Below are 114,599 nucleotides of genomic sequence, written 5' to 3' on the forward strand. Positions count from 1 at the left end.
CAGGAGTCCAGAGCTGGCCTCAGCAAACTTCCAGCTGCCAGCTGATGATTGGCTCACAGTGGCCCCAGCAAACTTCTAGCTTCCAGCTGATTGGCTCCCCTGCGGTGATGCTCATTGGGCTGTTTCTGGCCCTTTCAGACCACGGAGGTGCTCATTGGGGGACTTTTTTTGGCTTCGCCCACACAACCCAGCCAATTGGCCTCAAGTGCAGGAGGAGTGGGGGTGTTGAGAGTGTTGCGGGAAGCTGGTGGTTGCAGTTGGGCTCTGAGGGAATTCCTGAAGAGCTTGTGTTGTGGCGCGCGCGCGTGTGTGTGTGTGTGTGTGTGTGTGTGTTCTAAAAATAAAGTTCGTTTCTGCTTGATAAGTGGCTCGAGAATTATGCCCAGCCAGACTGAGGCAACTGCTCAAACCTATAAGCCTTTTGTTTGGTTTTAAATCATGGGTCACGGTGCCAAAGAGAGGTGGGTATCTTTTCTCCACCAAGAGCACTCCCTGATCCGACAGCCTGGCTCGGGTCAGGACAGCAACATTGTACACACTAGTTCTATTAAAGACAAACCACTAATTCCAGACCATTTTATTTTATTTTTACACAATATCTTTATTTTTTTTTAATGTGGTGCTGAGGAACAAACCCAGTGTCCCACATGTGCAAAGCAAGCACTCTGCCACTGAGCCACAACCCCAGCTCCAGAACCATTTTTAAAAGGAGAACTCAGTGACCTTCACTCCCTCCATCAAAGTCTTATCATAAATCACAGTAATTCAGAGCCCATGGCAGTGGCCTGAGGGCAGATATCTATCAAATAGAAAAGCATGAGTTATCAGATATAGCAGAGGCGCAAATGTGTTTCAATTGTGTTGGTCAAGGTGGCAATGAATCAGTGGAGATCCCACTCTTCCAAACAAATGTCCCAGAACTTGTATATCCAAATACAAAAGTGAAGCCTTGATCTGTGCACCATATAAAAAACTCACTTATTATGCACCATAGATTTAACACAAGAGCTAAATCTGTGAAATACATAGAAGAAAACCCTCATATTCTGGGTTAATTGGGCACTAAATGCAGAAAACAAAGAAAAGATTGATTGAACTAACTTTGCCAAATTTCATAACTTCTGCTGTTTGAAGCACACTGCTATGGAAGTGAAAGATAAGCCACAGATTAGGAGGAAATGTGTGCAGACGTATCTGGGGAAGAGCACATATCCATCATGTTTGATAAACCCTTACAACTCGATAATAATGCTGGGAAAAAAGACCTCCAATAGGCACATGAGAACATGCTCAACCAGTGGCCATCAGAGATCCAGGAGAAGAAATGCCAACAAGACACCAGCGCAGAGCCACCAGGATAGCTAATAAGAAGTGGCAGTGTTGTGTATCTGGGATTCCTGTGTGGGGTGGAGGGCACGGAAGATGGCACAGCAACGTGGGAAACAATTTGCTGATAAGCTTCATTTATTCTGCACCCCAGGAATTCTACTCCTGGATAGTCCTTCAAGAGCAATTAAAGCATATATTCATACCAATACCTGGACCTAAGTGTTCATAACAGTTTAATTCATGATTTAAAAAACCTGGAATGCAACCAAATGCTTATCAGCTGACAGATGGATAGACAAATTGTGACAAAGCTGTCTGACTGCATGACACTCAGCAACAAGGAGTGAGCAATGATACTTGGCACAGGTAGCATTGATTTCAAAAGCACTGTGCCAACAAAAGAAGCCCCACATAAAAGACCTCACACTCCGTGGACTTCCAGGGGAGACAAAGGCTTGGGGCAGAAATAGGCAGGGGCCAGGGGGCTGCTCGGAGCTAGTGCAGTCTAGGCAACAGGATCAAGGCTCCTAACATTGTTTTGGATCATAGAAAGTGATATTTGATTCTGATAATGCTCATTTGATTCTATATACTTGTCAAAATTCACTGAATTTTATACTTTAAAATGATAAAATTATTACATGCAAATTATACTTTGATTTTTCAAAGTAAGTAAATTTCACTTTGAAATGCAAATTGCCTACTCCTCCACTGCTTTCCCCGCTGGAGAGCAAGGCCCTACAGGAGGGAAAGGCTCTGAAACTGCCTGCCACCCCCTAGGACCAGACCGAGGCCATGCTGATTCTTCCCAAGAGAACAACAGACCAGTGCTGCTCCTAAGGGTTTGTGCTGTGACAGGTGTCCCTGTCCCAGACTGCCTGATTCCCTAATCTAACTTCTACAAAACCCGGGTGGGGTGCGACCAATGGCAGTAGGCCACCACAGACCCGAGCAGTGGCCAGATGCCGTGCGGTGCTGGCCCTGGGACCTGGCTGGGGTTCACCATAGCCATAGGCACGCTGTGTACAGCTGCTGGTCAGGGGAATGGGATGCTTTCCAGCCCAGCCGAGGAGCGCAGCAGAGGTGTACATGACACGGTGGAGCCCAACATCTTGACCAGGGGACTGTTTGCTGTCCCCTCATGATGCAGTCCTGAGAAAGGCCTGAGCCTGCCTGGATAGTCGACAGAGGATCACCTGGGCCTGGCGTCTTTGTGACATCATGTTATCAGCAAAAGAAAAAACAATGGGGAAGATTGTGCTCTGGGAGGACACCTGTGCCCAGAGAGTGAGAGAGCAAGAGATGGGACTTGGAGAGGCTGAGAGGTGTCTCCCTGGGAGTGTTCAGGGGTCGGACACCCCTCTATAGTGAGTCAGCAGCTTCGTACCTTGAACTCCTGCCACTGACGGATGATAGCGAACCCAAGGGTCTGGAGGCATTTTACTCTGCTCCAGGGGCACAGCTTTGACCTGCCATTAGTAGAGTGGTAGGCTGGTGGCTTTGAGTGAGTCCCAAAGTGAGGAAGAAAGCTGCAGCACACGCTGAGTCCATGTGGCCTAGAAGACCCAGTGGTGCAGGCTCCAGCCCATGAGAAAACCCGTCACTTGGATGAGATGACCCGTAAGACCCCGTAGTCCTAAGGTGTCTGTGCAGATAGGGGTGTGCCTTGGGGCCTCTGGGAGGTCCCTGTGTGGGGAGCCGCCGGGTAGGAGCTAGACTTCTGGAACGAGCAGCCTCCTGTAGCCGACAGCTGTCCACAGTCCAGTGGGGCCAGGTGGAGACCACGTGCTCTCTCCAGCACTCCGTGACCAGCACACCTTGCCGTGCATGGGTCTGTCATCATCATGAATATCAGTAATGGATGGAAGCCGCTCCTCCAGGGTCACGGGGAGCAGGTCCAGGACACACAGGAAAGTCGCAGGAACTTCCCCTCCGCACCACCCACCCTGGGGCTGAGAGGCCACTGCATCTCCACCGTCTCCACCGAGGTCTCCCCTACAGCTGCCAGCTGTGCCTCAGGCACCCGCGTGGTGAGGATACTTGCGTCCTCTAGTTGGTCCATCTATCATCATGAATGTTCCGTTTTGTCTTTTAGCAACTGGACGAAAACTGCATTATTGAAAGACCATTTCATTTCTGAATATACCTGATACAATGTTTAAAAAATTGCATACTGCGGTTCAAAATTGAAACACTAATTCAAAAATAGAAACAATTTTAAAAGGGCTGGGGTGTGGCTCAGTGGTGGAGCGCTTTCCCTGCATGCATGGGTTCTGGCTTTGATCCCCAGCACTGCCACAAACAAAATCACACAAAAAAATGGAGAAAAAAAACCCCGGCGCACCTACCAAGAAGAAGGTCAGAGGGAGTGGGCGGCAGCCCGCCCTCTGTTTCCAGGGTGCTCACTGCTGGGGCAGGCAGGAGGTCACACTGTGAAACCTCCCCTCTCTGGAAGTCCTGAGGGTGAACTTGACCTTCTCCACTCCCACCTCGACCTCTCCCCGCCCCTGCACCTGGAGTCTCAGCCCGTATCTCCGTGGTCTGTAAGGTCAGCAGGCTCTAAACACAATGTTGAGAGCGTTTCTACTCCTAGAGTAAAGAGGCAGTCGGGCCACTCACAGGATTCATCATCTGGGGCTTTCTAGGGAGCCTGGGCCTCAGCTAAAACCCAGAGCATCTGTTGGGAGCCCAGATGGGCAGTGCTGTCCTCATTCATTTACTCAACAATAGTTTTGAACCTCAGACAGAGATGCCCTCTTTCATTCCAGATCAATTCTTTCTTTTCTAAACCAGGTAAGGTTGGAAAAGGTTGGTTGGCAAATTAAATAATAGAGGAAAGAATTTTATAAAACCCAGGTGACTTGTAAGCTTCAGAGGCAGCCATAACTACTGACTCAGCCCTGAGGCCCCTTCTTCTACTGGCCAAACTTTTGTTTTTTCAGAACGAATGTTATGATTTATTGATTATTATTATTATTGCTTTTTGTTTTTTGGTACTGGGGATTGAACCAGAGGCACTAACCACTGAGCAACATCCTCAGCCCTTTTTATTTTTATTTTTTTGAGACAGAGTCTTGCTAAGCTGATTAGGGCCTTGCTCCTGCTGTTGCCGAGACTCACTTCTAACTTGAAATCCTCCTGCGTCAGCCTCCTATAATTTGTTGATTGTAAAAAAGAAATAAGTGAGGTAATGTGGGGTTAAGAACAAACTCTATGAGACAGGAAGTAGACGAACTCTTGCTCTAACCCCAGTGGCTTCTGGTCACCAGGCCAGCCTCCTGGGCTGCTGCCATCTGCAGGAATGCGCTCACTCAGGAAAACTCACAGAGAAGCCATGAAGAAGGAGTCACCTATCTCTAATGACTTAGCAAATGCAACCTTTAAAGAAGGAATTTGAAGGGAGAGAAACATCTGAGAAATGGTGCTACAGGTCCTCCCTGAGGGGAGCAGTTCTTGCAGGGGGGACAGCTGTTCTCTGATTCTGCCAGCCCAAGGGGCTTCAAAAGCAGGTGTGGAAAGTCAAGGCAGTGAGAACAGGTTTATCCTCTCCCCCACCCAGGATCCTACCAGAATGGTCCTAGAGGAACAGCATGAACCCAAAGCAATCAGGAAGAAGAGGGCCATTAAGTGCATAAGGACCCTCAGTTAGTTTCTCAGTGGAAACTGGATGTTGATTATTCGTGATTGTAACCTTGAAGAAAAACAGGAGGTCATGCCCAAAGCAGAGAACTGTGTCTTCAGCAGAATACTGGGCTGGGGATCTTTTATTTTTAGCTAATGGAAAAAGAGAGACAGGGTGGGGGACAGAGAGGGGGAGGAAGATGGGGGAAGGGAGGTGAAAATGTCTACAGAGAACAACTAGCCCTTCTTGTCTATCCCATGAAACACCAGGAACAGAGCAGCCATCCAGAAGGTACCACCCCACCCCAGCGCACACCCATTTCCTCTGTTAAGACATTGGAGGTGCCTGGGGAACGCAGCAGTTAGTATAAATATTGGCAGGTTCTGGGAGGCTGGAGCACCCATGCCTGGTGACCCGATCACCCCAAACCACGGCCAGCCCCGGGCCACCCTCAGCCTCTGACCCCAAACACACATTTCTCTGCTCTTAAAGGATGTTAGATGTTTTGCAAAACCCTGAGAAATGGAGGAGCAAGACTAAAATAAAGAGATGGAGAACTCCTGTGGAATAATCAAATAGTTTAAGGTAGCAAAAGAGAACTCAGAAATGGAGCCTCGTCAGTGTTCTCATGGGGCCCGAGAGTCTGTTTTTACAAAATCGTGATAAAGTGTGCGAATGAAAGGAAGAACTGGATTAATAAAGCTCTTAGCGGTTAAAAGCAGATGGCCAGGTCAGCCTCTTCATCTCCCAGGTACTTGATGGAGCCTCTGCCGACGTCTTCAGAGGTGTTCTGCACCGTGGGCAGCGGAAGCTTCTGGGGCCTGAGTACCGTTCAGAGCACAGGCTGGACACCGGCACGTTCCCCAAGTGGCCTGAGGACAGATCCACAAAGGGACCTTACAGAGAAGTGAGCAGGGTGCAGAAGGGCAGGAGCTTAGCATGGCCTGGCCTCCGGTGATGGCGAGGCCCTGTTGCCACCCCAGGCCCGATGGGGAGACAGGCAGCCCAGGGGGAGGGGGAGGAGGAAAAGCCTGGAGGAACGGACACCTGTGTGGAGCTCCCAGCTGGGCAGAGGCGGGTGGTGCAGGCCACCCCTGGAGGAGATGCGCGGCCCTGACTCCAGCCTGCCTCCGACCTGCTGGTCACCTCCATCCCCAACACCAGGCATGGCGAAGGACTCTCAGGGGCAAGGAGGGTGGTTCTGGACAGGCCCAGCCCAGCCCAAGGCTCATAGTTCAGCAGTGGCCTACATGGGTGTCAAAGTCTAAGTCACAGGTCCACTCCCTTCAGCACGTGCAAGTCTGTACTGCTGATATATCTGTTCCGAATTCTGACATCAGGCTGAGATCCCTGTTTCTCCCTCCGACGTCTTTTCAGACTTACCCCCTTGCCTAGATCCTGCACATCTCACCCCCATGCATTTAGGCAGAGGTTTTGTATTCTGTCAGTTTAAGGTTTTCCAACACCTGAGGTTCCTAACTCCTCTTTGGGGAAGTTCTTGGTCATCATCTATCCCTCTCTCTTTTTAAAAATTCTCCTTTTGGAATTTCTAGCACATGGATTTGACACTTCTCTATTCACTTGACTTCTCATGAACAGTTTTTTCATTTTCTTAAGCTTCCTTGATACTTTTTGGGAGGTTTCTTAATCTGATATTCTCACCCAGTGATTTCTTCCTTTGCTGGGTCCATTCTACTCTTTGTCCCAACCTACAGTGCTTTCATTCCATTCTGCATTTTGCAGGTCAAGTTCACCCACTTGGTCATTGACTTAGATGTCCTTCTCCTCTTCCTGCTACCAGAACACTCTCACTCTCTGGGAGCACGTTCCTCATGCCTACTTCAATTCTTGAGTTCCTCATTCATTTATTATGCCTGGTGACTGTGGATTGGGTTGCCACTGACTTTAATGGCAGCTGTGTTCCTCAGAACTCTCCTAACTTACCAATGGTGCTGAAGATCTAACCCAGAGCCTCACACATGCTAGGCAAGTGCTTTACCACTGAGCCACAACTCCAACCCCAATAACTCATACTTTTGACGGTGGCCTTATTAAGGGCCCTGAGGTGGGAAGAATCTCATGATCTCTGCCCTTGGTGTTTGCTGTTTCTCAAGATGGCAGAATACATGTATGGAAACATAGGAGCAAAGGGTGGGTGGGAAGAGAGACAGGCATGTTACCATGGATACTCGGAGCCAGTGCCCGCGGAGTCGGGCAGACAGCAGGGAAACAGGGGGACTGGACAGCTGAGACCAGCCATGGGGTTGCTGTGGTCTGGGGGAGAAGTCGTGTTCCAGGTAAGGAAAATGCTGTCAATAGAGATTCCTGACGTGGTGAGGGAGCATTCTGCAGGAATTAGAATAAGACAGTTTTGAGTCAAGGTCATCTATTCAGTGTAAGACTGGTGTATGGAGGTCAGATGGTGCAGAAATGGCCCAGAGCAGTCACCTATGGGGAAGGTGGTCACCAGGGATGGTTGAGGGGGCTTCTGGGTGGATGGTGGGGCAGAGAAGAATGAGATTTCACAGGCCAGGGTCAAAAAGGCACCATGATCTGACCATGTTTCCCACCAATGCCAAAGAGAAAAACAGATGAGCAGAGATGAGGATTACAAAGAGGTGTCTCCTGAAGACATAGCTGTTCTGCTTTATTAATGGGACAAAGTGATGAGAAGCAGAAGACAGGGTGGGAGGGAGCCGACCTGCTCAGGACCAGTGGGGGTGGTGGGTCACCTGCGTCACCAGGCACGCGGGGGCTGGGAAACATGCAGGACAGGCTTGTGTGTGTACGCGGGACGGAGGGGCGTCCTTCGTGTTGTTGCAGCTGGAGCCTGCGTGTGGCCGAGGTTGGGGACCACTTGCCCAGAGTGAGGTCTCTGGTTTCCACATCTGGGGCTCTGGCCCCTGCAGAAGACCTTTAGGAACTCAGCATGCTTGGGAAATGCAAGAGGAGAAATGCTCGACACCACAACTGCCGGAGATGACCCAAGTGCTGTCCCCTAGTTAGGGCCAACACCCGTCTCCCCAGCAGCTCTATCCTGGACATCAGCCCATGTCGCAAGACAGATGAGGTCAGATACGGAGCTAAGTCTCTTCCAAGATGTCAGTGTTTACTGGGAGGAGAAAGGCAAAGAAATGCCCCGATCTTTATGTTTTCTGAGCCGTCTCCCTGTGTGGTAGACAGAGCAGGGCGTGTTTTCCTGAAGAGCTCTCTCCAGGTGCCTAGGGCACGCACCCTCATGGCACACGTCTCCGGCACTGCTCCTGCACTGCCTTCTGTTGTGGCCTGCGAGCTCCTTGGTCCTCGTGTCCCCCTGTATCGTGTACGTGTGGCTAGACTTCTGTGTGTCCGGTGCAGGCTCCCTCGTTTCGCCCTCCCTGGGTCCCAGAACCTGGATGGCGGGTGAAGACGCGTGGCTCTGTGCTTCACTAAGTCCTGGGGCGTCATTAAGCCAATGGCAGCTCTGACTCTGTGGGTCAAGAGGCGTCTGGGCTGCGCGGATGCTGGGCTCATGGCCTTGCCCAGTGAGGCTCCCCAGCTCATCCGAGACCCGCATTAGGAGGCTAGGGTTGGTCTTCATTTCACCTCTTCTGAAAGCGGAGCTCTCTGTTTGAGGACCCAGGTGTCTGGCTTGGTGCTGCCTCAGCTCTGCCTGCTCCTGTGGATGCCAGCACTTTCCTGCCCTGGCACAGTGATAAAGGAAAGGGGTGAAGTCCCGCGGGGCACCTTGGTTCCCAGTATTTGCCACACCAAAATCATTCAAGCTCTTTCCTGTGAACATCTCCTCCTTCCCCAGGCCTCTGACTGGAAATGCCTTACCCCCAGCTCCAGAAACTTCCATGACTAGTGGAAGCCCAGTGGTTGGCTCAGGGATGAACACATGGCCAGCAAGTCAGTCCAGGTGTGTCCTGCCCGATAGGAATGGAAAGCCTTAGCTTTCCTGTGCTCCTGGGATCAGGGCCCCGTGACAGTCTTGGGAATGGCAACTGAAGAAGTGAGACCCAGAGGAGGAGAAGACCCTAGACCCCGAGTCCAGAGTCATCCAGCGAGATCAGATCCAGGGGTGTTCAGATACGTGTGCCAAAAAATTTAATTCAGCTCAAGCCATTTATAATTTATTTTTATCACTTGCCATTAAGAAAATACAATCAGCTGAATGTGTATTTCCCTCACCACTTGGAATCTGAAGTGCAGAGGGATCCCTGGAGTTCTGCCTGAGGCTCATTCAACACATCTGTTTGGGGCTTGTTCTGAACCAGAAATGCTGCTGGTTCTGGAATCCAGTGGTGAACCAAGCAGATGTGTCCTCTGCTGGGAGGCTGGACACTGGAAAAGGAAAGGTCACCTGGAATCAAGGCAGGAAGAGTCACAGAGGTAAAGAGCTGTCAGCAGGAGGACAGGCAGGCTTTGCCGGTGCCTGGTGCTGGGCGGGCAGAGAGCTGGACCCAGGCTCCCGGCACGTGAGAGGTAGACTGCGCACCACCTACAGAGGCAGAGAGTCTGGAGGGGAGCAGGAGTCCGCCTGCTAGACATGTCCAGCTGACTTGCCTTTAGACCTCCAAGGGACCCCCAAGCCAAGTAAACGGATGGGTAAACACTAAAAGTCCTCCTTGACAAGTGGCTTCAATTGCCACTCAATTATTTCATGCTTAATATTGTGTGGCTCGCATTTATGTCTTGTCTTGCCAAACAATCCACAGGCCCCTGGGCAGGGGAAGGAATAGGATATGTATATTTATATATGGGAACCAAAGCACAGGGCTTTGAATATCACAGCGATGCAGTCTGAGTTGGTGGATTTGAGTTGACATGTCCCTTTCTTTTGTACCCAAGAGTCATGTGGATTTATTTTCACTCTGTATTTATAAACAACTGAAATGCTCTCTAGGCAAACAAGGCTGTGGTCTTGAATCATTGCTCTTGAGATAGCTCATGTTTTATATCTCTCGAACATGAAAGTTCTGAAGATTCGGATGGGCAGCTCAGATCTTCCAAAGACCAAACATTTTGGCCAACGGGAAGATGGAAGATGGGCCTGACTGAAGCTCTGCATGTGGACTCACCTCTGTTGGTGATGAGTGTGATGAGAGTCTGAACGCAACCACTGGGTTCACCCCAAGAAGACGGACTTTCTCGTGAGGGTGGATGACGTTCGTTGTGACCTGGAGCAAACACCGTGGTGTCGCCCACACCCACGGTGCCCTTAGTCATGTATGCAGTGTGGACAGAGCAGGGCCAGGAAGGCAGCTGTTGGTGGAGTCAGCTTGGGTGGGCTGCGTCATCACTCTGCATCTCAAGTTCATGATTCACAGATGAAGGTGACACGATTCAGAGAGATTAAAAGTTTAAAACCAAAAAATCAGAAATGTAAAGCACAGCATTTCAATTTTTCTACACACATGATTTTCAAAAGAAAAAAAAAGGGACAGATGAGATGCATAATTAAATAAAAATAAACAGAGTCTAAGTTTTCTTTTAGCAAAAACAATAGAGAGTTGAGATACATGATAAAAATAAATGTGTTTAGGTAAAGGACTAATTTAAATTGGAATAGTTCAAGCAAAATTTTATCTCCATTAGCTATTTGGAACCATTTACCTGATGCTTACCTGACCTTCTCAAATCATGGAGAGAATGAAACTCAAGACCTAAAAGGAAAGCAGATATTTTTATTTGTCCACTGTGATTGAAGTATAAAATAGTAATTGAATTTTAAATTTTAAAATTTCCAGACTTAAAAATTATTGTTGCCTCATGATTATAAAGATAAAATGGAAAAGACAGAAAATAGATAAACCCACTTGTATTTGGCATTAAAATTCAAGTGCATTTAAATCGCACCATAACTGTGCTTGGTGGTGGAATTTTCTTACTTTGCCAAAACAGCGACGTTGTGCTGATGTACTCATTAGAGTGACATGTATTTATTAAGTAGATGCTGTGGCTGATACTCTGGGCATTTTTATATTTATATTTTTACATTTTATATATAAACATATATATATATATATATATATATATATTTAACACAAAATAAATGCTCACCCTGGGGACCTCTATTCCATATTGGTGTAAGGAGGGTAGAAAATTTCCGGGCAACATGTGCAAATCAAGGAGAGTAACCTGAAACCATGGAGGACCAGGAAGTCTGGAATGGAGCCAGGCAGGGAGACCAAGCTGGAGATGGGAAGGAAGGGGAATCACCAGCCCATGAAAGAACTGACCATGAATTGGAAGGAAAAAATGTAAATAACAGGCATTTTTTTAGAAGTATTTAATGATTTTAGTCAGAAATTAATTTATGGGATATTGAATTTCTATGTCCTGAAATTTTTGATGGATATATTTTTCCTCTTATTTTGCTGTTGTTCTTTTCAGGAGTTTTGCAGAAGTGCTTCCCTGTGTGGCTTCTTTTCCCATCTTTCTTATAGAAGATACACATGACATTACCCAGCGCTTCAGCCAGGGTAACTGTGGAGTACAGCTGTGCTGCTGTGCGCGACCTACACTCCAGCCATTGCTATCACTCTTCTGTCTTGTGAGACTGAAAAGCTATGTTCCCTAAATAACTACTGTCCCCTTGCCCAGCCCCCAGCGACCACCATCCCACTGTCCGTCTCCATGATTTTTGTAAATTTCTTCTTAGAAGTCAAACCCTGCAGTATTTCTCGGGACTGGCTTATTTCACGTAACCTCATGTTTTCATGGTTCATCCATCTTGAAGCAAATGTCAGAGTTTTCTTGCTTTTTAAGGATTAATACTATGCAGCTCAGGGGTTAAGTGCCCCTGAGTTCAAGCCCCAGTACCAAAAAAATTTAAAAAAATCAATATTATTCCACGTCTGTGCCTCACGTTTTGCCTGTGTCCTCTTCTGTCCGTGGACACCGGGTGCTTCCACACCTTAGCTGGCGTGAACAATTTGTGGTGAAGCTGGCACAAACGTGTCTTCAGGACCCTGCCTTCCATTCTTGTGTGCGTGTGCCTGGGAGGGGGTTGCTGACTTTTAAGGAACAGTGGGCTCCCCATCCATAGGGGAGGGCATTTCCAGCCCCTCGGTGGACGCCTGACCCGCTGATGGTACCGAACTCTGTGCGTGGTATGCTTTCCCATACAGCACATACATACCTGTGATAAAACCTAATTTATAAATTGGATACAGTAAGCAATTAATAACAACTAGCACTAAGAACAATTGTAACAATGGACCACAATAACAATTTATTTAAATTCATGAATTATTTGTGGAGTTTTCCATTCCATATTTTCAGACCATGGTTGGCCAGGGGTAACTGAAACTGCAGCAAATGAACCCGTGGAGAAGGGGAACGACTTCAATGCTGTTTTTGATGAGGGTCTCCATACGGTTTTCACAGTAGCATTTTGCATGCCTGCCCAGTGGGCTTGGGGTTCCACTTCTTCACCTCCTCCCAGCACTGGCTGCATTCTGTTCCTGGGGTTTTGACTGCAGCCATCCTGGCAGGCCTGGGGCCGTGCCTGTAGCTCTGACCTGCGTCTCCCTAGGGATCAGTGGCATAGATGGCTTTCACGAGCGTAGGGCCACGCACGTGCCTTCTTTGGAGAAATGTCAGTTCAAGTCCTCTGCACGTCTTTGAATTGCGCGACAGGCTGTTTGGCTTTGGTGGAGGGTAGGGACTATTCCCTCCGTTGCAGACCCTCGCGCCCCGTCTGCACATTCTCTTTATTCTATTGATAGTGGCTTTCGGGGTTTGCGTTTTATACTATTGCTTGTGCCCAGGAGTCCAAGAAGTCACCACCGAATCCAGCGTCACGAAGGCTTCATCCTGTCTTTATCTTAGAGGCTCACAGTCTCAGGTCTTGGGTCCATTGTGAGTCCACGTCTGCATGGTGTCAGGCAGGGCCCGGCTCAGTCCTTCTGCATGTGCCTGTCAGCTTTCCCAGCACCTTTGTTGAAGAGTCTGCTCCCTTGGCTGCTCGTGGCACCCTCTAAAGAGCCCTCTGGGCACCCACCAGCGTCTTCCTAGTCTATTCCTGCCCTTGTTTCCATCTATGTCTGTTTTCCCCGTGGACCAGGCTGCTTCGATTACTGAAGTTTTGTACTAAGTCGTGGCAGCAGAAGTGTGAGTATTCTAGCTTCATTCTTTTAAAAAATTGTTTTGGTTATTCAGGGTTCCTTGAGATTCTGAGGGCATTTGATGATGGTTGTTCTGTTTCTGCAGAACATGCCATTAGGATTTTGATAATGATTGTGCTCTCTGTAGATCACCTTGGGTACCACCTTGAACAATCCTAAGTTCCACACTGTGGAGATGTCTCACGTCTTCTTTCATTTCTTTCAGGATTATTTTGTAGCTTTCCTTGCACAAACCTTTCACCTCCTTGATTAAGTTAATTCCTAACTATTCTGTTCTCTGCTGTTATTAAAACTAGAATGGGAAAACCCACAGAATCATTTCAAACGAGGCAGACAAGTCATTTGACAAAATCCAACAGACTTTCATTATAAAAATATTCAGCAAACTAGGAAGAGAAGAAAACAACCTCAACTACAATAAAAATATACATGAAAACTCACAATGAACACCACCCTCCAGGGGGAAAGACGGAGGACGTCCCCAGGGAGCACTTCCTCCCCACTCCTCTTCAGTTCAGAACTGGAAGTGCCAGCCGACTGGGATCATCGGTCAGTCCTCTGTCTGTGGATGGGATCTTATGTTTAGAAAACACCAAGGTCCCACAAAAAGACATTGGACCTTGTCGTGGGACACAGAGTAGGACACACAAAGCAGCGAGTCTGTACGTGGGCCAAGACACCTGAAAAGACAACTCCAGGACCATTTCTGATCCACCTCGGAGTGCCTCTAGTTCTCACTTCACTTACTTCATTTCTCTCCTCCACAGCTTCTTTCTGCTTCTTTGTTCTCGATGTGCTCATCTCCATTTTGTTCGCGCATCACTTTCTGTGTTTTCTCCACGTCTCCTTCAGTGCACTGAGCATCCGTGGGACAGTGTGCTGGATGTCCGTCAGAGTTTCCAGGACACTGTCTGCTGAGGTGCTTTCCCCTTTGCCTGGGTCCCATGCTCCGTTTCTCTGATGCTCCGTGGGTGGATCCTGTGTTCTCTATGGTGGTGGTTGCTGTTTAAACTGCACATTTGAGTCTAACCAGACTCTCTCTGTTTCAGGGCTTGTAATTTTTTTTTTTTTTTCAGTGCTGGAATCAGACCAGGGCACTGCTCAGCTAGGCAAGCACCACTAAACGTCCTGACCAGGGTTGTAGTTTTTGGTTTTGTTTTGGCTCATAGTGCTTTGATTTTGTTTCGTCTTTCGACTGTTGCAGGCTGTCTCTGTGCGGAGGCTCACCTGAGGTACAAACTTAAGGTCTTCTCAGATCTTTTCTGGGCCTGTGACTTCCCCTGGGTGTGTGTGGTCACGTCAAAGTTTTCCTCATATACGAAGCTGTCCTTGGTATCTGGCGCCCAAATGAAAAGAGGGGAAAGCGGCAGTGGAGGGAGGGTTCTGTCCTTTAGGTGCTCTGGAAGTCACCTCGCCAAGAGAGGGGCCTGCCCCAGTGTGGATGGAGTGGCCCCCTCTCAGGAGCATCACCGTGGTTGGAGCCCAGGTCCCAGTATTGGGAGGCCAAGGCATTTCCTATCCCGGCTCCTGTGGGCCTGAGCGGTCAGCTCCAGGAGCAGGTGTGCAGCTGCGAGCCCAGCCCTGAGAGGAGCCCACGTCCACCCCGACTCACCATCTTCTGCCCGCCTTCGCCTAGCAGCTGCATGGCAGCTAGAGAAGACAGCTGGAGACCGAGTGGCGCTCCCGGTGCGTCCTGTTCTGCCCTTTCCCAGCACCCTCGCTAATGGCCTCTGAGAAGGATGGTCTGTCTTCCCGTTCACACTGACACTCTGCAATCCGGGTCTCTAGATCACGTTCACTCTCTCCTGCCCACGCCCCCTGTGGCCTTGGGTTCCTGTATTCCCTGTGAATATCACGAGACTATAAATAAGAGAGTGTACCACGTATGAGGATCACAATATATAACACATGAATAACACACAAGCGCCAGACGCCAGCGTGTGCGGCTGCTGGGGCCTGAGGGGCTGCGTGCCTGCACCAGTGGCCCTGCAGGAGGCACCGGGTCCTTCAGGTGGTCATGTTGCTCCCTTGTGCTTTCTGCATCAGAATGTGTCGGGAACCCCTGCTTGCCAAGGGAAGGGAAACCCCAGAGGCAAGAGCAATGAGTTAGACTTGATTCATTTCTATAACAGGGAAAAATAATTGTTTAATGCTTAGCAACATCTATGTGCCTTTGTTTGAAAAGAACAAAAACCTTAGGTTTTTTGCAATATGATTCACATTAATTCATACCATAAAATTCCCTGTGTAAAAGTGAGTTCACCATTTAAAAGTGAATTCGTTTAAACCCAGTCGTTTTCAGTACCTGCACAAAGTTGAGCAACTGTTGCTGTTACTAATCTTGGGATGTTTTCAGCACCCTAAGTTGGAATCCTGTGTGCACCCACAGGCATGCCCACTCCGCCCTTTCTTCCCATCTCTGTGGATGTGCCCGCTGTGGATGCTTCACATAATGGGGGCAGACGCACCGGCCTTGGGCGCCTTCCCCACTGGAGTGCTGGCGGGGCACAGTCCCCCTGCTGTCAGGAGTGGTGACCAGGGCCTGGACGTCCCACACGCAGCATATCGTTCAGCTGACAGACTCCGGATCTTTTCCTCCCGCCTTTCTCTACTGTGAATGAGGCCGTGAGGAACTCTCCTGGGGGAAGTTCCGTGGGAGCGTCTGTTTCCAGTTCTTCTGGGCCTGTGCGCAGGGCTGCCGTGCTGGGTCCCAGGCACTCCCTCCTCAGCTTTGTGAGGAATGTGCGCTGGTCTCCGCGGTCACTGCCTGTTGCCCTTCCTCCCAGCGACGTAGGAGGCTCACAATGTCTCCAAAACCTCCCAGACACACGCTCTTGCCATATTCTGTTGCTAGAACGGTGTTCTTCTGAGACACAGAAACGGTTGAGCATGTAAATTGGGCATATGCACATAGGTATTTGTGTATGTATACATGTACACACACACAAAATGAGGCTCGGCTCACACAGTTGTGCAGGCTGGGAAGTCGGTCATCGGCACCCACAGGCTGGAGACACAGGGAAGGCAGTGTCACGGCTTAGTCTGAGTTTGGAGTCCTGGGAAACAGGGATAGCTGCTCAGTGAGGGTCCAGGCAAGACCTATGAGGTCTGCCCAGCGGGCAGGCAGGACAAGTCCTTCTTTGTCTGCTTTCTTTTCTGTTCTGCTCGGGCCTTCAGCAGGTCAGATGATGGCCCACAACACTGGGGATGGCCATCAGCCTGACAGGTCCCCATGCTCAATGCCCATCTCACCTGGAGACCTCACAGCACAGCCAGGGAGAACGTTCCCCCTGGGAACTCTGGCCAGCCAAGCGGATGCATAAAATTAGCCACCAGGAAAATGTTTGGATCTTTCAAAAATATTAATTTTTAAAAATCTTTTAGTGCATTCTAGCCATACCTAATAGTGTGGTCCATTTCGACCTGTTTTGAGTGCAAACGACATAGTTTTCCCCGTGTCAATCATCTTCTAAGAATCCCAATTCTCTAACACAACCCTCCGTCTTTCCTTCAGTTTTGCCTGTATTTCCTTCTACTTCTCTAACTTACCTGTCATGGTTACCTGGAGGCCTTGCTGACTTCAGTGTCTGCACCATGGCTGAGCCTGTTCCTGTTGGCTACCATTTCATGTCCTCTTTGAAGCTATCACTTTTTTCTGGGTTTAATAATAGTCCAGAACCCCTTCTCTTTCGCACACCATTTATTTCTTCTCGGGTTTGCTTCAGATGACTTTTTGGTGACCTGGGTTTTAAGACCAATTGCAGAGAACTCGAAGTTCTATTTTAAGTAGTTGAAAATCCATACTTTAAAGCAATGTTTTCAGAAGCTGCAGTGCTCTACCGTGGCCTCTGAGTAGCTGTGGGGCCCCTGAAGTCTAAGGGCTGTCCCTGCTTCACCCAGATTGGAGCTTACTTCTAAGGACTATTTCAGTGATCTCTGCCTCCACTTCTCTGTAGTGTTACTATTGCTAGGGAGAGGAGCATTTATTCTACTGTGTATTTTCAAAAAGGGAAGAAAAAGATTGGATCAAACAGAATCTATGTCCTTCCCCAATTTGTGAACCCCCTTCCCACATTCCCATCTTATTATTTTTTATGTTTGACCACTTCAGCGCCTAAAGAGGCACCAGTACTATTGGCAGGTGGACTGACAGCAGAACTGCCCATCCAGTGATGAGCCCAGTTTCCTGCAAAGAGGCTAACATGCTACCTGGGTTCCATTTGAAGAGCCTGAGCTCAGCATTATTTGAGATACACCTAATTCTAGGGGAAAGTGGTTAATCTAGAGCTTTGCAAAGCTTCTGAGATATTAATTTTGCAGGAAAATCCTTAGACTGTGAGATTGTAGGACCAGACAGGGACTGTAGATGGCGGACAGATGAGGCCAAAGAGACCAGGAGGTTAGTGAGTTCCCGAGCTCTGGCTCATCAGGGTCCAGGGCAGGTGGGGGGGGGAGGGAAGCGCTCCCTGAGGAGTTACCTGGTGTGTGAAAGTGAGAGAGGGAAGTGCATTAAAAATGCACCTTGAGTTTGGAACCAGGTCAAATGAGCTTCTGAGTAGGAGAAGAAGACACCTGGGTAGAAAGGCTAGGTGCTGCTGGGAATCACGAGTGACCTGAGGGGAGGCTCCAGGCAAGTCAACTGTGCCAACAGGACCCCGAATTCATAGGTACTCAGAGGGTGCAGCACGGGGCTTTGGTGTCTGCATGCGCTGTGAACTCACTAACAAGTTGACCAGCTGACCTGTCCCCTGTCTCCTGATCTGTTTATTTGTGGTGAGAACTTTTAAGGCACCGTGCTGCACTGTGCGGTTCCATCCATCTTGGACTTGCTCGTCCTCTAACTGAGACTTTGGACACTATGCCAGGGTCTCCTCCTCCCCAGCCCCGCCTCCGCTCGCAGCCTGTGGGAAGCCGGCTCTGCCCTGCGTTTCTGTGAGTCCAGCCTTTTCAGGTTCCACAAGTGGCATCACGCAGTGCGGTTCTTTCTGTTCCTGGATTACTTCACTTAATGCCAGGTCCTCCGAGTCCACGCGCATTGTTTCTAATGACAATGTTTCCATGAAAAAGACATTACTGAGTGACTCCTCCTGCCTCTCCTGGCTTCCAGGTTTCTGGAGTCCTCTGGTGTGGCAGGTTCTCTGTGCTCTGAGTCTCTCCTCCCGTAGCGCCCCGCGGCAAGTGGCCTTCAGACTTACCACCTGGGTCTGGGTCTCCTTGCCCCTCGGGTTTGGACATGCTCCTGTTTTCTGCTCCCTTCCTTCCTGTACTCCTCTGAGACTCCCATGATGTTTACGTTGGGTCATTCGATGATCAGAAACCTACAGGCCTTCTTCCTGCTTTCCCATGCAGTGTTGTTGTTTTGATTTTTATTTGTTGTTATTTCTCTGGGTGATTCTCAGTTCCCTGTTTTCAAGCTCACGGATTCTTTTGCTTAATCAAGTCTGCTATTGAAGTTCTATTTGGTATTTTTCAGTTCAGTCATTTTGTTCCTTAGCTCCAAAATTTCTAGCTTTTTAAAAATCATTTTTCTTTGTTGATTTTCTACTTTTATTTGCATATTTTTTCCTTTTTTAAAATCTTCAATCTGTTTTCTTATAGCTCATTGGAATTCTTTAGGATGATTGTTTTGAATTTTTGTCAGAGAGTAAAGCTTCGTTTATGTATTTTTTATTTTCTAGAATTGTGTGTGTGTGAGTGTGGGTGGGGGGGTGTGCATGTCTGTGTTGGGGACTGACCCCAGGGCCTTGCACGTGCTGTGCAGGAGCTCCACTGCTGGACTCCTACCCAGCCATCTCCCCCATGTTCCTCTGTTGGTGCATGTCTCCCTGATTATTTGTGACCCTGTGGCATTTCATCAGTGTCTATGCGTCTGAAGAATTAGGCACCTCTTTCCTTCTTTACAGACTAGCTTTGGAAGCAAAAGCCTTTTATTACTGAGCTCATTTAGAGATTCTGGGTGGGCCATTTGGCGGGTTCCTTGCTGCTGGGCTGGCCTGGGGCCTGGATCAGTGGATGGGTAGGCCTGGCAACCGTCCCCGAGGGCTGGCCTAATGCCCGAATCCACTGGAGTGGGCTTGTTTTTTGGGCCTGTGGGGCACGGCTGGGATCAGGGTATGTGGGGACAGACCTAGGCCCATGTCCACAGGGGCTAGCCAGAAGCAAGAGCCCAGGGAGGCCAACTTGTGGCAGGAGAGGCCTTGAGTGAATCAGGGTTCCTGGCCCGGGAATGATCCTGGTGTTGGGTCCATAAGGATGTGTCTGACCTGGAGTCTGTGAGATCTGAAGGGGCCAGCCCATTTCCTGGGTCTACTGGAGTGGTTCTGGACCCTGGGTCCACTAGAGGGGTCCTGGATTCTGAGTCTACTGTAAGTCTCATTCTTGGGTTCACAAGAACCTGGCCCTGTGTCCCTGGATGCTGTTTCTGTGGAGGCCAGGTTGGGGGCTAGGTCTGTGGAGGCCAGGTTGGAGTCTGGGTCTGGGTATGCTGGCCTCAAGCCAGGATCTGCTTTTGCAACCAGCTGCAGTAGCTATCCTGGAGCCTGGGGCTTCAGGTACTGGCCTGGTCTTCAGAGCCAGGTAGCTCAGCCTGGGGCTGGGGTCAACAGGTGCTGGCCTGGTAACATGGTAGGTGAGAGCCTGGTGCTCTGGGTACTGGCCAGGCACTGAGGCCAGGTTTCAAGCCTCAGGTAGAATGAAACCTGAGTCTGCTGGGCTTAGCCCTACGTCTTGACACTGGGACCTTCCTGGGTTTGGGTGTGCCTGGAGCCTGGGACCACAGGGCTTGGCCAGAGTCTGCATGGAGCCTGTGCCTGGCCTGGGGCAGGCCTGGAGCCTGGGGCTGGGGAGAGACCAGTGCCGGGTTTCACAGTGGCAGGCTGTGCCGGGGTGCATGGCAAAGATGGGGGCGTATTTCACTCTTCCTCCCACGTGGAGCGTCTGTCTCCGTGAAGACTGCAGGGCTTGAAGGGTAGTGAAATGGCAACATAGAACCGTCCTCCCTGCCCCCTTCTGTGCCTCTTATTTCTCTGCTATGTCTGAGAGCTGCAGTCTCTTACTGGATTCCTGATCCCTGACAGGCTCTGAAAAGTCCCCGTCACCATCTGCTGTTGTTCCTGCACCATGGTCCCCTGGACTGTTTCCTTGACATGTTTATTTGAGAGGAATTTCCATACCCTCTTTGTTCCCCAGGACTACAAACTTGCCTCCTGTGGAATCTTAAAGTATCTTACAGTTTAGATCCAAGCCATCTGTCTCAGCATCCGTAGCGTTGGGGTTGGGGACATCGCATGGACTCGGGTCTAGCTCTGGCTTCAGGAGTGGACGTCCCCAGCTCATGGACGCAGATGGCCCCTAATTCAGGGCAGCATGTTACTCACACAATCTCACGGGAGTTCACAATGTTCTCTGCTGTGTCTGGGACCTTATTCTCCTGAAGTATGAACTCTGGGACGTCAGTGATAGGTTTTGCTGCCCTCTGCAGGTCCCCACCTGACGCACACCTGGCGCACGGGGTGTTGGGGCAGGGGGACCATGAAAGATAGATGCGAGAATTACAATCTTCACTGATGTAGTGACACTGAACTGCACGCACACTACTGTTCAAAGAAGTTTCCACGTGTTACCAGGACTAGGACGGGGATTGTTATATCCAATAAAAGTCTGATGCACATAGAAACCCTTGATCACAGACAATCACTGGGACGCTGCTTCCCCCAGATAATTTTCCAACTATGTGAGCTATTTTCATGATTCAAGTCCTCTGTGCTGTGGAAGGACCAAATTCAGGCAGGAAGGCAGCTCTGTGCACAACAACCACCTTGACTTCGTCCCTCTCCTGGGTCGACCCCAGTCCAGGCGGGGCTGCCTGTAGGAACCAACTTCTAATAAAACAGTGTAGCCTGTAACCCGAAAAGGGCCCCTGCCGCTGTGACGAAGGGGCCTTCACGTGCCAGAGGTGGAGTCCCAGCCAGAGGCCGGAGGCGCACCAAGGGGGTGGGAGGCACAGGAAGCCTTGGCCCCGCCCAGGGTTCCAGCAGCAGCCATCACTCTGGGCCAGAGCGTGGCGAGTTCCCCGCGGTAGTCATTCCCAGGTACCATGACTGATCTCAGACCAGAAGGAGGCAGAAGTCACATTGAATTTCATGCTGCTGAAGCTGGGACAGTCCCTGCCAGGTCTAACCTGCCCTAAGAAGATTTTATTCATTGCTTCCTGACATTTTACAGTCCTCTAATTCTCCTGTTTTTGTGATGCATTGAAGCATACATTTAAAAAAAAAATGGTCAAAATCAGAACCATCATGGTCTTTAAACGGTGGCTGTTAAAAGGAGTTAGAGGAGCTCCAACAGCTACCAACCGGCCCAGGGCCTCCAGGGCCCGCTGAGCTCTCCTGGACTGTGGGAGGGAGGCTGAGAATATCCTGACCCAAAGACGCTTGCCACCGGGAGGAGTGAGCCAGAAGCCTTTGACTTTCAGGTCACTCTGCTTGTCTTCTGGAAGGTGGCCCTGCTCTTTAGCACACAGAGCTCTGCTGAGGGTGGCCGGGGTAACGCCAGGAGCCCCAAACCTGGGAAGTAAAGGACAAACCACCCAACTCTGCTCTCTGCACCTGGAGGCTGGGGAAGTGTGCTACGATGGGGTGAGGGGTCCCTGGCCAGAGCACCTGTGCGTCCTCCAGGGGCAGGGCAGGGACCCCAGCTGGTGACTCAGGCTCCTGGGCTGGGCTGGCTCTCAACAGGAAGCCCCCAGTCCCCGTCCTGCGAAGGGCTTGAGCCCTGTGGCTGAGCACACAGGCGTGGCTCTGAAGTGGGCACTGCCACACCTGGACTGGGATCTAGGCCAGCAGGGACACCCTGCAGCAGGGCAGCAGCAGCCACCAGAGTGTGCAGGGCCTGAGCGCCGGGCAGCAGCCATGCCTGGTGTGGGAGAAGGCCTTGAGTAAGGAGAGCACAGTGCAGAGGGGACGTGCTGCTTTTGCTTGGCCAGTGGCTGCACTCAGATCACCGTCACACTGTGGTGGCCATCTGCTGAGCACCTTGGCACTGGTGTAGAGGTGAGCCCATGTACCTGTCCACAGAGGCACACTGCCTGGCAGAGGCCGTGGAGTCGGGGAGCGTGTGGCTCTGACTCCCGTCAGCTGTGGGTGGATCATGACAGGCACCTGCAGGGGCACTGGGTGGCAGGCTCTGCGGTCAGTGCTCAGGTCTGTGAGCTCACTGAACCTCGCAGGGGTCCTGCTGTCTTCTTTTCACAGGGAAGACGCTGCAGCACAGAGGGTGTGGGAAATGTGCAGAGGTCACCCAGCAGCAAAGAAAGAAAGTGCAACAAACCTAGAAGGTTCCGGAGTCCATGCTCCTAACCGTTCCATTCGGCCACTGTGCCTGGGGCTTCAGGATTGAGAGCCTGTGATATTAAGACCTACGTGTTGGAGAGATGCTCTAGATTGACTCAGTGCCTGGAATCAAGGCAGACATCACCTTGCAGCAGTTGGAATGATCTGTGTTCCCAGCAGCCAGTGAGTGTTCACGAGTTCCCGAGAACCACGCTGGTGTGTGCAGGGAGCACCTGGTGGACCCCGCCTGGACTGGAGAGCTCGAGGGCAACCATAGAGCTATGGTAGGACCCGAGAGCTCTGCTGCGACCATGTGTGCCCTTCACATGGCATCACAAAGAATGGAAAGGGGACAGAGGATGTGACCTGGCAGCACAGGCAGGCAAGGGTGCTCCAGTGTGGAGTGACGCAGACTACTGGGGACGTGGAGGTAGGTACAGGAGTGTAGTGGGGGGAAGACTAGTTCTACAAGCCACTAAAAGCCACAGAGAGTGTGGTATTAGCATCGCAATCGGAGATAGAGCCATGAAATAGCAAAGCCCTAAAACTGGTGTGTGTGTGTGTGCACGTGTGTGTGTACGTGTGTGTGTGTCTGTGTGCGTGCGTGCATACATGTGTGTGTGTTTATACCAGGACTAAAACCCAGGGCCTGTGTCTGCTAAGCAAGTGCCCCACCGCTGAGCTATACCTGGGCCCTTCTTTATTTTTTAAAAGAGGCCATTACAGTATCCGTCTGGAAGAGAAGAATTTGTGAGTTGGGGAGTTGACAAACTATTTAGTAGAAAAGCCAATTCACAGCCTCGCCTTCCCTGTCACGTAGTATAAAGTCTAACTGTGTGTGATGGTCACCCTGGGTCCAGTGGGTTCTCCCGGCATGGCCATGCCTGGTGCTACTCTGGGCCCTTTCCTGGTTTGGATGACAGATCGTGATCTGTTTTAGTTGGCTTTCCCCTGATATAACCAAGACAAGAACACAAAGACCGACAAGAGCAACTATAGAGGAGGAAAAGTTTATGGGGCTCACAGTTCCCGAGGTCTCAGTCCATAGAGCAGCTGCGGTGGAGGAGAGTGGTGGAGGGAAGCAGCTCACGTGAAAATCAGGACGCAGGCAGAGAGAGCTCTGCTCACAAGCACAAAACATGTACCCCAAGGCAAGCCCCGGGACCCACCTCCTCCAGCCACACCCCACCCGCCACCTTTAGCTCAGTTATGCCTGTCAGGGGATTAATTCACTGATTAGGTCAAGATCTCATAACCCAACCATCTCACCTCTAAACCTTCCTGCGTCTCTCACACATGAGCTTTTGGGGACCCCTCACAGCCACACCCTACCACAATCTTCTATTTAATAGGCGTTACTTTGTTGCAAGTCTTCAATCCCCATCAACATTCTGTCCAGACATTTCTGCCTGCAGATGGTCATTTCTCAGTAGTGGCTGGAAACAGTAGGCAGTTGCTTTGATGTTTGGAAAACCTCATCCATGCTCCATGAAGCAATCACGTGACTCTTGATGGGATCGTGCACCTCTGCATGTCTACATGTGTTCACACATGATTCATCAACTCAGCTGCTCACCTGGAGGGGCCCACTGCATGCCACTTGGTCCACTTTTAATGTGAGGTGAACCCTTCCAAGTGGGCAAGTGGAAGAAGGAGGTGGTGAGGGGTGTACTTCCCAAGTCCGCCAGACTCCCACATCACACCACCATGGTAACACGCACAAGTCAGGCTCTCGGCTGTGGTTTCCTGTGGAAGTAGAATACTAACAATAGTGCTCACCTAGAAAGTGGTTTCCACGGATGCCGGCAGCTACTGGACTCCAGGTATGCTCTTCCTAACTGCAGCACGTTCCCATTGCACGGTACCGAGCATTTGCAGAAGGAGATGTAAGCTCTCAGACTTGGTTACACATTCTGAGTTAGAGACCTGCCTCTGGCGCTTCCAGGTGTTCGGCTAGATATGCTGGATATGCTAATTAGCATCTGAATGTCAGGTGCCCACCTTATGAGTTAATTTTGAAGATAAATACCGTGATGCAGATAAATTTCTCAGTGCAGTGCCTGAGTAGAGAGAGTCAAACAATGTCAGATGTGGTGATCAGCTTCGGATGCTGAGAGAGGTTTGGAAGAAAAGGATGAGATTAGGCATAGGAGTTGGCAGGACATCTGATCTTCACGTAGCAGGTGACATTGCTGGAATGCCAAGCATCTGATGTCCGTGGAGGTTGAGACTCATGCTCTGAAATTGGGACTTATGAGAGGCCCCTGAGGTCAGGCGTCCAGCAGAGACCACATCTCCCCAGAGCCTCGTTAGTTTGCTGCAGCAGGAGATGGCAGCAGTGTGATGAGCAGCACCCACAGGAACTTCAGCAGCTGCGGGCCGCGGCCAGAGTGCCGTGTGCTCCACACACAGACTCCGCGAGCCCTCGGCCGCCTGACGAGGTGGGCTGGGGAGCTTCGCTTGGCAGTGCTTAAGTTCCAAATAACATGTGGGTCTTTCCCGAAGAAATAAAGAACATGAGACTGAGAAGATGTTGCATCAGAGGAAGGGAGTGCTCCCTCCTCAGCAAGGTGGGCTGCGAAGGGAGTTCCCCGAAATTCAGTACTGGACAGTAGAACACCACAGAGCCTCGGAACTTGGGAGTCCACATCCATAACAGTGAACGCGAAGCCTTGGAGGTTGAGACTCACGCTCTAAAACTGGAATTTATGAGAGGCCCCTGAGGTCGGGTATCCAGCAGAGACCAGCATCTCCCCAGCAACAAGGGGCCTGGATCCAACCTCAGATGCCCACCGACAGAGCCAACACCCAGGGCTAACTGCTGGGAGCCCCGGCTAGGACTCTGCAACACCCCGCAGTGGGGGACACGGTTGGCCCGCACTCCCCCGTCCACCCCACCCTGTGCCGGAGACAGGAAGCTGAGGACCACTAGAGCCAGCCCGGACTCCGAGCCACAGCAGCTGTCAGCTAGGTGAGGGACACAGGGACGGTGGACTTACCCCCAGCCCTGACCCCGGAGTTACAGAGCCCAAAATCAGTACCAAGAACGAAACTTCCCCTTTGCCAACAGTTTTGGCCACCTCAGCAGAAACAAGTCCTTGATTTCTGCTCTTCTCCTCTTTATCCTCTTTTTAATTTGAAATTGCAGTTTCTTATTTGCATTTAAAAAATTTTTTTTGCATTCCACATGATCATGTGTGTGTGTTTTCACTGTGCAGACACAATGAAATATATATTAATATATTTATATGATTTTCTGTCATTTTAATTGCTGTCTTCATCCTTTATTATTTAGCCTTGGTTTGACCTTGAGTAAATGGAGAGTCTGAAAATGTGACAGGTCACACCGAGCTCTCTCCTGCAGTTACAGATGAACAGAACGTTCACTGTATGCGCATAAGAGACGAGGAGGTCGTTAATTAAGATGTCACCCATATGAGGAGCACACAGTGTGTCTGCGGAGACTCATGGCTCATGGACTGTGGGAGCACACAGCCTGACCTCCGGGTCAGCCTGGTCTCCTTGGGACTTGAACATTTTCCAAATCAGCAAGGTCTCCCCGTGGTTCTCTGCTGGCCTCCTTCCCCTAGAAAACCCTGTCCATGAGCAGAGAGTTCAGACCTGGCTGTGTCCCCATCTTCTCTTCCTGAGAGGCGAGAGCCGGCCCCCTTCCTCTGAGTGTGACTTCTCTGCTGTCCTTAACCAACCTTGGCCTGGCTTCGCTCGCCGATGCCGCCTGCCATTCTTCCTGCCACCAACATCAGGAATCTGGATGGTTCCAGGTTGAGCTGTCTCTCAGGACCTCCTTGGGCCCCTCTGGGGACACCTCCACCAAGGTCACTGTTGTCTCAGCAGTCATCACCAGCCTCTCCGGGCTCTGGTCATTGCTCCCGGTGCTGGCCAACGTGGCACGTGCTAGCCCCAGGGTGCTGGGTAATCTGCGGTAGCCTCGCCCCTCTGTGGTGGACTCCGGAGTCCCGCAGCGTGGATGTGCTTACTAAGCCTTTGTTAGAGGAGCGCAGGCTGAGGGGGGTCAGCCATGCCACCCTGGGGAGGGGGCTCTGAAGTGCCTCCTGCCAGCTCCCCATCCCAACAAGCCCGCCTCACACAGTCGGCCGTTCGGCCCACACTTTCCGTCTGGATCTGTGAAATGGTGGCAAGGGGGGACCTGGGTCCAGCTGGGCTCCAGGAGCAGGCCACTGTGCTGGGATCCCACCCTGGCCCTCCACAGGCGAGGTCATGGTGCAGCGTGGGGCACACACGACCCACGTGCCCCCACCCGTGGAGGGGTCTGGGGGGGCTCCTATCCACCCGCAGGAGCACTGAGGGTCTGCAGACGTCCTGAGAGCAGAAACGTCCCTCCCTGGCCTGCCCAGAGAGTCACCAAGGCCTCCGTCAAGTAGAGGTCATCGATTCTAAGTCTAGACATCGAAAACTTGCAGGTAACTGTGACAGGCTGCTAGATAAGACATACTCTCTGTTTCACCCAGATCATACTTTTAACCCAATGAAAATTTAAAATGGATAAAGGTGTAGTATATTGGAAATACCTGGAAGATGTAAGAATTTTAATGACTGCTCATACCTAAGTATTGTGATGATCATTGAATAAATAATCATTTTAAAATTTAAATTCATAAGTTTAAATGATTTTTTATTAGTTTCAAAATTTTCAAAAGATCTTCATTTCATTTAAAGGTACTGGTTATGTTGTTACCAAAATTTCTTCACAGCTTGTATTCTACTAATGGGATCGAAAAGACTGAGAGTGAATGTAATTGTATCCGAAGTGTAAAACATTTCAGTAGATTTTTATACAAATATAAGTACCAGTGTAGAAAATCAAAATATTATAATTTCATACTAGCAAGTTAGTTTTCCTCTAAATATTCAAAACATGAGAATTAAGACACAGTAACATTGGTGAATATCAAACATTCAAATAAAAAGTTATTTAGAGATAGCTAGATTTTTAAATTGAGTTTTATTGAAACTTCTACAACTTTGGAGTTCAGGGTCATGCTGTCGTTGGTGTTAAAAGCACCTGTCCGTCACACAGGTCATTCAGGACCTGTGCCCAAGCCCAGCTGGTGTGAGCTGTGAGCCGATCCGTTAGTGAGGTCCAGGCAGATCTGAAAAGACCTTCAGAAGCATGAGTGGGGACATGAGGAGCAGAGAGAAACAGACGGAGATGGTGCTCTGTGACGTCAGGTGTGTGATGGGCCTGGCCCAGGGTCGTGACTATTGCTAGTAATGACTACTGGTTGCTGGCAGAAGGGGCTGGTAGCTGCAGGGAGACTCAGCATTCCTTTTGGGGACTTTTGGTTTTCCTTTGCTCTTGTGTTGGGAAATCATTTTAGGACTCATTGAAATAAAGATGGCTATTCCATCGCCCCCACATTTTGACCTAAGCCCTGATTCTAGACCCGTTAGGAGACTGGAAGTTGAGCTGGTCTCTCCGGCTGTCTTGCCTTTACCTGGAGAAAGGAGCTCTCGGAGGATAAACCTCGCCTGCAGCTGCTGCAGTCCAAGGGCTGCCTATTTAGCAAAGTGCTTGTGCTCAGGTGCACTGAGCCCAGTCATCCCCAGACTGGAACACTGGAGAGAAGGGGAGAATGGCAACTGCACATCAGAGTCTCCCCCAAAGCCTGGGACCTCATCTCTTCCAAGCTGGACAGAGCCTGGGGATCAGTAGCAGAACCCGGAGAGGCCGGTGGGGCTTTACTGTCCTACAGGAAGTGTGGCCTCATTGCCATTCACTGACTGGAAACTGGCAACAGCCACATCCTCTGTGACTCGAATCATCCAGGTGGTCTTCTGGAAATGGGGAGTGACCAACAGACTGAAAGGACTGGATCCATCAGGAAGCCGTTGGGTTTGTTTTGAGGAAGAAAGCTCCTCATACCAACTCTTGCAAGAAGGTTCATTACCCTGCGCCTCTTGGGAGCTGAGTTCTTCCTCTTCTGGGAGGGAAAGCCCAGGCCTGGACCTGGGTGGGGGCGGGCAGAGGCAGGGCTGGAGACCCCATGGGAAGGATGCCTGGGAGAGACCAGAGGCTACCTGTGGAGGCGAGTTTGCTCCTACCCGGTTCTGCCTCCTCCAGGTTCACCCTGAGGACACCCCTGGACACACCTGAGCTCCTGTTTTCCTTTGTTCATTTCTCAGAGCGAAGCACACCACTGGCTTATGGATAAACAACAGAGTGTCCAGCACATGGCAGGCGCCTGGGAGCATGGACGATGCTTAAAATCTTACTAATGCAGCATCCTCTGAACTACCGACCTTCACGTAGGCTCCGTCACGGGCACGAATAGAGGAAAATGTGCAGAACACTTAAAAACAAAACAGACAAACACCTCTGACCTGGGGAGTCCTTACTTTCAAAGCCTGGGTGCACGGGACTTGTCACTCTGGGACTTATGACGTGAGGAGGAGAGGTTTCCCGCCGACCCCGGTGCTCAGGTGGGTGAAGGCACCAGGTGCTGGAGGCACAGTCTGAAGCATGTGCCTGTGGGTGTCACTGGGTCAGGCCGCTGCCTCCCACCTGCCCTGCTCCCTTCTGACTCACAGGGGTGCTAACCAACTTCCTCTGCTCTGCCGGAATGAGGCTCCCTGCCCACCCTGCACCCTGCGGCCTGAGAACCGGCTTCCACTTCAGAGGCTGAGTCACGGCCTTTCTTCTAAAGATCATTTCTGCCAGCAGATTTCCTCATCCAGTTTCAGAAAGAAAGATCCACAAGCCAGAGGGCTCGGTTGAGTAGCGTGGTAGCTTCCTGGGCTGAGATGTGAGGCCCCCGCACTTTAAGGTCAACCTCAAAGATATTTTGGGAAGTCATATAATCAAAGAAAATTAGCATGAAACTCAAAATCAAGGGAAAAATACCAATGTTTCAATATTCCTCAGAGCTGAACTCAGCTGCAATGTCTGATTTGCAAAAGGAAGTGGTGATTCATCTCTGGCCCTGTGGCCCCTCAGAGTGCTAAGTTTCTCTTGAAGAGTCCCCCGAGGGTCCAAGGGACCTGGGAGGTTCGGGTTAACAATGTGGGCAGTGCTTTCATTCCTTTAGCTTCTATCAGCTAAAATACATAAACTTTTACTAACTTCGTGGATTTCAAAGATCATTTTTTTACTTAAGCATGATACATTTGTATGCAATTAACCCATAGAGGCCTTAACAATGTAATTTGACTTACCATATGCAGTAAAAATCCATCTTGGTGAATGTATTCAGTTTCAGTTTTTTAAACAACCCCCAGGGGAACTGTATGTTGACCTTGGGGGTACCCGTGGGGGCCAACGGGAAGGCATGGAACAGCCCTGAGATCTGCAGTTGCTACAGACCCTGCGTGACCACCTGCACTGTGGCGGGGAGCAGGATTCAACCATGCTGGCGCAGGCCACCCAACGGCCTTGCTGAGAGGGAGACGTGCACCTAACGGTGTGGCGTGTGAAGCCCCTGGGAACCCACATGCTGCTCACATGTGTGACCTCCGCGTGCTGGACAGTGAGCCCCTGATACCTCTTGGATCTAAAAATGTCCCCCAAGGAGCTCCTGGTCAGGTGATGCAGGAGTGCCCAGAGGTTATGTGACTGGATCCTGGGAGCGGGGACATCATCAGCGGGGAATCTACTTGATGGATTGATAATTTCAATGAACTGTGGGTCTAACAGCAGGCAGGTGGGGTGTGGCCAGAGGAGGTGGGTCACTGGGATGTGCCCTTTGACTCTATCTGCCCCTGGCCCCTTCCCCTGTCTCTCTGTGCTTCCTGGCTGCCCCTAGCTGAGCAGCTGTCCTCCACCACACCCTCTGCCGACACTCCTCCTGACCTCAGGCCCAGAGCCACGGGGTCAGCCAACTATGGACGGAGCCTCTGGAACTGTGACCTGGAGCTCGTTCTTATAAGGTCTTGAGTTCACTGAAGGCTGACTGGCGGCACCCAGGGAGTGTCCTGCGCCTGGAGGACGGAGCTGCCAGAAATGGACAGCGCTGAGGCACCCCTCCTGGGGCTCCCTGGACAGTCCTGGGAGGGCATCCGACGGCCACGGGGCCCCGCATCCGTACTGGCTCTCCTGCTCCTGCTGACTTCCTGATTCATCTCCTTCTCCAGAACTTCAGGCTGGGGAAAGGGTCAAGAAGAGAATCTACTTCTCACAGCTCTGTGGAGTGGGAAGTCCAAGACCCAGGGGCTGGCCTCTGGCGGGGCTGGCGCCTTGTCATTCTGCAGCAGGATGTGGAAGGGCAAGGGTCACAGGAGTGCCACAGGGCACGAGGGGGCCTGACGCTATTTTCATAAGGAGGCCACTCTTGCAGGAGCTAGTCCACTCCCGATGACATCGACCCACCCCAGAGGCACAGCCCCGCGGGGACCCACCCCCTCTGACAGGCCCCACTTTCCCTGGCTGTTGCATTGGGGACCAAGTTTGGAGACGTGGACTTTGGGCAACACTCAAACACTGCGTGATCCGTTGCCACTTAACAAATCACCTTCAGGCTTAGCGGCTTAAGTGTCTCATTCTCCAGTGTCTGTGGCCGGCCTTCAGGAAGAGCTGAGCTGGATGGTTGGAGCCCAGAACGTTTCCAAGGATCAAGGTTCAAGGTCATCACCGGGGCTGCCCTGGAGGCCGGGTGGGGCTGGAGCTCCCCCACCCCCACTCTGCATGTGTGGCTCTGAGCAGGAGCCCTGTTCCCACCCAGGGTCTGCAGCTCCTCACACAGTGGCTTCCCGGAGTGAGCGGTCAGGAGAGGGGCAAAGGAGAGTAAGAGCAGCAGGTCTCCTTACCAAGTTCTAAAAGGGGTGTGGTCACTGCCACTGTGTGCTGCCGATGACGTAGGCCTCACCTGGGCCCAGTGTGGGGTCCACATAAGGGGTGAAGGCCAGGAGAGGGGAAGCTGGGTCCTCCTGGAGGTCGGCTGCCACACTGCCTCAGGGCCTCCCTCCTGGTCCATGGGGTCATTGCTATGGACTGAATGGTCTTGCTCCCTGCTCCCAGATGGTGCTTGGGGGTGGAGCTTGGGGAAGTGAGACATCACCCAGGTGCAGCCTTCACATAGGATTGGTTCCCTATCAAGAGACACCAGGGAGTCCACTTTCCCTCTCCCCACCTGGTGGAGACAGCAAGACACATCCACCCACAGGAAGGGCCTCCTAGGACCCAGCCTCATCTTTCCTGAGCCTCCAGAGCCATGGGAAATCAATCCGTGTGACTTTAGGCTCCTAGTCTGGGTGTCTTCAGTCTGTGTTATTTTGCTATAGCAGCCCAAGCTGTCTAAGGTGTCTCTGTACCTAAGTCTTTTATCCCCAATTCTGCTCTTGGATGGAAGCCATGCTGAGGCAGTGGATGGTTTTCTCTTATCCTTTTAATGATGCAGATGTGTGCGTGATGATAAGGAAAGATTTCCAAAATACATCAAGTGCAAAAACAAGAGGTCGAACTGTTCTAGCACATGCACAAACCTGGCGACTGTATGGGAAACTTCCTCATGGTCAGTGGGGTGACTTGGGGGAGAAGATGAGGAAAGACTTTCTAATTTTCATTTCATGATTCTCAACATGAATTTTTGAAACACATTTATGTATTCCCTTAAAAACAGTTTGACTTTTTGAGGTGGTGAAATCATGAGCAATTTCTAATTTCTCTATAATTTTCTGCATAAAATATTTCATAGTGCTTTAAAAAAATAACTTTATCAATTAAAAAACACTGTCTCCTGTCACAATTGAAATTGTTTTTAGAAGTCCTAAGTCAAAACAGTATGAGGGCTCCTGTGTGGCCTCTCTCCAGGTGGTGGGCTGTGGTTTTGCCCACCTGGCCTACTCAGACGGGGGTGGAGAGGCATTCTGGCCTGCAGGAGTCCCTGCTCAGTGACAGGGCACTTCTTGAGACCACTGAGGGGCTGGGCGGCACTATCCTAACATCATGCGGAACCAAGCCTGGTGCAGTGCCTGTAATCCCAGCAGCTCCGGAGGCTAAGGCCGGAGGATCGAAAGTCCCAAGCCAGCCTCAGATGCTTAGCAAAACTAGGAATGCACAGAGGAATTATCACCTGGAAGCATTCCCAGAATCTTGTTCTAGTTCTCAGTAACTTTTAATATTTTAAATTCAGGTAGAACTCCTCACCAAGATCATCTGAATCCTGATAAAGAGCACTTATAGGAGAACTCAAAGGATAACGGGTAAAATTCTCATCTTGAAAGTGACAGGCAGCCAGGCGGTGATGAAGCAAAGTGGTGGCTGCCTCCTCTGAGTCTTCAGCAGGTAGAGCCAGGACAGGGTGCCAAGTAGCCTCAGAATCCTGCCTCAGGGTAGCTCGCCGCTGTGCGCAGCGGCCACGAGGTGGCGCCAGCTGCAGCCGGAAACCACTGGCTCTGCTCTGCATCCAGGTGGCACCAGCCCATGTTGCCTGGATCCCAGAGGCAGCTCCCTGCCTGGGGCTGGAGCCCCACATTTAACCTTGATTTTCAAAGACCACAGGATCAGAGGCTGTGGGAGGGTTTTACTACCGTGAGCAGCAGAGGGCTCTTACCACAGGTGGGTTGCTCAGTAATACTTACATCCAAGCCAGATATGGTCTACACTGATCAATTTAAGAATTTGAGTTGTCAGTTTCACTAACTGGCATGAAGCTAGTGAAGGGAAAAAAACGAGAAACCATCAGTACTTTTCAAGACCATTTTTTTTTAAGGAAGAAAAAATTGTAACTTAAAAAATAAACACCTTTCTCAATTACTGGAATATTTCTTGATAAGCAAGTATATTTCCTACAATTTTATGTGCTAACCAAGTATCCTTATCAAGCTTGTGTTGTCATGGAGGAAGGGGTCCTCCGTGGCTAGGCCACTGTGCCCTTTGAGTGCTCTGGCTGGGACCGTGGTGGTGTTTCCTTCGGCCCGTCCTGGGCAGCGGTCTGCGTGGCTGGTCAGTGGGTTCCTCGAGGCTGGCACGCAGTGCTGACTTCCACTCATCCCCGTGGGAGTCCACTGCTCCCAGCTTACTTTCGTTTTTTAGCTGAGACACAAACATGAGGTTAGATCAACATCACGTTAATGTGATAACAGTCCAACGTGTGATGTAAACACAGGAAATGAGCGGAAGAGTTCCCCTCCAGAGCCACCTCGCTGGGCTGGCCTGCCTGGTCTCTGACCTGTCCCAGCTGGCTGGGCCTCTCGGGGCAGCCGTGCCCGCCCCGTGCCTGCTCTTGGTTTTCCCGCATGGCGTGAGTTGTGGGGCAGAGGGGACGTGGCGGGAGATGGCTGGCCTGCCTCAAGTGTCCTCGCAGCAGCAGAAAGATCAGCAACTGCGAGCCTCCATCTGGGTGGCCACTTCTTCTGCTTCCACACTCTTGACTCCTTTTCATCAAATTGGACCAAGTGGTAAATATTAATGAAACATGTAAATTTGCATAGCGAGTTTTCTCGGTTTTGTCTTCTCTAGTAAAAAGTCTCAAACCACAGAGAAAGGCACTCTTCCTCTTTCTCTCTGCCAGTCACTCTTGGCAGGAGAGACCCCGCATTTTTCTCATGCTACACCATGAGCTCTCCACACCTTACCCACTAACCATTTTCACAATCGCCATAAAATAAACCCCTCGATATGTCTTCTCTCCTCTCCTGCAGCTCACGATGCTTTGTTCCTAGAGGAGAAGTGGGAAATCCTGGTTCCTGTGGCTCCCAGGTGGAGGCTGCCCTTGGAGACGCTCCCAGAGACCCTGCATGCAGGACGTGGCGGCTCATCGACCAGCTCCAGCCCACTGGAGACTCTTCCTTGGACTGGAAAATATTTACATCCTGGGTTCATCTAGAGAAATTAAAAGGAGCACTGTTGGAGAATCGAACAATTAAATGTAATTAAATGTAAATGCAAAGATAAAAATCCTTAGCTACATTCCAAGTGCCCCCCTTGGGGGAGACTGCAGGGTTGGACTTAATGATTCACAAGCCTGTTTGGGGGCTCCAGGGTTGCCAGTCCTCTGGCCTCTGAGAGTGAGCTCTGCTTCTGCTTCAGAGGAGAGAGTCGAGACTTCACAAGGCAGGATGGGTCGAAGGAGACCAAAGGCGGGAATGGAGAAGGCGGATGAGAAAAGTCAATTCTCGGTTTTTTTTGGAGTGAAATACCCTATGTCAGGCAATGAGAGTTCACCCTTAGGGTCTTGCACAAAGTCGTTAGTAAATGTACATTGCTCACCTATGCTTTATAGAGAGAATCCCTACTGAGAACAGAAGACTCCTGAATTGGGCTTTGAGGTCAGTGCAAGTTGAAATCAGTCTTCTACAGAAGAGATTACAGATGAGATGATGCTCAGCTGGAGAGTGACCTCCCCATCCAAGACCCCACATCCTTCATGATTTGCAGGGATAGAGCAGAGGCTTAGGGCTCCTAACAGAAGATTCTCACAGCATTTAAAACAGGAACGTCTCTAGTTTACGTGCATGACTCTGCGTTTGGTGGGGAGAAGACAGTAATATGTAAACATCAGTTACCCATAATTATAAAGTGCATAAACCAGTGATTGTGTGTGTGTGTGTGTGTGTGTGTGTGTGTGTGAGCGCGCTCTTGCAGGTTGGCTTGGTTTGAATTTCTGTTACTTGCAGAGGGCAATTCTGGTTATCATAGGTCAGTCAGGATGAAGACAGGCAGGATAAGAGATTGAGAACAGGAAGGACCCTCAGAGCCGACTGTGTGCCAGCCTCTCTGCCCGTCAAGGTGCAAGCTTAGCCGCAGCCTGCGCTGGTCCCGGGGGAGGAATCCATGGGCTTCTCCCTGGAGGAAGGCTCATGGAAGACCTGTGCCTGTGTCTGGGTTCCCAAGAGCTATCCAGCACCAGATTGGAACTCGCTGGTGGGAGCTCAAGTTTTCAAAACTTAAACGAAAACAGAAGATTAAAACCTATATGACACTTACAAAAAAACTGGGGGGAAAGTCGCATTTGGAAGATACAAAAGTCAAAGCAAACATATAAAAACTATGAACAGGTAGGGATGAACTTGTTTTTAAAATGGAAGCCGATGATGAATTCCATTCTCATTACTGATGGGCTATGAAGTCGTTGGAGGGTTCTTCCTGTTCTCATTGTCTTGTCCTGTCTCTTCCCCTTCTGATTTAGATTAGGTAAAATAGTAATTTTAAAATTACTATTTTACCTAAAACCTCAAGAGAGGTTTTGCTTAGCCAGAGTCTCGTCCACGTGGCGTTTGGCAAAGTTCTGAGGCAGCTGCAGGCCGGGAGCACCTCTGGGCCGGTGGCATGAGAGACGGTGGCCTGGCTCCTGCCACTGTTCCACTGCACAGGGAACAGCACGTGGTCTGGAATTCTGCAGGACAGGCACCAGCCAGGAATGTGCAGCTCCACGTGGGAGAGTCCCACCAAGTGCCAGGTTAGTGCAGACTGGTCCTTTATCACACTGAGAGGATGCACTTTTCTCACGTTTACCTGTGACTGAATCAAGTCACTGAGCTTGTCAAATACTGGTTTGTATAACATGCCTGACAGACGATTTCCTTTTGTCAAGAGCGCTTAAGGTGACCTTGAAGCACTGGTTTCCCAGAGTTTGGGAGCTGCACTTCTGATGCCAGAGGCGGAGGAAGTCCAGCGCCCGAGGGTCTGCCAGTGGCGAGGAGCAGCACCCCAGGGAGAAGCCAGACCAACCAGAGGGGAGCGTCCTCAGGTGTCCACTCCCTTAGTACTGCCACAGGATGGACGCTGTCCCTGTCCACTGGACCCCGAGGCCCTGGGCAGCTCAGCATACCCTGGGCATATTGGGGCTGCGTCCTGGTTCCCTGGCTCCTCCTCTGAGCCAACCTCAGCCCTCCCTCCGCAGCCCTCCCTGCCTCTCAGGAATCGGCTGCGTTCACAGCCACCCTCCACACACCTAGCACACGCGCCCCACACCACGTTCAAGAACAGGCTTCTGGACGGTGAGTGCCGGTGAGCAGGTCACGGGCCCTCGACAGGAGGACAGAGAGCAAGCAGGACAGCAGCAGGTGCACCATTCACGGGTACCAAGTCACCCAAGGAGCGTTTCTATAAATACGAAAATAATGAGAGAGTGCCCTTTGCTTCAGAATGCTCTTTGTTGGGATTACTTCTTTCTGTGACATTTGCAGTTTCTTGATCTTACAAATTTGGTCGATACTGGTTTCCCTCCTCATTTTCCTTTGAAGATTGCCCCTCCTGGAAATTGTAGAAATTGATGTTTTACTCCGTCTACTCACGGAGTAGAAAGGGGGAGAGCCAGGGGGGCCTCATGTTCTGAGGCAATGTTCAGGGTAAACAGGAGTCAAAGGCACCACTCTGTGTCACGGTTTTGCGTGGTGACACCTCCAGAATGGGCATCCTTGGCCTCTCGAGGAAATGTAGACAGGTGTTTTCATGCCCAACACCAGGCTATTTCTCATGCCACAGCTTCCTAAAATTGCCTGAATTTTAACGACTCAAACACAATGATGAGAAAAGCAGCCCTTATTTAATAAAGAATGTCCGCATCGGCCTCCTTCATCCTTGGCACACGTCAGGTGAGGTACCAGGCCGCGTCTGGTCCCCCCTCATGCCAGGACTGTCCTTGACGCTGGGCGCAGAGCTCTGTTCCTTTCTGTCCTCTCAGTGTCTTGCTGCTTTGAGATCTTTACAACACTCCAGAGTGTTCTGTACAACGTGGCCAATCCTGGAGACTTCAGAAAGTGATGTGGGACGGAAGCGTCCTCAAACCCCCCGTCTCCGCCTAGGCCGAATGCAGAGGGTCCAGTGAGAACTTCATCAGGAAGGGCCGCTGTGATGTGGAGGAGAGGAAGGGAGCCCCGCAGCCCGCGCCCGTCCCAGGAGCCTCGCACCAGGCCTGGGAGCCATGATGAGTCAGGCTTCTCTTCAGCTTTTAGTAGCCATGAAGGCAGTTTTTACCTACCCAGAGTGATATCTGGAAAAGATCAACTCCTACCCGCCCACTCCTACACAGGGGTGGTGGGCGGTGGGGGAGCTTACCGTCTGCGTGGGCACCGGGCTGGGGACGCTGGTCCCACCGGGACTCCTACTCGAGCAGCAGGGGCACACCAGCTGGGCCAGAGGAGCTTGGCGGGTCTCTGCTCTCTTCTTCCCGGCTCAGGTCCAGTGCAGCCTCAAGGACCAGCCTGGAGCTGCTGGTAAAACCCCCGAGTCCACTGTGCCAGCGCCCGGCGGGCTGTGGTGCCATCTGGAATACTGAATTCAGTTTTCATTGGAGCCCTCACCGCCCCTTGCGTGATTCAGGGTGAGACTTCCTCCCCTCCACATCACAGCGGCCCTTCCTGATGAAGTTCACCTTATGAGGTGGTGCGCTCCCGCAGGCGCAGTTACCAAACAGGAATTGCTCTTTTACATTCCTTCTTAAAACTGAGCACATTGGCCTCCAAATCTTCACAAACATGACTGTTTGTATTGTACCAAGAACAATCTCAAGTGTTCAGTGTATTGTGTGCATTTGCTGTGAAACCCGCCCTACGTCTGTGTCCCTGTGCGCACGCTCACTGTCTCTTGCAGACAGGTGGGCAGAGGCAGAGGAGGACAGAAGCCGCACACCACCTAATTGGCAACCCCTTTCTTGGTTATTTTCACAATTCCACCATGGGCTGAAAAGGCCCCAGGTGCACAGTGGCAGCCAGGAGTCCTGACAGATGACGACCATGCGCCCACAGCTTCCCTGATGGGGCAGGCCCCTCTGTCCCTCTTAGGAGCCCATCATCCGTGTTAGCATGCAGCGTCACCTGCACTTCACCCTTTCAGCAGCCGTCGCTGCCTGAGGAGGACTTCTTCTTGAGCCATGACCTTGGCACGAGCCTCCTTGGCCTTCTGCACGTTGGGGCAACAACTTCATCCTCAAGCCCTAGCACCGCAGGCTGGGAGCTGCCACGAGCTCCAACCAGCAGTTGGGCTGTAACTGCAGAATCTATGAAAGGAAATCAGGTCAAAGCCTGAGCTGGGAAATGCATGGCTGTGAGACTGCGCAGCCCTCCTGCATCCCAAGGGACCCACGCAGGACTAGGATCACGCTCTTGTCCTGTCAGAATGCACGGTTCCCAAACACAGCTTCCAGTTCTTCCCTCCCAATCCAACTGGACTTGACCTCATAAACCTGCGTTCCAGGCTGACAGCCAGAAAGCAGCTGGTGCCCAGGGAACTTCGGGGGGCCGAGCCTGTCCAGCAAGTACCTGTGGCAGCTCAGGAGTCTCCCTGCCTGCAGCAGCCTTCCCCAGAACGTGTGGTTTACGTCATTCTCCAGACGCTGCCCCAGTGCCAGGGGACACTTTTGTTCAGCCACGCCTCCTGTGGACCCCAAGCCAGTCTTTCCTTTGTCAGAGTTGCTAAGAGGGCAAGGGGACCAGGTTCTGCTCACTGAGACAGTTCCCCCACGTCCACAGTGGACTGTGATGCTTAACCCACAATCGTTTTTCTATTTAACAATTTCTAATAACGACACACTTCACTGGACCCTTGCAAATCTCTTCACGTGTATTTTATTGGAGTAACGGCCACTTTCATGCTGACCTTGATTCCTCTTCTCTCTGGCCAGCGTAGCTTTGCTTCCTACCTCTGACCCTCACAGAAAGGAAGCAGAGTATGCGAAGTGCAAGGGCTCTGGTCTCTGACGGGACTGTTCCACAGCTGTCAGGAGGGGGACACAGAGACAGCCCTGGGATTGGAGGTTTCACTGGGCCTTTGACCTTGGTGCACCTGCTGCTCCTGCCCACAGGCCTCAGCTGCAGCCTCCCAGGCACTGCCAGAGGATTAACTTTCCTCTGCATGTAGATGCAGACCCTCGCAGGAAGGACAGAAAGCTGAGACGTCTTAGTGCCCTGTGTCAGAGGGCGCTGGGGCCCATATGGTGGACGCTGACCCACATGCTGCCTGCAGCTCTGGCCTGCTCACCCTGGTTTCCCGCCCGAGTTCCCTCAGTGGCCTTACACCTGATTCAGGGTTTTGATGGGTGTTCCACGCTGACGGGCATGTCAGGACTGCTTTCCACAGAGGGCACCTGAGGCCCACACTTGCCCGCCCAGCACTGGCTGTGCTCGGGTCAGCCAAAGCCAGAGCTGGGCTGGACGCTGCCACCCAGGCTCTCACAGCACGGGACTTCCACTTGTGCTGGAACTGCTTGCCACCTAGAGAGGTCAGCAGGGTTCCTCCCATGTACTCTCCAGCCCCACCCCTCCCTTCCCCAGTGCAGCTCTAGTCAGTACGTCCACTGCTGTCTCTGCATGGACCGAGAAGGTCCATGTGGAGGCACAAGTGATCCACAGCCTCTGAGGCTCCTGGGCTTCCTTTAGCAAACCAGAGGCCTTGCTCAGCTGCCAGGTGGAGCCACTTCTTTGGAAGACCTTGGACAGCTAGAAAGGCCTCCAAAGGAGAGAAGAGCCACTGCTGTGACCCCTGACCACAGCTGTTGTGCTCAAGGAGGGTCCAGAGTACAAGCAGCTGCAGGATCTTCTGCCTGACGCAGGGCAGGCAGGGGCAGGTCCCCAGGGCACTGGTCTGGAGAGGCGTGGCCCTGCGTGGGCAGGCAGGCCTGGGCTCCTGGCTGAACTTCAGGAGTAGTTTCAGAATGAAGCAAGAAGGGCTCCAGGCCTGCTGGAGAGACAACCAGGTGAACCAGGGGATAGGTCGTGGTTTGTTCATGAAGTGGGCTGTGGGTTGGACACTTAAATGTTTCTTGAAAGACAAAATTAAACCTAGAATTGAGCTTTAAAGTTTAGTAGCTACACCATCTTAGTACCCCATAGGACGGCCTCTCAGCCTCTGCCCTGCAGCAAGTCCCCCAAAGACTCAAGATGTGAGACAGCCCTGGGATCGGAGGTCTCACTGGGCCCTTGACCCTGGTGCACCTGCTGCTCCTGCCCACAGGCCTCACAGTTCCATAGCTCAGAGCTCGGCGGGGTCAGAGGGCAGTGCTGTTCTCTGCAGGGCCAAGGCCGAGCCGTGGAGGGGGCAATCCTGCTCTGGGGCAGCTGGCTCTAATCAGGGACGAGGAGGAGGAGGCACCTGGGACCCAGTCTTTCCCCTTGATGGCAGAAATGAAAAGCCACATTGTTTTCCCATCAAGAGGGGGAGCCCTTCTCCACTCCCGTATCTGGACCACCCTGGTGACTTGCTGTGGCCAAGAACACATGCAGAAGCAAAGCGGCACCCTCCTCGGACCTGCCTCAGGAGGTTCCCATCTGCTCCCTCTCTTTAGAATACTTCTAATCACCAATGAGGTGTCATGAAACACTGTGCACAGCACGTGGCTTAGAACTGGCTATTTCAATAGAGAACCAAACTTACACGCTATTTTGCAGCTTTGCTAATTTAGGAAAAATTCGATATCCGTCCTATGAACTTGTAAATGGGGCCCCAGTTTTCAGCCTACATGCACTAAGCACTGGATTGAAGGAGCGACGGGATCCGGGTTGCTTTCATACCTGTTTGGTTGTTACAGACCTAGAGCTCTCCTCTCTGATAAGGCCCCAATTCCTTGTGGAGGTGACACCGCTGTATGACACAACCAAGCAGACTTTAGAATCACGGGCATGAAGCACTTCTGCCAGAAACCAGAGCACTTCAAAGGAGCCCTTGAGTCTTCTCAGGAAGTACCACTGACCGAGTGGCCAGGCCTCAGACCTGAGGAAACCCACAGCCGAGCCCGACTCTGGGTTGGCTCAGCGACTCACCCACAGGTCCCCTAGACTGGCCACCTTGCCTAAGAGCGAGTGACCCAGAGTGGACACTCACAGGATGCTCATGGCTTCTTGTTCAGCCTAGAAGGCAGCCACACAACTTGGAGAGGTGGCAGAGGAGGCTGGAAGGAGGAGTGGGCAGGTCCAAGTGGAGTATATACAGCCAAGGAGAGCCAAAGACCCTGGTCAAGCGGGAGTGGCGTTTCCCACTAGTCCAGCTCCAGGGCAGTGTCCTGGAAAGCACGCTGGCCCACCTCAACTTCCAAAGTTGACCCAGCAAACCAGAGCCTGGAGGTGCGGGTCAGTGAGTTCCTGGACCACGGTCAGCAGGAGCCTCAGGGTCACCCACCGGTCACACCCACTCGCCTTTGCTGTGTGGCCACAAACCCCAGGTTCCTCAGCCCGGTGATTCCCAGAGCCTGCTGGGTGGACAACGAGAAGCCACGTCCCAGGACAGGCTCTGCCTCTGGATCAAGTGTGGGTCTCTTCAGTTTTTGAAAACTCATCAAGCTGCCAACTCACGCGCGTGTCTGTCTGTGTACAGTGCTCCAGTCAGAGGTGCCAGAGAACAGGAAGCCCACCTCTCTGTGCTCCCACACTGGGCTTTGGGCAGAGCTCTGCATTTGCATGGCTGTGTGGGAAAGGGACATCCAGCAGCCACATCAAGTCTTTCGCTCTCCCTGTGGTCACGGCCGTGGTGCAGTCCTTTTCCAGACCCTGGGAGGGGAAGATGGAACCCGCTAAATCCGGCCAAGGCTCCCGAGACGGATGGTTCTGGCCAGGGACGGAGGAGGCCAGGCTCCCTCCTGGGCTGTGGCTAGGACTTGGCCAGCACAACGCAGGTCGACGGCACCTTACAGAGGGCTGTGTATCTCAGCAGAAGTCCTCCATGATGGCTCACTGCGAGATTCTCACTCACCGACCGAACCACTGCATTCGCCCAGGGACCCGCAGGTAATTGACCCAGCACCTGGCACGTCAGGTTCCACCTGTCCCGGGGACGGGGCCTTGCTCTGAGACACCGCACTGCTTTGGCTCCCTGGGGCCTGAGCACACGCAGGTCGGGCAGAAGGGCTTAGCACATGAGGAGCACATGGGCCAGGGGAAACCGGTAGCAGTGTACCTGTGGCCTACCTCTCATCCCAGCTGACCTTGGAAAGCCTTAGTTTGCTCACGTGACAGTCACAATGCCACTGCATGGGAGACAGCAATGTGTGGGCTTCTGGGACTCACAGCTACGGCTCAAGCCCTACTAAGGAGACCCTGGCTGAGCGAGGCAACCCCGGTGGGCATTCTCTCCTTGCAGGACCAGCATTGGGCACTTCTCCCTGGTTCTGGTCTGCACTGACCCTGGTCAGCACTGGGTGCTCCTGTTGACAGGCACTTTGCACATGGATCTCCACTGCCTGGGCTTTATTTCCTCATCAGCACCAGGGGTAGGGTGGTACCTTCTTGCCCGTTACTGTGAAGAATAAGTAAGCTAATGTGATGTTCTTCAAACCCTAATGTCCACCAATGAGTTCCAGCCCTATCCCTGGGGATCTCGTTCACTCAGGAAGTCTGGGTTGGGCCTGAGGTTCTGCACTTCTAAGTCTCTGACGATACCAGTACTCTTGTCCAGACACCTAACTAGAGGAGCAGGGGGATAAAAAGCACCTGGCACATAACAGATGATCAGAAATCATTGGTAATCATTATTCTCAATTATCATCATCAAATTCATATGTGAGTCTCTCCGATTTGTGGTTTAATCACCACACAACAATGAAATGTTATTAAATTAGAGGGGCTGACTTTACTTTAAACTTGACTTCAGCAATTGACTTGGCCCAGTAATTGACTCTGCCCATAGTATGATTGAGATTATATATTTATATCTCCACAGTTTTAAAAACCAGAGAGAACGATCTGGAAATCTTCTTGAATTTGTGGCATTTAATTCTCTTGCCCTTGTAGTAGATGGAGAAGCTCTGAATAGTTGGATTGCAGGAAATATCCTTAGCCGCACACAGTGAGATACATTATTGCCAAGAGTGCTACTCACCAGCCTCATCCAGTAATAAAATATTATGCCTTGTCTGTTACCAGTTCTATGTGTAGACCAAATTTCCTGAGAATAGTTGTCAGGCTTGGAAATGAAGAAGACATTTCTCCATTTTTCTCTCCATATGATATAGTTTTGTACGTTTGACATTTTTTTTTATTTTAAAATTTAAAAAAAAATATTATTATTTCAGATCTTTGACTACTTTTGACTTTCTGCAAACTTAAGCATCTTTGTAAAATAGAGGACATTTCATTAGAGGCCAAGAGCTTCCTTGGACATTCTTACACATGGTGAAGTACACAGGGACATTGTTTTTCCCAGGGTCTGATGATTCTTTGGCAGTAAATTGTGCATTCAGGTATCTAGTTTCTTCATTGTGCTGGGAGTTCAACTCTTCTGGGTCTTTGACATTTTGGTTTAATATATGAAAGAGGTAATGTAATTCCACAAGTAGAATCAACCCAGAGTGGATATAATGTAGAATAATGTAAAAGTCATATTTTGGGTATATTTTTTTTCCCAACCACACAGGGACCTTAAAAAAGATAATTAAATTCATGCTAAAACCAGAGGCTGTGTGTCCATTTTTCCAGGGAAAACTTGTGCTGTCCTCTATCTGTGACCCAGACCTTCTGACCTGAAAGGTCTACCTAGGCATGTATGGCCCAGTCTCATGTTTAAATCAAGGACTCGGGCATCAAGGGGTTAAATAAACCTGATACGTCATGTGGCCGTTAGATCAAGTGTCCCTGTAGAGGGATGCCTGGTTCACATTAAACTTCTAGAAATAGACTTCTCTCCTTGGTGCATGAGATCATTTTCAAGCCAGGCTTTGAATTATTTTGTGAGCTTGATGGTGCTGGAGGTTGAATTTCACCTTTGCCCTGTCATCTTCTGAGTCCTCTGGGACAAAACAGTGAGGCCCTCTCCTGATCTTCAGCTGAGTGACCGCTTTCCCTTGAAGTGTCCACAGACCTGATGCTGTTAGTGGCCGCTCTTGCAGTTCTAAAGCCCCTGTTATCCCCGAGTGCACAGACCCCAACGCACCACAGGTCATCATCTGAAGACCTTCTGAGAACCGTGACTGCCAACAGGGGTCCTCAGAGGTGGAGGCCACAGCTCAGCCTCAGAAGTTGTTTTCACCTATGGGTTTCCAGCTGAAAACAAGAAGACTGCTAAGGGGAAAAGATCCCCTCCACTAAGATGTGTCAGGCTGTCTTCCCAAGCTCCGTCTCAGAGTGGAGGACAGAAGGCCATCACAGCGGATCTGGTCCAGAGGCCCGATTTCCAGTCAGTGCTCCTGGGTGGTATTCCACACGAGCCAGGAGGATCAAAGGCGCACTTGATGTTGGAGACAGTGTGGTTCCCCATGGATGGGGAAGTCTTTGATGTCCCCTGGAAACAGGAAAGCGCCAGTTGTGGTGAGCACAGGAGTCAGAGGCTGTGTGTCCACTTCTCAGGGACTCCCCCGCTCTGTCCACACCTAGGACCACCTTTGAAAGTCACGCTGTCTTTGAGGCTGGCTTGCAGTGGGAACTGGACTTGGTCCCAAGCAGCTGTGTTCTGAATCACCTATGTCCCTGGCTCATCTCTGCCTTTCCATCTCATGTGGAATTGTGTGCTCGTCTCCCGTCCCCATCCTTGGCAAGACCCAGCTGCCTGCAGAGAAAAATTGGTTCCCGAGAACAGAGCTGTGAGGTCATAATGGTTGACACCACGTGCTCTTTAGGCCTTTGCCGTCTGTGCTGGTGTGAAACACACACATGCACACACACACTGTGATGGGGGAGTGACCCCAAAACACACACTGAACTGCCCTTTTATTTAAATAATAAATCATTGATATTAACTCTTGGACTTGGATACACCTACTTCTAATTATAGGAGCTGGAATTTGAGAGAAAAAAGCCCTTCTTCCTAGGATCAGGGTCCACATTTCCCCTCAGCTCCTCTGCTGGGAGCTGGCCAGGAGACAGAGGCCAAGCTCCCCGCCGCCTTGCCCCTGGGGCCTGATGTCCGTCTCTGCCCTTAGGACCACGGAAGGTGTTGTCCTGCCAATGTCTGGGAATGAGCTCTGGTCTGCATCCCTCACCACAGCCACGGCCAGAGGCCCACTGAGCTCTCGCCGCAAACCAGACCCAAGCTGGACAGCTGAGGAGCTGCGCCCATGTCACAGGGAGGTGGCCTGCCTGGATCTGGCTTCCCGCGAGAGCTCCGCTCTACCCCACGCTAGGAGACCTCACGGCAGGAAGCCCTGGAGATGGAGCTCTCGCCGCGCTAGCTTTCTGTGTCCATGCGCTTCCATTTCTTGCTGGGATTTGAAGTCTGGACATTGGGAGAGGAGAGGACAGGAGATGGAGGATGTGCCTGGAGGGAGAGAGGGGAACCCGGACCCCCCAGGGCAGAGGTGCTGCCCTCTGCCTGTCCCCGCACCGGTGGCAGCCTTCGCCCTGGCGTCCCAGGGCATGTGACTGTCAGCTCACGTGACAGGTGGGGGCTGTCCTCTCCTGAGCTGAGAGCCTGGGAAGTGCCCTTGCTGGACCTGCTAGTCCCTCGTAGGACCGAGAGCAGAGCAGCCATCTTCCCAGGCTTGGCTCTGAAAGACCTGGTCTCGCCTGGCCAGTCTCCTTCTCTCCTCTCTCACCCTGCTCCTCTGACTTGGCCCCCATCTTCCCCTTGAGGCCTGGTCTTCACGTTTTATTACTGTTTTGGACTTGTCCCTGAAGGCAAGTCACTAGACAGATGCTCTTTTGTGGACTGGTGGGTCCCGTGGCTGGCCCGTGGCCCCTCAGCCCTGGATGCTGCTCAGGGGCTTGGACGTGTGAGGAGAAGGTGCAGTGACCCCGGACCACAGTGTCCTCATTTCATGGTGGCAGCGTCTGGCACGTCCAGCTCGCTCCTGGCAAGGCAGTGGGGAGTGGCGACAAGGAGGTCTGTCCATCGCAGAGCACATCTTACGACAGGATGGGGACACTACTACTGGAACTCTGAGGAGTTCCAGGGGGCACTGAGGCCCCTTGTCCTGTGCCTCCCATGGGACCATCCCACGGTGAAGGGTGGGACAAGTGTGGGTGCAGGTTCCAGAGCCTGAGAACCCAGCAGTGAGGTCACTCACTAAACCACCAGGCGGGGTGGGAGGGGTGCCCCCAGCAGAACAGGGGGCAGCAGCCCGTGGGAGTGCCACTGAGCGGGAGAGCCCCTAGGAACAGGACGGACCTCCTTGCCGCTTTGGTGTGGCACTGAAATGGCACCTTCTCGTGGAACTTTAAGATAAATCGTCATTCTCACATGGAAAGAAAGTAACAAGGGAGATGTTACTTTGTGTTAGTTAAAGAGACTTTTTACAAGACCTTGGAGACACTTTGGGAGATGGTGACACAATGGCATGTTGGCGCCAGATGTGTCAAAGGATCCAGGTGAGGGCGGAGGGTGTACCCCGGGCTCTGTTCTGATTTTGTTTGGGGTTTCCTGCCTGTGCAAGCTGCACTGTGTGATGGACGGCTTGTTTTTTCCTTTTTCTGAAAACTTTTGTAAGAACATAAAAACATAAAGAAACGTCACCAGCACGGGGGACTTTACCCGCCAGGACTGGTCTGTACGAGGCTTTGTGATGTAGAGAATGCGAGCTTCCCTTTGTCACCGCTTGGCGTTCCAGCTGGTGTTCCAGCATGTGCCAGCCGGGGTGGAGTGACACAGTCATTGTCAGGCACACTGCCACCGTCTTCCTGAAGTGACAATGCCTGTCATGGTGGGACGAGCAGTGTCCTCTGTGTGGCCTCTGCTGCCCCATCCAGCACACCCAGCCCACTCAGCCCCGGGGCCCAGCAGGCATGCACCCTGCACTGGGGAAGCCCTCTTCACTCCCTCGGAGAGGGCCATCACTGCCCATGAGTGGACAGACTACTTCCCTATGGTAATAAAAGTGCGTGAGCTTCCTAACCTGCCATGCCAGCAACAGGACCGTGAGCACAATTTCCCCTCTAAGTTAGAAAACGCGCAGCGCCTCCTTCGTAAAAGGCAAGGGGCTTGTTCTAGATGACTTCAAAGGGCGTGGTAACTGTCGACCCGGGTGCCGCGCTCTCAGGGAAGGAAAGGAAGAGGAGACAGAGGTGCATTCCTAGAAATGAGAATGTGCCCTGCACGGCCCTTACAGTAAGTGGTGCTGCTCTGGGGGTGTGTGTGTGGCCCTGGAGGCTGAGAACTTTCCGCTCAGTGGGCAGGTGGACTTCCTGGACCCGCGGAGCCTCGAGAGGTGCCTGGCCCCGGGTTTCCATTACAGCACAGCCTGAGAGGGAACCCTCTGTGGTGTTTCCCGCAGGCTGGGAACCTTTCATCTGTAGGTCGTGTTTGTATCCGAGAGGTGAATGTTAATAACCTCTTGGCAGCAGAATGACTTTCTTAAGGAGGGGGTTTCCCTGTGTATGGGTGGCTTAACCTTTCAAAATACATGCTTCTACTTAACCCACTCGGTTACTGTTTGATTCAGAGTCCAGCAGACCAAGTCTCGGGGCTGGACCCCAAGGTGCGCGCCCTAGAGCTGAGAGGGGCTCTCGGGGTGCACACGGTGAGTGACCCAGCGCCTGGACTTTCATTTTCCGGCTCAGCAGAGCTCGCAGTCACTGCACTCCTTAGAGGCCTCAGGTTATCCTCCTAAAGAGCATGTACAATGGATGACGCGTCTGGGAGCACCAGCAGTTAAGGTAAGGGTCTGTGCTCCGCGTGGGAGACCCTAAGGGAACCAGTGAAGTCTTTAGAGTCCTCACCAGTCGGCTCTGTCTCCGTATCAGATAAGCTGCTTTAATAAGCCCTGGCCATATGACTGCTATCCTCCTGGCTTCGTTGTTTCTAGAAGTTCTCTAAGGAATGGCTGACTCACGCAGTCATGGGGATGACGCTGTGGTCCTGCCGTCCTCAGACAGCACAGGACTCCAGCCGTGATCCTGTCGGGACAGGCAAGCGTCCCCGGGCTCCAAGGGAGCACTCTGTTCTGTATTCTTCAAGGTGCCGTGTCCTCCTGTCCCTGGGGAGCATGACAGCATTTTAAACAATGCATTTCTAAATATAGTTACTGGAGTGTTTTATTCAAAGTAGTCGTTTTTTCCCAAAGGAGAATGGAAAAGAAACTTCCTAGGAGTCGCTTAAGTGTAAACAGCCAAATCGTCTCCCAAGGAAGGTGATTTTAACAGCCAGCAATGGACATGAGTAGGTTGTGTGTATCCGGCTCGGGAATACTGGGATGACGGGGACAACGGGGAGGACGAGGACGACGGGGAGGACGGGGATGACGGGGATGACGTGACCCCAACCTACAACACTGCTCCCGGGCCTGGGGTCCCTGCTGTGAGAGGCTGAGGGTGCTTCCACAGAGTCCCACTGCGAGCGGCCTGCAGGGCTCCACCCAAAGGGCAGGAGCAGCTCTTTAGAGTGGATCTGTGTTAAGAAACAATTTTCGGGGGGCGGGGGGGTCTCCTCAATTTCTTGAGGCCATTTAAAAAAATCAGAATTGCAATTTTATATTCCAGAAAATTAAAAAAAGAAATCCCATCCCTCATTCCCCTCGGTCCCGTTGCGGTTCCCGTGGGTGCTGTCTGCTTTCCTCACTGGGTGCTCTCCCCTCCACTGGGGCGGGGGGTGGGGTCCTGCTCTCCCGCTGCACTCACTACGCCTCTCATCAGAGTGTCATGGCTTTAAACATGAGAAACTGAGTGTGAGACCAGTCGCTCCTATTGAGGAGTCTAAGACCCCGAGCGGCAACAGCGCCGGGCGTGGGTCCCACTGAACACTTGGGTCCTCAGCTCCTCTGAAGACCTGTGGCTGTGGGTCCCTGGCAGCGCAGGTCGGGTGAGCATGGAAAGGGGCAAGGGTCCTCGTCAAGGAGACCTGTGGCCTCAGCGTCTGCGGCTTTTACAACCTGCTGCTGCGGCTTGGCTCCTGGGCTCTTTGCCTGTCGACTTCTAAATGTCCTTCCTCGCTGAGATCCGGCAAGGAGAGATGCTCAGAGGAGAGCCCGTGGGCCGGTTCTCCCGCACGGTTGGATGTCTGGGATTGTGAAGGCTGGGATCCTCCAGAAGTGAGTTTCACTGGTGGTCATTCATATGTGACGTCCGATTCATTCCACTGCCTGTTGATCATTAGAGAAAATGAGATCCACATCTTTTGGTTTTGAATTCAATCATGCTTCTAATACACATGTTTAAAAGGTTGACTTTGTAACTTGGGGAACTTCCATGAAATTCCTCAGTAAAGGTCCACAATGTGAGAATATTTCCCATAAAAGAACTGGATATAGACCCAGAATAAATGCCTTTCTACATGCAGAATGAGAGACCCTTCCAAGGACAAGAAGAGCCTCTTCCCCAGGTAGGAATTGGTCCTGGGTGACATCTCACCGAGCTCTAGGACATAGCATCCATGGCCCTGGGGTGACCAATTTTCATAGCACATAGGTAGCAGAGTGACTCTGGTCATTATAATGTCCGATGCTTCCCATTTCAGACATGGTGATAGAGACCGGATCCAGAGGCACACAGGTTTGATGATATCCCTGGTGACAGACAGAAGCATGGTCTCCTGGTCCCTGATTCAGGAACATTTCCAATTCCAATGCCCAGAGGTCAATTGAGCACAAAGAAGAAATGCAGGTGCCGATGGGCTTGAGCTACAGAGAACATGGGGCCAAAACTTCATTGTTTCAAGGAAAACAAAGTCTTAGAAGGAAATAGGTGTCAAAAGTCCCCTGATTTGACACCTTTCTGAGAAATATGAAATGGAAAAAAAAACCTATAACTCTTTGGGGTATTTCTTTTTATTTGGCCCAGTGATGTGAAGCAGAAATCCTCCTTTTCAATCTCCTCTGAGCCGTGACTGTAAGTGAAAGCCGTGTGAGCTATTCCTCCCAGCTCCTTCCCGCCACGGTTCAAGGGGCTCAGTGCCGACCAGGAACGGCCCTCCTACCCTCTGGAGGCAGTCAGGGCAGGAGAATAAGGACCCCAGCTCTTCGGTGACTGGCGCATCCTGTTGAATGGCAGTCGCCTTGCTTTGCGTAGAAATTATCAGAAAGGCTTCAGTGGTGTCCCAGCTTTGAACCTGCAAACTGGGGTTAGTGTCATGGTCACCTGAGGTGTCCATCACCCTGTTTCTAGGTGGACTCCCCTTCTTTTATTAGGGATGCGATGACAGACACAGAGCTCTAGGAATGAAGCTTTTGGACACGCAAACTGGCCACTTCATGTATAAGGAGTGGCTAAAGGTGTTATTAGGAAAATGTGCTGGAGATTTTGTCCGTTTCTTTATTGCCTGTAATAACAAGGATTTTTAAAAGAATCATAAAACGTTATTATTTGCATATTGGCAACAAATGGGCTTTAAAAATCCCCAAAAGCCATGCAAGTTACTAAAAGTAAACTAAATGCCAAAAGGATTGTCTTATTTCCTCACAGTGTTTGTTAAAAATGGATTTTAATGCTTTCAAGAGAGACGCTCACTGTCGGGGTGCCACAGGCCACTCCCCCTTGCTGCCAGCAGCGCCTGCCTGGGCTGCTGCTCTCCCTCAGCCTCCCTGGGCGCTCTGTCCCCTGCACTGCACAGCAGGCGGGACTCCAGGCAGCCGGGCTCATGGCTCAGGTCCTGCTCTGGTTTCTGCTGCTAAAAGTCGAGTGGCACATTTACCAGCTCTGGGTTTGTTTGTTCTCCCAACCCACTTATAAATTCACTTTTTTTTTGGTAATTACATAATTTAAATGGACTGCATATAAACTGATGGTGTATGGGTACAAAGAGGTGAAAGAATTATTGTTTCTACAGCACCTGATTGGAATACCTGGGAAATATCCAATAAAGGTGGTTACCAAATTTAAGTTGCACGTGGGTGAGACAAATACAGAGGTTTGGAAAATCGCCTTGAGCATCTAAAAGCATCTTGTTTTCCACCTGCCTTGTTTCTTTCTTTCTTTCTTTCTTAAAGAGAGAGAGAGAGAGAATTTTAATATTTATTTTTTAGTTTTCGGTGGACACAACATCTTTGTTTGTATGTGGTGCTGAGGATTGAACCTGGGCCGCACGCACGCCACACTTGCCTTGTTTCTTATAGTACTTGTTCCTTTGTAAAGAAACCAAAATTAGAGTTGACAGAGGATTCACCATGGGCCAGGAGGCCAGGTAGACAACTGGTAGATGCCCATTTGGAAAAGAGGGCATGTGTATTTCAAATTTCACCAAAGCAATGTGGCACTAATGTATTATTTCTCATGAGTCTCAGTTTTAGCAAATTTTTTTTTTTTTTGTACTGGGGATTGAACCCAGAGGTACTTAACCACTGAGCCACATCCCAGCCCTTTTTATATTGTGTTCAGATACAGGGTTTTGCTGAGTTGCCTAGGGCCTCACTAAGTTGCTGAAGCTGGCTTTGAATTTGTGATCCTCCTACCTCAGCCTCCCCAGCTGATAGGATTACAGGCATGCACCACTGCGCCAGCCAACATTTTAATAACTAACTACCAGTAGTTCTCTTATGTGATCAACAAGAAAGCTTTTTATGTATTCTTAAATACCGAAATATCATTTTCAAACAATCAGTATAAGGGCTTTGTGTATGTAAGTGTGTGAATGTGAAGCTACATACGTGCATTTTCACATATGCTCTTACAGAATCTTTGTAAGTTATCACACGTGCACACACACAGACCACAGGGATGGTGATTTTGATAATGGCTTGCCGGTTACCAAGTGCATTCCGTCTGAAATACGTCCATCTGGTTAACATTTGATTTGAACTGGTGACAGCAGGCACGGGAGCGGGACAGTTCCTGGGTCGGTATCCTGAGCTCCACCTTGGGTGCCATGGAGGGAAGTGTGTCACAGGATAAACTACCTGTCAGCCTCAGGGCTTCTGCCTCGTGGCTTCACCCCTTGGATGGGCCTGCACAGGATCCAGTGCCACAACCCGGACGTGCCAGCACGGCGGCGTATACCACAGGCGCTTTGAACATGATGCTTTCAGGGTCTCCAGGGCTGACTCGCAGACTTTGTCTCTGACTGGAAACACTTGTCCCTGTCCTTCAATCTGGTGGTAGAAATCCCAGATTCAGAAAGCTGTCCCCAGGAATGGCAGGAGGCTCTTACAATCTGGTTTACTTCCTAAATAAGTCTGTCCCCTAAAGCTGGGTTGTTCGATCTTCTGTGGATTGTGTGAATCTCTGCTTAAGCAATCAAACTACTTACGATCTTCACTGATGTGCTGAAACCCATCCAAGACCCCAAGGCATCTCTTGGTTAAGTTAAATAGAAGGTGACAGCTGCTTCTTCAGCACCACAGGACTTCACTGTGTAAAGGAGCAGTGGACAGGGGAGGGGGACAGAGGAAAGTGGGCAGACAGACAGCCTGTGCCTTTCCCCAGGGGATGCTGCTGGCCACCCGGCTCTAACATGAATCTCATGATTCTCAGAGTCGTCGCAGTTTGCCCTTGCCTTCCCAGGAAGACGGAATTATAAAACAACCGTAAATAAAATAGCAATCCTTTGGTTTTCAAATTTGATTGATATAAACAGGGCAAAAATAAAACAATATAATCCACCAAAATACTTAGAAATAAAACAATATAATCTAAAACTATATGCTTAGGACTCATTATAGTCAGATGAGACAGGTATGATTATCATCCACATCTCAGAGGAAGCAGCACAGAAGGCCTGCAGTCTCCCCAGTTAGGAGACGGATGGGCCAGGATGGGCCTGGGCAGTCCCACTTCTGAGCCTGCGTTAACTGCGGCCCGGCTTGGCATCTGTAGATGTGCAAAAGAATATGCTTAACAAGCAGTTTATAATCCCATATCTGGGATTTCTACCACCAGATTGAAGGACAGGGGCAAGTGTTTCCAGTCAGAGACAAAGTCTGCTAGTCAGCCCTGGAGACCCTGAAAACATCAGTTCAAAGTGCCCGTGGTATACGCCGCCGTGCTGGCACGTCTGGGTTGTGGCGTTATTAAGCATATTCTTTATAAAAGACAAGAGGCCAGCCCCACCATTTCACCCCGATCTTTCTTACACCAACTGATGCCGCAGAGCTTGACTTTCTTCCTGGGTTCACCAAACTCTAATCAGATCAGTTAGACATTTTCAGACATGTGCATGGATTCTGGAAGTCACTTTAGAAGAAGGATCTCAGCATTCGGTGGATGGCAGGTTGTTGGCATAGAGCAGGGCACTGTGGTCATGCCTCCGACAAACGGGGATACACACAGTGGTCCAGAGCTCGGGAACTGCACACATGAGCATATCTGGGCAAAAGATGGCTTCCCAGAGGCCCTGCAAGGCAGGGGAGGGAGGTCGTGGACATGAGGACAAAGCAGGCCAGTTGCTGGTGACCTGAAGACTAACAGAGAGCACGGCAGGCAGGCAGTTGGCCCTGATTAAGCAGAGGAGCTGACCACCTGAACGGCAGTCCTTCAGGAGAGCATCCACCTGGAGCATCGAAGGACGGGAGGCCAGGCAGCCGCTCCCCTTCCCCTGCGCTTCTCACCTGTGCATGAACGTGCACCATCTTCTGTGTCTGGCTGGGTTGCTCCATTTAGGGTCTGTTTAGCAGGTCAAAACGTTGAACTACATTAGAGGAGAGTTACTGGGCCGCGGTGGAGGGTGCCAGGGCTCAGATGTGGGTGTCCTCTGAAGCCCCCGTGTTAATGCAGGGTGCTCTGAAGGGAGAGGATGGCACCCTGAGAGCTGTGACCTCATCAGCCCACCCGGGTGGTGACCGCGGGCAGGCTCACATGGCTGGGGTGGACCACCGGGGCGTGTCCTGGGAGGGTGCCCCTTCCCCCTCTGCTTCCTGACTGTGCTGTGAGGGGAGTAGCTTCCCTCCACTGGGCCCTTCCCTCAGGATGCTCTGCGGCCCCTGGGCCCAGAGCAATGGAATCAGCTGTCTGTGGACCAGCACCTCTGGAACCATGAGCCCCAAATAAACTTTTCCTCCTGTAAATCACTCTTGTCAGGTGTTTTGGTCACAGCAACCAAAAATTGACAAACAGAGGGTAAGTGCTGTGCTCCCAGAGCCAGGTGGCCGCGCTGACCCGGGACTTCCTGGCTGCTTGGATCGGGTGCCCTGCTGCAGCCTGTCCCCTGTCCCACATCAACCATCGGGGGTCATGACGTTCCTGACCTCCCAGGAGGCTGCTTCTGTGCTTCTTGGCTGAGTGAGAGGGTGGGGAGAGAATTCCTCATCTCGTGGCTTAATGTCACCTTGACTCATAACTAACAGAGATGAAGTTCAGAGAGCTAGAGAAAATTTGTTAAATTCCACAAGACTTCTTAAAAAAAGAAGAACATGAAGCCCTGGTGTTGAGAAGACCCGGGTCCTCAGGCTCAGCCTGGTTTTATTTATTTGCTTCCATTTGAAAGACAAGGCCTCTGATTGAAGAGTCATTTTCTGATAATCCCCTTTGCTATACTGTTCAGTTGGAAAAAGCCCCCTGTAGGTGGTAGAAATGGAAAGACTCGTGATGGAAATCGAGAACTAATGAATTCTGGCTTCTGGTTACTTCTCAATGATATTTTTGCTTCCTGGATAGAGAAATTAATGTGAAATTCCAGCTATCAAAAGGCTACTTAGAAAGGAAATAGAATAGAATAGAATAGAATGTGTTAGAATGTTCCTCCCAGACCACAGGCACCTGTGTGTTCCCAGTGCCTCAGAAGGTCAACTGTGAAGCCTCCCGTCTGCGTAGCTCCTTCCCCATGCCACTTTGTTTATGACCATCAGAGTTTAAATGATACAATGTTATTCCCTAAAAAATATATTTTTACCAGGTTTCATGTGTGATGTAAAATATATTTCATGTGAGATGTAGAGATGTTATATATTACTTTTAAAAATTGGTACTAAAATAGATCTAACTTTATTTCAGACTGAAAAACTCATCTGTGCCATGTTTAATTAGGGGACAGCAGGAAATCGAGGCCCAGTAGTCACAGGGCTGGGCAGTTGGTTTTCCTGGTCCTTTGTCTCCCCTGGGCCCCTGTCTCCTCTCTTGTAAAGGGTGGTGCTATGATTCTTGGGTGACTCAGAGAACTAGTTACAGACACCTCTGACCACTCACCGCTCATCTACTTTATTAGTTCACACAGGAGCTCGGCTCCCAGAAGTTGCAGGCAGACCCTCATGGCAAGGCCCTCTCCGCCAGGCGGTGCGAGGCGTCCCTGCCTTCCAGTGCAGGCAGGCACCGCCGGTGGGGTCCTGCACCCTTGGTGGTCCTGTTGCTCTACAGTCCTGGGGGCATCCGCTTTCATGCAGAAACTGGCTACCCTGGTGGTAAACAGATGATTTAAACAACTGTCACAGCTGAGAACAGAATGGAAGGAGAGCCGCCTCCCCCCACCCACCAGCTGGCCGACACCCAGACGGATCCTTCTTGGAGCATTTTAACAAACAAACTTTTTTTTTTGGTTGTTCTTATTATTCAACAGAAACTCATACAACTCAAACTGGCTGCATATCTCCCATAGACTCGACCCCTAGATTTTCTAATGGATCACAGCAATTGCACGTTTCCAGATGCACTTAGAAGGTGTTGACTGCCTGCAGGAATTGGCTTCTAAAACATATACAAATCTTCAAATTCTTGCACCTCAAGATCCCACTGTGAACCCTCTGAGGTACAACGCCGACTGTGTAATGCTGGACCACAGTTTGGTGTTTAAGTCTCCATTCATATTAAATAGGAAAAAAGGAAATCGAAGACTCTGGGTCTGAGCATGGTTTTCTCCCAGTTTTTCTTTTCTTGGTCACGTGCCCAGCTCTCCTGTTATCTTGAACCATGGAGAGGATTGCTAACGCCCCTTGGGGAAAAGCTGCGCTCGGGGTGCAGTTGGTGGTTGGGCACACCTGGTGGTTGGGCACACCTGCTGAGCTCTGCTGGACCCGGCTGACTCCCCTCAGACGTCGCTCTGACAGCCGTCACAGTTCATGTCCTGCACACTGCGGGCCCAGCTCTCCTCTGGTTGACCCTGGTCAATCTCTCCCTGTCACAGACTCTTCCCCAGCTGAAAGACCGTCTGTGTTTATTCTCAGTGTTTGGTCCTTGATTGAAACCAGGCAGAAGGCGAATCTGCGGTGGTCCTCTTCAGGAGGAGAATAAAAACATGGCCCTGCATGGAAAGCTCCAAGCAGGTGGCTCGCTCCCCGCGACTGCCCCGCGTCTGTCCTGGGGCACGTCTGAGCCTCACGTCCTCGGTATCTTTTTTCTTTTAGACTCCATGTGGACGGCCTGTAAGCAGAGACGAGAACCAAGACAAGAAGCTGGTCATGCTCACCCACCAGCCTGAGGATTCTGAGAGGTAATCGTGCGTTTCACTTGGAGATCATGCGCCCGTAACGCAGTGGTCTAATCAGAACGGCTCTGCTTGCTGACAAAGTTCTGGTTCTCTTAGCACACAGGGGGTGGGCCTGGGGAAGTAGCTAGGAAGCAGATGGTGGCCGTTGTTGGACTGGTGGCCTGTTTTCTTTCATTGCCATCCAAGGATGAGAAGCATGGTGGGCTATGCAAGTCCTTGATTTTTAAAGTATTTGTCAATTTTCATTGATGAGCTTTGGTACTTGCGGTGATTCCTCTTCAACGGTGTAAATTTCTCCAAGGAAACAACTCTATTCACCAATCAGATGAAGGAGTAGCTGTGTCTGTCCTCCTGTTGGTCTGGTCCTTAGCTCAGGTATAGGATGAAGGTTTCTAAGTGCTCATCAAGCATTGCCTTCCTCAGCCACTCTGCTTGTGCAGGCAGTAGGCAACCTTGCCCTCAAGCCTCGCCCTGTTGCTGGCCTAGAGAGCTGTCCTCTGCACCTCACTTGGCACCTCTGAGTGCCGCAGCTGCCTGCTGAAGGTCGAGGAGGCCGGACCCTCTCCCCATGCACTGGCACTCAGAAGTGCAGAGCAGAGTATGTGCCTAAGCACCAGAGCAGGCAGCTTGCCCTTTCAAGTTAAAAATAGTCCAGGAAATACCAAGACTCTTGTTTTTTTTTTTTTGGAGGGGGGGGCAGGGGTAATCAGGAATTGAACCCAGGGGTTCTAAACCACCAAGTCAATCCTCAGCCCTTTTTATTTATTCTTTAATTTTGAGACAGGGTCTCACTAACTTGCTTAGGGCCTAGCTAAGTTGCTGAGGCTGGCCTTGAACTTGTGATCCTCCTGCCTCAGCCTCCCGAGCTGGGATTCCTGTCGTGTGACACAGCGTCCAGCAAGACCCATGTTCTAAATCAGCCTTTCTCACACAAGGGTTCTCAGGCCGTGGGTGTAAGGGCACTCTCAGGTCTGGTTCCATGTGAAGACTCCTGGAAAGTGGCCCACGTGTACTCCAGGAAGAAGGTCCAGACTGTGGACAAGGCAGCCTGCAGGAATTTTGAACAAAGACTGACAATAGCAACAATGTTTAAATGGGTTGGCCAGGGGGTGGCCAGGAGCCCCGGGCACTGTGAGGGAACTGATTTCCTCCCCCTCAACCACTGACATTCGGCACTTCAGCTAGGGCTGTGGCCCCTAAGTGCAGGCATGTCCCTCACCACCTGCTGCTCTCTCCCCTGTGACAGTGCAGAGTGCACCTGCCCTGCCTGCTCAGCGGGTCTCAGGGAGCAGGGCCAGAGCGCAGCTGTGGGACCTGCTGTGAGATGCAGTGTGAATGTACCCCACAGGAGGAGGTGACAGTGAGAGACAATGGGGACCTCTGGGGCAGGAGGGACATTAAAAGCAAAGGGAGAACAGAAGGAGCAAAGGAGGGAGGAGGGGGGAGGGGGGAGGGGAGGGGGAGGAGGGAGGGGGGAGGAGGGGGGAGGGAGGAGGAGAGAAGGGGGGAGGAGAGGGGAGGGGGAGGGGAGACGAGGGGGGGAGGAGGCAGGCAGAGGAGGAGGGAGGAGGGGGAGGGGAGGAGGGGGGAGGAGGCAGGCGCTGTTTCCACAGGGCGGGGGCTGCTCTGTCCTCCCCCCATGTCCTCAAGCCCTCACTGAGGTGGAGTGGTGCTTCAGCTGTAGGGATGGAATGTCTGCCTCCAGGCGCCCTTCACCTGGCTCACACCTGCTCCCCCTCCAGTCCTCCCCCCAGGGCCCAGCATAGGGACACCCACCATTGGTCTGGCTGTTCCTGGCCTCTGGCAGAGCACCCTGGGTTTCAGAACCAGGAGGAGCACACTGTCATCACATTCACACCTTCACAGCAGGGCCTTGTGCTCCCGGGACAGCACACCCCCTCCCAGGTGCAGCAACCAGCAGCCATGCAGCTGCTGCCTATTCAAAGTCCCTGGAAACTCCTTTTTTTTTTGCTCATAAATGGAAAAGAAGTGTGAGGACATTTATGGGGTGACAGGCAGAGGTTCATGTGGTAAGTGACAGTGACACTGGACTCTTTATTGATATCACCAGCAGTTTTACACTTCTTTGGCCCTCTTTATGGTTAATCCCCATCTTACCCGACCAGGAATTAAACTGTCCCCGAAAGGCAGAGTAAGGGGCCTTGTACATAGTTCCTGCCTACGTCACAGAGAAAATAATTTTATTGGTGTTTGTTTGGTCAAAAAGAAATCTATTTTAAAGAGCTGAATAAATCTAGTTAATGACACATAGATCAGCCTGATTTTTCATGAAATTTACTAATTTATTTGCTTGCAATTAAAATTTGTCACTTTTTCAGAAAGTACTTCTTCCAATTAGTAAAGTCACATTGGGCTTCTGGAGGTCAGCCTAACTAAACTCCTTCTCTTTCCACACTAAGAAAGTAGCCTCTCAGCTGTGTCCACGTGCAGCGTGTGAAGGGAAATGATCTTTCTGTGGGTGACTGATGCAGAGATCCACAACAAGGGCATGGGGAACCCCTGCTTCCAGGTGGCAGTCACTCTCAGGCAGATGGCACCAGGGCACCATCTGAGGCTCAGCTTCCACACAAGGCCCCAGCAGGTCAGGGCCCTGTGGAGATCCTTGTGTTCCCATCTTTAACAACCCGCGTGTGTCCAGCTCTGGGGTGCAGAGCCACATCACTGGTAGAGCTTGTTTCTGGCCCAGGCGGCATTTGGGGGTCACTGTAGAAAAGAGCACCAATCAGAATTTCCCCAGGACCTGCCACCTACCTGGAGAGACCACTGCTGTCCCTGTGGTCACTTGCTGCACCTGCAGGCTGGACTGTGGGCTTCCTGGGGGGCATGCAGCTTCCCCGAGGGGTGGGGTCGCTGTGGGTGTAGCTGGCATGAGGCTTCCCTTCTGCAGAAGGCCCTGGGGAGTGCTGATGCTCTCCCCAGCCTGGGTGAGCTTGGCCGTCACCCACATGCTGCCTTGGGGCCAGGCTCAGCTTCTGTGGCTCGAGAAGGTGCAGAGCCGACTACCAGGTGGAAGAGGCTGCCTTTGCAGAATTCCAGGGCGAAATTCCCACCTCCAGGGCACCGTGGAAACACCAAGCTCAGAGCTCCCTCAGCCTCTCTGACAGGAAGTCACCCGAATACACCAACAGAGCAAAGAGCGGGGACATGCAAGTTTGGGAAATCCAATCTGCTTTTGGTGGGGATCTTTTCTCTTTTACTCCTTCACATAAATCGAAATTTCGAATGTAATCTCGGTGACCTGGGCTCTTCGTGTCTGCTGGCTTCCCCTGGATGTGTGGTCTAACTCGCGTGTGCCTTCAGCATGTGTGTCTGCTCAGATGTGGGCTCTCAGGGAGGAGGTGGGCATGTTGGGAGTCTGTTTGAAATACATTTTCATTCCTCACTTGTAGGAATTAGCATCACTTTTTAGTTTTTTCTACATGAACATAAGACTCTACTCATTGCCCCATATTCTGAATATTCTGCTTTGTTAGAAAGGACTGTAATTTCTTAAACCCGCATCGCCCCATTTTCCAAGCCAGCTGCATGACAGCAGCTCTTTCCACGTCACATCTGGGAAATATTTCTGCTGGAGACTCTCCCTCCTCCAGACCCGGTCATGTGCCTTGTTCTTACATGAAGGTTCCTTTCTTCCCTTTCATCACCAGATTGGTATTTTAAATTGTCACAGAGAATGCTAGCAGATTAAAACACAAAGTAAAATTCATTTTAAGGTTCAGACCACTTGGTGGTTTCCTTCCTTCATGTCCTTTTCTCTGTGCTGTGTCACGATGTCATTATTTTGTGGCCCAGCAGTTGGCTGAGCCCTGATCACAGACAGGACGTTAAATATGCACATCAGCAACAAAACACGGATGGGTGTCCACCCTCGGTCCCCCCTGTGGTGACCCTGAGTGTGACCCTCCCAGTGGTGCCCGGTTCCACAGAGCTGGGAAAGCCCTTGCACACTTAGGTCTAGATCTACAGGAGGTTGCAAGCTAAGAAAACAAACCTCAGAAAGTGGCTCACGCTTGCTTCCATGTCTGACCTGTGGGTCAGGCGGCTGCTCTGGTAGGAACCACAGGGAGTGGCAAGTTGGTCAAGATACTGGCTGGGAGGACAGGTGAGTGGCCACTCACCTGCGCTGGGCCCTAGGTTATGCAGAGCGCTGCTCCCACCATCCCAGATTACCCCGGGACCTTGCCGTCTTCCTATCCTCTTGCCTTTCTCTCTTGAACGTAGTTTTTATTTTCTAATTATGGGCATGTTGGTGGGCTGGGCAGACCCCAGCCCAGGAGGCTCAGCGGCTCCCTCTCAGTTTTTATTTTCTAATGATGGATTTAGAAGGGTCTGTTCCTTCTGTTTGTGGCAGCTTTAAGAGCTAGTGCATATATACAGAAGGCTTTGGGGTTTGCAAAGTAGACAAGAAAAAAGAAAATACAACTCCAGTTTAATCCTACCTCCCAATATTACTGAGAGAATTTTTCGGGTCTCTGTCTCTCTTTCTGTTGTCTTTAAAAATAATACAGTAGTCCCATTTTTAAGCAGTTTTTAGAAGTAGGAGCATTGTGAATATTTTCTTGAGTAAATATTGTATGGTATTCAGTCGTCTAGCAGTCTCAGGTTGCGTTCCCTTACTATTACTCTTACTATTCTGATACGCCAACAAACGTGCGCACATTACATCTTTGGGCCCGTGTACATTTGGTTCCTTGGGGTAAATCCTAAAGCTTCCTCTTGGTGGACGTATTGAAAGCTGGAGGCTTTCCAGATGCAGGTCCCTGCCTTTCCCAGCAGGACGGAGCACCAGGCTTCCTCCCTCTGGGGAGGACCATCGCTCCAACATCACTCACTGTTGAGCGCAGAACTTCCTCTGGTCAGACCTCTTCCTAGCAGTGAATGTCTCTCCCTCTGAAGGTGAAAGTCGTGACTCCAGTCACTGCTTCCTGGGTGCTGTGTCACCACATCAAATGCGCTGTCTGTGGAATTGTCTGGCCCGTCCCATCTCAACAGTCACTTTTTTTCCTAACAGCCTCACTTTCTGGGTCCGGCTCTGCCCTCTCTGGCCTGGCTTCTTACCCTGTGGCCTGCACTGTAGCTTTGTTTGCCTAGAACTTTCTTGACCCTCTCAGAACGTCTGATCTTTGGCTGTTCTGTTTCTGCAGTTTCTGGTCCTGGAGACACAGGACTGACCGTGGGTACTTACAGCAAACGGGAGGAGCCCAGCTGGCCAGTGCAGCTGGCTGCGTACAGTCTGTGCGGCCCCTGCTCCCAGCCAGTCCTCCCCCGGGGCCCTGTCCGTTTCTGCTTCCCGACAGGCTCAGCGTCTGGCCGTGTACACCTGGCTGTGGGGTCACGTGAGAGGAGGTCTCAGGAGGTCGATGCTCCAGAATTGGAGCCTGACGGTCTGCACCTTGGCTCCTCTTTCCTTCCGCTCCGCGACCTCAGCTCTCGGAGACTCTCCAGCTCGGGGGCTGGTGCTTGACTGCACTTCCTTTCCCAGACATGGACAGCACTGTGTCTGCGCAGGGCAACGTGCTCCCACCTTTGCTTCTGTGTTTTCCTGGGTTGTGTGAGCCGGGGCGTGTTGGTGGGCTGGGCAGACCCCAGCCCAGGAGGCCCGGCGGCTCCCTCTCACACTTTCAGGGCAACCTGTCCTTCCTGCCCGGCGGTTCTCTCAGCTCGGTTTAACTTCCTCTGCTTCACCAAGTCAATCCCACTTCTGCTTTTCTTCTTCTAAAAGCTGGTTTAAAAACTCTCCTCCACTGCCGTCTCCTCTCCAACCCTCTTTGCCCTGGTGGGTTAAGAATGGTCTACAACATTCATTTCTTGGAGTTTTAAAAGAGCATCAAGAAAAAAGAGTGACTCCATAGGCTCTGCATTCCTTCTTGATATGTTACCTGCTTATTACGGAAGCAGCGGAGCAAGATGAAATCTAAGACTTATTTTGTAATCGAAACTAAGTGCGTGTTTTCTGACTCAGTGTTTTCTGAGGCCTCGGAGTTCCTGGCCCGGGACATGGTGACTCATCAGGGTGTCGTTTCCAGTTAGCTTCGGGGTTCGCCTGTCTCACTGAGTGTGCGCACCTGGGTTCTGCCGTACCGGCCTGGCCCTGCTTCTTCTTGGCGTTTGTTGGGAGTGCCTCAGCCCAGTCCGATGTTTAGCTGGTCTGAATAAGTTTGTTGGGGTGTCTCTTTCGTTCTTGACAGATCCGGGGTTTGCTTTGAAACCGCGATGAAATCTTGCCTGTCAAGTAGTCGAGTTACACCCGCTTGCACTCTTGGCTTAAGCAGGGTTCATCCCTCGTGGCCGAGGTGTGTTCCCTGCTGTGGGGGGCCCCATGTCCATTGGCCACACGTCCATGGTGAGCCCGTGGTGGGCTCTATGCTGGGCTGCCGTGTGCTGTGCCAGGACAACATGGGAGCCCGGGAGTCTCTTTGGCATGCTGATGTGTACCCTGAGGTCCCTGCTGTGTAGCTGAATCAGGAGACCCCTCCACTTTCAGCTTCCCGAGGCGGCTCTGAGCTGACTTCTAGCTGTGCTGATTCTCACCCACCAACAGAGTAAGGATCCTATCTGCTGCTTTGGGTCTTGGGTAGCAGCCATTCTCTTAAGGAAGGTGGTTTCTCCTAGGGTTTTGATTTGCATTTCCCTGAAGGCTGGTGAGGTCAAGCCCCCTTTTTTCTTATTTACCTGATGGCCATTTATTTGTATGTCTTCTTTTAAGCAATGTCTGTTCAGGTCTCTGCCAACATGTTTTAATGGGGTTAATTGTTTTCCTGCTATTAAGTTGTTTGAGTTCTTTATATATTTGGGGTGTTAACTCCTTTCCAGATGTAAGTTTGCAAACATTTCCTCCTGTTCTGTAGGTTGTCTCTTTACTGTGCTGTTTGTTTCATTGTTACAGTCGAGTTTCAGATTTATATATTCCCACTGGTCTATTTTTTTATTTTGTTGCTTTTGCATAATTCACTTGGAGTTTTGCTTTTTGCTTTTTGATGATTTGAGAGGCTCCTTTATGTTTAGTGCTTATCTGGAGACCTTGACTGCTCAGGAGTGAGAGTTTCACTGTAGCTTTCTTTTGCTTCATGTTTGATGTCTTAGAGAATATTTTTCATTCACTGGAATCTTGATTCTTATATATCATGTCTTCTCATAGTTGTTTTTTATGTCATTTATAATGATTTGAGGTATCACGTTTTCCTGGGTGGAGATGCTGTTTCTGTGTGGGTTTGAAGAGGGTGTCTTGTGAGTTTCTCAGTTTGAGAGCATCTTCCTCTGCAGGCAGAGATGAATGCTGTTTCTTTGGCAGTGGTTATTTTGAGGTTGATGTTCCTCTGCGTCTGTTTCTGGAAGGCTCCATCTGCAGCTGGCTTTCTTCTGAACTTACCCACCAAGGCTCCCCGGGGCTGTCTCCCTCCCCGTGCCCACTCCTCCACAGGTGCCAGTAAGACAGTTCTCGGGTCTCTCGCACTTGTGTCCGTCTTCCGAGCACAGGTACTGGCTATCTTTGCTCTGAACTGTCTTTAAAGGTATTTATAAACCAACATCTTTAAAGAAGAAGTGATCCCTGCTTCTGTACTTCAGGGCACAGTGGCTGACACTTGGAAGACTGGGTCCCTGTGCCCTTGAGTAGACAGGTTCACTCCCCTGGGTGGGAGCTCCTCTCCTGTGGGCCACCCAGGACACTGCAAGTACCTGGCTCTCTGGCTCTCTTTGTGCCTCGCTGTGGGACTGTGGTGTGACTAGTCACCCCAGCTTGTCCACAAACATGGATTCTCTGAGCTGTGAAGTCCTTTGCCCCGACACAGGAGTCTCATTTACCCTTAGTGTCCCTGTCATCATCCCGAGAGCAGGGCACTGTCCTGGGCTCTCCACAGTTCTTGGGGACACAGTAGCCTTGTGTCCCCAGACTTGGTTCTTGGAGCCAGTTCCCAGAGGTGTTCTGACCATCTCCCCCTCAGAATGGGGCTTTCCCACTCCCCCCCAATATTTAGTTTATTCTTCATAAAAACTTTTGTATTATGGATATTTGCAAATGAACACAAAAGCTGAGAGATAAAGAACTGCCCACAGCATCTGTGATCAATGCGTGGCTGACCTCAGATCACCCTGAAGGAAGCCGTGCTGTCGCGGGACATGAGGACCAGTGTTGACCCTCCCGCTGGCCTGCCTCCAGGATGCAGAGCCCTCCCCTCTCTGGAGAGGCCTTCCTGCTCCTCACCTCTAGGCCGCCGTCCACTCCTCTTAACTGCATCCTCAGCAGATGCGGCTGGAGCACACTTTACGAATCTGCCCTGTTGGTTCGGGATTAAAATCGGAAGTGTTGTGTCTCCTATTTCTATGGCCTGAATTGTGCCACCCTGATTCATATGTGGGACTTCTAGCCCCAGGGGCTGCGTGTGGAGCTAGGGAGGCCCAGGGGCCTGCTGCCCTCCCTCCAGCACGGGGCAGGCTGGCAGATGTCTGCAGACCAAGAGGAGAGGCTTCAGAAAGCTACCCGCCGGCACCCCACTCTGGGAATCAGCAAGGAGCCACCTCCTGGTGTGGACCACCCAGTCTCTGCTGTTTCCTCATGGTGGCCCAGACAGAAGGGGACTCCTAAGGCGTCTAGTAAGGACTTACCTGCTCTTCCTGTTGGTGTGTAAGGACACGGGAGGTGCTTGCTGGAGGCTGGTTTGGCCATCTGTTACTGTCTCTGAGTCCACACAGTGCATTGGCAGGTATCCCCAGAAGAACAAGAGTACCTCCCGTCAGGGACAGGGTCCCCACCACGTTTAACTCAAGACGATGAAGAAGGGCTCTAGTGCAGGACTGATTCCATCTCTCTGTAGCGGAGGTCTTTCCTTCCTTGTTCAGTGGTTCATGAGCAGACGGTGAAGTCCCTGTTCTTGGGTGGCTTGGGACACTGACACCCGCCTTTCCATACCTGGCAGCTCAAGTTCCATTTATTCCAGGGAAGTGGGCCTCCACTCTGCCCAGGACCCGCCCCCCTAAGTCATGCAGGGGCTAAGAGGGGTTCCTTGAGTCAGACCACCTAGGTCAAAGCATACTTTGTAAGTCACTTAATACTTCTAAAACTTCATTTTTCATCCTTTGGTTAGGGATAAAAATAGTTGTTAGGATTAGATAAGGAGATGCATACAGACCCCCTGACATGTGGTAAGTGCTCAGCTACCACATGGATGTTTAAAATGCTGTGTATGAAATGTTCCCCTAAAAATGCCCAAATTTCAATACTTTTCTCTTAGAAGTCATGTAGAAGTAGGTATCACTGTACATGTTACCCCAAAATGTGCTCCTGACTTCTTTTTTTATAAGAAATATAACATAAAAATCACCTAGAACAGTCCTTGGTCCATAGTAAACTTCAATAGATATTTGTTGGATGGGTGAATATAAATTATGTAATAGGAGTATATAATTGATATTTATCTCCCTCCAGGAGTCGGGGGGGGGGCCTTGAATTTTCTGTGGTCATTTAGGCTGCAGTGTGCGCCTCTGGTCATGGCTTTGCTGGCCTGAGTGGCGAGGCTCACCTGGAGCTCTGTCCTCGGGGCTCACCGGCCCTCCCACATGCAGGGCTGCCTGCTGATCACGCGCGGGCATCTTCCTCCTGATGACAGATGCATGGGTTCCCCGATAGCTCTCCACTGTCAGCTGGAAGTCAAAGGTTCAGCTTAGCTCTCACACTGTCAGGAGTGAGTTTACACCCCACGGGGCAGGCTCAGACCCACAGGGTGCCCCACTGAGATACCAGCTGCAGGCCAAGGGACCACCCCGCTCCTGACCAACTGCCTGTGCACCTGGGCTCCCTCGGCTCCCGCCCGGGCCTGGGAATGTGCTAGAACAACCTGCCTAATGCAGGAAACCCTGCCATGCACTGTCTCTTTGTAGAGGACCAGCTCGGACACAGCCAGAGGAAGGGGGTGCACAGGAGGGTGGGGGGACACTGGCACTCAGTGGTCCTCCACACACTCAGCTCCATGCACCGGGGGCTCTGCTGGCACCCTCCGGGTCTACGAGAATTCCTGAGGGTATGGGCCAGGGCTGGCTCTCCCTCCTCAGAGCTCTGGTCTTTCTAGTCACCCATTACCATGACCTTAGGTGTGGTTGTACAGATGACAAAGGGACAGCTCTACCCCTCAGGAATTCCAAGGCATGGGGAGCTCTGTGCTAGGAACCAGGAGCCAAGGTCCAGGGTGTCTTCATTGCTGCACACCCAGCGTGGCCTCCTGGCCTAGACTGCCCCTGCTTCCCGTGGCCACCTGTGCCTACGCCTGCAGCTGGCTGCTGCTGTGCCCTCACTCACAGCACCCTGACTGGGTGTCGGAACACTTAAACAGACCACCTTAAATCGCCAGCCGAGGGAACAAGGGAGACTGGAAGACACAGCACCGCCAAGGGCTAGGAGCCTCGTCACTGACACGGCGCCAGTGCGAGTCACGCATCGGTGGCATTGGTGTGCCCACCTGTGACAGAACCCCGGCCGCCCCCACTCCCTGGTGAGTGGCTCCCTGTGATGTGGCCATTCTGCTGTCCCCTGCCCACGCTCCATGGCTCCCTGTGTCCGAGGGGAAGTGCGTCCCTGGTCATGGTTTCCACAGAACTGGGCTGTTTGTCTCTGCACTTGTGAACGATTTCCTGGGCCGTCAGATCCCTTCATCTTCCTTCTTCCATGGCCAGCTGTTAACAACAGCCACAAACAAGCATCAAACAGAGCAGAAGGAGCAAGCCCAGGGTCCATCCACGGCCCAAGGAGGGGGCCTTCCTCCAGCTGACCAGCTCTCTGTCCTCTGCAGACCCGAGTTAGATTTCTCTTTTGGATGCAGAAGGCAAGAGCAATGCTTGTACATACAAAATGAGACAGTCCAGACGCTGGGGACCCAGTGCAGGAGAAACCACAGGATATGTCCAAATGTACATTTCAACACTTTCAAAGAAAGGAGTGTTTCAGGAAGTCACAACACTACATTTGGCACCTTGGTCAAGTGTCAGACGGCTGTTGCTATACGGGTCTGTCTCTGTGCCTTCTGTTCTGTTCTGCTGGTCTTCACGTCTGGTTGAACGCCAATTCCACGCTGTTTTGTTACTACGGCTGCTTGACTGTTTGGGGTCTCTTATTCTCCCACATGAATTTCAGGACTGTTTTTTCAGTTCTGTGCACATCTTTGGTACCTTGATGGGTTGCACTGAATCTGTGCGTTGCTCTTGGTAGTGTGACCAGTTTGTGGTGGAGGAGTAAGTTTACCTTACGTGAGGGTCAGGGTAGGCGGCTTCCTTATTGTGTTAAGGTGCTAGACAACAACAATAACACACACACACACACACTGCTCCTGCGGTTGTCCCCACTCCCCCTCCCTGGGCCTCCCATCTCAGTGACAGTGCCTCGCGCTCTCCAGCTGGGAGTCCAGAGGCCCCAGGGCTGCTCTTAGCGGCTTCTCTCTGGCTTCCCCGTTCACTGGATAACTTCAAAGCACACCAGAATCCGACCTTGCCTCTCACCTCCCTTAGGACCACTCTGTCCACAGCACCACCAGCACCCTGGCCTGTGTCACTCCAGTAGAGCTCCCTGAGTGCCCCCGTGCCTTCTCCCTGGCCCCCCAGCAGGCTCCTCAGCCCAGAGCAAGGGCCATCTTTCCTGAGTCCCCTGAGCCCTCCCTGTCCCCTACCCGCCCTGCACAGGGTGGTGGGAGCTTCTGCAGTGCCTGCAGCTGGCCTGGAGCTGTCCCCTCTCCCCCAGGGTCCCCTGCACTTCCCCCCAGCTCCCCTTATCTGTGGGCATGAGGCTGGAGGGATGCTCAGAGAGAGGCCAGTGGTCCTGTAACTGCAGGGTTGTGCTCAGGACAGCTGTAGTCACACAGCAGGGAAGACAAGGGAAACCCTGTGTGACACTGCACATCCACGACCACAGACCCGCACGTTCCCAGGAGCAGAGAAAAATATGGCCCTGTGGTGTCAGCTCATTATCACAGCAGAGTGGAACAGAAGGAAGGGTAAAAATACTAGCTTTTTCTTTTTCTATCTTTTAATGTTTGCTTATTAAATTGGGTGCACCTTTACAGTGTAAAAATATCCAATAAAGAAAAACTAAAACAGCTACTATTTGAAAGGACAAGGCCCGAAACTCAATAAACAAACAGTAATTGTTCATGTGTCTATCAGAAGACCCAGATTTCTATCACAATGCTCAAAAAATAGAAAAAAAAGTGACATGGTTTCAATCCCGGGTTGATCTAGGGCGGCTGTGTCGTTCACACAGGAGGAAAATGAGACCCAGCCCAGGCCCTTGGCAGGACCACAGCAGAAACATGTGTGTGACAATATGCACTCCAGGGGCTAAGCATGTGCCCAAGCACAGCTGGATGGTGGCAGAGGTACATCTCCACCCTGATCTTCTGACACCAGGCCCAGGGCTCTTTGCCGACAGCACAGGTCGGGAGAATCCACAGGGGCATGAGGTCCTCACACACACCCTGCTCTGTCCACTCGGGCAGCACCGTGATGGTCACGTCCAGGAGCCGGCCGTGTGCTCTTCCTAGAAACCCCATTTTTTTAATTTTGGAATTTGGGGTCTTTGAGGCACACACATAACGCTTAGACACTGATTTCCAACGCTTGAGACAAGCAGAGCCCACAACCAGATGTCCCCTCTGGAGCCCACTGCTCTGTCTGATGCTGGCCACGGCCCCTGCTGTCTGTGTGGGAGGGCTGCCTGGTTTCTGCGTTGAGTCCCTGTCACCTCCCAAGCTCTGAATGAAGCTTCAGTGAGGCCCCTGCCGCTCCCTCCGTGGAACGTCTGATGGGCACGTCTCTGGACTCCCCCGACACCTAGCACTTTCCCGCCCCCACTCCCGGCTGGTCATGAGGGTCCATTCATAAATGAGCCTGAGGTTCCTGCAGCCACCAAGTTTCCCCTGACCTTCTCTCCCACACGCTGGCCCGCACACACTTCCACTTTTACTAACACTCATGTCTCTTGCCCAAAGTGACCTTTACTTGCCCCCAGAGCGGGGTTCCTCTGACTCCTCTGGGCTCACTCACCTCCACCCATGATGTTTTCCACTCCACTTCGTTGGCTGTCTTCTCAGAACCCGAGTGGAGGATTCACGTGGCCAGCTGGAAGTTCACGGGTGACCCCAAAGAGCTGTGAGATATTAAGACAATGATGGGTCCTGGAAAGGGGAGCAGGGGGCCTCTCGCTGGCGCCCGCCCCCGATCCATGAGAGTCGGGCAGCTCCCTGCTAGCGGGATGGTGCCACTGCAGCAAAGGCTCTTTTCCCAGAGGGCTCCCTGGTGCCTTCCACCAGCACCATGCAGCCTGCTGGCTGGGGCATGGGTGCCCAGCCTGCACCAGGGGCTGCCCGCCCGCCAGCGCTGCCCACTGCAGGCGTGTGAGGAGTAGGCCCTGCCTGAGAACCGCGGAAGCCCGTCTGGTGCATCCCGACAAGTTCAGTTCTGAGCGGCGGGGGGCCTGCTGCAGTGGGTGAGAAATCTTGGGCTGTAAATGCTCCTCGTCTTGATTCAAGATTAAGCTAAAGGAACTGTGCTGTGTGAGGTGTCTTCCTTGTGCAATCCCTCTGCCCTGTTCTGGGGAAGCCGCGGCTCAGCAGCAGCGTGGTTGGCTTGGCCCGTCCATGTGGGACAAAGGCAAACCGACCTTCCTTAGTGTCTGTCCTTTTGGGGGAGTAAGGGTACAAGTGAAGTGACGGTACTGTCTTGGCCTACAAAGGGAAGGAATGCCAAAGCCGCCCAGCGCTGTCGGCTGACCTCTGACCGTGGTCCTCAGAGGGCACAGTTCCGGGACGTTGAGGACAAGTGGCTCTCCCTCAGGTGTGCAGCCCCATGCGAGGCCCCAGCTGGGCCAGATGCTCTTCTGCAGCAGCCCCTCAGTTCCCAGAGGCTCCCCTGAAAAGCCCCCGAGGGTGCCCCTGCCATTCACTCCCTTTCTTAGCCAGGAGCAGAGGCCTGCTGTCCCCGCAGCGTGCAGTGGGGCGGAGGGGACCGCTGTCTCCCCTCTGGGGCTCTCTTCTCCAGCCATCGCAGCCTGGAGCCCCGTCAGTCCCAGCTGAACGAGGGGGTCAGGGAGATCAAGGTCAGCTCCCTGCTTCATCTCAGGCCTCTGCTGGTCTCAGGCTGGACTCCTCCCCCGTGGTCACCCTGCCACTCCTGTCCCATCCCTTGACCCCTGCTCAGAGCTCTGGTGTCCTGGATGCCCCAGCATCCACCCTGGCCAGCAAGTGGTAGAAAAGGGAGACCTACCCACCCAAGCTGGCTTCTCTTGTGGGGACTGAAAACGGCTCTTTCTGCCACCCACAGACACGTCTCTCTAAAGGGCTCGCGGGGTGGGCACACTCTCTTATTGCCCTCCTCGGTGCGTCATGTTTATTAGAAAACTTTGATGCCTTGGAGCCGTGTGACTATTTGATGGCCAGTGTCCCAGACTCCTGCAGGCTTTGGCTGGGAGTGGCCTTTGGGAGGAGGATGGCTGGCTCTGCCAGCACCTTCCTGGGTCAGCGCTGTCCTTAACCCACTTACAGATGTCCAGCTGATGTGGTACTTTATTTTTTATTTATTTATTTTTTCAAGAGAGAGAAGAGAGAGAGAGAATTTTTAAATATTTATTTTATATTTTTTAGTTTTCTGTGGACACAACATCTTTATTTTTATGTGGTGCTGAGGAGCAAACCCAGCGCCCCGCGCATGCCAGGCAAGCGCGTGACCGCTTGAGCCACATCCCCAGCCCTGATGTGGTCTTTAAAAACTGCCCTAATCAATCTTCTTGATCAGTCCATCGGCCTTCACTGGATGTTCAAAGCCATGGTTATCAACGAACTTGACTCCAGATGCAGGTACAGGGGCAGTCTGTGTTGTTTTTAAGAGAAACCTTGGAATGTAAGCTCCATGAGACTTGGGTGGGTTCTGTTTTTTCCTGTTTTGTTCATTAACATGTCAACCACCAAGAAAAGTGTCTGGCCCATAAACAGCACTGAATAATCATTTGCAGAATGAATGAAAAAAATCCAGTCATTAAAAAAAAATAACAAAACAAAACCAGAGCAGAACAACTTGCTCTGTGGCGCACAGGCCTCCCCTCCCCTGCAGGTTCATTCTCTGCACGCCAAGCCCACGTCTTGGTTGCTTTTCTTCCGAATGAAGGTCCTGTGCTTCCCTCTACCCGGGCCCCTGTGCTTGTGCGATGTCTGTGTGGTTTATTCTCCTTGCTTTGGCCTTTTGGTTTGTACGGCTCCAACCTGTCACTGCTTCCTTTATCCCTCGGGTAACCGACAGAAGCCTGCATGAAACCTCTCCTAACCGGGGTCCACAGAGACCCTAGACATTGGCCCCAGAGAGACTCTTCCTGGCACAACGGGGATGACTTTCCTGCTGGTGGGTCCTTGGCACCCGAGAAGGCCCTGGGCCTCTTCCTAGGTCTCTCCTCCTCTGCAGGACGGCCACCAGCCCTCCTCACGTCTCCCTCACGGTAGCTAACCTGTTTGGGGCAGGATTTCTACATTTTGCCTGAATTCCTTCAGTGTCCTCGGTCCGTCCACGTCTGCCTGTGTCCAGTGGCTTTCCACAGGCCTGTGCACACCTGAGCTGGCCCCGCTCTCTCCAGGAGCTCTGGGGTGGGACGCCCTCAATCTTGAGCATCAAAGCTGAAAACCGAGTCCCTCCACAGCCTGTGGGTCTCAGGCTGCAGGGACAAGCAGCCGGGCTGCCCCCACGGTGCTTCAGCCCACGTCGGTGCCCTGAGCACAGGGGTCTTGGCCTCACGCCTCCAGCGGAGGTGGCTTGGTTAGGCTCGATGATTTAGTGAGCTCTTTGCCTGGTGGAACAGGAGCCACCTCACTTACAGAAAGAGAAGCTGCAGGGCCTGCGTGTGCCAATAAGGAAAAGAAGACAGAGCCTTACATGCCCCCAGCCCGTCTTTGAAGGCACAGGTACATATGGAAAGTAAGGTCGAATCTACCATGATTTTAAACTTTCTACAACGAGATCTTATTAGTAGGACAATGATTACAAGATCATCACTATACAATCAATTAAAGTACTTGTTTTCCTATTTACTAATTTAGCTTTCATGGAGGCTTTTTCTGGATATTCATACTTAGGTTACATATGAATATGTATTTTTTAGGACTTACTAACTTTTTCAACTTCAAAACATGTATTTTGGGTAATTAATGATTCCACTGAAAAGTGAGTGTGACGGGGTCTGGGCTTTGCAAACCTCACTGGAATTCCAAATGTAGTTGTCACGATCTCTGTTACACAGTTGGCCACATGACTTCCTGTCCCAGATGCTGACTGTTCTCCCTCCAGGTCCAAATATTGAACATCTCCTTGGCCTTCCTCACTGTTTTTGATCCATGTTTGTTTTAGGAAAGGTGCTATCCATTAAGAGACCCGCCCGGGCCAGTTCCACAGTCCATCTGTCCTAATTCTTGGCCTTCAGTGAACTAAAAATGTGAACTTAAAAAGGGTTTTTATCACAACATTACTTTTAGGTACCAAATCTATCCCCCATGGTGTGGGGCCATGTCCAGCTACTTCTGGGAGAGGACGTGAACACGCATTCCCCTGGGGGCAGTGGGACCAGCTCACCCGGGCAGGCGTCTCCGACTGCTTCACTGTAACGCAGGGACATTCCCACCGCACAGGGCTTCTGCAGATGGAGGCAGCCGAGGCAGGTAGACTCTCAAGGGCAGAGCCTGGCTCTGTTCCTGGCATCAAGAGTCCTCAGCCATCCAGGGGCTGACTGCCTGCATCTGGAGGAGGGCGGGCCAGGTGAGGTGCAGGCCACTCTGCAGCAGGGGGCTGTGATCCTGTCACCAATGCCTCTTCTCCATCTGCCAGTCCCTGCCTTTACCAGGGGGCTGTCCCACCCAGCAGAAGTTCTCTGAGATGCAGGTGCCTCAGTGGTCACCCCTTGGTTGACCCCAGGGTCCCAACAGGCCCAGGTTTGGGAATTGACCTTTTCCCTGTAGCTGCATTTCTAAAATGGTAGAGTTGCTTTCATGCCAAACCTGTGAAGAAGAGTTATGACGAGCAAGAGGCAATTTCCTCCCAAATGACTGTTTCACTTTGCTGGTTTCTGGTACAGTCATGACCTCGGGTAATTCCCATATGAAGTCAATGGTCGCATGTTACATAATAAAGCGAAGTCATTGTTTTTGACCTTCACTTAGGAGTGAATGATCACTGTATCCTCAGAACAAGGTGGAGAAGGCCCTTAGTTCCTTTGACAGCTTTTACACCCAAAGATAAAGCTGTGGTAAAAGTCCACTTAAGCCATGTGATGTGATCTGACAGCCAAGGCCTGCAGCATTACAGTTAAACATAAAGTGCTTATTTAAGGAAAAAACATTTATGAGCATTTTATGCATATTTCCTTCATTTGGAATCTCATTTGAAATCAAGATGATGTGGGTAGTTGATTTTGAAGGCTAATGCTCCTTATTAAAAAGAGGGCTGAAAGAAATATTCGTTCAATTACATGAGAACAGCAATGTTTCCCCTGCTGTGTGGCCATCTTCTCTAGTCGGGGGATTCTGTCTGAGCCTCTGGCTTGTGATGCACAGCCCTGGGGGTGAGGTGCCCGCTGACCAAGGGCAGCGGGAAAGACAGGCAGGCTCTGTGTTGTTTGTTTATTTTGTATCTGTTACAATCAGACTTTAAACATTAAGGAGGGAATATTTCATTTCACTTTATGGACTCTTTGGTCTGGAAAACACCACTGAAGTGATTTGGTTCACACAATGTTTTAAGGGGGAAAACACTGAACCATCATGGTGGCTTTGCTTGCAGTGACCCCACAAATCCAAGGAGGATCGTGGGCTGCATCCCAGGTCCTCGGCATGATCATAGTGCAATGCTGACTTCATTCTGTAAGATGATTCCTCCGGGGAGCAGAGATAATTTGAGTACCAACTCAGACCTTACTTTTAAAGTTTAGTATTCTTTAAGACAATAATGTCAATTTCACCTTTAAAATGACTTCATACTTATCAGAAAATTTTAAGAAATTTACAAGAAGACCATTCCTTGGTCATTTGGAAGTGGGATACTACAGGGTGATTTTGTGTGTTTTTTTTTTTTCTACAAACAAGATCATCTTCTAGCCACAAAATAATCGTGGACATCAGAGGATGAACGTGGACATGTTTCTACCACCTAAGTCCCAAGCCCCATTCAAGTTCTGCCAATTATCCTGTGAACAGTCTTCCATTCCAACAGGACTGGGAAAGGGACCCTGTCCAGGGTCATACATCCGCAGTCTCTTTGACATCCGTGGGCTGACCCTGTGGAAGGTCTCAGGCCTGACACTCTGAGATGTCTCTCAGCTCGCTCTGGGCTGGCTGGCCATTCCACATTATTAGAGTCAGGTCTTGCTCTGAGCAGAAAGACTACAGACGTGAGCTTCGGGGTTCGCTGCGTCTCACCACACAGTTACAGTCTGGATTCTTCTCATGGCAGGTGGTTTTGACCTTGGTCACTTGTTAAGGTGGTGTCTGCCCATGTAAAGTAATTCTTTAGTCCTTCTTTAGTATTTCCTTTGCTATTCATGGAGGATTTGGGGGGTAATACTATAAAGTCATGTAAATATCCCAAAGCTCATTAAAATTTCAGTCACTTGTTTTACCATCTATTTCTTATTTGAATTATTATAAAGATGGTTGCTGAGTATTGATTTTTCTAGTATTGTAATTTTCTCTACATTCACTGTAGGCATTCCAATATAGAGAAACACATTTCTTATCTCCCTTTATATTTAACTTTTTATGAGTATAGGTTAAAGATTAATATGTTATTTAATGATTTACAATGCATTCTTATCACTGTTTATTTGGATGTTGAAACTATCTCATATTTGATCAGTTTGTTGACTCTGTCCTAATTCTGGCACAAAAATACTCCAGGCTCGATTATTTCATATGCATGTGAACACAGCAAGAGAGAGGAGTGGATGCAGACTGTTCCAGCCTTTGATTTAGTCAATTGGCAACTTGGTGCCTTGTCTGGTCCCTGACTGCGTGTTCCAAGTCCACCAGAACTCACTCCTCCCATCCACTGAGAGAGCAGGAGCCAATTTTACCTGACCATGTTAATCTTGCTACAGGGGTTACAAAACATGCTGAATTGGTCATGACCAGTTCATCTTCTGTGCAGGCTGCTCTGTATTTGCTGAGAACTGCTCTACAGTGGCTAGGGGAGGGAAGCTATTAGTGGTAGGTCTATTATGAAAGTGTCCAACAATTGTTGCTTTTTTTTTTTTGTACGAGGGATTGAACCCAGGGTCACTTTACCACCACTGAGCTACATCCCCAGCTCTTTTTATTTTTAGACAGGGTCTCGCTAAGTTGCATAGGTCTTTGCTAAGTTGCTGAGGCTTGTCTTGAACTTGTGATCCTTCTACCTCAGCCTTCCAAGTCGCTGGGATTACAGACATGTGCCAACTATGCTCAACAATGATCGGAAATTTTAAGAATTTATTAAAGAATAAATAATTGTGCTCTCCTTGGTAGCACATTTATTAAAATTAGAACAACACAGAGAAGCTTAGCATTGTCTCTGCACACGGAGAAAATGCGAATTTGTGAAGCAGTCTATATTATTAAAGAAGAAAACAAAAACTATTTATTATTAAAAGTTTTTAAATAATTAAATTATCTATGATTATTCTCTCCCTGCCTTCCTCCAGCCTCCTGCACCTCTACCCTTCTGAACTCAGAATTAAAATGAAAACATTAGGATCCGACCCTTTCCACCTGCACTGAACACAGAGCACCCTCTAGAGGCGGCACTGAGTCAGCATAGTATTTCCAACCTCACAAGGACCTGAGAGCTGGCAGAGCCCCGCAGCCACCTGCAGCCACCTGCAGCCACCTGCAGCCACCTGCAGCACACTGCCTCCCTGTGCCAGCCGGGTTCCTCTGTGCCCATTGTCCTCCTGGGGCTTCGGCTTGTGCATGGGGCATCAGTACAGGGACCTGGCATGTCACAGACACAGAGGAAATAGGCAGGAATCCGGCCAAGAAGGTGGACAGAGCAGGGTCCATGCTTACACGGACTCTCTGTCCAGCCTCTGGGCTTCCCATCAGATGTGCAAATACAAGTTCCAGACACTTGTTTAAATCATTAAACCACATAAAACTAAAGACATATTCCTTGCCTGGGGACAGTGCCAGTTTAAATCTTCTCTGAGCCACCCCTCTTTCTTCTTCTCCCTTCCAAGACCTCCCTGTTAATGTCTCCTGTTACTGAAGTGAGGAAACGCCAGAGCTCACTCCTCTAAGACACACACACACACACACACACACACAGGATCTCCTCATCGAGCAGTTTGTTTCTCTCTGAACTAGCTGGAGACATACTTAAGAGTACAAATCATAGCAACAACAAACTAAAGACAGGAACTTGCTACTTCCCCTAGGCTTTTAGACGACCCTTTTACTTCTGGGTCATGGAGTTGGTTGTGATCCCGGGTCTTTGAGCATCTGGAAATATTTCCATCAGAGAAGATCCTACTCTCAACTTTTCTTGTTTCATATTCGAAAATATGCTTTGTTCTGCCTCTTTAAAAACAAAACAAAACATGGCTTAGGACCTAGGATCAAAGCATACACGTGGCTCAGGCAGTGGGCGGAGGAAGCGTGGCCGTGGGGGTGGAGGACGTGGGGGGAGGGGCTCTGGCCACTGAAGCCCTGCCAGCTTCGCCTCTGTCCTCGGCCGGGAGGAGCCCCCTCCCTCCCCTCTGGACTCGGCTCAGGCTGGGTGTCTTCAAGTTGCTCCAAGATGTGGCAACCTGTTGTGTCTGTGGGGGGTGATTATTTTCTTCAGGATGTGATCATCTTTTCTGCCAGATGAGATTCCACAAGTTACCACATCTGGGTGAAATTTAAGTCACCAGATAATCCTTGGAGGACCCACTAAACAATGGCATTCACAGGCCTGCAGCATTTGACAACCTCTGGAGACTTCTCTAGTGTTGACCTTTGAACTAATCGCGGAGTTAAGGGCTACACGTGCACCTGAAGACCTCTCAGCCACTTCCCGGTCCTCCCTGGCTGCCCCTTGGGGTCACCAGACAGGTTGTCACTTCTGATGTGAGCAAGAGAAGAGCAGTTGGTAGTCCCATGTGGTTTTTTACGTTTCGTCGTCAGGTTGACTTAACCCTCTACACAGCCTGCAATATGCTGGACGTGTGGACCCCGCCTCCCCGAGTCTCTGGGAGAATGTTGGGTGCCAGGCAGAGCCTTAGCCAAGAGCCACCGTTGCCGTCACCAGGCCTGGCTCCTGGCTGGCGCTGTGGGGCTCTGCAGCCTTCCTGACTCCTGGCTGGCACTCGGGTGACCAGGCCAGCAGGGCTCACAGAAGCCAAGGGAGCTACTCCAGGTCCCACGTCTGACTCTCAGGGAGAACTGGCCGCCTGTGGCGTCACCGTGCTGTCTCAGGGACAGTGGCGCAGCTCCTCAGTGACAATGACGCTGGCCATGGCAGTGCCACGAGGCAGGAGAGCAGTGCAAGTCTGGGCAGGGTGGCCCCGGGCTATGCCCTCCCGTCTTCCCGCCCTTCCGCTTGGTTTCCAGAGGGGTTCCTGAGCCCACAGACCCTGCCCCTGCCACAGGGTCCACTATGAGACCACTCTCCAAACCCCAACTACCACCACGTGTGGGGCTCTGCCTCCTCACTGTCACTGTTCCTCCCTGTGGTGGCCAAGGTCAAGGACATGGTGGTCACCACCCTGAGCCTTACACTGTGTCAAGTCCAGGATCCAACTTCTCCCTTGAGGGCCCCCCTGCTATGGCGGGGGCTGAATCATGAACCATGTGCTGAACCATGCTGGAAACAGAGGGGCCAGGCCAGCTCTGAGGCCAGCTCTGAGCATGCAGGCCAGCAGTCACGCTGCCTGCTCCTGTCCCAAAGGAGCGGGCAGGGTGACTGCTGGCCTGCATGCTCACTGTCACTCACAACAAAGCAGTTAGGAGCATCCCACAGCTGAGGAGCACGGGGCAGGCTGTTCTTGCAAAAGCAGCACTCGCACTCGGTGGCTCTGCTGAATACTGAGGAGCATGTGTAGTTGGGACAAGGGCGAGGCCGCCACCAGGCAGCATGCGCTGAGCCCCAGTGTCCATTCTGAAGCTGTGCTCAGGGCTCGGGGCCTGTTGGGCTGCACTCCAGCTGGTCACTCCCGAGCTCCAGGCTATTTGCCAACTTTCTACTGACATTACTAATGGTCAGACTGGACTCGACATCTGGGTGTTTTGAGTTAACCTCACCTGAGGTCTCTCTTCTCAATGACAGGTGCTGTGGCAGCCCTACTGGGTGCCAGGGGACAGAGCAATGAGTAAAGATGTATATGGGGTTGGGGAAGAGGACAGTAAATAGGAAGTGAGAATCATAGCAACGTCTAAGAAGAAAGCAAATGGAGCCGTGGGGCAGTCGTGGTGGTGCGACACTCCAGGTGCTCAGCAGCCTTTCCAGAGAGAGCGACACCGGGGCCAGGGCCTGCAGGATGTGGGAGCAGTCCTACGGAAGCAGCAGCAAAGGCTGAGGCGCTGGGGGCAGCTGGGGCCTTCCCTGAGCCAGGATGGGCCACCTGGCTGGAAGCAGGAAGAGAGGAATCGGAGAGAGCAAGGGCCAGGCCGCTGTCTCGGCCACATTTCAGACCCTGTCTAAAACTGCTGGGCAGCACGTTCCCCACAGAGGGGGAGGGACCACGAGCATTGTGACCCCTCGGCAGGTGAGTCCAGGTCAGAAGCCACCAGGAGCTGCCTCAAGGCCTAACATCCACTCTAGCCCAGTTCTGCGGACTTGAGAATCCGTGAATCTGGAGGATGTGGGGAGCCTACTAAAGGGATGTCACCGTGCTCCTTAGAGGGTCCTGGGAAAGCTCCAGTGTGCACCCAAGCCCCACACTGTGCAGGCACAACGTTTGGGCCACAGAAGATTGACGGCAGAACCAGAAGCCAGAGATTGATGGTGGGATTGATGCAGGACACGGGCACAGGAATCTCACAGCCTGCAGGAACAACGAGCACGAATATGAGGTTGAGCTTCTTATTTAGAGTTGTGGGTTTTTTTTTTTTAAATTACAAAAAAGCCAAGCAAAACTAGCTCTATGACAAAAGAGGGAAAGAGAATCCATTACAGAGATCTGAGGAGGTCCACAGAGCCCCAGGCAGGGAGCAGCACCCCTGGGGGGGTCATGAACTGGACATTGGGGAGACACCTTGTACCTCCTAGCTCTGCCCCTTCCCTCCTGCTTCATTCTGGCACCTTCTGTCCACAGGAGAGGACCTTGCTGGCCAGGCTGGGGCCAGCTGTTTAGCACGCCCAGTGGCTCAAGGAAGGGAGGTCAGTAGCACTGACAGCCTGGCCGCAGAGCCTCCCCTAACCAAGCGGCCGCTGCTGCACCAGCAGCTTCCCTCTGAAGTGTGTTTTGAGAGAGATTGGGAACTACTCCAGCAGGTGCTCTCTGCCGTGGGTCAGAGAAATAGCCAGGCAGCAGAAGCAGAGGAAGCAAACCCACACGACTGACGCATTGCTCTGGAGTTGTGCTTTTAGTGAGAAACCTCTCCTCCACACCCACCTGGTACAAGGGGAAGGCAAATGGACCTGAGTCCAAGGTCTGGGCTGGGTCTCAGGGACGGGCCTCTTGCCCGACAGGGTTCCCTCTGTTCTTACCAGGATGAGGCAGTGGGACTAGTCCTCCTCCAGGTCGCTCCCAGGTGCTCCTGGGCTAGGCTAAGCATTTCCATTTGGCAGCTGGAATTGCTTAGGAATTTGTCCTCAGGTTAGTCGCAGGTATTCAGAGACGGTAAGGAGACAGGCTGTGCTTCAGATCGTCTGATTCCAGGCTCAGGCCCTTGAATGCACCTAAGTTCATGAATTTCCTAAGCCCAAGTTTGCTTCCCCTAAACCCTGGAGAGGAACCAGGCACAGGTGCCACCTGCAGCGCGAACTCACAGCCCTACATAGTTCTTCATGACCTTGTCACATGTGACTTTCCCTTGTCCCCGGGGCAGGTGCGAGAGCGTGGAGCTGGACAATAAAATCCGGGATCTGATAGAGAGAAATGCTTCTCTTGATCCAAAAGGGGTCCCCCCAGAGGCCACGCTGAGTCACAGGAATGCATGTCCTCCAAAGGTAAGAAAGCTTCCTCCACAAATCTCCGTGCCCGACTGCTGGCTCAAGGAGGAGTGTGCGGGGACAGTCCCCACGTTCACTGCAGGCAGCCCTTCCTGAAGGGCCAGGTGCTGAGCACCACAGGACTTCCCTTTCAGTCGCTTCCTGCTGCTGAGAGTCCTGGGCGGAGGCCCCTCCAGGCAGGAGCAGGACCCGAGGTGGGGTCCCCAGGAGCAGGCGTTCCTGGAGGCAGGGCTGGGCTCCGCAGCCCGCACTGCTCCTGCCTTGCTTTGTGCTTCTGTTGTTGTCGTTGTTCTTTGCTTGAAAGTCAAAGGTGTTTGAATTTCCTCTTTGCAGATGTTCATCTGTGGTACTTTGTTTAAGCAAATAAAATTCAAGACTCAGCTTGAGCTAAGAATTCTGTGGACCACCATCTAGAAACACATGATAAGGGCCCCCTGAACTCTTCTGCTCCCTGATGGTTCTAGGGTCGTCTGCCATGACCACCTACTTAGTGGTCACCAGAGACTGTAATGAGGGTGGAGTCGAGAGCACACCTGGCATAAAGAGTTTATACCTACCAGTAACTTCAGCTCTCCTTTCTCAGGTAAGGTGTGCACGTGGCAGGTGCAGATCACCGAGGGACTTTTCTGTGGTGCTGGTGGACCTTGGTCTCCCTGAACAAATGTTTGCTCTTACAGCTAGCTTGCGTCCACACCTGTTACCTCGTCTCTTAAAGGAAGTCTCAGAACGGCACCAACCTTGGGTCTGCCCTGACATCACCAGGGGACACCCCACTCCTGGGCATCTCTGCACTGGCAGCCTGCGCATGCTTCTCTCTGTCTCACACACACACACACACACTCACACGCACACACACTTACACACACTCACACCCACCTGCTTTTAATCCCCAGTACCCGGGCCCTCGGGCCCCGTGGCTGTCACCCTCCAAGTCCCACGTGCTCCCGACAGCCTCCCGCCCTCAGGACTCTCCAGCTGGACCTTCCTTACCGGTGACACCTCTCTGCACGCTCTTTGCCAGCCTCAGGCTCGCTCATACGTCACGTCTGCTTCTGGGGCTTCATGGAGAGGCGTCTCCACACCTCATAGATGAAGTGAGCGCCTCGGGAGGCGCAGGGCGGGCTGTTCCCAGCCGCCAGCTGGTGTTTCCCGTCCTCCTCATGAAGTACGAGGAAAGACCCCCAGAGGGTGAGCGCCGAGCCGTGGCTGAGGAGACTCAGGGAGCTGGAAGGGGCCTGGGGAGGCGGGGGAGGGGAGTGGACCACGGGAGCCTCAGGTGGCAGGGGCCCTGGGCTGAGGAGGGACACACCCCTTACAGCCAGTCGCCAAGCCACACCGGGGCCTGTGCCTTAGCATCTCCATCACCTGCCAGTCAACGTTGTGCTTGACGGTCCACTGAGCCCCAGAGAGACCACATCACCTCCCGGGCAGTGTCGGGCACTCCCTTACCATAGCTGAACTGATGGCCGTGCCGGGCTCTCCCCGCCATCACAGGGCTGTAACCCCGACCCGAGGCACAGTGGCCTGGCACCTCCGTCTCTCTCATCTCCTCATGTGCACGTGCCACCACCTACTGACTCAACCTGCTCCAAAACCCTGCTCACCGGCACGGGCCATGCAGATCCCCAAACACCCTGTCCCCTCTGGCCTCTCCTGCCCACTCGCCCGTCTGGCTTCCCTCGAGTCGCCTGCCTGCTCCCTTGGAGGGCTCAGGCCCTGTCCACGTCATGGGACACAGGCTGAGGCCCGACGTGTGCTGGGTGAACCTGTCTTCCCCACTGGCCCCGGGGCCTGGAGGAGGATCTGTCTGCTCCCTGAAGGCACTGAGTTCCACGGCAGGTTTTTTTGGAAGACAACAATAGTGAACCACTAGCTTGACTTCGTGAGCCACGGTCAAGCTAGACGTGCCATCAATTCGCCCCTAGAATTCCCCTAGAGTGCTCGGAGTCTGCCGGGGAAGTGGCAGGAACAGGGACTCAGAGACCCACTGCTCACTCTTGGCTGGGGCCACTGTGTGGTCTTTCCTGTTCTGATGCTGAAGTCACTGACTGCCAGGGGTTCGGATGCTCACTGGTCATTGCTGCCTGTAGATGAGATTTGTGCCAAGCTCCGGAGCACTGGTGGGTGCCCCTGGCTGTGCCAACCCTGCCTGGGTGAGATATGTCCTCCTGAGCCCCCAGGTCACCACACACGGGTGCTCCCTGCCCTGGAATAGATACTCATTCCCTGCGTGCACCTGGGAGTTCCAGTGTCTGCCGAAGGACGCGTCACCTCCTCTTGGTCTCCCATCACAGGGGCTTTAGCTGCTGCTGTTCAGTACCCACTCTGGGCCAGCATCCTGCAGAACATTCCTCTACGTCCAGCTGTTCAACCCTGACCCCCTGCAGATGGGAAGCTCAGGTTCAAGGAGGTTGAGATATTTCCTCATGGGCTGATAGGATGGAGAGTCTGGACCTCGACTCAAATGGGACCAAGTGGAAGCATCGCCCTGCTCTTCCTGCTTCCCTCACATCAGGGCCATCTGGGAGCTGGGCCAGAGCTCAAGCAGATGCAGAGGATGCTGTCATCAGAGTGGACCCCACCCAGGGCCTAACACACCACACTCGATCCAGCCACTGTGGCCTGCCCGTCTTCCTGGGTCTGTCCTCCCAGAGCAGCCAAGGGAGTCTGCAACCTCCTCCCTCCATCCCTCCAGCACCTTCCTCGATCTTCCTCCCCAGGTGTCTCCACGTATTTGATTCCAGAGCGAACCCTGCTCTGCCTGCTGGAACCTACAGCGACCCTCTGTGCAGGGGAGTGCTGCGCTCAGGACAGAGCAGACCTTCACTTTCTCGCTGAGGTCCTGATAGAACCGAAACAGGTGCAAGAAGACTCCTGTTTGGGTGAAACAAGTGAGAGCCAGCCGAGGGCGGGTTCGGGACAGTGGAGGGCTCCTCCGCTTTCCCACTGAATGGAGTCAGCGTAGGAGTGGGAGGCAGACTCCTTTTCCGGGAGCTGGGAATCGGTTTCTTCATGGCTCCACGAGATGGGAAGGGGGTAGCGGAATGGAGAAATGACCTGATGAAGGGGCCTGAGCCGCGTGGAGTTCCCTTTTCACTAACCAGCGTTGCCAAGAAGGAGTGGAGAGGGGGTCAGAACCGAGAAGGAAGCCGGATGACTCATGGCTTCCAGGAAATGAGCAGCATTACTGATGAAGAGGAGAAAGTCCACCCGCACCGAAGTGCCTGGGGTGCTGTAGCAAGCAGCCGCAGGAGGTCAGTGCACAGAGGTCAGCCCGAGTCTCGGTGGCTGAGGAAAGGCAGCTGCCTCAGTGCATCGGTGTCAAGATTGCCAAGTGTATGAAAAATAGGCCTGGTGACAAAGAGGAAGAGGGACAAAAGAAAAGAAAAGTGGGTGGTTCTCCTTGATGGAAGGCTCTAATCCGTTCCTGAGGGTGTGGCATGAATTTGGAGGATGCGTGGGTCTCTGATAGAGTTCAGAGGGACCGTCGGCTCTACAGCCTGAGTGCAGGAGCTACTGCTCCTCAAGTCCACTACCTGCATAGTCGTAGGTGTGACTTCACAGTGTCCTTCGCAGACGTCGACAGTTAAGATCCAGAATGCCCGTCAGTGGAGGAATCATGAGGACACAGGTGGATGAAGTCTTCGTTAGAGGACAATGGCTGTCATAAAACAGGGGCTCCTGGGCGGAGGGCAGGAAGACTCCAAGTCGTGCTTGGTGTGAAGGGTTAGGGTCCCTGGGCTAGAGCATGTTCACGGAATTCTGTCCTGATGCCATTTGTTTTTTATTTTTACCAGGGATTGAACTCGGGGGCACTCGGCCCCTGAGCCGCATCTGCAGCCCTATTTTGTATTTTATTTAGAGACGGGGTCCATTAGCACCTTGCTTTTGCCAAGGCTGGCTTTGAACTCGGGATCTTCCTGAGCTGCTGGATCACAGGGGTGCACCACCACACCCGGCCTGACGTTATTTTAAAGATACGATTTTATTGCCAAAATATTATATTTTATGCATCCTATTCTTAGTCATACCCATCCCAAGACACATCAGTTTGTATAATTAAAGAACAATCGAGAGTGACAAATGCCCCCAAATTGGGGCGACTAGTTTACAAATCAGTGCTCTAGATATGCTTTCGGACGGAGTCTCGGGAACAGGCAGCGTGGTCTCTGTGTCAAAGCACCTGTGCTCTGCTCCGCACATCTCCACCTTCTCCTGGGCACCCTCAAGTCCACTACTCGCAGCCGTGCTGAGGCCAAATGCACGGCCAGCCACCGCCCTTGATTAGCTGCCCTCAGGGAAGTAAAGGGGGAAAAAAGATCGCGAAGTGTACGATGAGTGGACACCACACCCAGCAAGACACATCCTGATGCCGTGGCAAACTGACACACCAACCTGCAGGTGCCCTCCATGAGACAGCAAGGACAGCGTCCTGAAGCACTTCTCCTGACAGGCCGTTTCCGTCAGCGCTGGGACACCGCGCAACCTGGGGCGGGCGTGAGGTGCCCGGGTTTAAGGAGAACCAACAGAGTTGAGTTGTCTGAGAATCTGGTCTGCCTTGGGACTCTTTCTCCCTTTCTTTCTTTTTCTCCTTTCTCTCTCTCTCTCTCCCTTCCTGTCTTCTTTGGGTTTTGACTTGGAGGCAGATATCAGCTTTGAGTAAGTTTGGATTGGGCTCAAATGGGGAGGATGTTGGGTGGATGCGAACCTCCGTCTGGACAGCCCCCATCTCCCCGGGCCTAGAGGAAGTGCTTTCAGTAGTTCAGAGTGCCCCGGCCCCGGTGTGCTCAGAGGGTACAGGGAAACTCGCAAACTACGGGAAGGCACCACACGCTTTTCTGTAACCACATTGTTGAAAAAATGTACCTGGTTTCTCTTTTCTTTTTCCCTACTTTTAAACCTAAATCAACCATTTTTCATCAAAATAAGAACTTGATAATCCATCCCATCTCCCTAATCCAAGACCAGTTTCCAGGAGCAAAGAAAGGTGATTTGTTCATCGAAAGCAGAGAGGCCTGAAGTCTCTGACCTTAGGTCTCCCGCAGTCTCCTGCTTGCGCCACGGTCTGTTCCTGTGGGAGGGAGGTCTGGAGGGTCCAGCCCTGTCACCTGAGGCAGCACAAAGGCAGCACAAAGGCAGCAGGGGCACAGAGCTGTCCGGTAGCGTCCACACCCTAGAGGTGGGGAACATGTGCTCTGTCGTATGCAGCACTGGGGAGACAACCAGGGGAGGTGGCTGCAGCACTGGGCCGGGAGTGGTGTCCAACAGGACGACAGCAAGGTCCACACTGTGGCTCCCTGTGGGGGAGCAGATGAGCTGTGTGGACACTGGGGGAAAGCCTCCTGGGCAGGAGAGGGGCTCAAGGGCCTGCAGCACAGCCGGAGGAGAAGCCGTGTGAGCAAAAAGGAGGCAGGAGAGGTCAGAGAGGCTCAGCCGGCCGCAGGGGCCCCTTGACCACTGGGAAGAGTCTGCCTCGGCTCTGGGTGACATGGGCAGCCACCGGCCGGTCTCAGCAGAGGAGGGACAGGAAAGGACATTTGAAAGCCTCACCCTGTACTGCTCATGGCTGGGGCAGGAGAGCCCTTGGGGTACCTTAGTGTCTGGCTAGCAGAAAAGGCTTGTTGGCCTTCCAGAGAGGCCAGCAGACACAACCAGACATCAGTCACCACTGGACATGCTCCTAAGAAAGCTCCTGCTGGATAAGACCCGGAAGCCCACAGGACAGCCTCATGCTGAACCAGTGACAAAAGGCCTGTCATTTCGCCTGCCCCGCGCGGCAGGAGGCCCGGAGTCCCTGGTTCCTGAGGCCGTGGTGGACAGGTCTGCATGGAGCCTACAGAGTGTGCAGATAAACTGGGCACAGACTTTGAGGTAAAAGGTGCCTGAAAGGTAACTCCAGGCTTTGTGTTCTGGGAAATGAGACGTGTTCCTTCCCGTGGGGAGGAAGGTTGTGTGGGCAGACCAGGAAACAGGCTTCCTGCAGCTGGAGGGGCGGGGCTCTGAGGTCCCCACAGAGAGGACCAGCCGGCAACTAAAGGGGCTCTGGGGCCGCCCTGGCCACCGGGGCCTGGTGGACGCGGTGGCAGGCGTGTCCCTTGCCCAGGGTAACCTTGCTAGTCTGTTCACTGGCTCGCTCTTGCCGGGCCTTCCCATGTCACAGGCACCACGCATCTCAGGCCTGCTGGTCCTGAAAAGCCGCTCGTCACAAGACTGCTTTGCCCAAGGGTCCTCAGTGTCCCCCCAAGGAGACCCGTCGTGACTTCCTTCCCGTCCTCCTCGGATGCCCCGTGGACCTGCTCCAGTTACATGGGCGCATTGTCACCTGGGGCCTCAGCCTTGCCCCCTCTGCCCTGGTGAGGTGGCCTGCAGTGGCGCCTCCCACGACCCCATCAGAGCCCTGCCCACCCCTCGAGGCCCAGCAGATGCCCGCTCTCGTGCCGGGAAAGCCTCCTCCAGCTCCCAGGGGCTTTGGTGTCCTTACCACTTATTCTCTGGCTTCTCTTTGCATCCCAGCTGTTCATATCTGCCTGTGTATACACACACGTGTGCACACCTGCACACATCTGCGTGGATATATGAAACTCTGTGTTTGTTTAAGAGTGTGTATGTGCACGTGCACGTGTAGATGTGTGTACATTTAACGTGTGTACGTGTATATGTGAACGTGTGTGTGTGTGTGTGTGTGCTCACACCCCTGTACACATCACTGGAAGTGGGGTCTCTGCTTGGTTTGGGATGGGCTCCGTGCCGAGCGCTGTGACTGACGTGTCGGTTTGGGCCAGTCTCTTCCCTTTGTCGTGTGACTCAGGGAGGGTTCCTAGGTAAGGTCAAGCTGCTGGTCCTAGTGCTGACCTGTGTGGTCAGGGAGGGCCGCCCGGGGAGGAGGGCTGGGCGGAGGCTGAGCCCCAGGCCCTCGCGTCACCAGTGGCAGAGTGCACTCGGGTGACAGCTGCAGAGCCGTGCAGTAGCTCCTTCTTGTGTCCTTCTTCATGTTTCTGCTGGTCGGTTGTGTCCCTCTAGTCACACAGGAGATGAGGGGTCATCAGAACAGCCTTGGAAGCGGGGACACAGTTCTCTCAGCTGAGACTCCTCCTGAGGCTGAGCAGACTCCTGAGAGCAGGGCACCCGTGTGGGCGGGGTGAGCCGGCGGGTGCCACAGGTGCCTGTCGCTCCTGGCAGGTCTGCGGGAGCCCCCGTGCCCAGCTGAGCTGCAGCTTCTCCAGAGCGTTGCGAGAACCTGCAGGGCTCTAGGGGCCGTTGGCTGCTGCCCCAGCAGACGGTGACGAGGATGCAAAAGTGCGGGTTTGTGCTTCACAGAGGCCACCGCCTAGTGGAGGGCCATAGAGGGACCCTGAGACGCTGGTGCAAGGGACGGTGCCGTGAGAAACCGCCCTGTGAACCCCTGGGTTACTGTGACCGATAGAGAAGAGGAGGGAGGGAACCTAGAGCTTTACAGACGACTCTGTGCCTTCGTCCTGTGTGCTCTTGTGCGTCCATGTGTGTCTGTGTGTTCCCGTGTGTCTGTGGGTGTGGGTCTGTGTGGGTCCATGTGTGTCTGTGTATGTATCTACCTCTGTGTGTTTTCCTGTGTGTGTTGGGTCTATGTGCGTGTGTGTATGTGTGTGTCTGTTTATCTACGTCAATGAATTTGTGCCTATGTATTCATATCTGTGTTTATCTGTGTATCTCTGTGTTGGGTCTGTGTGTGTGTGTGTGTCTATGTGCATTTATCTGTGTGTCTGTATGTTGGGTCTATGTGTATGTGTGTCTATGTCTGTTTATCTATGTACCTCAGGTGTCTGTGTGTCTGTGTGTTGGGTCTGCATATGTCTGTGTGTCTGTGTATTGGGTCTGTGTGTGTGTGTGTGTTTATCTGTGTCTGTGTGTCGGGTCTGCATGTGTCTGTGTGTCTGTATGTTGGGTCTATGTGTGTGTGTGGATGTCTGTGTTTATCAGTGTCTGTGTGTCGGGTCTGCATGTGTCTGTGTGTCTGTGTGTTGGGTCTATGTGTGTATGTGTGTGTCTATGTTTATCTGTGTGTCTGTGTGTCGGGTCTGCATGTGTCTATGTGTCTGTGTGTTGGGTCTATGTGTGTGTGTGCATGTCTGTGTTTATCTGTGTCTGTGTGTTGGGTCTGCATGTGTCTGTGTGTCTGTGTGTTGGGTCTATGTGTGTGTGTGGATGTCTGTGTTTATCTGTGTCTGTGTGTCGGGTCTGCATATGTCTGTATGTCTGTGTGTTGGGTCTATGTGTGTGTGTGGATGTCTGTTTATCTGTGTGTCTGTGTGTCGGGTCTGCATGTGTCTGTGTGTCTGTGTGTGGGGCCTATGTGTGTGTGTGGATGTCTGTGTGTATCTGTGTGTCTGTGTGTCGGGTCTGCATGTGTCTGTGTGTCTGTGTGTTGGGTCTATGTGTGTGTGTGTATGTCTGTGTTTATCTGTGTCTGTGTGTTGGGTCTGCATGTGTCTGTGTGTCTGTGTGTTGGGTCTATGTGTGTGTGTGTATGTCTGTGTTTATCTGTGTCTGTGTATCGGGTCTGCATGTGTCTGTATGTCTGTGTGTGGGGTCTATGTGTGTGTGTGGATGTCTGTGTGTATCTGTGTGTCGGTGTGTCGGGTCTGCATGTGTCTGTGTGTCTGTGTGTTGGGTCTATGTGTGTGTGTGGATGTCTGTGTTTATCTGTGTCTGTGTGTTGGGTCTATGTGTGTGTGTGGATGTCTGTGTGTCGGGTCTGCATGTGTCTGTGTGTTGGGTCTGTGTGTGTGCGTGTCTGTGAGTGTTTTGGAGGAGACTTGCTTTACCACAGCATTCCCCCTCCTGGAGAAAGAACCTCTGTTGGCACAGAGTGGCCTCCAGAGGCCTCTTCCCCTGCCCTGAGGTCAGTGTGTAGGTGGTCAGTGGGCTTTCAGAGCTCTGAGTGGACAGTGAGTCCCACCTGCCCCTGTGGACACTGCTTCAGGCCAGCCCACTGCCTCTCACTCCTGCCCGTCTTGTAAACAGACCCAAGACCAGCAGTGAGCCCCTGAACTGGAGCAAGGCACAGCTGGTCACGAGGCCCCTCATTCAGCAGAGTGCTGAAGGTGGCCCTGCGCAGTGCTGGGACAGATGGCCGGGGGGACAGGGAATAGACATTGCAATGCTGGCCGTGCACTCCCTTGGGTGGGGGAACCCAAGCTGAAGTCCAGGTGGGAGGGCGGCCTGGCAAAGGGCTGGGGGCCGAGCCGCACGTGCCAGGGCCCAGGGAGGATGTGGAGGCCGCAGGAGCACAGGGGAGTGCAGGACAGTGGGGGGGAGGCCAGGCCTGCAGCCCCTCGCCTCCTGGGGAGTTCCTCGTCCTCTGTGAACCTGAAGACCTCACGGCAGCCCGAGGAGCCGTCAGGCGGGGAGCCGGCTGGTGGCTCCTGGGTGCCTTTCAGGGCCCCTTATTCCCTTGTTTGTACACCTGGCCTCTTGTGCCACCGACCAGCAAGCCCCGGAGCCCTGGTCCACTTGTGTAGCACCTCCCACCCCACGTCTTCCTGCGGTACCCGTCTCGAGCTCGCTACAAAGTGGCAGGAGTCCCCTAACTAAAGCAGAACATCAGAGCAAAAAGATGCCATTTCAGGTGCCTGGTGACAGTCCCCCCTGACCTGTGGAAATGACGGCCAGTCTGAGAACCAAGGTCGACCTTTCTGCCAAATGTAGATTCGATCTGCCAACAAGGCCCATTTTTCTTTGAAATGAATTATTTTCTTTTAGTTCTGTAAGAATCAGTGGCACTTGGAGCGTCATGTGTGACTCCTGGGTTCCACAGCTACACTCCCATTGCCAGAAACCATGCCTGCAGGGAAACATGGCGTGGTCGCCCACTGCTCTGGGAGACACACGGAGTCCATGGCGCTTGGACGAGTGAGGAAGGGCTCCCGGGCCCAGGCTTTCTGCAGTGGGAACTTCCTCCTGCAGTGGGAGAAACTGCCAGTAAAGGAAGAAGGACGATTTACATACCGAGGAGGCAAGGCTGCTCTGTGGGCTTAGTCACAGCCTGCCGCTTGAGACATCCTGGGAAATCCCTCTCTGGAAGAGGAGAGTTAAAGTCCGGGTCTGTGCACTTATCAGCCTTATTCCGAGTCATTCACAGGCAGAGTCACCTCCCTTTGTTTTTAATGCAAAACGATCATTGTGATTTTTCTACCATGAGTTAGTGGTGGGGTGGGCTTTGCCAATTCTGCGTTTTGGTCTTACCCTGAACACACCATAAGAGACTCCCCCCCTCTTCTTGCTGCTTCCCAAGACTCCCAGGAAAACAGCTTCCGTAGCACATTCTGCCCAGGGCACAGCTGGAATGAGCACTGTGGACAGTTCCGCGGACCAAGCAGAGGTAAGAACACGCTTCTGGGGATGGCTTGGCCTCGTGGGTGAATGGACACTGAATGAATGGAGGTGCTTTCTTAGTTTTTTAATAAAAGATAACCAAGGTATAATGAGAAACTGCACCACATATTTCATTTAGAAATTTAAGTGGGTAGTGCTGAAATTTTAATATCTAGAAGTTGGCCTGGGTATTATGGTAGAGAAAGAAATGCCCAGACACTGTGAATATAGATCGTGTTCTGTAGAAAATATTATAGGGAATTGCATATGGGGGACATTTTTTCTGAACTAGAACTCAGTCATTAGAAATCTTTGCACTTATTGCAATATCTGATGCCTTTTTAGCAACTGAAAAGCAAAGCAAATCCAAGTGAAATTTCCCCAAAATTTTAGTATTTGGTTGATTTTGCCATATTTTAATATACACTTGAGTCATATAAGCCATGGCAAAATTTAGACTAATCTTCAGAGAAAGCCCTGGAGATACAGCTGTGGCTGACAAGCCCAGGGTCCTCTCCTCCCCCCTCCCCATTTCCCCACTTACAAAGACCACTGCTGAGTCTCAGAAATCAGCGCTCCTCCAGCTCCAGATAGACCCCTTTGAAAATCCAGTATCTGTATCTTATTCATAAAATAAGAATCCAGGTCAGAGTGTTTTATGATTTTATCCAGAAAAAATTATTTACGGAAACAAATCAGCCCACATCTGCACTCCCAGAAGGCAAGAGCCTACAGATGTTTTATGGTCACAGAGTTTTTTCCACCTCACAAGTGAAAGGAGGGCTTTTCGAGGACCCCAGATTGACATTTCCGAGTGTGAGCGGGGATGGCAGGATATTGACTTACTAGGAACCATGATGACTGAGGATGTTGGTTAGGCACAGAGACACCATTTCAGAAGTCTCAACCCAGTGTCCGGGGCACTCTGTGTCAGGGGGACCTGGACTTGCTCCTGTGGTCAGAGTCCCTGTTGCTGCACCACTGGGTGCTCATCTCAGCACACACCAAGTAGGGCTGGCTCTCAGCACATGCCAGATCCAAGATGCTTAGTGGGTCAGTCAGTTCTAATCTCGTTTCTTAAAAGTCTTCTCCCAAAGGAGAAGGTCACTCACTCACAGGAACCAACATGCTTGTCACCTGGATTTCCACGTCCCTCTTGGTGATCAGCCAAACCAGTTTCTTGTGGTTAACAGCAAGTTTACACAGAAGCTCACTGTTAAAATGTGGCCTTAGTCACAACACAGGTCTAAATAGAAAGAAGGAGGTAAAGCAAAGAGCAGCAGCTACACAGGTGTACTCCCTCAAACCTTAAAGTACAAGTCAGAAGTAAGGAAATACAGGGAAATGCAGCTTTATAAATGGTTTCTCATGAAAGAGCCCTCAAAATCCCACGATGATGGCAAAAGAACTGTTTCCTCTGATCTTTCTGGCAAAGATCAACATGTTTTGAAAATATTCTTAACTGTTCATGCAGAGCCTGGAGCAGTTCCGTGGTCCACAGTCCCTGATGGTAAGGGGCTGAACGCAGATCATCATCACCCTCCGGCTTCTATGACCTAAAGGACTCTTTGGTTACAGCACAGAAACCAGTCCTTTATGCAAGTGACAATTTAGCCCAATGACAGGCAGCTGCAGGGACTTCTGTGCTTTCTTTAAATGAATATTCCCATTCTTGACAAACATAGCCAACCCCCCCAAAAAAAACCAAAATATGATTAATGTTTCCATTAAGCCATTAAGCTAATAATTTATTGTCAGTCCAAACTTGTACTCTAAAGACTTTTATTCCAAGAGCTGGTTAGTGTTACACAGTGCCGGACAATCTCTATGCCCCCGACTCTGACGTGCTAAAATCCACAGTCCTGGGGTTTGGGCTTCAGCCGCTGTGCTTCAGGGGCCACTGTGGTCTTCATTCGTGGTGGTCCTATGCCCCCTCTGACTTTTGACAGAGACACTCTTTAGAATTTGCTGGTGATATGTTCATGGGCAGGACTGAAAATGACTCTCGAGAAATGTTTACTATGTAAACGTCTAAAACGTATCCTGAAACGGACCCAATTTCTGTAAGTCATTCTACTCTTATTTTTTTGGAAAGGGATTCAAATTCAAATTTAAGAAGTTCTAACTTCCGGTTTACCCATTATATAGATACATTTATGATTTGTTGGGATATTTTGTTTACCAATTCCTGTGACGGGATCTTTTCATAATGTGAAGCTGTGCCCCGACAAGTCCTTATGAAGGAACCATGGGAGAGGGTTTCTGTTTTTGTCTGTGGTGCTGATGCATTCTGCCACTGAGCTGCCTCTCAGCTCCAGAATCCAGTGTTTTTATAAATCACAATATAAGAGTTGGTTAAACACAGGGTGTTTGTGAAGGACAGTATTTCTCCTATTTACTTTGCAAATGGTTTTACCTCAATCCTTTTTTTTTCCCCCAAGAGTGCTCAATCCTCAAGAAGAAAGAATTTGACAGATCCTCTTGAACAAAAGATAAGGTGCTTAGAGAAACAGAGAAAAGAGGTAACTTGTATTAGTTAAAGACATCGGGATGGGTCAGTGCTGAGAACAAGCATCATGTCTTTTATCTTTGCTAAGTGACGGTGTTCACCTCTCTGATACTGCATTGCATTATACTGAAAGAAAACAGTTTTATCAATATTTACGTAATGCCTAATGAAAAAAATGACAGGGTCATAAACTCATTTGGCATTTACAATCCTAATTTTCCCCTACTTCAGCTGCTTCCTCCATGTGCCCCATGTGAACTCGTGACCTGTGTCACACAAGAGGCACACCTTGAAACTCCAAATGTGAAGGATTTCAGTGCAGTTGATTGAGAAGGTGTGACTTTGTGAATTGGGCGTCTCAACGCTAGGGGTCTGGGAGCGCTGACATTAGAAAATTCATTCCTTAAATGTTAGTGGGGATGAATAGATATTTTTAATCATCTGAATTTTATTTCCTGAGTTCAGTGAGCATTGAACCTCTTTACCCTTCTTGACAGAGGAGGAGGTTAACGGAGTCACAAATGTAGTGCTCCCTCTGTGGCTGACCTGGCGGTTCCTCTCCTAATCCACTGTCTCTTCTATGGTACCATCTACTCCTCTTTGACACTACATAGAAAATTCCTGACCTATAGTAGATTAATGCAGCTACAGCACAGTAACGCTAATCCATAAAAAGTTAACAAAGCAGGCATCTTTAGTCAATATACATAGAACTGAACTAAATAGCATATTTATCTCCACCAAAAGAGTTACCTAGGAACTGCCATTCTGGGTTCGGTATTTTGTTTTGTCCTAGGTGACAGATTTGCTATTTCCGTTTGTCATTTGTGACTATCTTCTTATATTGATGAGTGCTGCAGATTGCAAATTTCCCTACAAGGAAACTAAAACACCCCTCACAGTGTTGTCTTCTAATTAGCACAGAGGTTTAAAACCTTTAAAGAGTTTTCTAAAATTGTCTTACAGCAAAACTTATTCCTTGAAAAATCTATACTTTTGAAAATGTGATAGTATCCATTCAATGATTATGTATCACAAATCATGTGTTATTCTTTTAAAGAATACTATTGCAAACAAATGATTATCATTTAATGGTACAGACTTCAATATAAACTTTTTTAAAGCTAGAAAAATAATTCACTGTAATAATCAGTGTATATACATAAAAAAATCTGAAAAGGTTTGTGAAAAGACCCTTCACACATTAGTAGATCTTATAGAAAACCACCAACATCACATTTTTTTATTAGATTCTGATTGAATTAAACAAAGAAGATGAAAGTTCATATGAGACAGTTAAAGCTGGCTGGTGTGCTGTTTAGCGGGCTGGTTGCGATACACCCAGACTTAATGGTCTCCCTGTGTGAACCAGTTAGGAACAGGTGAGAGTGAGCAGCAGGTCCTCCAGCCCACACAGAACTCGCTGGAAGGAATTATTCTGTTCACTTTTGCCTTTCCACTCTCTGTAACCTCAAAAAGTGATTCTAGGGTTGCCCAAATTTGCAAAGGGGTAGAAATCCTTTGTTGACTCACTAGGTTTTAATAATTTCAGCTCCTACAAGTCAATCAGCAGTGGGACCAGCAGTTTAGAAGCATGAAGGAGGTGTATGAAAGAAAGGTAAGCACCCTGTCTGGCTCTCTGCATCTCCTTAACCTGGTCGGGATCAGCCATGTGGAGGCTCAGGGATTGCGGCTGTGAAGGTTTCTGTGCAAGGCAGTAGTGGAAGCCAGAGGGGAGAGGGTGCTGGGTGCACCTCTGGCCTCTTGGTACTGAAGAGGAATGAGCACTGCGGTGGAGCGCCTTGGGCAGCGCTGAAAAATGGGCTACAAACCACCTCTAGTGCTGTCCCCAGAGTGTGCTTATGTGTCCTGCTTCCCAGCGGGGTCTCTCGCAGCCATCAGTGCATCTGCAGGCTGTGGTGTCTGTTAGGGACGTCTAAAATTCATGCTGTGCTCTGCAAGACCAGCCTCTAATTCTTTCCATAAGGAGACAAAGGGCCCTCCCCTTCCCTGTAAGCCACTGTGCTGTTGAGAAGCTTTGGCTTTGGTGAGAAAGCAACTTTTTGGAGAAAATCTCCTTTAAATCAATTTGTAATTTGAAAGCCACTCAATCTCCAGAAAGAGAAAGTAAATCCCCTAAAGAATTCGGAATTAAGAAACTAGACCACAACCACATTGCTACTCTCTTCCCCCTTTTTATACCCAAATTCATAAGGTGCAAGGTAATGCTCCCACCGCATGCGGCAGCGGTAGGACACCTTGCTGAGGCCAATTTTGGAGGAAGGAGGGAAGAGCTGGAGGCTGCGGGGCCAGGCCGGTGCTTGCTTTGGGGTTGGCCGAGCTCTTTCTAAAGTGCACACATCCTGCTGCACGCGAGGGACGCGCTGAGGAGGGGCGCTCGCGTCCCTGAGCGCACAGTCGGGTGCCCGAGGCTTGGGTGCTGGAGAGGGGTCTGAAACTGCCGGTTCCTTCCGCAGGTGGCGGAGCTGAGGACCCGGCTGCGCGCGGCCGAGGGCGCCCTGGGCGAGCTGGAGTGCGAGCGGCGGAGCCAGAGCGCGGGTGGCGCCGCCCGGGGCCCGCGGCGGGAAGAGGTGGGCGCCCGCGGGGTCCGCGTCGGGTGGCCCAGGGCTCCAGCACCGCGGCGCGGGGCGGTTGCGCGTCTCCAAGGCCGTAGTAGACATCTTTGCCCTTGTCCCCGGGCTTTGCTTGTTATGGCGGAGAGGAGCGCCAAGGCCACCTGCTGCACTTGCCGAGTCGCTTCTCGGTGTCGCAAGTGGGCATTCCTCTTGTCGCCAAGCAGAGTACCGTGCGTTTCCACAGCGCTTCGCCCTCATATCTCACTGAACGTTCTCACCCGTTGTTTTGCCACACGGACCACGAGAAAGCTGTCCCCGTGTGGCCGGCACCCAGCCTGCTGCGGCAGGCTCCATTCCCAGAAGCACAAAAGAAGACAGCCAGCGAGCAGACGGAGCCCAGGCCAGAGGCTAGAGGGCTCTTCACGGCCGAGCCGACGCTGGGCCTGCAGAAATGGGCTCCCTGGGTCCTGCTGAGGGTGCCATGCCTCAGGCCAGAGGGCGGTTCCTCCTAAAGCAGACTCTGTTTCTTCCTGCTTTTTCTTACAGTTACTGGACTTAGTGGGTACTAAGAGGATGAGAGGAGAATCTTAAATTCTAAGCTTCTCCTTTCAGGTATACTAAGAAAAACCAGCACTGCAGATATTGCAGGGAAGTCACCATCACACCAGGGGCCCTGGCCTGTTTCCTGGCCTTGCCTACCTGGCTGAGACCTCTGCCACATGCCCCGGCAGTGGGCTGGCAGCTCCTCTCCCCGCTGTGGGTGGCTTCCTTGCCAATGACACCTGACCAGGAATCTTAGTAGCTTTTGCCTCTGGAGTTTCGACCATTTTCTAGTTAAAATAATTTTCTCTTGATTGGTTCATTTTCCAAGTGTATTGGCCCATTCTATTTAAATAAAATCAAGTAGAAATACTTTCACTTTTAAAGAAAATGAATTTCCTAAAGTATATTTCTTAAATTTAAGAATTGCATTGGGAAACACCAATGACTAAAATCACACATTTTGGCACATATATTTCCTATTTTCTCATCCTGAGATACCTATATTGTGCAATATTTATTTATTCTCAGCCAATTTCCTTCACACCAGGCTTACTATTTACTGTGTAAAGTTAAGAAGTAGGTGACATTGTTTAAGTCCAGAGCCCGTTAATGCCTTCAAAGTGAATCTTCAGTTATTTCTAACAATATGCTTCCAGGTGATGGCCTAAAACGTGGTTTGTGACCACCATCGGATGCCATGATCGCTGCCTTTTAAACCAACAATGGCAGCAGGTGCTCTGAGCAAAGGGTTCTATTTGCCTGAATCCCCTTGCTCTTCCTGCTCTCTGCTGCAGCCTGGTTCAGGACTGGGCTTTGAGATACTTGATATCTTGTTTTGTTGCATGATTTCTTTCTTTCTTCTTCTTCTTTTTTTTTTTTTAGAATTGTGAATGTTTTTACTGAGTCCCTTATCCATCACCTAGTAATGGGAACTAGATGATTCTTCAGACCCATTTATCTGACCAAGAAAAGTGAAGATTGGGGATTTTGATGTCTTTTTCTGGGGTCACCAAACTTCTAAGAAGTAGCACTGAGTTTTGATAAAGAAAAATTATCTTCAGTCCTAATGCTGTCCTCAATCCAAGGGTACTGCCTGAAGGAGATGCTCAAAGGCAATATCACGGTCTCTCTGTACTTCTCCAAGAGGGAAGCCCTCTGTCTGCCAGGCAGCTGAGGTACAGGGCCTTGCACTATCCTCCCTGCTGACTTTGATTGTGTCCTGAAGTCCTTGTTCTTTCTTTTCAAAGGAAAGGGAAACCCTAAACGAAGAATTACAGGAACTGAAGAAAGAGAATAAGCTTTTGAAGGAAAAAAATGCTCTCGCGATGAAGAAGAAAGAGCACTATGAATGTGAAATACAACGCCTTAACAAGGTACCGGGCAGGTCCCCAAGGTAGAGGCCAGAGCTCCCTGGGGGGCGGGCACAGTCCTGCTACTGATACTGACAGTATCCAGTACTGGTCGTATCCAAGCCAGCTGCCACATGGCCCCCGCCTCGGTTGGGTACAGGGCACACCACCTTTACCAGCACAGCTGTGGCTCAGCCCCACCTGGTCAGGAGGCTTTGGGATTCTGTGTCTCTGCAGAGGGCATGGCAAGAGAATGGAAGCTGCAGAGGCAGTGAGAACACACACACATCTTTCTTTCCTCCCCCTCCTCCTCCTTCCTCCTTCAGTCTGCAGAGCCATATGAAGCAGGTGCATGCTTGTGAACACTCACCTTTCAGCAACCACAGGAGCTTCCTGAGGAAGTGGGCAGGTCTTTAAGACAGATGCTGTGGGGTTCAGCGTGGTGCACGCGTAGAAGTAAGCTGAATGCCAAGCCCAAGGTCAATAGCAAGGTTAAGGCCCAGCTCACCTCTCAGAGAGGAAGGGCAGAAGTCAGGGCTGCCTGGAAAATGCCAGGGATCCAGTACCCGAGCTCCATCTTAGTCTTCAAAGGAGCAGTTGTGCATTGCTCAGAGGATGAGGAGGAGTGTGAGTGTGTGTGTGTGTGTGTGTGTGTGTGTTCCATGCACCAATTCTTAATTTCCTGGGGGAAGAGAAATATATAAATTTCAGGGAAATTTTCATTTGAAGGTAAACAAAAAACTGGGCACAGGGAAATAAACACCTTAGATCTTGGAGCCACTGAGAATCCTGTTCTTTTGCTCAAGTTTATGTGTTGCACTTCATTTTTTAATCTGTATTTATAGCTAGCAGAACTTTTTTAAAAAATTAGAAAATTAGTGGTTTGATAGTTTTGGTGGTTATAATCATAGGATCTCAACAAGAAAATTTAATCTGAGTAAGACTCATGTCTTTGTACAAATGTCGCCTCCTCGGGGACCTTTCGGCTGTGCTAGGAGTTTCCCTGGTGGGCATGGGATTTGTCCTGGAGCCTGCTGCTGCCTGGCACAGCTCGCGCTGCCTCTGTGTCCCTGCGTCTGCTCTGCCTGCCGCTCGGGAGCATGAGCTCAGTGAGGGTAGAATTCCTGCAGGCTGGACATCCGTCCGTTGGCACAGCAGGCACAGTGGCAGAGCCACACACACCTAGAGGCCCACGTGTACATCTCATTTCGCCTAAAATCACAAGAAAAAGTCAACTTTCAGGTGAAAACTTGCTTCACACAATAGTACACCCATCTCTCCCACAGTGCAGTTGTGAGTACTGTCTCAGAGTGCATGTCTGTGGAGGGGGCTCGCCAAGGCAGCAGTCAGGCGGGACCCTTTGGTCTCTGCCACAACCCGAGTGCCAAGGACAGGACTTGCCCCCAGAAAGTTCATAAAGTATGTGCCGAGTGGCGAATGCGTGAATGGATGGATCAACAAATTTAATTCACTAGAACATGACGTCTTCAATAGCCAGTTTTGGACCTGAGATTTACCATTTAGTAAGCATAATTCGTCAGTGTGATGTACAATACCTTACTCATGGGTAGTGAGGAAAAGTGAAGGGTCCTTAAAGGCAGAAAAAATGTCCTTGCGCACGTCTGTGCCTGGAGCACCACTTGTACAAAGTGATGGTCTTGGGGAGATTTCTTCTCACTTAGCACAAGTGTCGGGGCAAATGAAATGTAGGACATTATGTTATTCCATTTTACAATGGGTCTTCTCTTTTTCCTACTGCGGGAAGTAGGGGAAGTAGAAGCCACTGGACATGTTGATTGGGGGGACCGGGGACCGAGGACCGTCTCAGTGGAGCCGGGGTCTCCCTGTTTCATGACTTGCCCCCACTCAGCAGACGCTGCTGACAGGTCACCTGAGCCACTCACAGGGCTGTCAGAAGTTCCGTCACTGTGGGTACTCAATTCAGGTGACTCGCTTTGAATACCCCAGGGCTTTGTCCTTACCAAGTTCCTACAGGGGGGTCAGGGATAACGAGAGGGAGTGAGAAGCCCTGCTGAAGCTGGTCATCCAGGGCCACCCGCGGGCTCATTGAGCCATCCCTTATCTCGCCATTGGGGTGGGCAGGTTTCCCGGCACCTCGGTTCTGATAGTAAGCTCCTGTCCCAGAATAGGTTGTGGGGTTTATTCGAGGAAGCCGGAAACCCAAGATGGCATATATGTCTCCTGGACTCACCTTTCATTTATGACTCATTTGAAAATTTCTAAAATCCCAAGTAGCATGAAAGGTAGGAAAACCTGGGAATTCAAACAACGAGGTCTGCCAGGCACCCAGTCGGGTAGATGGTGAGCGGTCCTGTTGGCTGCCGCTGTCACGGGGCGTCCCGCACTCCGGAGTTTGTGTGCTACCTTCCACGTCACTTAGAAGGTCTACTTATTCTGAAATCCCCCAGAACTACGTGTTTTATACAGACTCTGACGGGGCTGCGGGTGCAGCTTGGGATAGTCTGATACCCAGCACACACACACAAATCTGACAAAACGTAAATTACTGGAGAACTTGTTGTTTCCGCAGTTTCTTCCCTGAGAAGAAGAGCAGTTCTTGTTTCTCTTAGAACTTCCTGAAAAGCCACGTTCGCGTCAGGCTGGATGGCATCTGAGCTACTGAGACATCTGTTGGGGAACTCGGGTTGGACAGGGGACGCGAGGCCACAGGCTTGCCCTTCCTTTGCTGGTTTTGCGACCCTGTGGGTGGGAGCACCCTTGTGTGAAGGACAGTGACCAGTGGTGTGTCCTGAGGGCCTCGAGGCGAGGCCTGTTCTGTCACAGTCCTGGGAACTCATCTCCGTGTGAACCTTGGGCCTTCAAGCTTGGAGGGGACACCTCCCTGTGACCTGAGAGAGGCGCACCCCTGGGCTGCGGAGCTAGGGCGCGGTGTGGGTGGGACACAGCGTGGCCACCTCAGCAGTTCTCACCCCCTCCCCAGGACGCCTCAGCAGTTCTGACAGTGAACTGCCTGTGGCCAGGCTGGGCGAGGGGCTGCCTTCCCTTGGGGTTCCTTCTCTTGTTGGGGACATGAGACGGTTACACAGAAGAATGTCCCCCCAAACGTCACCTGGGATGAGCCACACCAGCTTTTGAGAAGTGCAGATTCTGGGCTCTGGGCTCCCGGTTCAGAATCTCTAGGCAGGGCTCGGGGCTGGGCCTGTCGGGCCACCTCTGGCTCCCGAGCTTCGAGTACCAGGGACAGGGTACACGGTGACTGAGGCCGAGAATTGGCAGAAAGGCTACAGACAAGTCTTCTATTCGTAGTTGGCCAGGGCGAGGGGCCCTTCACTGAGGCCCCCCAAGCAGCAAGGGGCGGACAGCCAGCAGCGGCTTTCCTGGGAGCAGGCAGGCTCTGACCACGGACCCGTGGGCAGAAATCAGAAGGGGAAGCCGCAGGGGGAGGAGGGCTGCTGGGGGCGTGGAGGGACGGCCACCTCGGGGACTCCCAGGCTGCCAGGCTCACGCAGCTGTGTGCTTGCCTCGCCACAGGCTCTTCAGGACGTCTTGAAAATCGAGGGTGCTTCGTCTCCTGGGGACCGGCGGGGGATGTGCCCTGTGGAGTGCGGCCACGCGGCCACGAGAACGGAAGTGGAAGTTCTCAAGCAGCAGGTGAGAGGTCGGAGCAGACAGTCCTGGGGCCAGGCAGGGCCTGTGGCCAGTGCACTCCTGCTGTTCACAGCGGCCACCCATTCTCACACTTGCTTTAATTAGAAGTACTGGTTTCAAAGTTTCCAGGCAGAATGGAGTTCAGCTGGGTCACAGCGGGGTTCATAAAGTGGGAACCAAGTCTCTGTGGGTTACGGGTCACCCAAGGTCACACCGTGAAGAGACGATTGAGATTCTGTGAGCCCTGGGTCCACGGAGTTCCCTGCAGGCGTGGTTGATTCTGGAAACACTGCTCACCCAAGATCTCACCTTTTCAGACAATGGGAGCCGCCAGGCTATGATCCTGCAGGTCCTGGCCTCCTGCCCTTGAACATCACGGGCAGTTTTCAAAGAATCTGTGGTTCTGGTTGTGGTCACAGAAGAGTCAGGTCTGCTACCCTACACAGGCCTGGTGCCCCCAGCCACTCCTCTCCCTCACTGCGGCCACGTGGACGGCGAGAGCAAGGGTGCCCTCGAGGGCGCTGGCGGCCGAGCATGGGGGAGGCAGCACTGGCCAAGCTGCGTGTGTCTGAGCTCAGTCCAGCAGGCTAGTGTCCGCCTCGCTGAAGGGCCAGCTGTGCCTGTCAAGTTTCTCCTCCTGTGAGAGGCTAAGTAGCAGTGAGTAAGGGGACTCGCCGAAATCCCAGCTCGTGCCCTCAAGAACCTATTAGCAGCAGGAGGCCGAGGCCTGGGGTGAAGGCCGGAAATCAGTTCTATCTTTTAGAGGCCCCTGGACATGTTCACTGACCAGTTTGCTCTGAGTATGTGCCAATTACAAGGAGTCTCAATGTGCCCACGTGGGAAGGCTGAGCCATGGGGTTACTGATATTCACTTACCGTCACTACCTGAAAGGAGTAAGTAGCTGGATGTAAAATCCAGAGCTCTTGGTGGAAAGATGGGTCTTCTCTTTCCAGATTATCTCATAGAATAATCTGCCTGTTACACTCGGGATCATGCCTATGGCTTAAAAATTGATCCATAGAAAGCGAGGGTGACATTCAGTTTGTTGAAGTCCTGTCCAGGTGGCAGCCCAGGCAGGGTTCCGGGGCAGGTACTGCCTGTGTTCAGGCCCTGGACCATCCTGGAGCTCACCGACTAAGCACACTGCAGGCCAGAGGGCACCTGGCACGTGGGCTGCAGCGGGGTCAGCCAGTGTGGGATGCAGGCCTGACAGGCGTTCTTTTCATGTGCGCTGAACAGTGGAGCGACGCCCATCCCTTCGTTGGCACTAGGGAGAGTGTGTGATGTTCTGCACATACATTTTGACCAAACCCACTTCTAAGTCAGCACCTATGACTGCAACCCCACCAAGTGCCACACGGGGCAGTCAAGGTTTCAGATCCACAGAGAATCTGAGTCAGAACTGAAGTGACGGCACTGCTAGCTAGAATGTTCAGTTCTCTTTACACGGGCTTATCCCGTTCAAAACACCCCAGTAACTGCTCTGTCTGCCTAGAACTGAGCCTCAGCTCTTGACTAAAAAATAAATAAAAATGTCGCTTGGCTGGATGTAGTTTCCTTGCAATGGGGCTGATGAATAAGGATTTAAAAATGAAATCTATGTGTATATATTTGTGTGTGCATGTATGTACACATGTGCATGTGTGTGTGCATGCTATGTATGTGTGTGTGCATGTGTGCATATATGTATGTGTACATGTGTGTGCAGTTTTTCTGTGCATACATGCTTGTGCCTGTGTGTATATGCTTGCATGTGTGTACATGCATATTGTATGTGTCTGCATTTTGCATGTGTGCACGTGTACATGTAAGCACATGTGTACGTTATGTGTGCATGTGTGTGGTGTGCGCACTTACGTACACATATATGTGTTTGCCTGTATATATGTACATGCATGTACACACATATGTTATCTATGTGCATGTTTGTGTGCATGCATGACATATGTGAGTGCATGTATACATGTGTGTCTTGTGTATATATTTGCATGTGTATGCATACATGTATGTGTGTGTGCATGCTGTATGTTCATGTATATATTGTGTGCTGTGTATATTTGCATGTATACATGTGTGCATGTGTGTGCATATGTACACACCTGTATGTGCATGTGTGTGCACGTGTGTGTGTGTCTGCATTTGCATATGCATCTCCACCAGAATCTACGTGCAGTGCTGGATCTCCCCTCCTGCCTGCTGGCTTTCATCTGACTGCTTTAGATGGCTGCACCTCTGGTTGGAATCTGAAGGTGCCGTGTCCAGCTCAGAGGTTTCCATGTAGAAGTGATTTAAACCTCAGTCTTAGAAGAATTCTTTTGCTTCATTCTCTACCTTTCATTTATTTTTATAGCCTCACATGTTTGTCTCCAAGCTACCAGACAACATCACGCCAGTTTTTTAAAAAATGATTAATTCATTTGCTTGATTACTTTTCTGGAATATTTGGAATATCTCTTATGAAGTGTTGCAATAAAATCTTACATATTTCTTTTTTATCATCTACCTCTAAAACTGCTTACAAGGACGAACCTTGAGGCTGCCTCTCAACAGTCACACTTTCCACATTTGTCCGCCTTTGCTTCTGTGTTCACTGTTGGCATGTCAGTCCTTAGTGGCTTCACTGAACAGCCCTTGTCAGCAAACTGACTTTGAGAACTTCAGGCTTGAGCCCTGTGCAGGCGTTGGCTTGCTCCAGTGGTGACACTTAAAGCCAGCCAGGCTTCCAGCACAGCAGAGCACCCGGCAGAAGTGTGGGCACAGGAGTCTTAAGGAATTTACACTTTGTCCCTTCTGAATTCTTGATGCACACCCAAGAAGGAAAAATCCGAGGACTTCCACTCTAGGAGTGAAGGATGAATTGCGGCCCTGTGCCTTTCCCCACCCCACCCTGAAGAGGGGTCAGGAGCAGAGGGTGGGCGTGCCCGACTGCAGAAGCCCAGCAGGCACCTGGGAAGAGATGGCTTGAATGGCCAAAGAGCACAGAAGAATGACAGTCACAGCACCCACGTGTCTTTCAGGTACAAATATATGAAGAAGACTTCAGAAAGGAGCGATCGGATCGGGAAAGGCTCAGTCGAGAGAAAGAAGAGCTGCGGCGGGCTCATCAAGCTTCCCGGGCCCAGCTGACCAGGCTGAGTTCCCAGGTACACACCCAGCGAGGCCTGGGCCAAGCACACGCGTTTCATTTTTATTTTCTCATTTAAAAAGTATTCAAGCCTTTTGAATTCTGTCGGTTGACGTTGGGTTCTTGAGAGGCCACACCTGGGATGAAGTCACTCTTAACGACCTTGCAAGCAGATGAAAATGTCTGAAATCTCTTTTATCTTGAGTACGTTGAGGAATGACCCCAGAAACTGGATTCCAAAGTCTTTTATAAAATACAGTTCTTGTGATCTTTTCCCCATAATATTTATCTTGGGAGAATGGGAGTTGAACTACCTTCTACTCAAATATAGTGAAGTGGTTTCTAAATTCCTGTCGCTTTCTTTGAAGGGCTGTGTTGGAATGTCCCTGCCCTCTAAAAACATGCCGTGCACATGTCTGCTGAGACCCAGGGCCCTGGTCACTGGGCCCCAGAGGGAATGTGACTAGAGTCCTTTCCAGGAAGCCATTTATGGACTAGACTGTATTGACTGTAAGTGAACTAAAATTAGGTGTAACAGGAGAAAAAGTAGACTCGGACATTGCCGCGAGGGTGAGCACTGATGTTAAGGAGGGAGAGTGTAGCCAACGCGATTTTGAAATAACCACATGCTTTTGATTTGCAAAACCCTGCCGTGGTTTCAGTAAAGGGGAAATGGGGCAGGCCTGCTAGCTGCCGACTTCCAGTCTCTGAAGGACTCCAAGCCCTCAGTGGTCCTCTTCTGCCCAATGCAACGTGGACAGTGAACGGCATCTGATTTCTTCTCTCATATTTTTTCAAGGATTAACTTGAAATTCTTAATTTTATGTGGAAAATTATTTGGTAGAACCATTTCCTAAAAAATTAAAAGGAATAAAATTAAGGAATTATAAAGGAAATTAGTAGGATTAAAAGTATAATTCTTTAATTTTCTGAAAGTAATCCATGAAACCCAACAAATAATTTATACAACAATGGGTGAAGAAGTTCTGATTATACTGGGTGAAGAATTCCTCTTTCAATCTTTATTGCTTACAAACAAAGCCCCCTTGATTTCTTTGTTAGTGCACAAATTGCTTTATTCCTGGTATGTTTCAATTTTATTTATTCTATTTTATTAAGTTCAGAGTGATTCCTCTGCACCAAACCCCAAAAAGTTCAGAGTGGCAATAAATTGGTGCCTAAGATGGGCAATGTACTTTCCATTTTAGAACTTTCAGTTCAACCAGGAACATAGTCCATCTACTTAACATTTTAGAACATAGTCCACACGCAGTTCTGGTGCCTGTGCATCTATAAAAAGCAATTTTGACCAGCATCAGCAAAATAAATATATTGTCCAAGTAGTATGATATAATTGTGTTTATAAGCTAAGGAACAATCTTGAAACTGATACATTAAAACTATCAAAATTTTCTTTTAAAATAATGATAGCCCAATCTTTTTTTTTTTTTTTAAGTCTCATTCAGCCAGGTGTGGTGGTGAGGCTGAGGCAGGAGGATTCCAAGTTTGCAGCCAGTCTCAGCAATTTAGTGAGACCCTGTCTCAAGTAAAAAATAAAAAGGGTTGGGGATGTGGCTCAGTGGTAGAGCACCCCTGGGTTGCATCCCCGGTACAAGAAATAAAAAGTCTCATTCACTGTGGTTAAACAATGATAGAACTCGATAAGACACAGGGAAGGATTTGATGACCATGTTAAGAGGATCGGGAGCAGGTTAAATGCCGCAGTGCAATGAAGGGAAACCTTGGCTGAGTAGGATGTGATCTGAGTAGGACTTTAAACAGAGACCTCAGATCAAATCCTTCAGGCACTGGCCACGTACCAGAGTGCCCCCCGGCTGCCACTGAGGGGTCTGGAGCCAGCCACCGTGGTGCAGAGGCTGTGTGGGGCAGGAGCCAGGCCCTGAATGCCGGCTGAACAATGCCAGTTTCATTCAGTGAGCCAGACGCTGCTACATCTAGGTCTGCACAGGTCAGCCGAGACTGAGAACCAGGGGGCCTCCACAAACTGGAAAACACTTTAAAACTCCCCAGCTTCCTCGCTTTCCCCTGGGGATTTCAGGACGGAGGAGACGCACGCCTGAAACCCAAGCACAGCTCTTTGCTGGCTCAGCCGCTCCCTGTGCCCTGCACTGGCCGGTCCCAGGTTCCCCTACGGCCCGAGCTCCTCCTGATAACCAACTGCCTGTGTTTTCTCTGTAGATCAAAGTTTGTCAGATGGAGAAAGAAAAACTAGAAAAACAACTAAAACAGGTATGTGGCTGCTGCCCTGCCCTGGGAGCAGTGAAATGGCAACTTTAAGTTCCACTCAGTTACTCCTGGGCACAGCTGGGCTTGCTCATGGGCGGACAGTGCGCAGGGACCACCAGCCTTTCAGCCCAGCATTCCTGAAAAAGATGCTTCTCAGAGCACATTACCTGTAGTGCCAGCCTCCGTCACCAGCAGTGCCAGCCTCTGTCACCAGGAGTGCCAGCCTCTGTCACCAGTAGTGCCAGCCTCCGTCACCAGTAGTGCCAGCCTCCATGTGTTTCTGTTAGAACGAGGATTCCTCCCCAGACCCACCACACCTGGGAAACGCGGGCTCGAGGCCTTTCCTGCAGTTGCTCACACCTCTTGTGGTGGGAAACCTGAAATACAAAGGCTTTTGTTCTCTCTAGACAGGGAAGGTCGTCCTGGGCCTGAGTCCTTCTATGTCCACGCTCTAGTAGCCTTCCACACTGACTCTTTTCCTCTCAGTTCCTGATGCTGCCTGCAGTTGAGGGACCTTTTCCCCCGGGTCAGGGCGGGCTGGTCTTCACGGAGGTCTCTGTGAAGACCACCCAGAAGCAGCGTCCCCTGTGTGCGCTTCCCCAGGGCTCCTAATTTCTCCGAGATGGAGGAGTAATTGTAGTGTCACCTCAGGGAAGACTTAGCTAGCAAGGAGCCTCGTCCTGTGAGTCCCAAGTCCGCGTCGACCTACCCGCTGCTCTGGGTCTTAATTATGACAGATGGGGCTGCACCTTAAGACTGACCATCCCTGTTGTAGAGAGCACGTGTTAACACCCCATTCCACCCCTCCCAGTAGACCAATGGCTTTGTCTCCCCAGATACATTTCCCGGCCTGCACCTGTGGCTTGGCTTTCCACCTGCGGGACCTGGGGGTGCCAGCAGGCCCACGCACCACGCAGGACCAGTGGGAGCATCCAGTAAGTAAGAGGTCCTACTTCAACAAATCGTGACAGCGTCCTCTTCTGGTAGAGACCAGGTGTGTCTCTGGAATTGGGGCACATCGTGTCTCCTGCAGAAGGAGGCTCTACTGCACCTCAGCCTCCACTGGCCAAGTTCCAGAGGTGCATGGACACAGTAGTGATTCTTTGGGCTCTGAATCCTCAGGACACATAGATATGAAAAAGTAATCACAAGATTTCCAATTGAGCCACAATTCCTTGAGCAAACATAGCCTGTTATAGGGGCCACTTTCAACCACCTACCCAATGCCACAGGGGGCTTCTATGTATATAGAATAGCAAAGTCGATGGAGCAAAAACTGAAGAAAGAAAACAGAGGGACAGCTTCCAACTCGTGTTGAGCTACGGTGGCTGTCACCACATATGTGCAGAATGGTTTTTGACGTTTTCCTGTGGAGGGGATTTTCTTGAAAGATCCAGGAAGAGGTGACCCACTTCAGTTGTCCCCCGTGGCCGTGTGTGCCCAGCAAGATGAAGTGGACCTGGGTGGAGTTGATTGGCACGGTCCACCTGAGTGAGCCAGACTGCAGTGGCCCACCTTGTTCTTGGAGCGGTGCCCACTGCCCTGAAGGGAGGCCAGCCTCTGTTCTCCTCACAGAGCCTCCATCCAGGAAGGCTGCCACCTGCTCTGCTCTCTGTGTGCCCAGACACTCTCCCCACCCCTTGGCTTCGATCAACTCTGTTTCTAATTATGCCAAAGTCTGAGACTTTTTATTGGCATTTTCTCAGCACAGCCCTTACCAAAAGCATGTTCCCCACCTTCCTGAAAGGGTCCTGCCTGTCCTCTCCCAGGGGACAACAGGCTCCTCTTCCAAGGGGTGAGACTGTGACCCCTGGGGGGCGGGCAGACGTCAGGGCTCAGAGCACCTCTCCCTCGGTGGCCTGGCGTGGTGCAGCCTGAGGGGAACTTGGTCCTTTGCCCGTGGAGGCCGCGGCTGCTTCTGTCCACTGCCTGTGCCTGTCCTGTTCTCTTCATTACCCGGGTTCTTAGTCATCAGCGCTCGTTCCTGATCACATCCTGTCAGGGATGTAGAAGTAAACCACGACTGTGGGAATCAGAAGGAGACGGAACCTGTAAGGGTTGGGGAAATGTTCTCGTGACAGACGGACTAACTGTAGAACCAAGGGTCCTGCACGTTGACCTGGGAGCAGAGAGGGGCTTCTGTCCCATCCTCCTTAATGGAAAGAAAGCTGAGGCTCCCAGGCTCCCCCGTCGGTCAGAAGAGGCACGCAGCAGCAGGCCCAGCTCTTGTGGGGACAGGGTCCTCTGTGTGACGCCTTCCCCGTCAAGCAGTGTTCCACCGAACGGATCTCTGCACGAGGAAACCCTGTTGATTTTAAAGGAGTACCCCCTGTCCGCTCACTGTGAGCTGCGCTGAGCCACGTGCCTTGCTGTGGTGGGGTTGCAGCGTGTCTACCTTCTTGGGGCACCTTGCCTGGCGTGTAAAACGGGGAACGCGTCACTAACCCTAACCCTGTTCTTGAGACTCTCAGAGTAAGCGAGGGGATCAAAGACAGAGGTGATCTCGTTTCCTCTCCAGGTGGGGGAGCAGGTGAAGCAGGCCAGGCCCGGCGGTGGGGTCCCTTAGCTGAAGTCTCAGGCCACCTTCAGTGTACTGGCAGCCTGTGAATGGCCCCCACCGGGGACCATGAAAAAGTTCCCATTAAGTATTTTTAGCAGATGACTAAACAACTGGAGCCCAGCCTGTGGTCTCTTGTGCCACGGGGTGTCGGGGTAGGAGAGTGTTGGGAGCAGGAACACAGGCCGGCAGATGAAGCCCAGCCTTCCGTTCCCAGGGCTGGGAACGACCACGCTCCACCAGGTCCACAGATTTTTGTTCCTTCAGTTGATTGTTTGATGCGCCCCTGATAGTCGATATCTAGCCGCTCTACCTGGTGAGAACCTAGGCGAGAATTCCAAGAGAAACATCTCAGCATCTTTGGTCTAAACCCTGAGAACGTAGAGAACGACTCCTGGAGGCACCCGTGCAGAGGGAGAGGCCTGCGCACTCCACCCTCCTGGGCTCTTCGGCTCTGCCCTCCACAGCACCTGGGAGCTCTGCCTTGAGCCACTAACAACTTTAAACTTGTGTTTTTATTCCTGGCCCTCTCATTGCTCCCAGTGTGCGGGTTTTAAAAAGAGCATTTGTTGATGGTGAATCACGTTGTTCTGTTTATGGGCTACGGTGAGTTTTACCAAAGTGTTCACTTCTGCAGAGATCCAAGACTCAGCTGTTCCCCAACAAAAGAGGAAAACCCCAGAGTCATGGAAATTCTAGCCAAATGCAGAGCAGAATCAGGAGGGGCAGAACCAGTGGGCAGGGGAGGGAGGGGTCGGATGCGGCACGAGGGCAACAGGTCTGGGGGGAACCACGCGGGTGGGGCCTGCTGGACGAGGCACAGCATCCTGGGTGCTGCTGAAGTCCCGTTGCTGTAACGATGTTCTGTCGCTCCTCGCAGCCGGGCCCTCCAAGGTGTGCTGTGGACCTGCTTCCGCCAGACGGGCAGCCCAAGGACAACGGTGAGCCGGCCCCGTGCGGGCACCTGCAGTTCACACCCCAGGCCTCTGGCTGTCCATGCAGCCCGCAGCCCTCCTTCTTAACGAGTGTGCTGTGCTGATAGGACACCCGCTTCTGTTTCCTTTCACTATCTGACCACTGGCGAGTTCACCTTCTCATCTCTAGTAAATGCTTCCCGTTATATTTTTATCCTAGTATCTTCCGTTATTACTTCTCTTATGACCACCTACAACAGTGGCTGTTTTCTTTACATGGAATGGGATAGAGGAAGCTCTGTGTATTTTTAAAGGGACAGTGGGTATCCATGCTGATTTCTGCAGTACCATTGGAACCTCTTCTAGCCTTCCTGGGCCTCATGCAGGGACAGACGGAGAGCCCTGATCATGAATCAAGCTTAGAAACTGTAGAGCACAGTCCTTCCTCCTACCTTGAAAGTACCCGGAGTTGCCCAGAGACGATTTAGAATGCTTGGTTTCAGCTCTGCCGGAACCTGGTGGCCCAGGACACCTGAGCTTGGCCTCCTGCCTGGGGCCGCTGCTCTGTCCCTCCTTCCCACCATGTGGGCTCTTGAGCGGGACTTGAGGACAGCCTAGCTGCACAGCCCAGCCTCCTCTCTGTGCCCCTCACCAGCTACAAGGAGCTCCCCTGGCACCCAGGGGTCCGCAGGGATGCCAGAGCTCCTTCTAGAGACAGGACACAAGCACTGTGCAGACCCTGTGGCTGGAAGAGGGCAGGGCAGGGTCCCCTGAGGGGGCAGAGTCCACTGAGGGTCCCTGGCCAGGCTGAGGGGAGGAGTGCTGAGTACCATGTAGCATGGTCCTCTGGTCACAGTTCCCAGCTGAGCTCAGTTACTGTGTGTGGGTATTTTACAACACTGTAGAGACACATCGAAAGTCAACTCTGTTTCTGCTCCTGGTGGCCCAGGTGTTCCATGGTTGTGGCAGCAGAGCTCCAACCTCTGCCCTTGTCTTCACATGGCCACTGGCCTTGGGTATCTGTCAGGTCCTCTGCAGGGTCGCGACTGTCTTCCTAACCCTTACCAGGTCTCCGTGTCTCTTCCTGAAGCCCAGTGCCTCTTCAGCACTGCCTGCATCTCCGGGGCTTTCCCAGGGAGCCAGGGCCCCACTTTCCCAGGGCCACTTCACCCACACACATACTTTCCTTTGTCCAGAGTGATCTTTCTCTGGGGCGTGACCCAACTCTAGCAGCAATAGAAATGACTCGCTTTCCTAGGGAAATGCCCAAGCCATCGCCGGAGGACGTCAGAACATTCCTTCTTAGGCATGAGCTGGGCCACCCAATGTCACAACCCGGTGAACATGTGCCAGTGCCAAAGAAGGCAGCTGGCACCTGCCTGGAATCCCAGTGTGCACAGGGAGCTCAGGAATGGAACCTCTGTCCCTCTCGCTCTCTCTCTGGCCATCCTGGAAATGCATGCTGGCCCGAAGCCAGAGGGGGGACAATGTGATTCTGAGTTTAACCTGAAACGTCTGCCTGCTGTTTTTTGTAGGTCTCTCCTCAGAAAAGAAGCCCCCCCAGTAGGAGTAGTCCCCTGCAGAGCACTGGAGCAGAGGGGACCCGGCCAGGGCGCTGGTTTGTGTCTTCTCCACTCCTGCAGCCCATCAGCTCCGTCACTCAGCCGGGTCCTGCTCCCACGGGCTCAGACAGAGGAAAAGTTTCTGGCCACCGAGATCCTGATGTGCTGGAGGGGCCAGTTTCTGAACAGCCCGATCCAGTTCCTCCAAAGGACAGCTGGAGCCGGCTGAGGTGCTGCTCCTTGAAGTGTCCGTCTGCACATGGCTGGGGCTTACAAAGACGACCAGCGTGTGGATACCCGCGCTCCTGGGAGGGGCTGGTGGCTGTGCCTCCACACTGTCCGTGTTTACCCAGGACCTTAGTTCTTCAGCCATGTGGTCAGATACTGTGCTCTGCAGCGCTGGCCTGAGAGACCTGGAAATTGGGTTGAGGAGGTGCACATACTTCTTTCAGTTGGGCAAGCGTTTCAGGCTGAATAAAATGGCAATCTTAAAACTATGTTTAAACTCATTTTTTATGATTAAAAGTTGTTGGGCTACATCATTGTTAGTTGAAAGAGATCATGAAACACACAGTCCTGAAGCGGAGGCATTGACTTTGCTGTGTTCATACACAGTTAGGCAGGAAGTCAGAAATACGCATTTGGGCTGTTTTTCCTTCCCATGGATTTGAGCAGTTATTAATGAAAAATAGAACTCTAATTTTGTGAACCAATTAAAATGAAAATGGAATGTCTCTAAATTTTTTTTGCAATTAAATTATAGAGTGAAAAGACATATCTAAAGAGGAAGCAGATTTAAAACTATTAAATCTGTCCATTTAGTCAGGATTCTGCTGGGACCAGCCTGAGTTGCCCTCTGAGAGGACCAATGTGTACAGGAGTGTGAGAGCCACGGATTGCTACGCTTCTGGAAACGCCGGAATAACACGGGGCCCCTGGTGTGTTCAAGGAGCCACCAGGCTTTCCCGCTCCCCGTGTATCTCTTCAGTCTCTGTGTGTGCTTGGAGCTTTGCAAACTGAGAAGCAGAAGAATCCAGAAGATCAGCGTTTTCTGCTCTAGTCATGTCTGGAGCTGCCCTCAATTGATGTCCAGGCCTGTGCTTCCAGGGTGTTTACCAATCAATCCAGACCTTTCTTCCTGCAGGTGCATCAGAAGAGCAAGAGGCAGCAGGTCTGTGTGGGAGTCTCCGAGCTTAGGGTTAAATGGTTATGTCCTCAGATTAGTGTGAAAGTCACTATAATGACAGCTTCTAGTAGTGGACCAAAGTCGGCCCCTGGGGTAGCCCCAGATTCAAACTGAACTTACCAGAAGACTGGTGGTAGGCGACCTGCCGCAAATAGCAGTCAGCCAGCCAGCCCTGGGCCATGCTGCTGGCCTCCCCTAGCCAGGTGTGCACTCATGAGCAAGGGAGGAAGCAGAGTGCAGGATACTTGGCTTCATGTGGCCGCTGACCACGGGCTGTGGATGTGAGGAGCAGAGACTGTATGCAGGGCTCATCCTACAGCTGGGTCAAGAGTGCTGTCTGCACCCCTTTGTACAGAGATTTCAGGGACTCTGCCTCAGGTCACCTTCTGCACCCTCCCAGAGGATGTCCAGGGTCTCTCTGCCTTAAGTTACCTCCTGTTCCTCCCACAGTGTGTCCAGGTCTCTCTACCTCAGGTCACCTCCTGTACCTCCCCCAGTGTGTCCAGGTCTCTCTACCTCAGGTCACCTCCTGTACCTCCCACAGTGTGTCCAGGTCTCTCTCCCTCAGGTCACCTCCTGTTCCCCCCACAGTGTGTCCAGGTCTCTCTCCCTCAGGTCACCTCCTGTACCCCCCACAGTGTGTCCAGGTCTCTCTCCCTCAGGTCACCTCCTGTTCCTCCCACAGTGTGTCCAGGTCTCTCTCCCTCAGGTCACCTCCTGTACCTCCCACAGTGTGTCCAGGTCTCTCTCCCTCAGGTCACCTCCTGTTCCTCCCACAGTGTGTCCAGGTCTCTCTCCCTCAGGTCACCTCCTGTACCTCCCACAGTGTGTCCAGGTCTCTCTCCCTCAGGTCACCTCCTGTACCTCCCACAGTGTGTCCAGGTCTCTCTCCCTCAGGTCACCTCCTGTATCCTCCCACAGTGTGTCCAGGTCTCTCTCCCTCAGGTCACCTCCTGTTCCTCCCACAGTGTGTCCAGGTCTCTCTCCCTCAGGTCACCTCCTGTACCTCCCACAGTGTGTCCAGGTCTCTCTCCCTCAGGTCACCTCCTGTACCTCCCACAGTGTGTCCAGGTCTCTCTCCCTCAGGTCACCTCCTGTTCCTCCCACAGTGTGTCCAGGTCTCTCTCCCTCAGGTCACCTCCTGTTCCCCCCACAGTGTGTCCAGGTCTCTCTCCCTCAGGTCACCTCCTGTACCTCCCACAGTGTGTCCAGGTCTCTCTCCCTCAGGTCACCTCCTGTACCCCCCACAGTGTGTCCAGGTCTCTCTCCCTCAGGTCACCTCCTGTTCCTCCCACAGTGTGTCCAGGTCTCTCTCCCTCAGGTCACCTCCTGTACCCCCCACAGTGTGTCCAGGTCTCTCTCCCTCAGGTCACCTCCTGTACCTCCCACAGTGTGTCCAGGTCTCTCTCCCTCAGGTCACCTCCTGTACCCCCACAGTGTGTCCAGGTCTCTC

General features: G+C 51.6%; 1 protein-coding gene, 3 long non-coding RNA genes and 1 other non-coding gene across 12 annotated transcripts; 2 read left to right on the forward strand and 3 right to left on the reverse strand.

Annotated features, from left to right (window-relative positions):
• Positions 1-31,735: 31,735 nt before the first annotated feature.
• On the reverse strand, positions 31,736-37,507 carry LOC124079046 (uncharacterized). Its single transcript, XR_006847131.2, has 2 exons — positions 37,369-37,507; positions 31,736-34,191 (listed from the first exon to the last, which is right to left on the reverse strand). It is a non-coding gene; the product is annotated as an uncharacterized LOC124079046 (long non-coding RNA).
• Positions 37,508-37,803: 296 nt separating this feature from the next.
• On the forward strand, positions 37,804-112,457 carry LOC124079044 (TNFAIP3-interacting protein 3). Of its 8 annotated transcripts, XM_046424216.2 has the most exons (15): positions 47,167-47,271; positions 47,606-47,819; positions 56,360-56,445; positions 80,475-80,595; positions 90,869-90,955; positions 93,390-93,470; positions 95,010-95,075; positions 95,935-96,048; positions 97,824-97,949; positions 101,439-101,558; positions 104,574-104,699; positions 106,880-106,930; positions 107,764-107,862; positions 110,365-110,425; positions 111,934-112,457. In XM_046424216.2, exons 2-15 carry the CDS (start codon positions 47,790-47,792, stop codon positions 111,963-111,965), a joined length of 1,200 nt encoding a protein of 399 aa, XP_046280172.1. In that variant the 5' UTR covers positions 47,167-47,271; positions 47,606-47,789; the 3' UTR covers positions 111,966-112,457. The 8 variants fall into 8 exon arrangements, with proteins under 8 accessions (XP_046280159.1, XP_046280171.1, XP_046280170.1 ...); XM_046424203.2 differs by lacking the exons at positions 47,167-47,271; positions 47,606-47,819 and adding an exon at positions 37,804-42,026; XM_046424215.2 differs by lacking the exons at positions 47,167-47,271; positions 47,606-47,819 and adding an exon at positions 37,804-40,003.
• Positions 58,725-65,042, reverse strand: LOC124079045 (uncharacterized). Its single transcript, XR_006847130.1, has 2 exons — positions 61,649-65,042; positions 58,725-59,166 (listed from the first exon to the last, which is right to left on the reverse strand). It is a non-coding gene; the product is annotated as an uncharacterized LOC124079045 (long non-coding RNA).
• On the forward strand, positions 75,956-76,062 carry LOC124079049 (U6 spliceosomal RNA). The gene has a single exon (XR_006847134.1). It is a non-coding gene; the product is annotated as a U6 spliceosomal RNA (small nuclear RNA).
• On the reverse strand, positions 76,083-80,482 carry LOC124079048 (uncharacterized). The gene is made up of 2 exons (XR_006847133.2): positions 80,134-80,482; positions 76,083-79,468 (listed from the first exon to the last, which is right to left on the reverse strand). It is a non-coding gene; the product is annotated as an uncharacterized LOC124079048 (long non-coding RNA).
• Positions 112,458-114,599: the final 2,142 nt, after the last annotated feature.

The sequence above is a fragment of the Marmota monax genome, unplaced genomic scaffold (assembly GCF_021218885.2).
Source record: "Marmota monax isolate L192 unplaced genomic scaffold, Marmota_monax_Labrador192_F-V1.1 WCK01_AAM20220418_F8-fsc00968, whole genome shotgun sequence".
In the NCBI taxonomy this organism is placed as follows: domain Eukaryota; kingdom Metazoa; phylum Chordata; class Mammalia; order Rodentia; family Sciuridae; genus Marmota; species Marmota monax.

What these genes read in the sequence shown, in the direction of transcription:
- LOC124079044 (XM_046424203.2), top strand. Translation starts at nt 41,841, where the DNA reads ATGGTTCTGGCCAGGGACGGAGGAGGCCAGGCTCCCTCCTGGGCTGTG. An exon ending in ATTCGCCCAGGGACCCGCAG is followed by an intron (nt 42,027 to 56,359) that starts GTAATTGACCCA and finishes TTTTTCTTTTAG; the next exon opens with ACTCCATGTGGACGGCCTGT. An exon ending in CGGGCAGCCCAAGGACAACG is followed by an intron (nt 110,426 to 111,933) that starts GTGAGCCGGCCC and finishes TGTTTTTTGTAG; the next exon opens with GTCTCTCCTCAGAAAAGAAG.